Raw genomic sequence first — 144179 nt, forward strand, 5'->3', positions numbered from 1 at the left:
AGCCCGGTCTTGGCCTCACATGTCCTGAATGTGGCAGGATTTGTGGCTCCAGAATCGGGCTTCATAGTCACCTACAGTGGCATCGACGCCAGCGCCGATAACCACTGTCCAATACCCCACAAAGCGACGTCATCTTCGACTTCGATGGACTGCCAAGAGATGTATGTATGTATGTATGTATGTATGTATGTATGTATGTATGTATGTATGTATGTCAGTGACGAGTCCTCACGTCACGTCACTGAAGGAACGCCCCTGACCGAGAAATGACACACTGTAGCAGTCCTTTGATCACGCAATGTATTTTGCGGTACTTTATTTGGTCTGAAAACTTCGTGTTGATCCGTGTTGATGGCGAAATTAGAAGGAAAACACATAAATAAGAATGTGAAAATGTTGAGCCATTTCCACATGGAAGATTGTCGCCATCTTCTGCCTTTTTTGGGTGCGACATCGCCCCCCCCCCCCCCCCCCCCGGATGCCTCAAAATGACACAGAATAAATTCTTTAATCGATTGCAAACATGTATGCTTTCCTCTTCAGAACTATTTCAATCATATTCATAACTGGATGCGTAACAAGAAAGCATCTTCTCAGAATCTGAAGCCACTGTTTTGATTCTCAAGCAAGGCAAGACGTCTTGGCGTGACACTACGAACAAGGGGGCGGGACCTTCTGAAACTGGCCACATCCGGTTTCGATTTTTTAAGTCATTTTTATTTTTTTCATTTGACTAAAAATATCATACTGCATGTTTTGGGTATTTTAGATGCTATAAAACATTTTTCTGATGTCAGTTAGGAAAAAAAAGTGATGTCGGTTGTCCTTTAAATCTAGTGTGTGCAAACCTCATAGCACAGTAAGAACACTACAACCCAATTTGGATTGGATTGGATTTGCCTTTATTAGTCTCGCAGTGGAGAAAGGGAAGTTTTTTGATTGATTTATTAGCAGTCTTTCAAATGTGAAAAAAGCCCTTATCAGTTCATAAATTTGTCTCAAGGAATATGCAAGATATGGCATTTACATACTAATTTGCAGATACTGGGAGGAGGAAATGTAAATAGATTAAAATAACATACACACTGTGATTTATCAAGATTACGTCTGTTTTTAATAAGTTTCAATCGAATGTGGAAAGTTAAAGAAATCAACATTTATTGAAAAAAGGAATCACATTCAACATTCAATACATAATGTTACACAACGAAATACTCAAGCTCAATAATATCTACTTATGTTAAACTCCGCAAAATCATGGATGGATTGTCCTGACTGCGCACTCGACAAACTCGCCACGGACGCCCTCGCTCGCCTTCATGCGCAAACAGTACACGTGTATCGTTGCCAAGCACACAAACATAGGCTACTTACAGCAGCCAATCAGAAGCTTGCTTCCTGCTTCGGACATTCCCAAGAACTAACACTCTGACGAAGGCGGAAGTAGTCGCCGAAACATGTCAGGTATTTATTTGAACACCTACACTGTCCGTAAGTAAAGAATCTGCTCAACATTAGATATCAAGTAGACAGGATGAACTTAGTACAACGGTTTCCCAAGAACGCTTGGGAAAGTCCGAAGCAAAGTCGTGCGTTTGCATATCATTTTCCAAAGTTGATGCACATAACCTTAGCCCCAGAAGAAAGATTCAAAATAAGATAACAAAATTTGTGTTGCTATAAAAAGTAAATTTACATTAAACCGTGACTGTAAAGTGCACTTGACAGTTATGAAAGGCGCTCAGTGGCTCGTAGGAGACAACGCAACAAAAACAACGCATTGTGCACAAAGACGGCAAAAGACAACTGCAATACAACCTTCGGCCACCGATATTTTCCGTACATTAAGGTAGGTAAAAACCTATATACTTTGCGATAATGTTTTTTTTTTTTGCGATTTCTCGTCTTTCTTTATGGCCAGGCAGGCAACTTTTCAGAGTTGTCTGACTTGTCCTCTAACATTTTTAGACTATTAGACACTGTTTTTACTATAATTTGGACAAGTTCGGCGGGCTGGATTAAAAAGCCGAACGGGCCGTATGTGGCCCGCGGGCCGTAGTTTGCCCATGTCTGCACTAGACTAACTTTACCCAGGCCGTGCTAGTTGAAGATGATGACATGAAATACTGTAGTTCCAACCTCACTTACAAGCCCACTTACCAGACATGTATGAATTGAAAGTTCCGAAAATACTGTCCATGGAAATTCCATTTCCGCTAATTCTCACAAGATTCCCAAGGGGTGCTGGTGCCGATCGCAGCTGTCTTCGGGTACCCTGAAATGGTTGCCGGCCAATCGTTGGTTACATATTGACCAGGGGTGTCCAAAGTCGGTCCTTGAGGGCCGCTGTCCTGCCTGTTTTCCAGCTCTCCCAGGACCAACACACCTGATTCAAATGATCAGCTCATCAGCCAGCTCTGAAGCAGCATCAAAATGGTCCTGATGATTTGAATCAGGTGCGTTGCTACTGGGAGAGTTGGAAAATAGGCAGGACGGCGGCCCTCGAGGACCGACTTTGGACACCCCTGATATAGATGAACAACCATTAACTCTCACACTCACACCAAGGGCCAGTAATTTAGAGTGATCAATTAGACGACCATACATGTTTTTGGAATGTAGGAGGAAACCAGAGTTCCTATAGTTTATTAATTCCCAAGTTGGATATGGTACAACATTAAATTGTGAAAGATCAAACAGTCTTGATAAAGTTTGGAGGCGGGTCCCCATCTGATATGTTGTATAAATACATGTTGCAAAGACTGGCAGCGCAACATATTCTCATTCTTGGCAAGGTACTGTAACTCTTCCATTTCTTCTTACTTTTTCAACTTGTGTTGCGTTTTTGTTTGATAAGGTTAAGATGTACTAAAAGTGTAATACTCACATTTATTATCAGAAATATGAAGCCTTTATTGTTGTAAATATGAAGCATTTTACTTTTGTTTCACAGATGGCATTTGCTCTTCGCTTGCTGTACCTCGCGTGTGGGATCAGTGGACTGCTTACTGGAGTTGTAAGTCAAAACCTCACCCACGGACTTAAACTAACATTACATTAATTACAAGGGTGTTTGATGTTTTGTAGGATTGCAACAAACTATTTAAATAGGGAAAATTTGTGAGTGTTCAATTACCAAAGCATGGAAGAAATGTTGAGCATAAATTTCCATAATATAAACAGATTGACACATTTTGTATTTTGGAAAACAACAAAGTAATCAGTGTCTTTGAGGAAGAAATCTGAGCAAATGTAGAGACCTCTGAGGATTTGGACAATTTTAAAACAAATGAAATATTGAAATTGTGAATTGATTATCAACATTCTTGTCCGCTTTATCCTAAGAGACAGACATGCTGGAGTTTGTCCCAGCGGTCTTCGGGTATTTGGCGGGGGACACCCTGAACTGATTGCAGCACGGCGCACATACAAACAACCATCGGGTCTCACACTTTGAGAAACTTTAAAGATTTCCATAAACCAAAACTTGATAAATCGATTAGATTAGATTGGAATACCTTTATTCGTCCCACTGTGGAGAAATGCACAACTGACAGCATCAAAGTTATGAAAGGAAGATGTCAGGAAAAGGAGTAAAAGAACAAAATGTGTGTGCTGTAAAGGCAGCCACTTTCGCGGCGCCATCTTGAATGTACCACTGATAGTAGTGTCTTCATGTACATAACTGTTCCACAAATTTGTTTTGTTTTGTGTGCATTTTTTTCTTCACAGTGGTCTCTTAAAAAGATTCAAACCAAAGGTTGGTAGGCCTCACTCATATTTTTTTCCAAATTAATAACTGGTTTTGATTGATGGATCCTGTTTTCTTCTTCAAACAATTGTGTGCAGATAATAACTGTCCTAAAGGTTGGACCCGTTTAGACTGTAACTGCTATATCTACCAAGATGATCCGAGGAGCTTTGCAGATGCTGAGGTATGGATAGTAATCATTGTGATGACGTCCCCAACATGTACTATAGTGCTATTCTATTGAATGATGCCTCTGGGTGTCGATTTAATTAGTCCTACCTCAATTTATTTGGCCAAACATTTGGCAAACTTTAATAAGTGAAATTAACATACCACTCTTTCCATCAGAGCATCTGCAATATTCTCGGCGCAAATCTTGTTTCCATCCACAACGCCCTGGAAAACGCGTTTGTCCTTGAACTGATTCGAGCCGCTGATACTGCCGACCTAGTCTGGATTGGATTGACTGATGCAATTGAGGTGAAACATTGACCCGATACAAATGTTCACTTGAGTTCAGTCGGAGAGGTTTTTTTTTTTGGAACAAATGTCTCATGACAAGCAAACAATTGCAAATCTATCATGGTCTTTAACAGTGACTTTGCTTTCCAGGATGATGATTTCATCTGGATTGATGGCACCGAACAAGATTTCCTTAACTTTGATACCAATGCAACTCCGCCGGAGCCTTCTAACACCGGGGACTGTGTTGCCATTGACGAGACTGGTACGTAAAATTTGATTCATCTTTGCTAACAATCTCATGTGATAAAACATCAACCTTTAATTCTTTCAGATGGCCTTTGGCAGGATGAACAATGCACAGATCTGGAACCATATGTTTGCATCAAAGACATACTCCATGGTGACAACTAAGCATTTTTATTACTGTATCTTCCTGATTTCTGTCACAGTAGAATTTACCTGTCATGATGAAATCATGTAAATTGGTGACTTATTCGCTGGGTTTACTGTCATTTCTGCTCATTTTTCAAGAATGCTCAATTACTATTGACAGCAAATTTTCAATGTCAAAAGAGCGTTTCTTCGATAAATTAAGGTATCTGTCAGCATAAAAAAAAAGTTTGTGTCTTTTTTTTCTCCACCCTTTCACAAACTCCACTCTATTGCCGGAAACTGAAATATTAAATTATAATCAGACACAGGGAAATCATTTTTTCCCCAAACCTGGATTACACACCTATGATAAAAATGGTGACTATATAACATGAATGCATGGTAACCCAATACCACACATCCAAGCACAACTAAATGCTAGTCAACAGTTGATATTAATTGTCAATTCACAATTAGAATTACAATCATCTTCATTGTCCAAGGATTATAAGGAGAACACAGAAGGATACAGGTATATCTCTGTTTGGAAAGGCTCCATTAGTACAGTGGTACCCTATTTCTCGACCAAAATTCATTCCAGGACCCTGTTCGAAAAGCGTTTTTTTTCGAACACCGAAACCACGTCTTTGCTTCTGTCACTTGCGAGTTGACAGCGGGGCAGGGGGGGGGGGGCTGCCTCTCCCGGCCATTCTCCACCTGCTGTCAATTCTCTAATCACGGACACGGGGCATTTATATGGTTCGCGATCACCTCGCCAATGCCGGATGATTGACTCAACTCGCCACAGATTATTGACTCAATTTGGACTCTTCCTTCGATGCGTATTTTCCCTGCGTCCCGTAAATTGATGTCATCTTCCGGGATTGCGTCATTTTGCACCCTCGTGTGCCATTTGCTTTTTTGCGTAGAAAGCGGGTAACAAATCGCTACAAGCCACGTTGACTCCACTTTCTCAGCAGGTTTCAAAACTCTGAAGGACACTTTTGAGTCAGGGTGTAGTCCGAAGCATGCTTCTGATTGGCTGCCGGTGCAGAGTATCCAAATTGCCAAACGAACGTTCGTTTGGCAATTTGCGAGAGGATTTAACAAACTTTATGTGTCATAATTTTTCGCGTCTTCGAACGTTCGTTTGCGAATTGGCTGGCAACCAATTCAGGGTGTCCCCCGCCTCGTGCCCGAAGACAGCTGAGATAGGCTCCAGCAACCCCCGCAACCCTAATGAGGAATAAGCGGTACGGAAAATGAGACGAGAACGTTCGTTTGGCAATTTGCATACTCGGCACCGGCGGCCAATCAGAAGCCTGCTTCGGATTACACCCTGACTCAAAAGTGTATTTAAGAGTTTTGAAAGCCGCCGAGAAAGTGGAGTCCTCTTACTGTTAAGCAGGCAACACAATGCAAACGTTGCACGCCCGCATGCGACAACAGTTGGTCACGGAGAGAGCGATATACCCCTGCGCCGCTCAGCAACCCAGCTCTTCACCCTCGATTGATGTTCGAACACCGAAGCAAGAATATCTAGAATGTTTTGTCATCACAAGAGGACTCGACCGGGTGCCATGGAGTGGGCTGTCCTGTCTCATCGGGAGACCTGTTCAACCATGCAGCGAGGAGACTTTCGTCTCTGCTCGACGTCCTCATGAATGACATAACACTGTTTCTTTTTCCATAGCTTATTGATGAATGCCGTCTACTTGAAACAAAAAACTGAATTAAATAATTAATTAGACTGAGTGAGCAAATAAATGAAGACAGCGGACAAATGAATAGACATAAGCCGAACTACAGTGAATTTCTAAAATTATCAGCGTTGAAATTGTGCCACATTGTTCTCAAGAGCGATTTGAACATTGGCCATTTGCGTTTCGGAGTTATTTATGACTGCTGGGATCTGGCCTGCTGTGTCTCAAAAACTGGGGGATGGTGTTTAAGCAGTGAGACCATTGCATTCCTTAGGATAACAATCATGTATGTTTTTGCTCAAGTTTTTCCTCTATCACGGTTCAATTGAGGAAATAAGGATGTTTATCTCAAATTGAACTGAAATCAGCAAGATAGATGGTGCTAGATTCAATGATAAATGATTATGATTAATTCACTCTTTTGAAGCTACATGCCCTTTTCCATGTAAGACAAATCATTTTGAAATCCTGATTTGGGCAAATGCGAAATGAAATGGAAATTGTATAAAATGACAGAATCAAAGAGTGACTTTATAAAATTATGAGTTTAGTTTGTCAAACAGAGCTGAACCATGTTCTGTACACAGCTTGTTCAAGCCATTTGAAACAAGCCAGAGTTATTTACGATGCCTCTTATCAAGGGTTTTTGTCAGCACAGAGCTTCAAAGAGGGGTTTAAAAGACCCAGAGAAAATTCTGAGGCCCCACTGTGCTGGCTCGTAAACGACGGTTCAATTGGAAAAAGTAAATAAAATGGTCAGTAAATTGGGCTGAATAACAGGAACATTTATCTTGAATTGGATGGAATTGGCAAGGTAAATGTAACTAAATTTGCTGGTGATTAAGTCCTTACAGAGATTCACCAGTTGAGATTATTGGACATTTCATAGAAGGAAAGTTATAGATTTATTAAGATAATGATTGTGACGTGATCATTACACTGGTTTTGACCTGACAATTGTCATCCCCTGAAATCACAGAGCAGATGATTTGATTCATAAAAACGATGAATTGAATTTGATCGGATGCACCTTTATTAGTTTCTGAGCAGAGAAATTAATTTCAAAAGGAAAAGATGGAGTTGCAAAATTTGATGACTGAACTTTTTTCATTATGCTTTTTGTGCAGATGATGTGTAAAGCAACAATTCGCAAACAGAGCTGGTATGATGGTTGAGAAATTGTTCCATTTGCAGGATGAATTGATGAACTGTGGGGTGCACAAGCCATTTGCATCCACCCATCCTGTGATTTTCATCCGGAGTATCATCCGAACCGAATTTGCATTCTTGGTGTTTTTGGAAACAAAGTTTAATCTCTGCTCCAATTGTCATAGGAGACCCAACAAAGGAGAGGCCGCAATGGCTGGTGGGATGCACCTGCAGAACTAGAGTTGGCACACCCACCTGATGATTTGGGATCAATGACAAAGTCCATATTGAGAATAGTTTGTTTTCCAAAAGCGTAATGTGTGGCATTTATTGTAATGCATGACAGTTTTTATTGCACATATTTCTCATCCAACCATCTAGCGAGCAACGAATTGTTACAATTAGGCTTGATTGCATTGAAAGTATTCAATGTTGGAGATGCAATGGAGGAAATCCAACGTTTATTAAGACAGCATGCAGATGCTAATTTATCTTCTGGCTGCCTTTGCGTACAGTGATGACATTTGTCAGTTCAAAAGTAGTTTATAGTTACGACTAAAAGTGCAGGATAATCTGTCAAGATTGATTTGATTGTGAATTATTATCATTATTATTATTATGAATTGGATGCAGTGCACATTGGAGTAATTGACTGCAGTGCACATTAAAGGAATTTCTCGCCGGTAAGAATGAAATTGGCAAATGAGTTGAGTGGGCACCGATGTCAGCCAGAGATTCAGGCGAAATCAGATATATTGTGTAGGGCTTCCACGCTAACCAGCTTCTTTCAGAATTGAGAGAAAGAGATCCTTCAGCAGGGGAGGACTCCTGCGGAATCCGTGCCAGGGTGGCCGCAGATGAAGCTGGGTTGCACGAATGGATGTCCTACGCAGAAGCGAAACTGACTGTCAACTGGTGCCCTCCAACTGAATGACAAAAGGCGAGTACGAGATGACCATTTACACAGATCGCCGTAATGTTGACGACCATGTCAACTTGTGCAAATTGTAGAAGGCTGTCCTCCACCCATACAATTTGGTGACATGCAAATGTCCACCAAAAACACATTTTTTGCAGAGATGATTTGCTTGGGTGCCAGAAAAGGAGTAACAGCAGAAGAAGCTGTGCTCAATGTACAAAAATTCCGTGGTACACGCTACATGAATTAGTTCTCATGCAGGTGTTGAGAGACATGCCAAAATTTGGACTCCAAATTTTTTACCAATGATTGACAAGCAGTTTTATGCAAATTGATGTCTGTGTAAGCTCTCAGTCGTACAGGAGTGGTCCATCGATGAGAAAGTTTCTTCAGCCGTCATCTGTACAAATTTGAAGGTTTCGGACGTTTCGCCTCCTATCCAAGAGGCTTCGTCAGCGAACTAGGGTCTGACTGATCGTATTGATGATCTGTGCAATGTCCAAGAGGGATCGTGTTCCGCGCAAACACGTTCCCAATTGGCAAATTGAGACTTTTCATGTCTCAACAGGGGGGAATGGCAATAGCCTAGATCATCATTGCCAAAATTTTCACTTTTGGTGTTGAGTGATGTTAGCTGCGATATCATTCCCACAAGAAAGTGGTGCCCTCCAGAAATGCAGACTCACTAACAACTAACATACACTAACCAACTAAAATCTAACAATAACAATGTCTGCCATTTCTGTGAGAGAATGCATTATAGAGCCTAAACGATGAGACAAATTTTGATAGGGAAAGAAACACCAAGAAAGGGTGCTGTGCAGAATGAAACCATCCCTTTGACATGTGACCTGGCACAAGTCTTCTTTTAGTCTCCACAGGACAGAGATGCGGTATGAAGAAGATGACGTGGGCCACGCCAAAGTGGGATGGACCGGTTGCGGAGCTGCTAGCCGTTCGTCAAGAAGATTCCCGATGCACAACTGGAGCCGAAGATCACACACCTTTTCCCATTCACCAGCTCGTCGTCTGTACCACACCCTTGGGCCTGCTTGCGACAAATGCTACAAACGATTTTGTTCCTACTCGTCATCCTGGTGATCACCATCCAGGACCCCATGAAGATTTGACTATTGTAGCTAGAGAATGACATGACTTTGATTTGAGAATGTTTCCATTATGATTTTCTTTTCTGTTCACCTCGACCGATGTTAAAAATGTTCGTCAGGGGGTAGATGTTAGGGTAATTCGCCATACAAACATCTCTAAACATCGCTCTGTAATCTTTGTTTACATTTTGAACTTCCTCGTATGCCATATCCTGCCTTCCTTTACACGATGTCGCATTTTTATTACGTCACATCCTGTCGCGTCATTACTATGTGCCGCATAAATACTCCTGCAGCCCGTTCATCTCTCTCTCTCGCCATGCGCTCCCTCCTCCGCGACACTACAATGCCCGTGCTCTCCAAATTAAATCAACTTTCTGTTCAAGTCCTGGCTCCCTGATGATTTAACCATCGATCTCCATCAACACCCGTCGAAGCAATGAACCAAGGGCGAACGATAAAAAATAACCCAACAGTATCAAACATAGGGCCCGCGGGCCGGAACCAGCCCCCAAGGAGGTTCGATCAGGCCCGCAGGATAATTTGAAAGTGGAAAAATGCATAAAAGACATGGAATTAATATCAGAATCAGAATCATCTTCATTGCCAAGTATGTAGAACACACAAGGAATTTGTTTCCAGTCGAACACGCTGCACTAGTATCATCATCAAAAAATTGCAAAGAGGCACTATACAGTTCCAACATATTTTGAATTCGCTGCAATTCATGGATTATCCGCTAAGGGGCGCACTCTTTCGATCAGAGTAGAAGACACGCCGCATCACTGAGACAGACTGAAAACAGCAGACGGTGTCAATGCGCCATCTGCTGCTTGTTAGGATGACGTTAATACCTCTACCTCTCTGCTAAACCCTCATTAGCCAAAATGTCGTTATCCAAACGGAGAAAAGTAGATAAGGAGTGTAGAATTTTCAAAGAAAAATGGACCACGTCCTATTTATGTACAGAGATGCACGGAAAACCTTTGTGCTTGGTGTGTTTGCAAAAAGTTTCAGTATTGAAGGAATATAATATTCGACGCCACTACGAGACTCATCACAGCGAAAAATGTGACGGGTTGCAAGGACAACTGAGAAGAGAAAAGGTTAATGAATTGCTGGCGGGTCTGAGGAAACAGCAGTCAACTTTCATCCGGAACCGAGAAGTCAGTGAAGCAGCGGTAAAAGCCAGCTACCTAATTGCTAGCGAAATAGCATTAGCATCGAAGCCGTATTTCGACGGTGACTTTGTTAAATGATGCATGATGAAGGTGGCTGAACTTGTATGTTCCGAGAAGCGACAAGCTTTTGCCAATATTAGCCTGACGAGGAATACTATAGCAGAGAGGATTTATTGCATTTTCCGTGGCAATTGACGAGAGCACTGACATCACAGACGTGGCCCAACTAGCCATACTTATTCGAGGAGTTGATGAGACATTGACTGTTACTGAAGAGTTTCTTGAGTTGGTGCCAATGATGGACACCACAACAGCCGAGGACATTTTCGGCTCTGACGTTGCTGCATTGGACAGAGTTGGAGTGGACTGGTCCCGCGCTGTCAGCCTGGCTACAGACGGCGCGTCATCCACGGTCGGAAAGAAAGCAGGTGTCGCGACAAAGTTCAAAGACAAAGTACAAGCCCTTAATGGAGGAGGTCGTTTCTGGACATTTCACTGTATTTTGCACCAGGAGGCATTGTGTTGCAAGTCACTGAAAATGGACCACGTCATGGAGGTGGTTTTCGCACTGTAAATTTCATCCGGTCCAGAGGTCTGAACCATCGTCAGTTTGACAAACTTCTCAGCGACAGCAACATTACCCACAGCCTGCCATACCACACTTTAATGTTAGTCAGCAGCTTCAAAACAAAAGTTATGTGATGGAATTCTACTGTTCATACAACCCCATAAATTTTCAGTATGTATTTTATGTGTATGTATGTTTCATGTATGAAGTTTACAGATTTACAGGACAGGTGAACACTTTCTTCATTAAACATTTAAAATCACTCTCCTTAGTTTGTAAGGTGTACGCAGGGATTACACTTAGATTTTATATGCGCATGTGTAAGTGGTTTAAACATTCCCTTTCTTTAAAAGTCTCATTTAATCTTAAAGTGCATTACTATATTTTTCAGTGCCAATCAAAGTTTTGTGCCTTTGTACAATCAGTGGGATCAGTTGCAATGCATATTTGTGAATGATAAATGTAAATTGCACATTTGTCTAAGGAAATATGAGGTGTTTCATGAAATGTTTTGTAAAAGCATAGTTCATTAAATGTCAATATTTTCCTAATGTTCTTGTGCTTCTTTACACCAAAACAAAGGAAATACATGATATTTTTGCTATTTTTAGCAGAGTATGGTATAATTTTAATGGTCCGGCCCACTTGACATATCCCTAGGCCGTATGTGGCCCGCGATGCGAAATGAGTTTTACACCCCTGGCCTCAAGTTAAGGTTTGCCAGGTATTCCTTCCTCCACCTGTGCCAGAATTATTCGGCGAGATATTGGATCCTTCTCCACCGTACAGATCCTCCCGGATAAACTTGCCAGGTGGAGGAAGGGGTACAGAAGACTTCATAGTCACCAAAGGATTTGGCGTGAGAGGTTCCAAACGCATGGGATCACTGATGTTGTCAACAGTTAAGGGGCGGTTGTTTACAATGGACATAGCTTCATAAAGGAAAGTCCTCAGGGAAGAGCCGTCTAACCTTATGGCGCTTTGAGTTAAGAAAGTGTTTAGTATGTTTCTCAATGTCCTCATTTGATGTTCTCATACTCCGCCAGTGTGACTTGAGTTTGGGGTGTTCATCTGAAAGTTGCAGTGTTTTTCTGAAAGGTAGGAAGCTAATCTTTCTTGATTTAATTCTTTTAGAACCCTTGCAATCTCATTTCTTGCTCCGATAAAGTTTGTGCCCTGATCAGATCTCATATGTCTGACACCTCCACGGATAGCTACAAAGGATCTTAGGGCATTGATGAAGGCATCAGTTGTCAAATCTTCAAGCATTTCGATGTGCACTGCCCTGGAGCACAAACACGTGAAGAGAAGGTCATACCTTTTTTATTCCTTCCTGCCCTAATGGTGGTGTTGCATCAATGCGATCCTGGGGCAAGTCTGCCATCTGCTATTCCTTATACTTATATTTACCTTTCAGTGTTGTTTTTATCATTTTATATTTCATCTTATCGATTTGCATTTTATATTTACATTTTATATAGTTTATAGGTTAATGAAAACACTGATACGTAAAGAATACAGCTGTTGAAAAATCGCTCTATACGCTAACGGCCAGAAGAGGTCACCCGACACACACACTCGGACTACAGGAGATGTTTGCCAGACTGTATCTGCACTGTATTACTACTGTATTGAGTGTCATAATGCAGTAGATTGCTGTGCGAGTGTGTTACATGCTGGCTGGCAAATATTGTAGTACGCGTTGCCAGCTGCTTGCACATTTCGGCGCCAGGCGTAGAATTAAAAAAAAAAAAAGGGGCCTGGCGGTCGTAGTCGTAACTACAGGTGGTCGTAAATCGTGCCGGTCGTAACTCAAGATGTTACCTGTACTTGTATTTAAAACACCCATCCATCCAGCCAGCCTCTCATTCTCTGCTGCTTATCAGGGGTTGGGTCGCGAGGGCAGCAGCTTTTTTGCCAGCTGGGTGACATCGTCTGTTTAGCGTGTCCTTGATTGTCCCCATGGTCTTTGGCCAGTGGGACTTGCCCGGAACAACTCATGAAGGAGGTGTCCAGGCGACATCCTAATCAGATGCCCAAGGCACCTCATGTGGAGGAGAAACGTCTTGACTCTGAGCCGCTCACCTTCTCTCAAAGGGAGAGTCGAACCACACTACAGAAAAAACTAATTTCGGTCGCTATTTAAAACACTGTGATATCATGAGAGGCTAGCTCGGGACAAGAAGTGCAATGGACGACAGGTTTGGATACAAACAAAAGGTTTTAATCAAGGGTTCCAGGGGGAATTCACAAGCAACAAAGGTTTGAATGGTGTCTATTCCAATACTTATCAAAATAAAGTCTCTTCTGATACTTAAATCCAAATAAAGTCTCTTCTGATACTTAAATCCAAATAAAGTCTCTTCTGAGGTAAAACTGAAGACGGAGTTCTTTACAAGAGTCTCTAGGCCTCACCCCTCTTGACGTCCTCATCATGTAGCCTAGCCACCTTAGCTAGGTTCAAATCCAGTGTCCAGTCGTGTGGTCCCAACTGGCAATGAGTTCCACGCAGCAATCAACTTCTCCACAGAGCACAGCAATCGAGCTTGTCTTTCCCCAAGCTCCACACTCAGAGGCTTAAGAGCCCTGCTTTCCAATCAAGCCCTGATCAGCTGCAGGTGTGTGGGTTTAATTGCTACCTTCCACCAGGTGGGGCCAAGACTCTCTCTGGGTGGAGCCATCTTAGGGGGATGTATTTGCCCTCTAGGACACAGCCTCTCGTGACATCACACACAGGTAGATCAAAAAGGTTTAGATATGTGGACGATACTTTTGTCATAATTAAAAAACTAGAAATTCAATCCTTCACAGATCACCTCAACTCTGTAGACATCAACATTAAATTTACTCGTGAGGACATTAAAGAGAACCAACTAGCCTTCTTAGATTGAAAAGTAATTATAAAAGAGGACAGAGCGCTAAAAAGAGAAGTCTTTAGGAAGGCTACGCACACTGACCAATACTTACTTTTTGACTCTAACCACCCTTTACAACACAAATTATGAGTTATCAGAACCCTCCAGCATAGGGCTAAACTAATACCAACTAGCATTGAAGGTAGAGAAAAGGAGTCAAAACATATCAGGCGAGCACTCACTAACTGTGGGTACCCTCAGTGGTCATTCAACAAATGTCAGAAAGAAAGAATAGGGAATGAAACCAATAATTCTCAAAATACAAAAAGGAGAGGAGTAGCAGTACCTTACATTGCAGGAGTTTCTGAAAAATTACAAAGAGTCCTTTGGCAACACAAAATTCCTACTTATTTCAAACCGATAAACACGTTAAGGCAAAAATGAGTGCATCAAAAAAGATAGGCTACCAAATGAAAAATAAAGTAATGTAGTTTATTCCATACATTGTAAGAATGACAATTGTAAAGAGCAGTACATTGGGGAGACTCAACAAATTCTCAAAAAAAGACTTTATCAACATCGCAGGGATAATACAAGTGGGCCTCAATCGGCAGTACATTTGCACCTAAAAGCTAGCAACTGTAACCGGCCTCAGGCCTAGGGGATACCTGGGTCGGTCCAAAGCGCTTCACAGGCAGGTTGCACTGTGAACGACGAGGAAAGACAACACGAGACAACCGTGTTAATCAGCTTCACACAACGGCATTTATGACAACTAATCAAAACATCAATTCAGCAATTTCAATATCAGAATACATTCATGTGTAGATCTATACATTCAACATCTATACATTGTATATATCCTCCACATTCGCACATGCTTATGCACGTCTGCCCGCTTGTGTGTGTTGTACTGGGAACTACAATTGACATCCAAAAATCCAAATTCATCAAAGCCACAAAATATTCATCAAAGCCACAAACAAGGTTTCATATCTAGCATCGCCCAATAAGTCCCCAATTACTTTAACATCTTGAGAATGTCTAACACTTATTATTTTGAATACCTGTGAACGACGAGGAAAGACAACACGAGACAACCGTGTTAATCAGCTTCACGCAACGGCATTTATGACAACTGCGCATGCGTGAGCTGAGCCTACATCGCCTTCCTCTGTTCCATTCACAGGCGCGTAGCGCCCTCTCCTGACTTGGTAGTCTAATCGACTAACATACAATAACAGAGGTCGTTTCTAACCCCCTACACTCTTTAAAATCTTAGCGAAAGAACATAGATGGTTTGAAAGGGGGGTAAAAGAAGCGATTCTTATAAAACAACAAAATCCTTCATTAAACCGGTCTGGTGGGGTGAGGTTCAATTTGGATCGTTCATACAATAGCCTGCTTAGGCAAAACAGGTTAGGCAACATTCGTAATGATAATGAGGTGATACCGGTGGGAGTGGGGGAAATGGGCCAGTCGTTAGTCAGGAATGTAGGTACAATCAGTGGAGCCACAGGGAGTGGTCCTCTGCTCCCCCCAACCTGAGAGTAGGGACCTATCATAGCTGTGTCCGGCGCCGCCATGTCTGGACATTAGGGATATATAAATAGGGCCGATATGACCAGTCAGACTGTAGTTCGCTGACGAAGCCTCTTGGATAGGAGGCGAAACGTCAGAAACCTTCAAATTTGTACATATGACGGCTGAAGAAACCTTCTCATCGACATATTCTTGGTGGACTTAATAAAACTTTGTGGACAAATGATTTTAAATTTCCTTTTATTTTTAAGTGTTTGCAGTATCACGTATAGTGACAAGTTCTAATTGCTGATGCAGATTTATTGATGTGTAATTGCTCCGGAAAATAGCCTGTGTTGTAGACGACTAAGGTGATGCCACGCCCAGTACTGCGTGCGTGTGCTTTTGTAAATGATATCTCCAGCCGTTATGTCATAAATTATGGTATTACGAGGCATATTTGTTCAAGTCGGACTAAGCAGGACTTCACTGAAGGCCTAGGTGTGAAATGCACGGACCGCCACTGATATATACATATATATATATATATATATATATATATATATATATATATATATATATATATATATATATAGACCGATGACCATGGTGTCGTCTGCGAACTTTATGATTTTGACAGCTGGGTGCGTTGAGGTGCAGTCGTTCGTGTAGAGAGAGAAGAGCAATGGAGAGAGGACGCATCCCTGCGGGGCTCCAGTGCTCGTGGTTCGTGTTATGGATGATATATTTCCCAGTCTGACCTGCATCCTGTCAGGAAGCTGAGGGTCCACTGGCAGATCGTAGGGGACACACCAAGCTGGAGAAGTTTGGGGATGAAGAGTTCTGGGATGATGGTATTGAACACAGAGCTCTAGTCCAAAAACAATATCCTTGCGTAGGTTCCTGTGTCGTCAAGGTGGTCGAGGATGTGGTGCAGTCCGATGTTGACTGCATCCTCCACAGACCTGTTTGGCCGATAGGCAAACTGAAGAGGATCCAGCAGAGGTCCGGTGATGTTCTTCAGGTGGTTCAGCACGAGGCGTTCAAAGGACTTCATAACCACAGACGTCAGAGCAACAGGTCTATAGTCGTTCAATCCCGAGGGTGCTGGTTTCTTTGGAACTGGGACGATAGTAGACTGTTTGAAGCAGGATGGAACTTCACACTGCTTCAGGGATTTGTTGAAGATTTGTGTGAAGACCGGAGCCAGCTGGTCAGCGCAGACTTTCAGGCAGGAGGGGGACACTCTGTCAGGTCCCGCAGCTTTCTTGATCTGCTTGAAGAGCCGTCTAACGTCCAGTTCGTGGATCTGTAGGGCAGAGGGCGGAGATACGGTAGTTTCTGGTAATGGTGGGCAGACCAGGGAAATGGGGGTGTCCTTTTCAAATCGGCAAAAGTAGGTATTTAACTCATCAGCCATACCATTGTTGTACACTGCTTGGGGGGATGGTAAACGATAATTTGTTATTGCTTTCAGGCCATTCCACACCGATAATTTGTTATTGCTTTGAGGCCATTCCACACCGATGCAGAGTCGTTAGCGGAGAACTGTTTGTTAAGCCTCTCCGCATAACTTTTCTTTGCGATGTTAATTTCCTTCGTCAGCCTGTTTCGGGTGAGTTTGTAAACTGCTCGATCGCCGCTTTTAAATGCGGACTCTTTCTCTTTCCTAAGCTGCCTGAGTTTGGGAGTGAACCATGGCTTGTTGTTGTTGAATGAGCGGAAGGACTTTGTTGGTACACACATGTCCTCACAGAAACTGATGTATGATGTCACAGTGTCTGTGTATTCATCCAATGTGCCCGTTGAAGTTTCAAAGACGCTCCAATTAGTGAGTGCCGTCTAAGCATTCTTGTAGCGCTAACTTTGCTTCATCTGTCCATTTTTTAACTGTCTTGACTACCGGTTTTACACATGTAAACTGCATGTAAACCTTGCTAATGGAATGAAATGTATGCATTTTAAATAATACATTCAGAAGCAAAACAAAGTTGAAGTTTGACCAATTGCATCATTGCAGTTCCTGTGTGTTTAGTTGTTTAAAAGTCCATGGATAAAGATCTCTGTTGGGCCATCTCGTAAAGACCTCTCCTATTGGCAGCCCTGTGTGGGTACACGTCACACCCAGCACCGTCCATCCCTCCAAGGTCGTCTACGTGGTCCTTCAAGACTCGATGGTGTTGTTCTGCCAGGCTGTACTGCGTGTGGAAACCGGTGGTGGCTTTGACGCTCGGCCAGCTTTTCTTGCGCAGGCTGCTGACAGAGTCGCATAAAAGAGGATGTGCTCTCTGGACGTTGCCTCGAATCGAGCTGATCTCCAAAGAGCTGCGGGCCGCCCGGTGACAGCCTTTGATGGAGTTGTGCGAGGCCTGTGAGCCACAGTGGTGCTCATGAACGCAGTGTGAGCCTGAAGAAGATGACCTTCTCAGGGCTTGTAAGGCCTGTAGCTCATCTGGAAGATCTCCCTGGTCCCCTGACAGCTTCTGTTAAAAAACACCACTCAGAAGTTAACATTGTCTGAATAGAACTTATATATATATATATATATATATACAACCAGGATCTACAGCAGTGATATCGGGATGTTATTCGGGCATTTCCCGTGCACATGTCTTTTTATGTATAATTAGTTCCGTTTAGTACGATTCGTGGTTTTTACGATAATCCGGTTACTACGGTGCTCTTTTTCATCTCCCGCCGGCCATTTTGCTATGTTTATATCTATACACGCCATTGGTCACGCCATTGCTCGACTTGGTCACGTGAGTTTGTTACGTGACCAGCTCCCGTGTAGCAGAGCCATTTTCATTTTCAGACGCTAGTTCGTGTGTAGCAGACGGGATTGAAGTGTTTGTGTTAAAAGGTAAAAATGGGAAGCAGAAGAAGATTGATGACTTTTTTTAAATTGCATACATAATACAGTAAGAAGGGCGGCCCGGTAGTCGAGTGGTTAGCACACCGGCTTCACAGTGCAGAGGTCGCTGGTTCGCGTCCCGGTCCGGCCTCCCTGTGTGGAGTTTGCATGTTCTCCCCGGACCCGCGTGGGTTTTCTCCGGGTCCTCCGGTGTCCTCCCACACTCCAAAAACATGCATGGCAGGCAGATTGACCACTCCAAATTGTCCCTAGGTGTGAGTGTGAGAGTGACTGTTGTATGTCTTTGTGTGCCCTGCGATTGGCTGGCAACCAATTCGGGGTGTCCCCCGCCTCATGCCCGAAGATAGCTGAGATAGGCTCTAGCAACCCACGCGACCCTAATGAGGAATAAGCGGTACGGGAGATGAGATGAGAATACAGTAAGATGTAAGCGTTGCAGTTTCCCTGTTGTGTTATGTACATGCCCACTGTACTGCATGTATATGAATGCAATCGTTTTTTTGCAACAATGTTTCTTTTTTTGTCTGCTGAAGCGTGATGATTTTGAAAATTACCGTACATTCCATACTGTGTAGTAAAGGACAACCTATGTCACTTTTTATTCAAATGCAAAACACCAATAAAAATGACTTCACGCCAAGACGTCTTGCATTGCTTGTGAATCCAAACAATGGCTTCAGATTCGCATAATATGCTTTCTTGTTACACATCCAGTTATGAATATGATTCAAATAGTTCTGTAGAGGAAAGCATACATGTTTGCAATCGATTAAAGAATTATATGTGCCATTTTGAGGCAACATTGGGGGAACATCTCTCACCCAAAAAAAAGGCACAAAATGGCGAGCTCATGGCCAGCTCCGTTTCTTATATGGCACTTGAATGCCCTCTTTTGGCGGCTTTTGTTAATGCAGTTCGGCGCAGGACGGATATATCGACAGTACGGTTATATCGAAATTTTTTCTAACTCCCGAGAATATCGATATAACGAGACTTTACTGTATATATATATAGTGGGACCTTGGCTTATGAACTTAATTGGTTCCCAGACAGACTGTGTATGGCGAAAAGTGTGTATCCTAAAAATTAATTTCCCATAGGAAACCATTAAAATGAGAATAATCTGTTCCCACGTCCCCATAAAACATAATTTTCTACTTTGTAATTTTCTAAGCCTTAAAACTAAACAAAATATACCTTATTTTATGTATACGTCTGTGTAAGCTCTCAGTCGTACAGGAGTGGTCCATCGATGAGAAGGTTTCTTCAGCCGTCATCTGTACAAATTTGAAGGTTTCGGACGTTTCGCCTCCTATCCAAGAGGCTTCATCATCGAACTAAAATCTGACTCGTCGTATAGGCCCTATTTATATATCCCTAATGTCCAGACATGGCGGCGCCGGACACAGCTATGATAGGTCCCTACTCTCAGGTTGGGGGAGCAGAGGACCACTCCCTGTGGCCCCACTGATTGTTCCTACATTCCTGACTAACGACTGGCCTATTTGCCCCACTCCCACCGGTATCACCTCATCAGCATTACGAATGTTGACTAACCTGTTTTGCCTAAGCAGGCTATTGTACGAACAATCCAAATTGAACCTCACCCCACCAGACCGGTTTAATGAAGGATATTGTTGTTTTATAAGAATCGCTTCTTTTACCCCCCTTTCAAACCATCTATGTTCTTTCGCTAAGATTTTAACCTCATTGTCCTCAAATGAGTGGTTGCTAGATTTTAGGTGCAAATGTACTGCCGATTGAGGCCCACTTGTATTATCCCTATCCCTATTTTATGTATAATAAATGTGATATAGTATTATGATTAAAGAAATAAACTGTACTGTACAATAAGTCATTTTATTTACCTTTGTGATTGTCGTTAATGGCTTGATGGAATGGAGTGTCCGGTATCCTCAGCATTAAACACTTGATGAGGAACATAGGCTTCTTTCACCATCTTGAGGAATGATGCCTTGTACGTGCTTTCTCTGTGATAATTGTATCTAGTTCTTCATCAATTCTGATCTGTTTAGATGGGTTGATTGCTTTTTGCATCAATGTACAGATGACTTGTGCAGGTTATTTGTGGAGCCTGATTGATGGGATATTTTAACTGTCTTCTATCCATGTTCTCATTATTCTCACACTCTCACACTTTTGTTTTTTGTTTAAAGCTCTGTCATCTCCCTTTCGTGTGTGTTTTCTCACTCTCTCTCTGTCTGCCTGTCTCTTTAATGTTTACCCCCGCCCCCCACAGCTGGGTTCTTGACCAATCACGTGGCTTTAACCGAAGACGCCATTTTGTTTTTTGGAGAACAGCCTCACTCTCTCTCTGTCTGTAACCCCATCCCCCACTGCTGCGTTCTTGACCAATCACATGGCTTTCACCGAAGACTCGGGGCGGGGAATAGAGGACAAAAACAGTGACCACCAACTCCGTGTGTATCCCGAAAAATAGTTCGTATGCCAAGGTAAAATTTTTCTAAATGTAACATTTGTATACCGAAAAGTTCGTAAGACAAGGGGATCGTAAACCAAGGTTTCACTGTGTGTGTGTGTGTGTGTGTGTATATATATATATATATATATATATATATATATATATATATATATATATATATATATATATATATATATATATATATATATATATATATATATATATATATATAAAATTGCTATTTTTTTATCTAAACTTCATGACAGCCAATCAAAAACTCAAAAAAGTCAGTTACCTTTTCTCTGAGAGTCAAGAGTTCATAGTGAGGAGGCTCAAACGACGAGTCGTAGTCCCCTCGCTGGAACAAGTTATTCTTGCGTATAAACACCTAAAATGTGAACCATATATATTTGAACATGAGGAGAACTTTTGGAAAGATAAGACAGTCTATATTTGAAGATCAGAATCAGAAAGCCTTTAATTTCTGATTCTGATTGATTTGAAGATTAGCTCATGTGATCACCTTCTTTCGAGGCTGCTTGATCTGCACTAAGATGGAGATTACAAGGAGTAGCATGACCATGCCCGTGGACACACAGATCACTGTGCTATGAGTTCTTGTCATATGCTGGAAGATGCCTTTCTGTTTCTTCTCTGTGAGACAAAAAAAATAAAATAAAAATAAAAAAAAAACTAAACATTGGAAGGTCCTTTGTGATCAACACACCCTTCATTAAGTATATCAGCACAATGACGTGACATACACTGGATCGAAAGTACAATCGTGGGGAAAAAAATCTAAAGTTATATTTAATGGCTATTATCCTGGCCCATAAAAATGATCCTATAAGCATAGTGATGGCTCTTCAAGAAGGTCACAAAGGAATCCAGATGAACATGTTACTTACTGGACTTAGTGAAGGTGAGTGTTCATAACTCAGCGATAAGTAAGAGACTCGGTGATGGAAAAAAAAACACAAACGAGGGGGCTGGGGGCATCACTGCTCCAAAAGAACATAATACAAATTTCACGTGTGCTTTGCTAATTGTTGGCGACCAGGTCATGGTGTCCCTGGCATAGTCTGTCGTACGCCAACGACCCTCATGACGTTAAGCGGATTAGAACATAGATGGAAGGATGGATGATTACTTGAATTAAAATCCAAAATATAACCTTTGCAGTTGCTTTCGTCCCAGGGGAAGACACAGTTTTGTATTCCATTGCACACTAGAGAAGTGTTGATGCACATGTTACTGTGACAGAAGAAGGTGCTGCCTGTACACGGAGCTGCCAACACAGAGAGCGCATTTTTAAAGGAGAGCTAACGAAAGGAAAAGCTCTCAACTTACTGATCAAACTACATTCCACCCTCACTAATGGTCACGAGGGACGGGTTGTAACCGATAGAACAAGATCTGGGATACAAACGACTGAAATGACTTTTCTCCGCAGAGAGTTAATGTTCGAAGCTGTGAGAGGCTCAGAGTCAAGTTGCTTTTCTACGTCATAACGAGTCAGATGAGGTGTCTCGGGCATCTGAATAGGATGCCTCCTGGTGAGAAGATCTGGCCATGTCTCACCGAAAGGAAGACCCGGGGACGACACAAGACACGCTGGAGAGACTGCATGTCTCCCAGCTGGCCTGGGAATGTCCCTGTATCCCATGGGAAGAGCTGGAAGAAGTGACTTGGGAGAGGGAAGTTTGGGTTTCTATGCCAACCGTCACCCGACCACTAGTAATTGGTAGAAAACGGATTTCTGTTAGATGTGCTAGATCAAGTCAAACACTGTATTGTGCTAAAAGTTTGGAATTAGAATTAACAGAACAAGTCAACGTTCTTTATCGATTTCAGAAGGACATTATGTTGGCAAATATCAACTTCCTGCTGCTTGTATTGCGAACATTATTTGACTCAACCCAGATTAGCGGAGGGTATGCTCTGAAAACTGACATAACGATATGTTGAGGACATGATGAGTTGAACCCGGACCTTTTAACATTTTTTTCAAAACATCATGTCGTGAAGTTGCATGAGTGAAAGTTGGCAGCTCACGATCAGCAAAAGAGGTGAACAACATCCGAAAGCGACTGAGTCGGCTGCTCTCGTCCGCCCACATCCTCACCACGCCGACGCTAGTGTCCAGCATGATGTCATTGGCCACGGTGCTGCAAAATTTTGCCTGCAAACACATTGCGACATAATTTTTCTCTCCAAAGAGAGAAACCTTTTCAGAATGTGTGCCAGATTTGTTTTTTTGTGGCAAAATACAAATCGGTACTTTTAGGTGTAAAGAATGGCGGGGAAAATTCCTGCCAATTATAGCCAAAAGTTTATTTTGTCCAGTGGGTCCTATGCATAAAATGAGTGAATGTTTATAATTGTTTATCAGAGTGTTTGTGGAAAATACTTTCTCACAGGTATGCATAAAAGGTTTGCTTGCTTTACCTGTTGGGTTGTCAGTTGAGCAAAACATAATTACTAATTAAATAATAATACATAATTAAATAATTAAACCTAATGACCTGTTGAAATGTCAATGATGACAAACATTATTTCACACATTGCGAGAAATGTATCTTCCTCGTGTTTTGGTTCACTGCACACGGAACATTTGTGGAAAAAGAATAATCTCAGAAACTTTCATTATAAACCCTCGAGCACATGCACAAGATGACTGCAACAGAAAAGCTTTGACACCTGTTTATGGATCTCTTTGGAAAGAACTAGATTCAGAAACCCATACTCTCCACAGGAGTCCATTCGGGTTCTGCTTGATGAACGACAGGTACTCAATCTTCTTTTTGAGCCACACTGAGTACCTTCAAGCGAAAGGCTAAAAAACATCTTTCAGGCCATTTCAATTTTTTTTCAAACAATCTGCCTTAGTCGCATAACGTGTCCGGTTTTGTTTAGCAGTGGTGAAATCTTAATATTTTCCAGATTTGTCCGAATGCTAGTTCTGTGGATAACCTTGAGGTCTTCGATTGCATTGCTTCCATCATAAACAGCCACAAAGTTCTTCTTGCACTCATTGGAGTTCTCCATCTGGTATTCCAAGAATCTCAAGTAAATCTACAAAACGTAACAACAAAAAAAGAGGAATTCAGGTTTTCAATTCATCATTGTCCACTTTTACAATCAGAAAAAATAGATCCATATAAAAGTGTGTCCACGAATGCAAAATACATGACTCAAGCATGCCTTCCTTTCTCTGGATGGATTTGCTTGTGCACAAATTGAAATTGAAATTGAAATTATGGGCACAAGATGTGGCCAGAGAGTTTTTTTTCCCCATAGCACATGTATGACAGTGAAACCATGTTGCCATTTTTTGCATCTGTCATACATAATAATAATAATAATAATAATAATAATAATAATAATAATAATACATTTTAAGCGCATTTCAAAGCTCTAAAGTAGACTTCACAGTCACAGACAAGCATAGGTACTATAATAAATAAAATACAATCACAAATAGAATGCAATAAATAAAATACAATTCTAAATATCAACAAGACAGAGAGCTACACAGAAAATGCAATTTTAAATAGGTGGGTTTTGAGATGGGTCTTGAAGGTGGGAAAAGAATCGATATTACGAATGTTGAGAGGAAGTGAGCTCCAAAGATTGCGGGCAGAGCAGCTGAAGGCTCTGTCACCCATCGTGCTGAGATGGGCAGGGGGGGCGTCACACAGAGCGGAGGGAGGGAAGGGTCTGATGGAACAAGAGGGAATAGAAATTTGAAGAAGGTCAGGTAGGTATGGGGGGGCAAGGTTATGGATAGCTTTAAATGTATAAAGAAGAATTTTAAAGTTGATTCTATATTTCACCGGGAGCCAGTGGGGCTCTTGGAGGACGGGGTGATGTGGTAAAAGGATGAGGTTCTGGTGATGATCGGGCTGAAGAATTCTGGACGAGTTGAAGTTTGTGGAGAAGTTTCTGAGGGACACCAAAGAAAAGTGAATTGCAATAGTCAATCCGGGAAGTGACAAGACTATGAACGAGGATAGCAGTGGTGTGAGTAGTTAGAGACGGGCGAAAACGATTGATATTGCGTAGGTGGAAGTACGCAGACCGGGTTAAGTTATTTATATGGGAGTGGAAAGATAGTGTGCTGTCAAGAATGACACCGAGACTTTTCACCTGATGGTAGGGAGAAACGGTCGAATTGTCAAACGTGAGAGAGAAACTGTTAGCATAGCTCAAGGTGGATTTGGTACCAACGAGGAGAATTTCAGTGTTTTTCGCTGTTAAGTTTGAAAAAGTTATGGGTAAACCAGGATTTAATTTCAGAGAGGTAGAGTGAAAAGGAAGAAGGTGGAAGAGAGGTGTCGGGTTTGCTGGAGAGGTAGAGCTGGATGTCATCCGCAAAGCAATGAAATTGTATAAAATTTGGGGAGAATATTGCCAAGGGGAAGAAGGGAGGGGATAAAGAGGAGCAGTCCCAGGACAGAGCCTTGGGGCACACCAGAAGATACAGGAGAGGACTGTGAAGTGAAGGAGTTAATTTGGATGAACTGAGAGCGGCCAGAGATATAAGGAACCAGCGTAGGGGCGTGTTGGTGATCCCTATGGAGGAAAGTCTGTCAAGGAGGATGGGATGAGAAATGGTGTCAAAAGCTGCAGTGAGGTCAAGAAGGACGAGGATGGAGAGTAAACCGGCGTCAGCTGCCAAAAGAAGATCATTTGTGACTTTTAAGAGAGATGATTCTGTCCTGTGTAGCCAAAATGGAACTGTATAGTGCCACTTAGCAGTTTTTTTTTTTTTTTGACAACGATACTAGTGCAGCGTGTTCTACCGGAAACAAATTCCTTGTGTGTTCTACATACTTGGCAATAAAGATGATTCTGATTCTGATTCTGTGCAGGGGGCGGAAACCACATTGGAATGGTTCGTGGAGATCATTCTGGGAGAGGTGAGAGTGTAGCTCAGAGTAAACAACTTTTTCTAGGATTTTGGAAATAAAAGGAAGGCGACAAATGGGGTGAAGGTTCTTGAAGTTATTGGGATTAGATGCAGGCTTATTAAGAATTGGTGTGACAGCCGCCGTTTTGAGGGGGACAGGGACAATTCCAGGGGACAGCAAGGAGTGAATAATGGCTGAAATGAATGGAAGGAGAGATGGCAAGCAGGATTTGACCAGAACTGTTGGGAGGGGATCTAATTGACAGGAAGAATTCTTGGATTTAGTTATGAGCTTCGAGATTGTAGAGGGATGAGGGTGATCAAAAGAATATAAGAGATGAGAGGGGGTAGGAAGGTTAGGGGAGGGGTACAGAGGAGCCAAGATGCTGGTAGATCTTGTTGACTTTTTCAAAAAAGAATAGAGGGAGAGAATTGCAGGTGTCAGAGGAATAAAAGTGAGGGGGAGGAAAAACAGTCTGTTGAATGATTCTGTTATAAAGAGAAAAGCCCGAGTATTTCCAGTATTTGAGTCAATGAGTTTAGAGTAATATTGTGACTTAGCTTGAGAGATACTGTTCTTGTAGAGAGAAAGTTGAGTGGTGTACGTATCTTTGCGAACAGTGAGTCTGGTTTTCCGATAAAGTCTTTAAAACTGGCGTGTTTTCAATTTCATGGAGCGGAGATGAGCGTTGAACCAGGGTGCAGAACGAGTGAATAAAACAGAGCAGGATTTGACAGGAGCAAGCGAGTTAAGAATGTCGTTGAGGTCCGAGTTGTAGCGTTAAACCAGATCATCAGGAGAGGAGCTAGGGTCCAGACATAATGAGGCGAACATTAAAGCAAGAGAGTCAGGGTTAATGCCCTTGATGTTGCGAAAGTTAATAGAATGGGGTGTTTTGGAGGTGGAGAGTGAGATGGAAACGTTACAAGGTAATGGTCTGTTATTGGGAGTTCCACAGCTGTGCAGTTGGAAGGAGACAAACCACAGTAGCAAATGAGGTCAAGTGAGTCCAAAAGTTGGCTGAAGCCAAGGCTATCAAGAGAAGAAGTGAAGTCAATTGTGAGCATGTTACATTCTGAACTGTAAACAACCCTTTAAATCTGCGAGTTGTGACTCATAGCCAGAGATGGGTTGCACCTTGTTGTGAGTCGGGGCACGGATGGTCCAAATGCAGTCCACTGCCTGGTCAGGTTGGACTTTATACTCCTCATCCACTTGGCTGGATCGGATCAGGCCGTCAGCCCCGGACAACTCAAATTGACAATCTTGAAGAAGAGACGGGAATGGGGTTGTGACCAGAGTCCCAGCATTGTTTTAATTCAAGGATTAGTATTTAGTCATTTATAAACTACCTGGAATGGGGTTGAGGAGCCCGCCCACATGTAGATAGAACTCGGGATCTTTGAAAGGTACAAAAGAGAGTACATTTGAGGTTCTCACAATCATTTCAGGGGTGGAATTATGCCTTGAAGAAGTGAGACAAAGTGTAATGGAGGCTCAGAATGGTCAGGTTACAGGAAGGAGGTTGAGGAAATGCAGTTGAACTATATGGGGTCAAGTTCTCAAAGCAACAGAGAGCTGAAGACAGTATAGCTATTGACTGAAAGGTACGAAGAAAGTGTCGAGAATTTTAGGGCACGGGAGGGAGACCAGATATGTTGTAAGCTTCAAAAGATGTTAACAATGATCAGAACGAAGGAGACGGTGAGGGAGGTGGCAGAGTTGAAGATGCTGATTGTAACTCAATCAAACATCTTAAAATTCCTGATGTTAGTTTCCATCTAAAAGCGTGCTATTAACTCTTTCACTGCCAGACAAGCAAAAATGTGTCCACTCCAGTGCCAGAGTTTTTGTCATTTTCAACTCAAATTGTAGGATTCACAGAATATTGAGTTTTAGGCCTACATAAAATGTCAATGCAGCGTAAGAAACCTTCGACTCCCTTTTTTGATCAGACAAAAAAAAGTTAATTGCTAAATGATATGGGTCTAGAGCAGTCATAGGCAAACTACGGCCCGCGGGCCGCATACGGCCCATTAGGCTTTTTAATCCGGCCCGCCGAACTTGCCCAAATTATAGTAAAAACAGTGTCTGAAACTCATGACAAAAAGTTAGCGGACAACAGGGCAGTTAACTGAACAGTTGCCTGCCCGATTTTTCACAACTTGAAACACAATGAGACAACTTATCACATTAAAAAACATTATCACGAAGTATAAAGTTTTTTTTAAATCAAGAAGGTACCTACTAGTAATGGTACCTTGCTTATTTTACGGTAAATGTGCATGGCTGTAGATTTTGCTGCAGTAGTCGATTCTCATTGTGGTGCACAATGCAACGTTTGCATTGCTTCCTATGAGCCACGAAGCCCCTTTCATAAGTCTCACGTACACTTTACAGTCACGGTTTAATGTAAATTTACTTTTGTAGCGTCACATATGTTGTTAGCTTCTTTTGAATCTTTCTTCTGGGCTGAGGTTCTGTGCATCTATTTTGGAAAATGACATGCAAATGCATGACTTTATAACGCTTGCGAAAGTCCGGAAGAAAGAAGCAGGCTTCTGATTGGCTGCCGTGCCGAGTATGCAAATTTCAACTGCAAGCAGCCTATGTTTGTGTGCTCGGCGACCGTACACGTGTACTGTTTGCGCATGACGGCGAGGGCGTCCGTGGAGAGTTTGTAGAGCGCGCGGTCAGGACAATCCATCCGAGATTTGGCGGAATTTAACACAAGTAGGTATTATTGAGCTTGAATATTTCGTTGTGTAATAATATGTTTTGAATGTTGAAAGTGATTCCATTTTTCAATAAATGTTGATTTCTTTAACTTTGCCCCTTCAATGAAAACTTATTAAAAACAGGCGCAATCTTGATAAATCACAGTGCATGTTATTTTAATCTATTTCCATTTCCTCCTCCAAGTATCTGCAAAGTAGTATATAAGCCATATTCCTTGAGACAAATTTATTAACTGATCAGGGATATTTTTCACATTTGAAATACAGTTAATAAATTGGGTTGTAGTGTTCTTACTGTGCTATGAGGTTTGTACACACTGCATTTAAAGGACAACCGGCACCATTTTTTTTGTTTCCCACTGACATCAGAAAAACGTTTTATAGGATCTAAAATACCCAAATCAGGCAGGCTGATATTTTTAGTTAAATGAAAAACACCAATAAAAATGACTTCAAAATGAATCCGGAAATGGCCAGTTTCAGAAGGTCCCACCCCCTTGTTCGTGATGTCACGCCAATACGTCTTGCCTTGCTCGAGAATCAAAACAATGGCTTCAGATGCGGAGAAGATGCTTTCTTGTTACTCATCCAGTTATGAATATGATTCAAATAGTTCTGAAGAGGAAAGCATCAATGTTTGCAATTGATTAAAGGTGTCCTCCAATATCAATTCGAGCCGTCAATGACAGCAATGTAGCACCCAGATAGATTGCGCCCAAGCTCCGTTGGAAACGGGCTGATTTGTCAGCTGGGAATTTTTGTCAGCGAATATCAAATAGTTGTCTTGGTGCAACACACAACGATTCACCATGGCGTTATTTATGTGTTTTCCTTCTAATTTCGCCATCAACATGGATCAACACGACGTTTTCAGACTAAACAAAGTACCGCAAAATGCATTGTGTGTCGCTTTCTCGGTCAGGGCCGGTCCAAACGTGACGTCACATGAGGATCGTCATCAACTCGAAAACAAGACTTCATGAATATTCAGTGCAAGTCTTAAAACATAAACTATAGCTATATGCTGTGGAATCTTTGTAAAATATGCTCAGTCGAAGTAATTTGAAGTGATTTTATAAATTATGGACATAACTTGTCCGGAGGCGTTGGTTGTCCTTTAATGCTTTAGGTTTAGTATTTCCGGCCCAAACACCAAATGCTCCTGGCCCGGCCCGTCTGTCAAATTTTAGAACCCAATGCGGCCCGCGAGTCAAAAAGTTTGCCCACCCCTGGTCTAGAGTAATATGAAGGGGTGACTGTACAAAAGGCAAACGCTCCCACCTTGTGAAAAGGAAAAAAACATTGCCAGAGGTCTAACCAGAGCTTTATCGGCACATGCAAGAAAAAACAAAACTCGAACAAATTCGGGAATGGCGTTCCACATCATATTTTCAATTCCCGAATACATTCGGGAATGGCAGTAAATTACTTAATCCAAACAGAACCAGTTGTGACTGTCTAAAAATGTGTGAGAAAAGTTCTCAAGTTGGTGATTAGAACCGGTGCGAAGCTGTAGTAGAAGCCCTCCATTGCCACCTGTTGGTCACAAACAGAACAATCAGAACAGTTTTGAAGCAAGATTTAATTGTCAAACAAGAAAGACGTCAAATACATTTTTTACAACAGATCGACAGTCTAAACTCAAAGACACATTGTCCCGTTTGGAATTAAGCATTTTTCATATGCGCCATTCTTGAACACTCTCAGAGTGACATGAATCTTCCATCCTGACTTCTGACACATCCACCACATGTAACCTGGGAAAATGAGTGTGCATACAGGAAAGAAGCATAGTTCAGTGAAGTGTATTCCTAATTTTAAGAGTTTTAACAAGACGTGACTTCCATAGTGATCCAATGTTGATAACAGACTCGTCAGTGGCTATGAAGTATGATAAAATGTATAAAATGTAAAATGTGATACTTTGGTCCAGCCCAGTTCGAGTCTAGCACAAAACACACGTTTAACTGGGTTGTGTGATTAGTTTTTTTGTGTTTTGCATTATGGATGTTGGTAGAATGAAATGTTTTACACGTTTGTGGATGAGAACGTAGCCAAATTGTTTACCAGTCCATCCAACAAAAGTGCTCTCCAGATTCCCTTTTAATTAAGCGCATATCAAGGAACTGTGGTCAACATGGCATGTAAATGCAGGAGTTGAGTACAAAGTATATTTAAAATTAACTGCAATAACAAGAATGAAAACACTCAGGAATGAGCCCATCGGTGGGACAGCATGAACATGGAAGTCGTGACCAATAATTGGATTCATAGAAGTGATGTGGGACCACTTGCACATACATGATTGGGGTCAAGATGATGAAGAAAAGTCAAGGAAACAAACTCGATGATCCAGTTTATGTCAAAATTGCATGTGAATTAATGCTGAAATGAAATGCTGTTGAATCAATTGAATTGTTGAAATCTAGAAAAGCGGAGCAGATTTTAAAACAATATGAATATAAGAATGTGACTTAGTGGAAATTCAGAATGAGAAAAATCGAAGAGAAAACTTTTTTAAAACATAAGACTAATTATATCAAGTGCCAAAGTGATGAAATCAAGCAATCACCTGCCGTAAAGCTGTAGCGGATGTGGAAACCAATCCCCTCCAGTTCTTCATCACTATAAAAGCGAATCCACATGAAACGTCCACTAGAAAGGACCAGCCCAGGGCAGGTGGCGCCGCAGAAGCGGTCAATGAGCGGTGAGAAACTGAAGGGGCCATCGCGCACCTCGATGTGGTCAAAGCGACATTCGAAGGAAGCCTCAATGTAGAAGGCCTTGTTAAACTGCAGCTGGATCCTCTGTCGAGGGAACGCTGGGGAGGAGAGTGACTTACATGGGTCATTATGGCACTTCAAACCAGGTATGCTCATCAGCAAGCGATAAAGAAGCCTGATATTGATCATTAGAATGAGGTCGGTTGGAGTGACATATAAAACAAGCAGGACAGAAGCCCACAAGGACTGGGTTTGCTTAAAAACACCTTCACTGGCACAGCAGAAGATATCAAAACTTAAGAGAAAGAAAATAAACAATTAAGTCAATGTAGTTGCACAAATGTACATTCCCTGTTTAAACTCGGCGCATGTTCAGGATGAATCAATCTTGTTCAAAATTATGGAAAACGTATCAGCACTGCCACCGTTGTTTCTGATAAACAGTACAGAAAATTCAGTGTGCTCGTTGACCATTCCTGACATTAGTGTCATCTTATTTTATGGCCCAAAGTGTCATAGCAGGCCATACAGTGATGGACTCAGTACAACTGCCTCACTGAGCATAAGTGCAAAGTTTGAGTTGGACTCTAGACTTCCTGTTTGTAATTTACATGTTCTCCCCATGTTCTTTACGGGCCCTCCCACATTCCAAAACCATGCTTGGCAGGTTGATGGAACACTCTAAATTGTAGGTGTGAGTAGAAGCACAAATGACTTTTTGTGTATGTATGCCCTGTGATTGGTTGGAAACTAGTACTGGGCGTCCCCCGTCTACTACGCAAAGACAGCTGGGATAGGCTCCAGCACCTTCATGATGATAATCTGATTTGAAAAGAGACAGATGTTTCAATTCAACTAATTGCATTTTTATTTCTTTTATGGGTCCAGTTAATATGTTATTTAAAAAAAACAATTTGTGTTTCATGTGCTCCTTCACAACCACAAAATGACGCCAAAACCCAATCTAAATTGTGAAACTTAAATTTCTCCACTGCGAGGCTAATAAAGGCTAATCTAATCTTTCTAAAATAAAACATATCCTTTTTCAGTAGCACCTTGAAGCAATAATTCATGCCTTTGTCACATATGGCTTGATTACTGGAATGCACTTGACTTTGGAGTCAGCCAATCCTCCATGAAGCGTCTCCAGCTCGTCCAGAAAGCTGTTGCTCACCTCTTGACTGGTACTCATCGGAGGGAGCACATAACTCATACTCTGGCATCCCTTCACTGGCTCCCGATACATTTAAGAGTTCTTTTCAAGATCTTATTTGTCTTCAAATCTTTCAATGGCCTTACTCCTCCTTACCTCTCCGAGTTGATCCATCCCTACACACCTTGCCGACGCCTCAGGTGTGTTGACTAGACATTATTAGATGTGCCAAAAACTAAACGGAGGCTCAGAGGGGATCGAGCCTTTTCCGTTGTTGGTCCCAGTCTCTGGAATGACCTGCCACTGAACATTTTGCAAGCCCCCTCGCTGCCCATCTTTAAAACCCATCACTAAACTCGTTTGTACTTTTTGGCATTTTCAAGATTCCGACTTAATCTTGGTTTCGCTCCCTAGTGCTTTCTACTGTCTTTGTGACTGTTTAATTTCCTGTGTATGATAGCTGTCCATGTCAAGAACTTTGGTACACCTTCAGCTGCTGCTAAAGTGCTAAATAATTAAATATGTACGTATTGTGTTGAGTTGTATTGTATTGTATTGTATTGTATTGTATTGTATTGTATTGTATTGTAATATTTTGGGGTGGAGCTGCTGTCAGTTAAGCCTGAGTTGTTAGAGACTCTGAAATATGTTTATATACACATGCACATACACTGAATATGTAAGTACCTTCTAACACATACAAGCACTCCTTGTTGGGAGGGTAGGTGTTGGGGTAGTTTGGGGAGCTAAAACTGCCACCATCTGTGTGTCGTATCCAGTTCCCACAGTGGCGAAAACGTGGTGGCCTCTGAGATGGTTTGAGCCCTTTGGATGTGGCGCCATCATCTGCACAGTAACACAGAGCACAAGATGACACCAAAGTTTTAACGCAGGGACGGGCACCTTGTGGCTTGTCGGTGACATTTAAAAAAGGCGGGTGGAAAATAAAACATAAGAAAATGAAATATATCAATTCAAATATTATTGGTTGGATTTTGAATTAAATGCAAGACAATTATAACCCCCGGGGTTTCCATACGGTGACAAGGATGGTCCGGAGCCCCAATGTCTTCAGCATCCAACATAAACAAAGGAATTCAACTTGCCTTTCCAATATGTTTGGATTAAACCATATACATCAATTGGTTTCAAACACTTTGTAGTTACTGTTTCCTCTTAGGTGTCGTTTTGAATTTGAAGTCATTAGAATGTTTAATCCCCTCCACGTTGTACATATAGGGCACACAACAAATTAATAAATAACTAATTTTCAAATTTGAAGTCAGAAATAATGACTTTTATTGTGGTTTCCATGGGACAATTTGAAATTTTGGTTCGGACCTTATCAAGCATCATGGAATTGCACACGTTGGATTGGCTTTCACGAGTGGGAATAAAATGATGTGGCGGACCAGATCTTGCCCTCGGGCCTTGACTTTGACACCTTTGATGTAAATAAATATAAAAGTCCAAAGTAAAAATAAATTGCATTGTCAATTATATAGAAAACACACAATTATAACTTAATACTGTACAATGAAAAATCTTTTATCTCAACAAATATACAGTATTTTGGTAAGACTTTGTTTAAATCGTTATCCAAGTTAATATAAGTAAATGACTCATCAGCATTATTATTCACAATGATATTTTACAAATTTGGAGTCTTTTGGGAAAACCTGGATCCAAAGGCAATTCTTTATAAGCCATGAGCGCCGCTTTGCTGACATTTGCATCATTTTGCATGTTATCAAGGGGTCTACAACATTTGACTGGAAGTGATGATACATAATAAAAAGATAAATGATGCGATGTGAATGATATTGTGTATCTCTTTGCAACAATCTAAGAAGATTGAGCTCTTACCTGCAGTCTTCTGACCCCGAGCAAATCCCTCCTCAATGAAAAGGAGAAGCATCCAGACTGTAAAAGAAAGCCACAGAGAGCGCGTGAGGACAAGCTGGGAATGAAGGAAAGCCAGACAGCACTTAGCTGGATTTGTGTGTCTCCTTGTTTTGGCTCTAGAATCAGAAGGGAAGAATAAACACACAACACTTGTGCCATCTGCTTGGTGAAGTCTCACTCGGTTTTCTTTTTTTCCTTCTTATTATCCAGCCATTCATTTCCTAGAACTCTTGTCCTCCCTCCCCCCGCCGCTAACCTTGGCCAGCCGTAAGGCCCCGGCGCCACGGTATCGGCGCATCTAGGCGGGATTCTGACTTAGAAGAGTTCAGAAGTTTGGATCGAGGGATGACTTTCAATAGATCGCAGCGATCGAGCTGCTCTGCTACTTACGACACCCTGACCCAGAATCAGGTCGTTTACAGGTCATTTACAGGTCATTTAGCACCGAGTCTTTGATACGACCTGATTCTGGGTCAGGGTGTCGTAAGTAGCAGCAGTTCGATCGCTGCGATCTATTGAAAGTCATCCCTCGATCCAAACTTATTCGGTCTCATTGGATAACTGAGATTGATCCCAGCTGCTCATGCGCCTGAACTGCTTACCAGTCAAACTTTTTTTCCACAGTTGTTTACTCATTGTACGGAGAGTTGTGAAACTGGCAGTTTTTGTCATTGTATTGCACTTGTTTTACAGCAAGTCATTCACTGAAAACTCAGTCGTGGGAATATCTCCCCATTTGCAATGTTGCATGCCTTCTTAGATGAGTCTCATGTGCAAAGACAGCATAGATATGAAAAGAACCCAATAATCACACGTTTTCCACACTAGCCACCATGTCATTGATGCAAATAGAAAGAAAAAAATGACGTGTTGATTTTACTTAAAGGACAACCGACATCACTTTTTTGTTTCCTAACTGACATCAGAAAAACGTTTTATGGCATCTAAAATACCCAAAACACGCAGTATGATATTTTTAGTCAAATGCAAAACACCAATAAAAATGACTTAAAGTGTCCAAAAACTACCTCAAATTGAACCCGGAAGTGGCCAGTTTCAGAAGGTCCCGCCCCCTTGTTTGTGGTGTCACTCCAAGACGTCTTACCTTGCTCGAGAATCAAAACAATGGCTTCAGATTCAGAAAAGATGCTTTCTTGTTACTCATACAGTTATGAATATGATTCAAATAGTTCTGTAGAGAAAAGCATACATGTTTCCAATCGATTAAAGGATTTATTCCGGTCATTTTGATGCATCTGGAGAGAAATGTAGTGACAAACTCTAGTACTCACAGTACCCAAAAAAAGGCAGAAGATGGCAACAAAGCTCCGTGGAAATTGTCTCCTGGGAAGTTTTGTCAAATACACTGTAGAAGTCTTGGCGCAACACACAACGATTCACCATCGCGTTATTTATGTGTTTTCCTTCTAATTTCGCCATCAACACGGATCAACACGAAGTTTTCAGACCAAACAAAGTACCGCAAAATGCATTGAGGTGATGCAAGGGATGTCCTTTCTCGATTAGGGGCGTTCCTTCTGTGACGTAGGGTGAGGACTCGTCACCAACTCAAAAACAAGACTTCCGGAATATTCATGCAGTGGAATCTTTGTAAAATACGCTCAGTAGAAGTCATTTGAAGTGATTTTAAAAATTATGGACACAACTTGTCCGGAGACGTCGGTTGTCCTTTAATTTAACTTAGTCGAATACTTGCACATAATAGAATCATCTCACTTTAGATGTTTTTTTACTTTGAATATACTTTCCTTTTGATTTATTTAATCTTGCTGTAGTGTCATAATTATATTCACAGTTTTATATTGCACAGTTGTATATTGCACGCCATGATATTTCATGAAATCCTTTACTTTTTTAACATGTCAAAAAAGGCATCCAAATGTTGTTCATTCAATCGTGTATTTGTTCATTCAATGTTCATTCAATCATGTATTTTTTTTGGTCTGCCAATAAAAAAAATGTAAATCAAATAAAGTAAAAAATAAGCCCAACATCACATTTATGCAAATTAATGAATGATTTATGCAAATGATCAAAGGTGCTACTCACTTAACTGGCAACTGCTTAATTTTAATTGAACCAAAAAAGAAAATAAAAAAGTAATGAATATCTTACTCACCTACATTCATCTTCTCACCGTATAGATGCTTTTTAAATAAAAACTCAAGCGACAATCAACATCTCTACGCCAATGTCATTAGTAAATGAGCGATGAAGATCTTCATCTTCATTCACTCGTTTTCCTCCTAATATTCCAAGACGCAAACAGATGTGCGCGAGATGGGGCTGATGCTTGCACATCATAGGAGGCAAGATATAGAATCTGTACACAAGTGATGTGATGAAGAGCGAGAGGATGGCAAGGAGGAGGAGAGAAGGAGGAGGAGGAGGAGGAGAAGGAGGAGGATGCGACAAGAAGGGTTTAAACCAAATTAGATCTTGGGGTAGAGAGACAGAATCATGCAAGTACAAGACAGACACTGTATTTATGCATGACACTGCATGGTAGTCCCCAATTTATGAAACCTTTTGATCATGTTCGTAAACAAGACGGACCAGGGTAACTTCTGGTGGCAGAGAGTGAGGCTCAATATGAGCTGGATAACATTTGAAACACGACAAGAAAGTGTGTGGCACTCGTAAAGGGTTTTTATGAACACCAGCTGTGACACTGCAGCCGCCACGAGAGTGAAAGGCACATAAAGTTCAAAACCAGAGTAAGCCAAGAGGTATTAAGAACAAGGACAATCACCGTGGCTACCGCTGTTTGGTGTCTTGCCTGCTCGGTGTGATGCAATCAGGTGCCTCGAAAGCAGATGTTGATGAACTAAAGGAAGGATGCCACTGGATCTCTTCCTGTGTGGCTGCCGGAAATGTAGTAGGCTGTTTGAGGTCCCCTGTGTGAGCCAACACAACATCAGGGAAGTGTGAGGAATTCTAATGTGGTACTATAGTCACAAAGAAAAAAAACCTCAGAAAACTCTTTTCTTCATTCATTATTTATATTGGTGTTTACTTTTGGATGCAATCACACTGGTACTTGGCTATCAAATGCTCTTCCACTGGATGTTTACTTTTGTTTTTATTTCTGAATAAAACCCATCAGTGTTCACACAAGAGTCCTGGAAATCTCCAATGGGAAACACAAACAATCTTGGGTAGATTTCGACATAAAATGCTGCCAAACTTCATTCCTAATCTCTCTGACCCCAATAACCACTGTTCACATGCAAATCATTTCATCTTTGGAGGGTGTTTTTAGGGGGTGGGGGCAGAGATTGAATCCAACAGAAATCATCTACTTTGCAATCGCTTGTGTTTCTTGTGGACAAGACAAAGTCACTCCCAGTTGTGTGTACATAAATATTTCAAAGCCAAATGGATCACTACCTTTCTTTCATCAGATGCTCTTCACTGTTGTATTTCACAAATCATCAAATCTCTTGCCCCTTAAGAATGTCAATCACCAACAGAGACACCCTGTTTAATTTAAAGTACGCCAAACATCCTAAATCTGTGAGCCGGGCACCATATGGCCAATCACCAGCGTTTGTGGACCAGATGGCCAATGGCGGAGACCCATAATCAAAACTGCAGTTAAGCCCAAGAAGACGAGCGGAAAGATTAGTGTGCCTGCCACCAGTTAGGAGGAAACTGCTGTAAACTGACTCTTGTTCAACATTTTCACCTGCAGTTTATCCAGTTGAAGTCAGGTCAGTCAACAATGGCTCTGAAATGGACAGCTCTATGACCAACTTAATAATAATAATAATAATAATAATAATAATAATAATAATAATAATAATAATAATAATAATAAGTGGTGTTATTATTATATAAATAACATAATAATAACACCACACGCAAACTACACACAGACAGACCAGAGCTGGAATTGAACCTGGTACCTCTGCACCGTGAAGTCAAGTCAATGTGCTCACCACTCCACTACTGGGTCGATTGGAATTTATTCCCAGTTTTAAACAAAGGCGTTCCTTCTGTGACGTAGGGTGAGGACTCGTCACCAACTCAAAAACAAGACTTCCGGAATATTCATGCAGTGGAATCTTTGTAAAATACGCTCAGTAGAAGTCATTTGAAGTGATTTTAAAAATTATGGACACAACTTGTCCGGAGACGTCGGTTGTCCTTTAATTTAACTTAGTCGAGTACTTGCACATAATAGAATCATCTCACTTTAGATGTTTTTTTACTTTGAATATACTTTCCTTTTGATTTATTTAATCTTGCTGTAGTGTCATAATTATATTCACAGTTTTATATTGCACAGTTGTATATTGCACGCCATGATATTTCATGAAATCCTTTACTTTTTTAACATGTCAAAAAAGGCATCCAAATGTTGTTCATTCAATCGTGTATTTGTTCATTCAATCATGTATTTTTTTTGGTCTGCCAATAAAAAAAATGTAAATCAAATAAAGTAAAAAATAAGCCCAACATCACATTTATGCAAATTAATGAATGATTTATGCAAATGATCAAAGGTGCTACTCACTTAACTGGCAACTGCTTAATTTTAATTGAACCAAAAAAGAAAATAAAAAAGTAATGAATATCTTACTCACCTACATTCATCTTCTCACCGTATAGATGCTTTTTAAATAAAAACTCAAGCGACAATCAACATCTCTACGCCAATGTCATTAGTAAATGAGCGATGAAGATCTTCATCTTCATTCACTCGTTTTCCTCCTAATATTCCAAGACGCAAACAGATGTGCGCGAGATGGGGCTGATGCTTGCACATCATAGGAGGCAAGATATAGAATCTGTACACAAGTGATGTGATGAAGAGCGAGAGGATGGCAAGGAGGAGGAGAGAAGGAGGAGGAGGAGGAGGAGAAGGAGGAGGATGCGACAAGAAGGGTTTAAACCAAATTAGATCTTGGGGTAGAGAGACAGAATCATGCAAGTACAAGACAGACACTGTATTTATGCATGACACTGCATGGTAGTCCCCAATTTATGAAACCTTTTGATCATGTTCGTAAACAAGACGGACCAGGGTAACTTCTGGTGGCAGAGAGTGAGGCTCAATATGAGCTGGATAACATTTGAAACACGACAAGAAAGTGTGTGGCACTCGTAAAGGGTTTTTATGAACACCAGCTGTGACACTGCAGCCGCCACGAGAGTGAAAGGCACATAAAGTTCAAAACCAGAGTAAGCCAAGAGGTATTAAGAACAAGGACAATCACCGTGGCTACCGCTGTTTGGTGTCTTGCCTGCTCGGTGTGATGCAATCAGGTGCCTCGAAAGCAGATGTTGATGAACTAAAGGAAGGATGCCACTGGATCTCTTCCTGTGTGGCTGCCGGAAATGTAGTAGGCTGTTTGAGGTCCCCTGTGTGAGCCAACACAACATCAGGGAAGTGTGAGGAATTCTAATGTGGTACTATAGTCACAAAGAAAAAAAACCTCAGAAAACTCTTTTCTTCATTCATTATTTATATTGGTGTTTACTTTTGGATGCAATCACACTGGTACTTGGCTATCAAATGCTCTTCCACTGGATGTTTACTTTTGTTTTTATTTCTAAATAAAACCCATCAGTGTTCACACAAGAGTCCTGGAAATCTCCAATGGGAAACACAAACAATCTTGGGTAGATTTCGACATAAAATGCTGCCAAACTTCATTCCTAATCTCTCTGACCCCAATAACCACTGTTCACATGCAAATCATTTCATCTTTGGAGGGTGTTTTTAGGGGGTGGGGGCAGAGATTGAATCCAACAGAAATCATCTACTTTGCAATCGCTTGTGTTTCTTGTGGACAAGACAAAGTCACTCCCAGTTGTGTGTACATAAATATTTCAAAGCCAAATGGATCACTACCTTTCTTTCATCAGATGCTCTTCACTGTTGTATTTCACAAATCATCAAATCTCTTGCCCCTTAAGAATGTCAATCACCAACAGAGACACCCTGTTTAATTTAAAGTACGCCAAACATCCTAAATCTGTGAGCCGGGCACCATATGGCCAATCACCAGCGTTTGTGGACCAGATGGCCAATGGCGGAGACCCATAATCAAAACTGCAGTTAAGCCCAAGAAGACGAGCGGAAAGATTAGTGTGCCTGCCACCAGTTAGGAGGAAACTGCTGTAAACTGACTCTTGTTCAACATTTTCACCTGCAGTTTATCCAGTTGAAGTCAGGTCAGTCAACAATGGCTCTGAAATGGACAGCTCTATGACCAACTTAATAATAATAATAATAATAATAATAATAATAATAATAATAATAATAATAATAATAATAATAATAAGTGGTGTTATTATTATATAAACAACATAATAATAACACCACACGCAAACTACACACAGACAGACCAGAGCTGGAATTGAACCTGGTACCTCTGCACCGTGAAGTCAAGTCAATGTGCTCACCACTCCACTACTGGGTCGATTGGAATTTATTCCCAAAGTTTTAAAAAAATAAAATAAAATCTTGACATCTCTAATTAAGAAAAATAGCACTGTTTTATTTGAAACCATGAAAAAAAAGAATGTGATGTGATTAAAAAAATATTTTGTAAAGAAATTACTGCACACTGTTTTTCTTTGCTCAATATAATATCTTTTTTCTCCCATCTTGCCCTGCTATTTCAAAATAACAGATTTTATCACAACCTTGCTGCCAAATCATCTATGTACCTGTGTGGATTTATGATAATTAGCCCCACTTTTACATCACAATTAATGAAATTCATAACAACTTGTTTAAAGACAGATTTGGAGAAATGGGGAGTTCAGAAAAGTTTTACTTGGTTGTGTAATCAGTGGTGGGCCGTCAAAGCCAGCAAGGCCTTCTCTGCTGGCCTAACATAATCAGACATCATTATCATAATTACCGTATTTTCACGACCATACGGCGCATATAAACGTCTCAGATTTTTTTCAAAATGTGCGGCGCGCCCTATAGTGCGGACGTATTAGAGACCACCATGAGGAGGACGCGGTAAAGAAAACGAGGGTGTGTGTGGGCATGGTTTGTGTATAAACGAACAGGTATGTGCTTTATGTAGAACATTGCTGTTTTAACAACCCTGAAAATGGCAAAGAGACATGGTTATGAAGCTCAGTTTAAACTGAAGCCTATCAGCTACGCCGAGGAACATGGGAATCGAGCCGCCGTGACATAATACGCGGACATAAGGCAAGTTCCGGAGTTGGAGGAACGGCGGGCAAATTATTCTGAAAAGCTAGCGAAAAGCCTTCGTTTCTTGTTGTGCTTACCTGCCATGCTAACGGAGAGAAACTCCTGCCGATTGTGATTTTTTAAAAGAAAGACTTTGCCTCAAGAGACATTTCCAGCAGGCGTCATTATTAAGGGAAACGAAAACGTGTCTGCTGGCACGGTGGTTCGAGCTTTCGGAAAAGTCGGTACCGGTAATGTGCTCTTTTTTACCATGCCGACGCCTATTGAGTGATTATTACAAAATGTAATTACTTTGTAATTAATAAATAAAGCACTACCAAACTCAGTTTTGCTCCCGATCTGTTTTTTTAAATACGCACACTTGTATGCCTGTGTGTTGTTGTGGGGCGGACGTATGTATGGCAGGAGAGGATATGTACCGCTACATAAAACTTGCGCCCGATTAGCCGGTGCGCTCAATGTGTAAATTAAATACAGAAATGGCACACCAGTGACGTGCGGTGAGGTTCATGGCTGGTGAGGCACTGACGTCATCATAGTCAGATTTACAAACATATGAACTCTACAGAGTAGTTTATTCACCATTTGATTGGCAACAGTTAACGTATTTTATTTAAAATTTCATGTCAGCATTCTTGATATATACAAACTGTAGCATAGAAAAAAATAATTTAAAAAATGTTTTTATCGTGTTACCTTTACTTGTAAATGAAGTCCATGCGCCGCTCCTTCTGAAGAAAGGCATGGATAACTTCTTTGTAGAAGCCTTCCTTATCTTTCTTCAGTTTTAAAAGTCTCTCTGTCTCAACGGAGATCACTGCCAGTGAAGAAAGTCGTCCTTGATCAGTCCTGTTCCGACTGTATGTTTTCAGTGCTGAGAATGACAATCTCGTCTACTTCTACAGCAAAAAATGGGGCTGCACCGATCTCCTTTTTAATGTCATTTCTAATGACATCACCAACTGCTTCAATTAAATCGTTCTGTATTCTGTTTCACAGGCTAGAAAATATAGTGTATGTCCCAAAATGACTGGCTAGCCTCTATTTCCATTTCCTCCTCCAAGTATCTGCGAAATAGTATGTAAACGCCATATTCCTTGAGACAAATTTATTAACTGATCAGGGATATTTTTCACATTTCAAAGACAGTTAATAAATTGGGTTGTAGTGTTCTTACTGTGCTATGAGGTTTGTACATACTACATTTAAAGGCACCGGCACCATTTTTTGTTTTTGTTTCCCACTGACATCAGAAAAACGTTTTATAGCATCTAAAATACCCAAATCAGGCAGGCTGATATTTTTAGTTAAATGAAAAACACAAATAAAAATGACTTCAAATGAATCCGGAAATGGTCAGTTTCAGAAGGTCCCACCCCCCTGTTCGTGACGTCACGCCAAGACGTCTTGCCTTAGATCGAGAATCAAAACAATGGCTTCAGATTCGGAGAAGATGTTTTCTTGTTACTCATCCAGTTATGAATATGATTCAAATAGTTCTAAAGAGGAAAGCATAAATGTTTGCAATTGATTCAAGGAGTGTCATCTTTCTGAGCGAAAGCATGTAATAGTTCAACATAGTTGCCACGATGAGCAGAGACCTTACTTTCATCATTTCCACGAAATGCCAGCTGTTGTTTGGCAAGGAAGCAGGTGACATTGATGAGATCTTTTAAAATCTCCCGCTTCTCCTTTACCTTAGCATTGTGGATGCTGATGTTGAGTCTTCGCTCATTTTTGATGAGGCTCCGTTGTAAAATTTTCAGGTCGCAATATCCCATTTGAGTCCAGACATTGTCACAAGTTGAGAACAGAAGGCAGGAAAAGCAGAAAAGGCGCTTTCTTGCTGGACATCCACACAGCCAGCCTTTTCGTGTGTACCAATCCGTCTGAAAAGAGCGAGTATTCTGTCCCGTTGTCTGAAGCAAACCTTTTAGCTCCGGTGTTGGTCTTCCTTTAATTATTACCTCCTGTTTCGATTGAAAGTCCAGTTTAGAAAATTCTTTCAATTTAGATATGTAATCCTCCATTCTGAAAGTGAGGCCAAGCAACACGAAAAAATGACTGCAGGGTTGCACTTTACTTGCTAACTGTTTACTGTAGCTTTCTGTCTCTAATTCTATTATTCTGCAGACGTGGAGTAAGAAGTATCTCTGGAATCACAAGCGCCCCCTGCCTGTCATGAGGCGGGAGAACTGTGTGCCTCACCTACGCACAGCGTTTTGATTAAAAAATAAAACAAAATAAACACTGTAGTACAGTGTTTATAATGTACAATGACTCTACATTATATACACCAGCTAAACTGTAGAAATTTAGTTCATACACTAAACGTGTTTGAACGCTTTAATAGCGATATGCAGAAGGACAGCAATGCGGTCTCACTGCAGAGCAAGCCAGCACAGTAAGCATAGTGATTGCGCAATCCATGGTGAGGCTCAGCTGGCTGCTGCCTCACCGCTCGTCTCTACTTAGTATTTGAACGGTAAATGTGAAAATTCAGCGATTTTTAAAAAAATCCTAAAACGGTGAAGTTAAATGGACAAGAACTTTAAAGTACAAATCACTAAATACATATAACTGTTTAATTTATTTTTTCATTTGATATTTCCATGACAGCTTTCCATGATGACAGGTGAGGCACTGCCTCCCCTGCCTCTACTGACTGCACGTCACTGTGGCACACATAAATGAGACTGCGCCTTTTCACGCGGTGCGCCCTTTGGTCGTGAAAATACGGTATAATAAAAGTCAATTTCATTAAAAAAGTATTTTTTCTAAATATATATATATATATATATATATATATATATATATATATATATATATATATATATATATAATTATTCTACATACTGTTTTCTTGATGTTATGTTATATCCATTTGGTTATGCTCCTTTCAGTGTTGTAGTTTTAGGTCAGAGTTTTTAATCCAATCAGAATTCAGCTAGCTTGTGTCGCCAGGCTGTATGAAATCTGACCGACGCCTTCAGAATCAACAGGGTGAGGGTGTCTGTGCGCTGTACATGAACGGGCACATGTAGTTGATATATAGTTGCGATAGCCAATCAGATCACGAGTTGGCACAGTAAGGCCAGCTAGAGGGCCTCGCGTTGAACATGACATGTACGCGTCCTGTGATTGGATACTCACTTTACCTCAGCCCTCTGCGGAGGCAGCGCTATGCAAATCAACCAAGCTACAACAGATCAGACTCGGAAACTTTATCAGCTAATTCAAGTATATCTACTCGCTTTTTTAACCCACAATGGCTGAAGGAGAGGACAACTCGCTGTCACATGTAGGCCTATTCTCAAGAACAAATGAAAAAGATTTGTTACACCCGCGCTGCAAGAAGGAGAGGTATCGCCGCTCGTTCCTACCGACTGCTGTCAAGCTTCACAATTCTCAATGATCACATGTGGAAAAAAAAAGAAAAAAAATACTGGACACTTGTAAATATGGGTTGTTGCAATATATCAAAATGCATTTCTTTATTCTGCATTATGTACAGTTTTTTTCTTATGGAACGGTTTTGCACATTTACATTTGCACAGTATACAGTTGACATTTTTATTTTGTTATGCTTAGAATATCTTGTTTCTATCCTTTCACCCCCACCCCAACCCCATCCCTTTTCAATTGCTGCTGTGGACTGCAAATTTCCCCATTGTGGGACGAATAAAGGTATTCTGATACTGATCACCCCCGTCGTCTGAAAGCTCCACTTTCCCCCGGCCAAATATAGTCTCGATTTTAAAATTCTTCTTTATACATTTAAAGCTATCCATAACCTTGCCCCCCCCCCCCCCCCATACCTATCTGACCTTCTTCAAATTTCTATTCCCTATCGTTCCCTCAGATCCTCTTCCTCGCTCCACCTTTGCATGTTCCCCGCCCCTGCCCGTGTCAGCACGATGGGGGACAGAGCTTTCAGCTGCTCTGCCCCCAAACTCTGGAACTCACTTCCTCCCAACATTCGTAACATCGATTCTCTTCCCACCTTCAAATCCCATCTCAAAACCCACCTATTTAAAACTGGATTTTCTGTATAGCTCTATCTCTTGTTTCTATTTATAATTATATTTTATTTATTTTGTTCTATTGATAATTTTTATTTAATTTATAATTATATTTTATTTATTATTGTATCTATGGTTGTCTGCGACTGTAGTGTCCTTGAGAGCCTTGAATTGCGTTTGAAATAAAATTTATTATTATTATTATTATTATTATTTTGTCCTGTTTACAAAAAGTCACATCACCAGGCTGCAAGTGCCTCACCAGCGCTTTAGACCTCCACACTGAGCAATTATAATCAGAAAGCCTTTAATTGTCCCATAATGGGGAAATTTGCAGCCGATCATGGACTAAAGTGGACCGTTTTGAAAACATTTAACAAATCTTTCTCACATATCATGTCATTCAGGATCAATCTCCATGCTGCAAATGGAAAAAAAATCAACCTGGAATCATGTTTGAGTATCCACAAACAATGAACTGTAATGGATAACTTTAATGAAGCCACAAAATATGGTGCAAATGTCATGGAAGAATCCGTTTTCTAATCTGAATAGAGCAATAATAAATAAGAAAGTGTAGATATTTTGAAAATGTTGACAATGATTGACTGCCCTGTTCACCGGCTGCTCCTGGAATTCCCAAATCCACAGTTTGCCCCGCTTTACTTTTACAAAACAGGTACAATTACTGGAGAAAAAAATATTTCCAATAAACACTCTTTTTCTGAACATGTCCCCTATTCTGTTTAACAGCGAGCAGTCATGCTGTCATGTCACTAGATATGGATGACCTTTTCCCCCCATCATGTTTGAACAACAAATTTGGGGCTAGGAGTACAAACAAGCTTTTTCCTTGTGGGGGAAAAAAAAGAAATCTTCTTAGTACAGCCTGATCTGTGCATTTGGCAGCAAGCCTGGAGAAGGATGAAAATACTTACAGCACTTTGCTTTGCCCTTCTTCCAAATTTTCATATTTGCATTTCATTTAAACTAATTGTTTGGATGAGGCAGTGTGCTGTTGTTTATTCCAAGTAGAGATGTGTAAAATATGTCATTCACTTTCTACTGTATGGTGCCAGAAAAATCAGTGGTGGAAATATGTAGGTCCGTGGTGGGGTACTTTGGCAGATGTCCAGTTACAAAACAAATACAGTGGTACCTCGGTTCTCGACCATAATTCGTTCCAGGACCCTGTTCGAAAAGCGATTTTTTCGAACACCGAAACCACCTCTTTGCTCCTGTGACTTGCGAGTTGACAGCGGGGGGAGGGGGGCTGGCTCTCCCGACCGTTCTCCATCCGCTGTCATTCTCTAATCACGGACACGGGGCATTTATACGGTTCGCGATCACCTCACCAATGCCGGATGATTGACTCAACTCGCCACCGTGCCTGGACTCTTCCTTCGATGCGCGAGTGTATCCGGTCCGAGGTATTTTCCCCGCGTCCCGTAAATTTACGTCATCTTCCGGGATTGCGTAATTTTGCACCGTCGTGTGCCATTTGCTTTTTTGGCGTAGTAAGCGGGTCGGATCACCCCCTGCCTTCTTACTCGCTGTGTTTTCTTTGATTTGTGAATAAACATCCTGCTTGGGTCTGTGTAAGCTCTCAGTCGTACAGGAGTGGTCCATCGATGAGAAGGTTTCTTCAGCCGTCATCTGTACAAATGTGAAGGTTTCGGACGTTTCGCCTCCTATCCACGAGGCTTCGTCAGCGAACTAAAGTCTGACTGGTCGTATCGGCCCTATTTATATATCCCTAATGTCCAGACATGGTGGCGCCGGACACAGCTATGATAGGTCCCTACTCTCAGGTTGGGGGGCAGAGGACCCCTCCCTGTGGCCCCACTGATTGTTCCTACATTCCTGACTAACGACTGGCCTATTACCCCCACTCCCACCGGTATCACCTCATCAGCATTACGAAAGTTGCCTAACCTGTTTTGCCTAAGCAGGCTATTGTATGAACGATCCAAATTGAACCTCACCCCACCAGACCGGTTTAATGAAGGATTTTGTTGTTTTATAAGAATCGCTTATTTTACCCCCCTTTCAAACCATCTATGTTCTTTCGCTAAGATTTTAACCTCATTGTCGTCAAATGAGTGGTTGCTAGCTTTTAGGTGCAAATGTACTGCCGATTGAGGTCCACTTATATTATCCCTGCAATGTTGATAAAGTCTTTTTTTGAGAATTTGTTGAGTCTCCCCAATGTACTGCTCTTTACAATTTTCATTCTTACAATGTATGGAATAAACTACATTACTTTGTTTTTCATTTGGTAGCCTATCTTTGGGATGCACTAATTTTTGCCTTAACGTGTTTATCGGTTTGAAATAAGTAGGAATTTTATGTTGCCAAAGGACTCTTTGTAATTTTTCAGAAACTCCTGCAATGTACGGTACTGCTACTCCTCTCCTTTTTGTATCTTGAGAATTATTGGTTTCATTCCCTATTCTTTCTTTCTGACATTTGTTGAATGACCACTGAGGGTACCCAGTTAGTGAGTGCTCTCCTGATATGTTTTGACTCCTTTTCTCTACCTTCAGTGCTAGTTTGGTATTAGTTTAGCCCTATGCTGGAGGGTTCTGATAACTCCTAGTTTGTGTTGTAAAGGGTGGTTAGAGTCAAAAAGTAAGTATTGGTCAGTGTGCGTAGCCTTCCTAAAGACTTCTGTTTTTAGCGCTCTGTCCTCTTTTATAATTACTTTACAATCCAAAAAGGCTAGTTGGTTCTCTTGAATGTCCTCACGAGTAAATTTAATGTTGAAGTCTACAGAGTTGAGGTGATCTGTGAAGGATTGAATTTCTTGTTTCTTAATTATGACAAAAGTATCGTCCACATATCTAAACCAGTGTCTAGGTTTTGTCCCTGGGAAGGATGTGAGGGCCTGTTTCTCCATCTCTTCCATGTAAAGATTAGCCACTATGGGTGAAACTGGTGAGCCCATAGCACAACCATGAATTTGTTTATAAAATTTTTCCCGAAATTGAAAATACGTAGTATTAAGGCAGATTTCTAATAATTGGCAGATGTGATCCGGTTTAAGTTTTGGTTCTTTCATTCAGAGAAAAACGCAGCACGTTGGCTAGCGACAACAGTTGGTCACGGAGAGAGCGATACACCCGTACGCCGCTCAGCATCCCACCCTCGCGTACGCACTCACGTGTCGTATTTGCGTTCGAACACCGATTGATGTTCGAATGCAGAAGCAAGAATATCTCGAATATTTTGTTCGAAAACAGATTTGTTCGAACAGTGAGGCGTTCGAGAACCGAGGTACCATTGTACTTCAATATTTCAGCTTTGGCAGGAAGTGTTTTAAAGGACAACCGACGTCCCCGGACAAGTTGTGTCCATAATTTGTAAAATCACTTCAAATGACTTCTACTGAGCGTATTTTAATAAGATTCCACCGCATATAGCTATATTTTACGTTTTAAGGCTCGCGCTGAACATTCAGGAAGTCTTGTTTTTGAGTTGGTGACGAGTCACATGACGTAAGAAAAGGACCGCCTGCTGACCGTGAAAAGGACGCATTGTCGCATTGTCCTTCCATCACGTCAATGTATTTTGCTGTAGTTGTTTGGTCTGGGGACCTCGTGTTGCACCCAAAAGCCGCCAGAGGGCGTCCAAGCGCCATTTAAGAAGTTATCAGCCTGTGGAAACGGAGGTGGCCACAGGATGTCGCCATTTTGTGCCTCTTTTTTTTGTGAGAGATTTTCCCCCATTGTTGCCTCAAAATGGCCCAAATACATTCTTTAATCGATTGCAAACATGTATGTTTTGCTCTTCAGAGCTATTTGAATCATATTCATAACTGGATGTGTAACAAGAAAGCATATTCTCCGAATCTGAAGCCATTGTTTTGATTCACAAGCAATGCAAGACGTCTTGGCGTGACGTCTAAAAATGGGGGCGGGACTTTCTGAAAGTGCCCAATTCGCAGCTCATTTTTTTGCAGATTTTGGACACTTTAAGTCATTTTTATTGGTGTTTTGCCTTTGACTAAAAATATCATACTGCGTGTTTTGGGTATTTTAGATGTTATAAAACATTTTTCTGGTGTCAGTTAAAAAACAAAAAAGTTATGTTGGTTGTCCTTTAAATGAAAAGGACCAAGTGTGTCGCTCCTTTTTATCCTTCTTCACTCTTTAATTTAGTCCAATATGCAAAGCTGCTCTTTGCAATCAAGGCCTAAGCACTTGCCGCTCGAGGCTTTAGCGGCGTAATTAAAAGGCACGACTGACTGATTGGGAGCTTTGGATCAAAAAGTACAGTTGCATACATATTTTTGTCATGAAGGGAGAGAAACATTTTCATATGCCGTATATGAGTTAATATCACCAGAAAGGTACTTTGAAAATGTCCAATTTTTGCACAGTGTCTTGGCTGTTCCCAGCACTGCATACAGTACATCTATATCTATAAAAAAAATCCTCGTCTCACCCCTCATGGGTGGTGTCTGTCCCCCATTTAAGCTCGGGTCCTCTACCAAAGGCCAGGAAGATTGAGGGTTCTGCGCAGTATCCGTGCTTTTCCCAGCACTACGCTTTTCTGGACCAAGATATCCGATGTTGTTCCCGGGATCTGTTGCAACCACTCGTCGAGTTTGGGGGTCACTGCCCCGAGTGCTCCGACCACCACAGGCACGACTGTCACCTTTACCTTCCAGGCTCTCTCCAGCTCCTCTCTGAGCCCTTGGTATTTCTTGAGTTTCTCATGTTCCTTTTTTCTGATGTTACCATCACTCGGGACCGCTACATCCACGACAACGGCTTTCCTTTGCCCTTTATCTATGACCACGATATCTGGTTGGTTGGCCATTACCATCTTGTCAGTCTGTATCTGGAAGTCCCACAGGATCTTTGCTCAATCATTCTCTAATGCCTTGGGAGGTGTTACCCATTTTGACCTTGGGGTTTCCAGTCCATACTCCGCACAGATGTTTCGGTAAGACTATGCCAGCCACCTGGTTATGGCGCTCCATGTAGGCTTTCCCTGCCAGCATCTTACACCCTGCAGTTATGTGTTGGATTGTCTCAGGTGCCTCTTTGCACAACCTACACCTTGGGGCTTGCCTGGTGTGGTATATCCCTGCCTCTATGGCTCTGGTGTTCAGGGCCTGCTCTAGAGCAGCCAGGATGAGTGCCTCTGTGCTGTCCTTTAGGCCAGCCCTCTCTAGCCACTGATAGGACTTCTTGTTATGGGTCGGTGGTACATCCCATGTAGGGGCTTTTCCTCCCATGATTATCCCTCTTCCAGCACCTCATCCTCTGTTCCCCATTGTCTGAGACATTCTACACATAGACATAGACTCCCTGATCCACACAACCAGGATCTACAGCAGTGATATCGGGATGTCATTCGGGCTGGAAAACGTAGTCGGATGGTGACTAAGAGGGGCAAGGTAGTCCACACTGAAGGGGTCTCACTCCCTGAAGGAACAATAGCAGACATTGAAAACAGCTACAAGTACCTTGGTATACCACAGGCCAATGGCAACCTCGAACTAGCAACAAGGAAAGCGGCTATGATATATATATATACAGTAAAGTCTCGTTATATCGATATCGGATATATCGATAGTCCCGGTTATATCGATACTATTTCTATGCACGCACGGAGAAAATTACATGCAAACAGGGTCGGATATATCGATAGTCCCGGTTATATCGATATTTTTTATATAACGAGAATTTACTGTATATATATATATATATACACACTAATAAAGGATGACTAAAAGTCAAATCAAATCCAATCCAATATTTATATATCTATATATCTATGTATCTATGTATCTATCAGTGACGTGCAGGCAGTGCCTCACCTGTCATCATGGAAACCTGTCGTGGAAACATCAAATGAAAAAATAAATTAAACTTATATGTATTTAGTGATTTATAATTTAAAGTTCTTGTCCATTTAACTTCACCGTTTTTGGATTTTTTTCAAAATCGCTGAATTTTCACATTTACCGTTCAAATACTAAGTAGAGACGAGCGGTGAGGCAGCAGCCGGCTGAGCCTCACCATGGATTGCGCAATCACTATGCTAACTGCTGGCTTGCTCTGCAGTGAGACCACATTGCTGTCCCTCGGCATATCGCTATTAAAGCGTTCAAACACGTTTAGTATATATATGAACTAAATTTCTACAGTTTAGCTGGTGTATATAATGTACAGTCACTGTACATTATAAACACTGTACTACAGTGTTTATTTTATTTTTGTCAAAACTGTGCGTAGGTGAGGCACACAGTTCTCCCGCCTCATGACAGGGGGCGCTTGTGATTCCAGAGATACTTGCGACTCCATGGCTGCAGAATAATAGAATTAGAGACAGAAAGCTACAGTAAACAGTTAGCAAGTAAAGTACAACCCTGCAGTCATTTTTTCGTGTTGCTTGGCCTCATTTTCAGAATGGAGGATTACATATATAAAGTGAAAGAATTTTCTAAACTGGACTTTCAATCTAAGCAGGAGATAATAATTAAAGGAAGACCAACACCGGAGCTAAAAGGTTTGCTTCAGACAACGGGACAGAATACTCGCTCTTTTCAGACGGATTGGTACACACGAAAAGGCTGGCTGTGTGGATGTCCAGCAAGAAACCGCCTTTTCTGCTTCTCCTGCCTTCTGTTCTCAACTTATAACAATGTCTGGACTCAAATGGGATATTGCGACCTAAAAAATTTACAACGGAGCCTCATCAAACATGAGCGGTCGACCGCGCACATTCAAAGTCAAATCGCGCTAAAAACATTCGGGATGTCCAGGTTGGCTTTGGATGAACAGCGAAGACTCAACATCAGCATCCACAATGCTAAGGTAAAGGAGAACCGGGACATTTTAAAAGATCTCATCAATGCCACCTGCTCCCTTGCCAAACAACAGCTGGCATTTCGTGGAAAAGATGAAAGTAAAGGCTCTGCTAATCGTGGCAACTATGTTGAACTATTACATGCTTTCGCTGAGAAAGATGACAGGCTAGCGAGACATTTGGAGACATCCACTGTATTTTCTGGCCTGCCAAACAGAATACAGAACGATTTAATTGAAGCAGTTGGTGATGTCATTAGAATTGACATTAAAAAGGAGATCGGTGCAGCCCCATTTATTGCTGTAGAAGTCGATGAGATTGTCATTCTCAGCACTGAAAAGACTGAAACTTACAGTCGCAACAGGACTGGTCAAGGACGACTTTCTTCACTGGCAGTGATCTACATTTAGACAGAGAGACTTTTAAAACTGAAGAAAGATAAGGAAGGCTTCTACAAAGATGTTATTGATGCCTTTCTTCAGAAGGAGCGGCGCATGGACTTCATTTACAAGTAAAGCTAACACAATAACGTTTTTTTCAAATTATCTTTTTCGATGCTACAGTTTGTATATATAAAGAAATCTGACATGACATTTTAAACAGAACACGTTAACTGTTGCCAATCAAATAGTGAATACGCTACTCTGTAGAGTTCATATGTTTGTAAATCTGACTATGATGACGTCAGTGCCTCACCAGCCATGAACCTCACCGCACGTCACTGGTATCTATATATCTATATAACTATATATTTCTATATATCTATATACAGTGGGGCCTCGGTTTACGAACACCTTGCCTTACGAACTTTTCGGTTTACGAACGTTACATTTATGAAAATTCAGTTCTGTAAGATCTAACAAGACAGAAAGCAACATGTGTCAATTGAGAGCCATCAACGACCATCACAAATGTAAATACATTGAGACCTCAACTTACGAATTTAATTGGTTCCCAGACAGAGTGTGGAAGGTGAAAAGTGTGTATCTCGAAAAAAATAATCCCATAGGAAACCATTAAAATGGGAATAATCCGTTCCCGGGTTTCCATAAAATATACTTTTCAACTAAATAAGCCTTAAATCTACACACAACCTACCTTATCCTATGCATAATAAATGTGCTATGGTATTGTAATTAAAGAAATACACTGCATTGTATCATAAAGTCACTTTATTTCCATTTGTGATGGTCATTGATGACTTGATGGAATGGCGTTGGAGGTCGAAGGTCAAAGGGACTTGCTGTTTGGAAAGAGAGGCACATTACATGAGGACTGTAATTAAAGAAATAAACTGTGCTGTAAAATAAAGCTGTATTTACCTTTTTGATGGTCATTGATGGCTTATGGAAGGAGAGTCACTTTCCATAAGGACTGTTGGTAACTTAACCTCTGGTGTGGCTTCTCTTTGCTTCTTTGGAGACTCCTCATCCTTTTTGCTGATTTAAAAACCTCTTAATTGACACCTGTTGCTTTCTGACTTGTAAGGTGTTACGAGGCTGAGGCATCACATTATCGTTCATCATGTTGATGATTGTCATAGCCAATCTTTTCTGGATGGAACTGTTCGGTAAAAGCCTGCACATCATTCCACTTTGCCAACATTGCCTTCTCCTCCTCGCCCTCAGATGTTCTCGAACCATCCGTTACGGGCTTTAAAATCCTGAATAAGCGCCGAACCTCCAGGTTGGCGCATGGCGATATCGGCGTGAATTAGCCGTGCTTTCTCGCATAAAATAGCTTTACTCACGCTGTCGCCGGATAGCTGCTTTTCGTGAATCCAAATTAACAGAAGTTTTTCAACTTCTTCGATTGCCGAGACCGTCGCTTTAAGAGCATGGAAACACCTTTTGCAACAGACGCACCTTTGATAGCTTCTTTGTTGCGAAGGATGGTAGCGATGGTGGACTTAGCATAGCCGCGCTCTGTCGCTAAATCACACAAACGCACACGTCGTTCGTGTTTTTCAATTATCTCCTTCTTTTCAGCGACGGTGATTTTATTGTGTTTCTTTTTGGGCTGAACACGGGCCTGTGGTGGGTTTTTTTCTGTGCCATAATCGTAAAAGTATAAGCAAAAAGCTGCAAGGAGGCGATGGAAGTGTGCATTCAATGAGAGGGGGTGTGCAAAGTAGCGTCGGATGGAGCGCTGTTCAGTTGCCGAAGATCACTCCGCCAGAGCCGAAGGTCGTGTGCTTTCGTGTTCTTCCGCAGAAGATTATGCATTTATGTATACACACTTCCACCAAAGTGCGTAAGATGAAAATAGTTCTTATTATGAGGCTTAATATTCATAAATTTGACGTTCGTATGATGAAAAGTTCGTATTATAAGGCGTTCGTAAGTTGAGGTCTCACTGTAACGTGACTTTATTATACAGTGCAGTGCATTTCTTTTATTACAATACAATAGCACATTTATCATACATAGAATAAGGTTGTTGTAGTTTTAAGGCTTATTTAGTTGAAAATTATATTTTATGGAGACCTGGGAACGGATTATTATCATTTTATTGGTTTCCTATGGGAAATGTTTTTGGGGGATACACACTTTTCGCCTTACACGCTCTGTCTGGGAACCAATTAAGTTCGTAAGCCAAGGTCTCACTGTATATAATAATAATAATCATACATTTCATTTATAAGCGCCTTTCAAAACTCTCAAGGACACTTTACAGTCACAGGATATGTTTTCTGCGGGTGAGCAGCGACAGCCACACACACACAGAGAAATTAAATGTATTATTATTATTATTATTTAATTCTATATGCTGAAACAAATACTCTTGCACAGCCTAAGTGAAATGTTGTTTTATCAACTGATTATTTTATAATTTTACATTTTAATTTATAAGCATCGATAAAAATTGTTAATTTCAGAATACTTTTATTCTTGTGAATAATTTGACTTTACATTATATTTCAAAGCGGCAAAACATATACGTACTATATATATATATATATATATATATATCACTATCCTAATTTTTATTTTTTTTTCAAATGGCATGCAAACATACAAAGTAATAGAAACAAACAAACAACACTGCAAACAAAACACACCAAAAGTAAACAAAATGGTTTTGTTTAGCTCGTGGAGCTTCTAGAAGTAAATCAGAGGTGTCTCAGCAAATCTTTCTGCGTACTTAATATTTTGTAAATAGTTGGCAACATACATTAGGTGACATAATCACATAATCGCGTGAGAGACAGTAACATACATTAGGTGACATAATCGCGTAAGAGACAGTACCTGATCGCACAGGAAATAAGAGTTCCTGACAGATAATCATTATACAAACAGAAAGAGAAGAAAAGAAATAATAGAAGAAAAAATAGAAGACAGAGAGAGAGATAGCGGGGGGGGGGGGGGGGCCCGGGGTTTTAACATTTCATTGAGTCTGCACAGCATAGTGAAATTGACCATTGAACACCAGATGAATCGGCAAGCACATCATCCTATGCCATATTTCATCAACAAATCATGTGTTTTGATAGCGTTTGGGTCGGCAGATGGTTGAATTGTTTTCTGATATAGTTTCATTTCATTTTGAAATATTACAAATAGGGGTTTCCTCCCACAAAATTTAAATTTATGAATATGATGTTTGGCAAGAAAAACTAATAAATTAATAATAATATAATATTTATCGTTGGTCTTGTTGTAATATCCAAACAGCATGTCTTTGTAATGAAATATGAACGGAGAAGGGATTTTACATTACAACATATTTGACAAAGTGTTTCCAGAAGCGAGTAGTTTCGGGACAAGCTCAGAAGAGGTGAGTTGCAGTTTCAGGCTCAGCTTCACAAAATGTACAAGATATATATCCTGTAAGGACCGTATCTTATGTTTAACAGGTTAGCAACGGTACAAAAGTTTGTAGGTTATTTCTCTTTGTTTGTTTGTGATGAAAAATTTATATGGGAGGGTCCAAACCTTTTCCCATGGGATATTTGGGACATACGTTCTCCAGTGATGAACAATGTAGGGAACCGTCACAAAAGATTTTTAAACCAAATGTCGAATTGCACGGTTCCGATTTCGAGCAATTGATGAGAAACAGAGTTTCCCCAGGGCAGTTTCTGTCACTGGAATTGGCGGTGGTCTGTCAGGAGTAGCGGAGTGACACTAGAACAGGCTTATGATACCACTTGGGATGGCATCCATAATGATGGCAAAGTCCTAAGGGGTCACAGGGATTTGATGCGTATTGAGAAACTCAGCATAGTTCATTAAATCATTGTTTGTGTTAAAAAGTTGCTTTACATAAATGATACCTAAGTCAATCCATCTCAACAAAAACAGTGATTTGTTTTTGTACAAAATATGACAGTTATTCCAGATCATACATGAATGTGGAGAGAAAGAATGGTTATACATTAGGCACCAGGCTAATAAAACTTGTTTATGGAATTTTGATAGGTTAACAGGCAATTTTTCAACCTTATAATTACATTTCAGTAACAAAGACAGACCACCAAGTCAGGAAAACATGGATTTTGGAATGAAATTCCAGATTGCATCAGGGCTTCACATATAATTACGCAGTCAGTTAATCTTAAACGTATAGTTTAGAGAAGTAAAGTCCAAAAAATTTAGGCCTCCCTCCTTTAATATCCTGGATATGACAGTTTCTTATATAATGAGTTTTATTTTTCCATACAAAGTTATACATTATTTTGTCCATTGTCTTACATGTACTTGGATCCACATTGAAAGCCATTGTAGGATATACAAACCGAGTAATTCCCTCACTTTTTGCTAGCAGTATTCTTCCGTTTAGTGATAGAGCCCTTTGTAACCAGTGATTAAAGCGCTTCTTGGTGTTATCAATTATTGGATCGAGGTTCAGATGACAACGCTCTTCGTCTTCTTTGGCTATGACAACACCTAGGTACGTCACTTGATTTTTTTTACAGGTGTGTTGTATAGCATAGACTCATTACATGATTTCACAGCTAACAACTCACATTTATTTATATTAAGCGAGAGACCTGACACTTTGGAAAACTCTTTAACCAGAGCTATGGCCTTTGGAATTTGGTCAGAATTTTTCAGGAAGAGTGTGGTGTCATCTGCCACCTGTCTAATCACAACCTGCCTGCCCGCTACTTCAATACCTTGGACCTCGCTTTCAGTGACCAACAGTGATAAGATTTGTGCTGAAAGTAAGAATAAATAGGGAGAAATATGACGGATGACACGGGAGACGTTGAAGCGAGGGGACGTACCGTATTTAAGCAGTATTGAGGAGTTGCAGTTGGTGTACAGTGTCTTAACAGCCTGAGTAAAGTAGTTCCCAAAACCAAACTTATTAAGTGATTGAAAAATAAAATGGTGTTCCAAAGTGTCAAAAGCTTTGTAAAAATGGAGAAATAAAATAAAACTATTGTGGCGTGATCATCCTCAGATAGGGTTGCTGATTCACTATCCTAATATGGTTGCATCGTACGATGGAAATGACGTTATCCACATTTCCACATAATGCGTCATTTCCTTTCTCCTGGTGTGTTTTTTTTCTTTCCTTGATCGCCCTAACTGTCGGCCATGGTCATGTAAACATAAGAAGACGAAGCCCTAAAAGAGAAAATGTTGCTGCAAAAATAACAAAACGGAACGGCGACAACAACATGTGGGAGTGAAGTCGCACTTTGCCGTTGTGGATGTCCAAAAAGGAGGGTAGGAAACAGATGACACTTAAGACCATAAGGAACAAGAAATCTGCGCGGTAGGTCACGTCAGAGAGACAAAATTTACTATGTATCAAATTCCTGTCATTTTTTTGTTTAATTGTTTCTGTTTGTGATTTTCTAGGGCTGTTTTTTACTGCATGAACGAGAAAGAGTTCCTGGAAGTGGCAGAGTCGTGTCTTGGCAACAAGCATCTAACTGCCTTTTCCGACCACCAGGTGACGCCGTTTCTCCTTTTTTTCAATCTAGGTATCTATATGGATCTATCAATCCATCCCCCCACGCACACACCCATCCATACATCCATGATGGATTCTTTTGTTCAGACGTACGTCAACACGTGAGCAGCATTTTTTATATCAAAGGGCCCACATAGGAGTTTAAAATGTTGATTCGAAAAGAAGGTTTCTTCAGCCGTCATCTGTACAAAAGTGAAGGTTTCGGACGTTTCGCCTCCTATCCAAGAGGCTTCGTCAGCGAACTAAAGTCTGACTGGTCGTATCGGCCCCATTTATATATCCCTACTGTTTGACTCTAACCACCCTTTACAACATAAACTAGGAGTTATCAGAACCCTCCAGCATAGGGCTAAACTAATACCAACTAGCACTGAAGGTAGAGAAAAGGAGTCAAAACATATCAGGAGAGCACTCACTAACTGTGGGTACCCTCAGTGGTCATTCAACAAATGTCAGAAAGAAAGAATAGCGAACGAAACCAATAATTCTCAAGATTCTAAAAGGAGAGGAGTAGCAGTACCGTACATTGCAGGAGTTTCTGAAAAATTACAAAGAGTCCTTTGGCAACATAAAATTCCTACTTATTTCAAACCGATAAACACGTTACGGCAAAAATTAGTGCATCCAAAAGATAGGCTACCAAATGAAAAACAAAGTAATGTAGTTTATTCCATACATTGTAAGAATGAAAATTGTAAAGAGCAGTACATTGGGGAGACTCAACAAATTCTCAAAAAAAGACTTTATCAACATCGCAGGGATAATACTAGTGGGCCTCAATCGGCAGTACATTTGCACCTAAAAGCTAGCAACCACTCATTTGACGACAATGAGGTTAAAATCTTAGCGAAAGAACATAGATGGTTTGAAAGGGGGGTGAAAGAGGCGATTCTTATAAAACAACAAAATCCTTCATTAAACCGGTCTGGTGGTGTGAGGTTCAATTTGGATCGTTCATACAATAGCCTGCTCAGGCAAAACAGGTTAGGCAACTTTCGCAATGCTGATGAGGGTCGTTATGCTGATGAGGTGATACCGGGGGGAGTGGGTGTAATAGGCCAATCGTTAGTCAGGAATGTAGGAACAATCAGTGGGGCCACAGGGGGGGGGTCCCGCGCCCCCCCCCAACCTGAGAGTAGGGACCTATCATAGCTGTGTCCGGCGCCACCAGCGCTGGACATTAGGGATATATAAATGGGGCCGATACGACCAGTCAGACTTTAGTTCGCTGACGAAGCCTCTTGGATAGGAGGCGAAACGTCCGAAACCTTCACTTTTGTACAGATGACGGCTGAAGAAACCTTCTCATCGATGGACCACTCCTGTACGACTGAGAGCTTACACAGACGTGTTGATTCGAAAAAAATATTTTAAAAAATATGTCATTTAAAAACAAATCCTGCCTCGTTTTAATTCTGTTTTTAAAGATAATGTATTTTTAAATGATTAAACAAATAGGTAACTCCATAAACGACAAAGGGGCGTTTGATCAACAGATTATTTCATAACTTTACAGTGCACTTAATCAGATTAACAAATTAAAAACAAATAAAAATCTATATGTTGTAATTTTATTTTTTAAATTGTAATCATTTCATTCATAAATGTGATCGTTGAATAAACTAAGCTGTGAGTGAAAAAACGATTTTGCTAATTTCTAATGACTTGCTATAAATTACTCATTGTTTTATAAAATGAAATAATAAATACATTTTGAAGACACAGGAAATCAAAGGAATGCACTAAATTGGTTCCAAAACAGTGTGAGCTTCTTCATGTGGTTAGCAGCCCAATAGGTTTGACATTTGAGCATCATTGACTCTGCAAAATCACGATAATTTGCAAAAGGACACCTTCCATTCCACGACAGGTTGATTCTCAGTTGGAGTATGCAGCTGGAAAAAAGGCCTCCACAATAAAAAAGGCAGATAATCTGGACACTTTCGAGGAGGGGAAGACGGCATGTCTACAGACCTACATGTCAGAAACAGAGTTAGATGTGACAGACATGGAGACTGTGCCTTCTGATGGAATCATCCATAAGGAGAAAGAGGTCATGAGATTGCAGACGGAGAAGACAGAAGCAGGCTTTGACTGAAAACCAAGGTGGTGATGATGCCATGCGCCTTGTACGAGAAATATTTTTCATCTGACAGGACACACACACGCACACACCTGAGTTTACACCCATCCCATGAGCATGATCAGATCAACATAGGTATCATAGGGAGTGAGATAATAGCTCCAGTTTCTTCAAACAGGTGAGAAAACACTCCATTTGCCATATTCGCCAAAAGCTTTTTTTCTGAACTCAGCAGATTTGGATTTTTTTTTTTACTTTGGGTGTTTAATTAATGTACATGTTCAGTTATTGAATTTTTGTGAGTTAATAGTTTTTTCATGAAGACATAAAAGTGCATTCAGAGAAAACAATTTTATTTTTGTGTTGTATTCCCTCAACACACATTACATTTGATAAACAATTGTTTTTTAATTATTTTATATTTGTTGTGGTGTACTCGTGAAAAAAAAACACTAAATCAGTATTGAATGCATTTTTATGAATGTAACTTTTATTGTAATTTGTGAACAGTCCTTGGAAAGATAAAAATGAATGAATAAAAGAAAAAAAACATGTCGTGATCACTTATTGCACTTTATATAAAAAACATGAACTCTACATGATGATAGAACTGAGGGTGAATACTGTTTTCTTTGCCATTAAATTTTGCCATTTGTCCTTGTGTTATAGCAAACACAGGAACCATTATAACATTTTTGAAGATGCATTTAATTGAATGATACAAAACTATGTATCATATTATGTATCATATATGTTTTAGTCGAGTAAAACTTGTACTGTTCTTCGCAAATCTTCGTTTTTAATTATTTTCTGTCATTCAGTGAGGTCTCCGCAGTAAATTAGCCAATCAGCAGCCGGCTGTTTACTTCTTTCAAACTGTACTTCAATGACAGCTGCGTAACGACTTTTATCAAATTTCAAACAAATATGTTCAAGAGAGCTTTGAAATTTGTGTAAATATAACCTTTCGATTGGACTTCAACGGGACCGTGAGAGTGCGCGCGTTAACCTGAAAAGGGGCCAGGCACACTCCCGTGATTAGATTTTGAAGACATGTTGGGCGCGTACTCGCGACCAGAAACAACCCAAATTGCTTGCATTCATCGGTCGTCAGCCAGCCAGCTTCTATCGAAGTGGGTTACACGAATGGTTTAGATGTCTCAAAACTCTTAATGTCATCACAACTCGGAGTGGATTAGTATGAGTTTTTAATTTGCGGAGTACTGTATCGGTGAAAAGTTTTCTTCAGCCGTCATCTGTACTTCTTTGAAGATGTCGGACATTTCGCCTCTTATCCAAGAAACTTCGTCAGCAAACTAAAGTCTTACTGGTAGTTTAGGCCCTATGTATACAGTAAAGTCTCGTTATATCGATATTCAAGGGAGTCCGAAAAAATATCGATATAACCGGGACTATCGATATATCCGACCCTGTTTGCATGTAATTTTCTCCGTGCGTGCATAGAAATAGTATCAATATAACCGGGACTATCGATATATCCGATATCGATATAACGAGACTTTACTGTATATATATCCCTACTGTCCAGACATGGCGGTGCCGGACTCTGCTATGATTGGTGGGGTGAGGTTCAATTTGGATCGTTCATACAATAGCCTGCTTGGGCAACATAGGGTTAGTAATACTGATGAGGTGATACCGTTCGAAGTGGGGCAATCAGGCCAATCGTTAGTCAGTACGATAGGAACTATCAGTGGAGCAGCTGCAGGGAGTAGTCCTCTGCTCCCCCCAACCTGAGAGCAGGGACCTATCATAGCAGAGTCCGGCACGACATGTCTGCACAGTTGGGCCTAAACTACCAGTAAGACTTTAGTTTGCTGACAAAGTTTCTTGGATAAGAAGCGAAACATCAGACACCTTCAAACAAGTACAGATGACGGCTGAAGAAACTTTTTCACCGATGGACCACTCCTGTACGACTGAGAGGTTACACAGACGGAGTACTGTATCTTTTTTTGTAAAGTTTTAAGAAGGGGGCGGGGCAGGGAGCAGGACTGATCGTGTCCGAGAACGAATGACTTTCTTAAAATAGTTTTCATTTATAGTTTTGACGGAAATGTATTATTTTAAGATTTATTTCACTGACATTTATGAATTTTGTGGAATCAGAAAGCCTCTAATAGTGCCACAGTGGGGGAAATTTGCAATCTACACCAGCAAAAAAATTGAAATGGGTGTGTGGGCAGGTTTTGCATGTACAAAAAAAAAGACCTGAAAAAAAATCCTGAAATGTACAACTTCACAAAAATGTTTCATAAAAAGAACTGTACATAGTGCAGAGTATAAAAATAGAGTCTAAAGCATATTTGATATTTAACTTTATTTAATCTACATAAAGTGGCTGCCCTATTTACGATGTTCAGGGTGACCCAAAATGATGCGTACCTATGAAAATTTCAATTGTGGCTTTAATTAAAAAGCTATTTATTTCAAATTAAAACCACATATTATTCAGTTTAGAGTTTTAGCTATTTCTGTCATTTTTAGTCAATTTATAACTTTCCCAAGATGTGTTTCAAATGTCCACCATTTCGTTGCAAGCAAACCTGTACTCGTCTGACAGAGTTGTCAATCACTTCCAAACACTCCTCTTTCGGGAGAAAAAAATTGCTGCAGTGAGGGACTCAGTAGGACACATCTTTTTGGGTCACCCTCCGAAAGATAAAAATCACCACATTCCGAACATAAATTCAATAACTGTTCATTTTTGGACCAAAGACAGCATTTCCATTCAACTACCAGATGTTCATCAGCAAAGAAGGAAGCTGGCACATTGTCATGGGGCTTCTTGATCATTCAGGGCCGTGCCTATTTCTGTTTGTTCATGTTTTTGCAACTAGCTTATTTGCTTTGGCTCAAATTTTATGCTATGAAAATGTGTTTCCTGATATGATGTTGGCTTCCTTCTTCCCACAACTACAGTAATTTCCGGTATATAAGGTCCATTGGAGTATCAGGTACACCCCCAATCTTCTTTTTTTCCTTTCGTCTTTTCCCCTTCAAGGAGTCGCCACAGCAAATCAGTGTCCTCCGTCTTCAGAGGTTTGATTGGCATATTTGTTTTGGCCAAGCTTTTACGTCGGATGCCATTCCTGACACAACCCTCTGTATTTATCCGGGCTTCGGACCAGCACAATAAGACACTGGCTTGTGTCCCCTTGTGGCTACAGAACAAGCAACCACACCCCCAACGAATGGTGTATTTTCACACTTTTTCCATATCTAAGGCGCACCAGACTATAAAGCGAACATTCAATGAATGAAAAAAAAAAAATCCTAATATAATATAAAAATATAGAAACGTTTTCCGAATATAAGTTGCACCATATTGTAAGGCACTACATTGGAGGCTGTGGTTAGGCACAACTTCTTCTACAGGGGGAAAGTGAGTCGGTGACAGTAGTTGCGAGACCTGTTGTGGCTCAATATTACTTCGCATATGAGGCGTATATAAGTCGTAGGACAGGGGTCACCAACCTTTTTGAAACCAAGAGCTACTTCTTGGGAATTATTAATGCGAAGGGCTACCAGTTTGATACATACTTAAATAAATTGCCAGAAATAAAGCCAAATAGAGCCAATTTGCTCAATTTACCTTCAAATCTATGTTATTATTAATAATTAGTGATATTTCTCTATGTGAAGAAACTGATCATGTTAAATGATTTCTCACAATAAATATATAAAGAGATTAAAATCAATATGCAACACTTTATTTTATATTTTCTTTAAGCGAAAATTTTTCAAATGATCACTTTTGTAGGAAAAGAAAAAGTCTCATTTTAACTAACCACTTACATTTTTTGACAAATCATGCACTACATTGGGAAGGACGCCCCTGGCATGCAAAGTCCATAGCACTTTGTATGAAAACATCATATCCAGTGTTTCTATGAATCAATTAAATACAAAAATACAAGAAGTAAATAATTAACAGTCAGATTTTTAAATAATTTATATCACACTTTGAACTGGACACCAAATCTGTTATCTGTTTCTTTGTCAGTTAGTGGGAAGCCTGGCATTGCATGCTTTTCACCAGTGTGTTGTACTCTGGTGTGTAACTTGACACTGCAACTCTGAGTGAGTCTTGTAGATGTGCATCAGTGAGCCGTGTTCTGTGTTTGTTCTTGATGAAATTCATGTCAGAAAAGGCTGATTCACAAAGATAAGTTGAACCAAACAGGCTTGCAACCTTCATAGCTGCTGTGCATACACCACTGTACTTTTCTGTGTCAATAAAGCACCAAAAAGTTGGTGCAGTCTGATGGGCTTTGAGGGGGAGGTCATTTTGCAGTGTTACAATTTCCATCTCTAGCTGTTCGGCATCCAGGCTGAACATTGCACTTAACTGTTCAGCAACACATGATATGTCCACGTTCATGAAAGGATTAGAAATGAACGACACACATGGCTCAAGCTGATTGAGGTCACAAAACCTGTTCTCAAACTCTTGCCCAACTCTGTTTATGACCTGAGAGTACTTTTCTGCAACTTTGTCAAAGACCTCAGATGCATAAGCATTTTGCTCTAGCGTTTAATATACGTGTACGAAGAGTTTTAGCCCCTAATCATGCCTCCAAAGAAAGTAAGTGCTGCTTAAAGTGACAAAAGAAAAGTAGTGCGTACAACTATTGCATTTAAGAAAGAAATAATCGCAAAATATGAAGGAGGTGTGCGAGTGATCTGACGAGGGAATACAGCATGGCGAAATCTACGATCAGTAGGATATTAAAGAATAAGGAGGCTGTGAAATCTAGTGATGTGACTGTGGGCGTGAGAGCAAGTGTCATTGGATAGATATTTGAAGAGAAAAGAACATCCTGTAGCCGCGTCATCCGTAGCTGTCACGTTCCGAGCGAGAGTGACGGCAGCTGACTCGTCGGAACGTAGTGGAAGTTTAGGATCCCAAAGCAGACACGTACTACCCAAGCAGGATGTTTATTCACAAATAAAAGAAAACACAGCGAGTAAGAAGGCAGGGGGTGATCCGACCCGCTTACTACGCCAAAAAGCAAATGGCACACGACGGTGCAAAATTACGCAATCCCGGAAGATGACGTAAATTTACGGGACGCGGGGAAAATACCTCGGACCGGATACACTTGTTGCGTCACACGAGTGTATGATTTTGAAGTGCGCCTTTCAACACTTTCATGTCTTTCAATTCCTTGATCTCCTTGATGTGCGTATCACCCTGACGCATAGCAAACGCTTGCAAATTGTATAAAAGAAGCTGTCGCGGGACAGAGAGATTGGGCGAACCACGGGGCAGAATCATCTCGGACTCACAGACCCAAAGAGACTTGCACGGACCCGCTCAGGCGCCCGGCTCGCGCCGGGCGTCGGACGGACATCACGGCTCGACTTGCTCGACTCCACGCCACGATCAAGCTCTGCGCGTCACCTGCCTGGGTGATCTGACAACGAACCTACTTACAAATAAAGAGAACCATCAAACTCTTTATTGGCGAGCTAGCCAGGAGCATTTTTTCCCTCCTCCTCAGCCCAATCAACTCTCCAAATGGAAACACCCAGATTTCCCAGCCGCCCGTGAATCCGGCATCTTCACAGCAAGACCCCTCAAGCCGAGCTCCCGATGGACCGCCACCACCCGTGGGCGCCCCGACCCCACCGTGAAACCTGCCGCACCCTGATGGCCGACATCGTCCAATTCGCCTGGCGAGCTCCCGATGGGCCGCCACCACCCGTGGGCGCCCCGACCCCACCGTGAAACCTGCCGCACCCTGATGGCCGACATCGTCCAATTCGCCTGCCGACTCTGCAACTAGCTGCATCGTATATGTCCACGATCGCACATCGTCGGACATCGCTTATGTTCACGATCGGACATCATATATGTCCACGATCGGACATCGTCGGACATCGCTTATGTCCACGATCGGACTTCGGGAAGACGCTTCATGGCCGACACGGCCGCCGACGTCAGCGTTCTTCCTCAGCGTCCTGCAGAGCGCCATGGCAGCGCGATCAACGCCACCGTCGGCGATGACCCGGCCTGTCCGAGCCCGGCAGCATGGCCAACCCCACGCACCTTCGTCCTCACAATCCCTCATCGATTCTCCGATTTGACCGATCCCAGCCGAACAACTCACGGTGAGAAGACCTTCCGGCATCGACTCGACGGCCGCGAGGAAAGTTTCCATCGATCGACTCAAACTGGCAATCGTAGGGCACTCTTTGCCGTGCTCCCGTACAACGACTTCAGGCACCACGAAACCTCCTCGGAAACCACCCCACCGACGCCTGCCATGCCCGGTGACCGTCATCTTGCCTGGCCTCACCATGTCGCAGAATTACTTTTGTTTGTATTTCTTTTTCCTTCATCGTTTTCACCGACTTCGGATCCAGGAGGGGAGCCCTGTTGCGTCACACGAGTGTATGATTTTGAAGTGCGCCTTTCAACACTTTCATGTCTTTCAATTCCTTGATCTCCTTGATGTGCGTATCACCCTGACGCATAGCACACGCTTGCAAATTGTATAAAAGAAGCTGTCGCGGGACAGAGAGATTGGGCTAACCACGGGGCAGAATCATCTCGGACTCACAGACCCAAAGAGACTTGCACGGACCCACTCAGGCGCCCGGCTCGCGCCGGGCGTCAGACGGACATCACGGCTCGACTTGCTCGACTCCACGCCACGATCAAGCTCTGCGCGTCACCTGCCTGGGAGATCTGACAACGAACCTACTTACAAATAAAGAGAACCATCAAACTCTTTACACTCGCGCATCGAAGGAAGAGTCCAGGCACGGTGGCCAGTTGAGTCAATCATCCGGCATTGGCGAGGTGATCGCGAACCTTATAAATGCCGCGTGTCCGCGATTAGTGAATGACAGCAGGTGGAGAACGGCCGGGAGAGGCAGCCCCCCCCACCCCCCGCCCCCGCTGTCAACTCGCAAGTGACAGGAGCAAAGAGGTGGTTTCGGTGTTCGACAAAATCGCTTTTCGAACAGGGTCCTGTAACGAATTATGGTCGAGAACCGAGGTACCACAGTAGTTTTATCGGCGAGCCATATGCAATCATCAAAAGAGCCATATATGGCTCGTGAGCCATAGGTTCCCGACCCCTGGGATATTGAATGCCTTCTTTTGCACGCTGATTAACGCTTTCATGCACCAGATTACCTGCAAACTGATAATTGGATCATCTGTCATCTGAGTGTAATTTGGCACGAAAGTATTTAAAAAGATGGCATGATGTTTGAAATTTTTTTTCCCCCAAGATGGCGTCGCGAATGGCAGCCTCGGTCACACGCTCCCTCGTCCAAACAAGGGTGCGCAAAATCCTACTGGACCCTCCGCACCTTGCCCACCACCTTTTCCAGCTACTCCCATCAGGCAGGCGCTACCGATCCATGCGCATCAAATCCAGCAGACGTTTAAACAGCTTCTTCCCCCAAGCCATTAACTCTCTAAATAATAACCCAAATAAAACTGTAGAGTGCCTCCATTTTTCTTATGATGATACGAGTGCAGCATGTTCTACCGGAGACACATTCTTTGTGTGTTCTACATACTTGGCAAGAAAGATGATTGTGATTTTATGTCATCAATTAAAAATACAGTAAAGTCTTGTTATATCGATATCAGTTATATCGATAGTACCGCTTATTACGATGCCATTTTCATTTCCCTTGCACATTTCTAGTCTTTTTATGTATAATTAGTACCGTTTAGTACGCTACTCGGTTATTACGATAATCCGGTTTTACGGTGCTCCTTTTCATCCCCCGCCGGCCATTTTTGTTGTTTATATCGATATATCCGTCGCGCCATTGGTCAACTTGGTCACGTGTCTTGTTACGTGAGCCGCCATCGGTCGCGCCATTGGTCGACTTGGTCACATGAGCCGCCATCGGTCGCGCTATTGGTCGACTTGGCCGTGTGACTTTGTCACGTGACACGCCATCGGTCGCGCCGTTGGTCAACTTGGTCACGTGTCTTGGTTACGTGTCACGCCATCAGTCGCGCCATTGCTCGACTTGGTCAGGTGACTTGGTTACGTGCCCAGCACCCGTGAAGCAGAGCCATTTTCATTTTCAGACGCTAGCTCGTGTGTAGCAGACGAGATTGAAGTGTTTGTGTTAAAAGGTAAAAATGGGAAGCAGAAGAAGATTGATGACTTTTTTAAATTGTATACATAATACAGTAAGATGTAAGCGTTGCAGTTTCCCTGTTGTGTTATGTACATGCCCACTGTACTGTATATGAATGCAATCGTTTTTTGCAACAATGTTTCTTGTTTTGTCTGCTGAAGCACGATGATTTTGAAAATTATTAACATTCCATACTGTGTATTAAAGGACAGCCGATGTCACTTTTTATTCAAATGCAAATAAAAATGACTTCACGCCAAGACGTCTTGCATTGCTTGTGAATCCAAACAATGGCTTCAGATTCGGATAATATGCTTTCTTGTTACACATCCAGTTATGAATATGTTTCAAATACACTGTAGTTCTGAAGATTAAAGCATACATGTTTACAATCATTAAAGAATTATATGTGCCATTTTGAGGCAACATTGGGGGAACACCTCTCACCCCAAAAAAAAGGGAGCTAATGGCCAGCTCCGTTTCTTATATGGCGCTTGGCTGCCCTCTTTTGGCGGCTTTTGTTTAATGCAGTTCGGCGCAGGATCGGATATATCGATAGTCCCGGTTATATCGATATTTTTCGGGCTCCCTTGAATATCGATATAACGAGACTTTACTGTATAAATTAAAAGTATTGGTTTTACATGTGCTCTAGAGGGAAATCTTTAACGATCTGCTTCAAGGTACGGTGTGAAGAATATTATTGCCACCGAGTGGCACAAAATGGTGTCGTGTGTTTGTAACTGTTCGTTGACATTTTGAGTTAGTGTTAGGGTCAAATCCAAAACATTTTCACCAATTGTGAAAGAAAAACATAAAGACGTGAGATGGACTTGCAAGGAGAGTGTTCAGAGACTGTTCCGTAACATTCATCCGACCCACTCCGAAAACAATCTCTGGTCCCTTTGCTTTTATTGAAAGTTTGGGAGTGCCTGGTTACAAGGTCTCAACCGTCTAAAGGGAGGGGGAACACACCGGTTGAGACTGGCGCAAAACACAAGCATATTTTGAGATAAGCAGGAGACTGTTCAAGGAGACATTCTGTTATTGAGAGTCAGCATGGCTAGAGATAAAAATAAAAAGATATGTGCGTGTGCAAGTAACTTGGATAATACTAAGCAAACTAATTTACGAATATAATGTGACGACATGATATACAATTTTACTCCAACATTCCCCCCTGTTTATCCAATTTACTTATTATAGATCATCATTTATTGATCACTTCACAAGGATTTTTGATCATAAAATCATAAACACATAAGAAAAGTTACACCTAGAGGAAAAGTTGTCACTCATAATTGCCTGGATCTGGGAAAAGATCAGAAATGTTCAAAGATATTTCGTTGTCATAGTCAACATCATCTTTATTAACATTGACACTGTTTTCGTTGTCATCATGTTGTGGGATCGCTGACCCCAAGGCAGATATGTGTTGAATCAAATTGTCCGTCACATACATTTTTCCTGTTGAATCTTACTCAGAGGAGTTATGTTGTATTTGCAAACGTAGTTACACTCAGGGTGTTGAACGAAGGATGTTATCACCAAATTAAAATTAAAATCAGGAGAACATTGTTCAAAATTATCAGCGACATTTTGGTATTGAAGTGAAACCATGTGTCAGTGAGCTGAGCTGTTTCCTAAATCTGAATCACGCTTCCTTCGTAACAGCAGGGGGTACACCCCATTCACTTTAAACATCGTGGGCACAACAGTAGTAATAAATTGGACAAGCAGAACTTGGATACAGGGAATGCAGCAACCCCCACACAATGTCCAGAGAGCTGAAAAATAAAATGTAAGCGAAATTAAGACAGACACTAAATTTGTACGTGACAAAGGTCTTCCTCCACAATTCTGACGACAAGGGCGGGTTCACGCTGGAATGATCCATCCAGTTCAGTGAGCGGAGCCCTCCGGGCGAGGTTGAACGTCACTGTTCACCAAACATCGCACACGCTCCATTGGCCTCAACCAAGAGCACATCGACCGCCAAGCAGTCCCAGAACGCCATCAGAGATGTGACTGTCACTCGTTTTGCTTCCAATTGCCCAATAGGCTCCTTCAGTATAATTTGCATGCTCCTGGACAGTGCAGCAATCTGGTTAAGCAATTCATACTCATCTGGTACGCCACGAGGAACTCCAAATGCACCAATGTTGGTGGAACCTCAAACTCACAGGGAAGTGCCATGTCGGTAAAGGAGAAGCCCTTTCTCTACCATCGACGATAGCGCATGTGTATCCTCTGCTGTGAATGGAAGCATAGTCATCAGAAAGCTCTCAATTATTTTCTATATCATTCTAACTCTTATTACATGATAACTCCCCCTTTAATAATTAAAATAATACCAAAATAAAATCCTTATCTGCCAATAAAATTGTCAAAAATAAACTTTCACATGACACATCACATCTAAACTTGATTAACACTAAAAAATAAAATAAAAATAAACAGCCTAACTTATGGTGACTGAAACACAAATAACCTGTGGTATTGAATGGTAACTTATCATAGATGGCGTTTTCACCACACCACCACCATCTGTCACTTCGTGATAAGGGTGTAAAATGTTCATCAACAATTTCAATTTCAAAACACTGAGAAGCATTCAATGAACCCAATATTGTACCAGTTCCAATCCTGTTGATACACGTGAAATTTCCCATTGCAACTTTGTTAGAAAACAGTGGTTTCTTCTTCTCTGGACCTGTAAGGGGGAATGCTTTATCAAATATGGCACAACTTTCCGTGGGGTTGGCCTTGGTCATAACCTGTAAAAGACAACTTTTATTCAACACAGAGGGAACTATTTGCAGTAGTGGTCTTGATCCCATGCAAACCACACAGTCTCGGTCAGTAGTGTTTGCAGCCTGTTCCGCCATGAGTAGCCAGTTGTTGTTTTGGCCAGAAACGCCAGTAAAAACATGGAACCAATCATCAGTAGTTTGAAGCACTGTTACTTTAACTCCTGCTGTAATTGTTGCCTTAGTTAATTCTGGTTTCTTTAATTGTACTGAGTAAGTCTGGCACAACTGGATTGGGTAACATGTATCATACCCTGTTCTCCATTGGCACAACAGAAATTCCCAACAGGTGCATCCTAGCCACACACACGAAGTAGTTTGGGGCGGATCTGGGTTTAAGAGCTGTCCTGACTTCAGATCTACGGTTAAAATTAAGGTTCTGCCATTGTTTTTCTCTATTAGTGATATGAGTGGCCTTTGATGTTTAGCATATTTGGTTGTAGTATATGATGACCAATCATAACCCTGAGGATCTGCCACTAGTGTTTCCCAACCCCCTTTTCTATCGTTAATCATGTACCAAAAACTCCTATCTGGTGTGGCGTATACTCCCTTGTTGTCATGAGCCAGTTGACAGCGGGGCGGGGCCTCCGTTCCCGCCGCTCGCCAGCTGCTGTCAATTCCCTCCTCATTAACTGTGGACATTTAAACCCGACGCTGGCATCCACCCAGCGTCGGAAGATACTTCGCCTTATGCCAAGCTAGTACGTGGAACTTGTTACCAGTACATTATTTGCTTCGCCCGAGGAATGATTTTAGCCACGAACGCGTTTGTTGTTTGCACCGCGTCGTAGGTTGTTTTGCACCCCCGTGTGCCACTTTATTTTCTTGGTTAGTGTGGTTGGGTGGATTGCCGCCACTCACCCACTAACATTGTCAGTTGTCATTTTGAGTTTGTTTCACGAGTTTTTACCGGGTCCGCGTATTTTCGGACCCGCGCTTTATGTTAATAAATCCTTTGCCGGTACCCACGCCTCTGTCCTGCTCTACGATCCACCGCCTATACCACACGTTCCTGCTCGCCAGCTGCCACTGTCGCCGCCGGAACGTGACAGAATCTTCCGACCAACATGGATCCTGCGGACAGTAACCGAATCTTCTCCGTCCTCGCTCAGCAGGCGGAGCAGCTCGGCCAAGTGGTGCCCGCCATCGCGGAGATCCGCCGCGACATCACCCGGTTAGCCCAACGGGTAGATAGACTTGAGGCCAGCGGCGCCTTCGTCGCGGGGGCCGTTCCTCCCCAAACTTTGAGCCGCGAACCCAACATCCCACATCCCGCCCGTTACGGAGGGGAGCCCGGGCGCTGCGCGCAATTCCTGCTGCAGTGCTCCATAGTTTTCGACCAGCAACCCTCCGTATACACCACGGACGCGGCCAAAGTGGCTTACGTCACCAGCCTGCTTGCCGGACCCGCAGCCGCTTGGGCGTTGGCCGTCTGGGAATCTCGGCCGGAGCTCCGAGCCTCCTTCCCGGACTTCGTCGCCGAGTTACGGCAGGTTTTCCATCTCCCGGTGAGTGGGCAGGCAGCGGAGTCCCAGCTGTGGATCTGCCAGCAGGGTAGCCGATCGGCGGCGGAGTATTCCGTCGCCTTCCGCGTCCTGGCTGCCGCCAGCGGGTACGGCGACCGTGCGCTGCGAGGGATGTTTCGGCGCGGGCTCAGCGCGGCGTTGAAAGACGAGCTGGCTACCCGCGACGAGTGCTCCAGCCTTCGCGAGCTGATCTCCCTCACGCTGCAGCTGGACAACCGGATGCGAGACAGGGCCCGGGAGCGGGCTGCCCAGGCTAATCTCGAGCCGCCAGCAGGGACCCGAGGGGGTGCCCGGACCTTTCCGCGTGGGGGGCACGCGGCCGTGGAGCCGATGGAGATGGGGGTCGAAAGGGCCGTTGAGCGGGCGCCGGAGCGACGCAACACCGGCCCGGCATGCCAGCTCTGCGGCAAGTTGGGTCATCGAGCCCCGGACTGTCCCAGTTGGGGGCTTCCCGGAAAGACCCCCAGTGACTGTAAGTTACCCCGTCCACACAAGCAACGGGTTCCCTTAAGGTCCGCGGGGGGGTTCACGTCGCGGAGACTGGAGCTGGATGCCGTTATACACGGTCCCACCAGGACAATGTCCGTTCGGGCCTTAGTGGACTCGGGGGCCGACGGCTGTTTTATAGACCCGCGCGTCGTGTCGGCGTTGGGGTGTCGGGTTGCTCAGCTGGGGGCGAGTCGGAGCATACTCGATCTCGACGGTCGGTTACTCGCCGAGGTTACGCAAGAAACCGTGCCGCTTCGACTCGTACTCTCGGGCAATCACGTGGAAAACCGGCGGTTTTTCGTGATGCGTTCACGCTCGGTTCCCATCGTGCTCGGGTTACCTTGGCTGGGGACCCACAATCCGGCCATTTCGTGGGACGGACCTACCATTCAGGGGTGGAGCCCCCTCTGCTACGCTCACTGCCTCCGGTCGGCCGCGGGTGGGCCGGCACCATCTCACAGCTACCCTAGGGAGGAGATTAGCCTAGAGGGGGTGCCGCCCTGTTACCACGACTTACGACAGGCGTTCAGCAAGGACCGCGCCCTGTCGTTACCACCGCACCGTCCCTATGATTGCGCCATTGACATTCAGCCCAACGCTCCGTTTCCCAGTTCTCGTCTGTACAACGTTTCCCAACCCGAACAACAGGCTCTCCGGGACTACATTGACTCTTCGCTCGCGGCCGGGCTCATTCGGCCATCAAGGTCACCTCTGGGAGCGGGGTTCTTTTTTATCACTAAAAAGGATAAATCGTTGCGTCCGTGCGTGGACTATCGGGGACTCAACGAAATAACTATAAAGAACAAATACCCGCTCCCACTGATTGACTCCGCCTTCGCGTCCCTCCAGGCCGCGACCATCTTCACTAGACTGGACCTCCGGAGCGCTTATCATCTTGTTCGGGTCAAAGAGGGGGATGAATGGAAGACCGCATTTAAGACACCTCTGGGACACTTCGAGTACTTGGTGATGCCGTTTGGTCTCACCAATGCACCCGCTGTGTTCCAGAACCTTATTAATGATGTCTTGAGGGATTTTCTGAATATTTTCTGTTTTGTGTATTTGGACGACATTTTAATTTTTTCTGAGTCCCTTGAGGCACATCGCCAGCACGTCCGGCTAGTTCTGCAGCGGCTGCTGCAGAATCGACTATACGTCAAAGCCGAGAAGTGTGAATTCCACACCTCCTCCTTATCCTTCCTGGGCTTCATCGTGGAGCGGGGGCAGATCCGGGCTGACCCAGCCAAGACCGAAGCGGTAGTAGAATGGCCCACACCCACCTCTCGCAAGCAGTTACAACGCTTCCTGGGGTTCGCCAACTTCTACCGCCGCTTCATCCGGGACTACAGCCGGAAAGCCCTCCCTCTCACCCAACTCACCTCCACTAAGACCCCGTTCAGGTGGACGAGAGAAGCGGACGCCGCGTTCCGGCTGCTGAGAGAGGCTTTCTCTCACCCCCCAGTTCTCCGCCATCCAGACCCCAACGGCGCGTTCATTGTGGAGGTAGACGCCTCGGACTCAGGCGTTGGGGCAGTACTCTCCCAACGCTCCTCAGTCGACCAGCAGCTCCACCCCTGCGCCTTCTTCTCCCGCCGCCTCAGCTCCGCCGAAGCCAACTACGACGTGGGCAACAGGGAGCTGCTCGCCGTCGTATTGGCTCTTCAGGAGTGGAGGCACTGGCTCGAAGGGGCGAAGGAGCCGTTCACCGTGCTTACGGACCATAAGAACTTGGCGGTCATCCGGGCCGCCAAGAGGCTGAACGCACGCCAGGCACGGTGGGCGCTCTTCTTAACACGCTTCTCCTTCACCCTAACCTACTGTCCAGGAACAAAGAACACCAAGCCCGACGCCCTCTCGCGGATCCACGAGCCAGCAGACAAGGAAGACCTTGCGGAACCCATCCTGCCCGGCCGCCAGATCATGGGGGCGCTCCAGTGGGAGGTCGAACGGAGGGTCATGGAATCATTAAAAGGTACCCCGACTCCCGATAAGTGTCCCACAGGCAGACTGTTCGTTCCCCAGTCGCTGCGCTCGGAGGTGCTCCAGTGGGGGCACGCATCCAAGGTGGCGTGTCACCCAGGGGTGAGCCGCACCGAGCACCTCGTCTCCCAGCGATTCTGGTGGCCGCGGCTCCGCGACGACGTGGCGGACTTTGTTAAGGCCTGCCCGGAGTGCGCCTGTGGCAAGGTCTCCCATCAGCCTCCGGCAGGACTGCTCCGCCCCCTACCTGTTCCCCCGCGCCCTTGGTCCCACATATCAGTGGATTTTATCACCGGCCTCCCCCCATCCCGTGGTAAGACGGTCATTCTCACAATAGTGGACCGGTTTTCTAAGTCGGCACACTTCGTGCCGTTGACCAAGTTACCGTCCGCCATTGAGACGGCGACACTATTGGTCAAACACGTCGTCCGTCTCCACGGGATCCCCACTGACATCGTGTCGGACCGAGGGCCCCAGTTCGTATCCCGGGTCTGGAAGCGTTTCTGCAGGTCCATGGGGGCGTCGGCCAGCCTGTCCTCCGGTTACCATCCACAGTCCAACGGCCAGACCGAGCGGAAGAACCAGGACCTGGAGGCGGCCCTGCGCTGCGTATGCCTTCATCGTCCCTCTGCCTGGTCCATCCATCTCCCGTGGGTGGAATATGCCCACAACACCCTGGTCTCCTCAGCCACAGGTCGGTCACCGTTTATGTCGGCTTATGGCTACCAGCCGCCGCTCTTTCCCACACAGGAAGGGGAGGTGGAGGTCCCGTCGATACAACACCATCTTCGGCGGGCCCATCGGGTATGGAGGGAGACCAGGGCAGCCCTATCACGTACGGCAGTCCGGAACCAAAGGGTCGCGGATCGCCGTCGCCGTTCCGCGCCAGCCTACCAGGTGGGCCAGAAGGTCTGGTTGTCCACAAGGGACCTACGGCTGGCCGGGACAACCCCCAAATTGGGTCCGCGTTTCGCGGGCCCCTTCACTGTGGAGGCCATCATTAACCCGGTCGCGGTCCGACTTCGGCTGCCCGCCTCCATGAAGATCCACCCGGTTTTCCATGTATCTCTCATCAAACCGGTGGAGTCCAGCCCCTTGGCCCCCCCTCTTGCCCAACCCCCCCCCCCGCGGATGGTGGATGGAGGACCGGCATACGCAGTGCGGGAGATCCTGGATTCACGCCGCAGGGGAAAGGGCATCCAGTACCTGGTCGACTGGGAGGGTTACGGACCGGAGGACCGTCAATGGGTTCCGCGAACCTGGATTCTGGACCCGTCGCTCCTGAGAGACTTCCACGAGGCTCACCCGTCGAAACCAGGTGGGCCGCCAGGAGGCGTCCGTTGAGGGGGGGGTACTGTCATGAGCCAGTTGACAGCGGGGCGGGGCCTCCGTTCCCGCCGCTCGCCAGCTGCTGTCAATTCCCTCCTCATTAACTGTGGACATTTAAACCCGACGCTGGCATCCACCCAGCGTCGGAAGATACTTCGCCTTATGCCAAGCTAGTACGTGGAACTTGTTACCAGTACATTATTTGCTTCGCCCGAGGAATGATTTTAGCCACGAACGCGTTTGTTGTTTGCACCGCGTCGTAGGTTGTTTTGCACCCCCGTGTGCCACTTTATTTTCTTGGTTAGTGTGGTTGGGTGGATTGCCGCCACTCACCCACTAACATTGTCAGTTGTCATTTTGAGTTTGTTTCACGAGTTTTTACCGGGTCCGCGTATTTTCGGACCCGCGCTTTATGTTAATAAATCCTTTGCCGGTACCCACGCCTCTGTCCTGCTCTACGATCCACCGCCTATACCACACGTTCCTGCTCGCCAGCTGCCACTGTCGCCGCCGGAACGTGACACTTGTGTCGTAACTGAGTAACTGTTAGGGTGATTACTGTGGTTTTATTTTGTGGAATGCATACTCTGAGTAGACTAAAATGTTGGTGTTAGATTGAAGGAATTACAATTTATCGGCATCAACTAAACCGGTCCTAACAACCAAAAATGTCCTTGAGAGTTTTTAAAGGCGCTTATAAATCAAATGTATTATTATTATTGTTATTATTATTACTATTATTATGTTTAATTTAATTAGTGACATTCAGTGAATGAGCTAACTAGCTATCTACCTAGCTATCTTTTAGTTTTATAGCTATCTAAGTGGCTAGCTATCTAGCTAGGTATCTGTTGGCTATCTATTAGTTATCTACTAGCTGGCTAGCTAGCTTTCTATCTGTGTATTTAATAGTGACAATCAGTGTATTAGCTCACTATCTAGCCCGCTAGCTATTAGCTATATAACTATCTAGGTGGCTAGCTATCTAGCAAGCTATCTGTTGGCTATCGATTAGCGATCTACTAGCTGGCTAGCTAGGTTTCTATCGACGGGTATTTATTTCCGGGTTGAGTGAACGCTGGCGCGTGGGGCTGCCGCTGCTCACCCACAGAAAACTTATCCTGTGACTGTAAAATGTCCTTGAGAGTTTCGAAAGGCGCGTATGAATGAAATGTATTATTATTATTATTATTATTATTATTATTATTATTATTATTATTATGAAAATGACAGATGTGACTGCTCGATTCAGATTAAAGGTTGACCATGTTTTGAAATGATTTATCTCTGACGATTTTATGGATTTATGTTTTTTTAAACGAGAACCTGGCATTGAACAAGTGTGTCACCGTTTTATCCACTATTGGCGCAGGGAATAGTGAATAGGTAGGTGCATGTTCACAGCATTTATATATTTTGCGGGTCAAAAGACTCAACGTTGATTGTACTGTATTCGCTCATCCGGATGCATTTAAAATGACACTATCATTTCCTAATGACAGGTTCACCATGGGAAACAAGATCATCCGGAAACATGAGTCACCATTCAGCACAGCAGGCCCATGTCAAGAACCCGTTGAGGATCAAAAGACGACAGAGTTGGGAGCTTCTGATGTGATGCCGGTTCAGCAAACTGTGCCGGCAGAGGAGGGAGACATGGTGTTGGGACAAGAAGCCACTAAGACCCCATGCCTGCCCAATGAAGAGTGTGTATGCGCTCCTACACCAATATCAGTGGCACGCGGGGAGGTGGATTTCGAGGCAGCCCCGGTTCAAGAGACATTCTTATCTCCTTCCGTTGACCTCAACACAGATTTCTCCTCCACACAATCCACTGTCTCCCTTCAAACACCCATCATGGGAGACAAGGGTGCATATGCAGCGGCAGCTGTAGGATCTCCAGATGACACAGAGGCGGCCGTGAGCGCCGCTTTAGATTCAGTTGAAGACAGAAGATGCTGGCAATTTGGAGGCAGAGACTGATGGGCATTTCGAGTAGGAGGAAAACCTCAGTGAAGGTCTGAAGGAGTTGTCGCTGACGGGAAATGATCAGGACCTCATTGACGATACTCTCCTAGACGTGAGTGTGTCTGTCGAGCCGGTCCGTGTATCAGAAGATCCGTAGTCACTTGATGCGAATTCACAAGGAAATACAGGTATTGATGTCCTTGGGTTGTTTCACAATGAAAGCTGAACAACTTTTTTTTCTTGATTTTCTTCTTTTTCAACATTTATGTAAGAAGGAAGTGTGGGAATGGACGTGACTGGCAGAGGTTTTCTGTGAACTGCATACCGTACTTCCACAAACAGTGGCCGGATACTTTTATTCATGCAATCGGAGTCTTAATTGGAGTCATGACAACGTATAAACCCATATTTGGAATTACCAGTATACCAATGATATGACCATGATAGTTAACCGAGTGTGCAGGCTTATTTAAGTAGTTAACCATTATGTATTTATAATTTTGATGTGATGAAATGATTCATTTTCAGCCAGGCCATCAGTCTTTTTTTTTCCTCTTTTGTTTTTACAATATCTGTGCTTAGGAACGGCCTGTGGTTTATTTTATTTGATTCGTATATATATATATATATATATATATATATATATATATATATATATATATATATATATATATATATATATATATATATATATTATATATATATATATAAATAATTTGAATTCTCCCACCTAATCACAGAGTTTTGGTGGGATAGGGGTGTGGTGGTGAGATTGGGACCTATTGGCAGTTGTGAACTGACAATTTCCTTCATTACTGATATGAATGGTAGCACCTATGAACTGAGCCGACTGAGACGACTGCTCATTTTCCTTTCTCAATGCAAGACATGAGACATATATTTTCAGTCAATTGTTTATTATCCGGGAGGTGTCTTAAAAGATTGCCCACTATTTGCGGAAATAGAATACTGGGACAAAGTTGTCTTGTCATTTCAGCAAAATAAAAAGAAAGAACAATGCCTTTTTGAGTGCTGTGTGTTGATTACAAGTGTATTTTCCATGCATCGTGACAAGCTGATATTTTTTCTGTATTTCCCATTTCAATAAACAAGTAATGGGAAAGTGGACGGTTGGGCAAGGAAGAAGGGAGGTTTTAGTTCAGTTTTGTTTTTTCTTGCTTGAATGACGATTAAGCACGACCTCTGGCAGACCTCTGACAATGTTTTGTTTCCCTTCCACAAGGGGGCACCATTTCCCTTTTTTCCAATTTCGCGCTTTGGTCGAGCTTCAGCTGTTATTAAATCGCTATATCAACCAACATGTATGTATTGCATTGTATTTTGGAACAGCCGCCTTTATTTGAAGTTCATATAAGAGGGAACTCTGGGCTTTCCTATTAACACATTCACTGCCATTCACAAATTTATTCGGGAATTGAAAATATGATGTCGAGCATCATTCCCGAATTTGTTCAGGTTTACTTTTTTTCCTGTTCGAATGCCGATAAAGCGCTGGCCGCGGCCTCTGGAAATGTTTTCCTTTCCACAAGGGGACAGCATTTTCCTTTTTTCCATGTTAGCACTTTGTTCCAGCTTTAGCTATTGTTAAAACCCGATATAAACCAATACGTATGTATTGCATTGTATATTGGACAGCCACCCTCATTGCAAGCTCATATAACTCCAGACCCATATAATTTAGGAATGTACTTTTTTGTCTGATGAAAGAAGATAGTGTAATGTTTCTTACGCTGTGTTGAATGTTTATGTAGTCCTAAAACTCAATATTCTATGGATCTTGGAATTCGAGTGACAATGACAATAACCCTGGCACTAGAGTGGACACATTTTTTCACGTCTGGCAGTGAATGAGTTAAACCGACTTTGGCAGAGCACATCCAGGACTGGTCCTTCAAGTCAATCTCCAAGTACAAATTTACAAATAAACATTCACCCCGTTTGCCACTTAGAGTCTTCAATTAGCCTAACATTTTTTCCTCCAGAATGCAGGAAGAACCGCAGCACCAATAGATAGACCCAAATGCAATAATTAACTTAAATGAATGCTGTACCTCACTGATAGTGATGGAAACAGATAATTTGTTACGCATATGACATGGGGCATATCCATATATTTTAATTCATGAATGACAACTAATTCATTATAATATTAACAACGACTTGTACCCATAATGGTGCAGCAGAAATACTTTGGATGTGCTGTAGAACAACTCATGACTTAGCAGTCCTGAACAAATTTGAAGAGAAACTACATTTGTTGAACTGAAGGCTCTGGAGCCAAAACAGTTTCTGTTGAGTCTGATGAAGGGGTAGAGTTTTAGTGAAGAGTCTCTCAGTCACATGGTCAGCATCCGGAAGCTTTACTTGTCTAAGGACAGAAATAATAAGATTTAGTTTTAATTGACACTTAAAGGACAACCGACACCACTTCTACTAAGCGCATTTTACAAAGATTCCACCGCATATACAGTAGCTATATTTATGTTTTAAGACTCGCGCTGAATCTTCATGAAGTCTTGTTTTCGAGTTGATGACGATGCCCGAAGTGACGTCACATTCGGAACACCCTCGACCAAGAAAGCGACAGACAATGCATTTTGGGTAATTTTTGTCATCTGAAAACACCATGTTGATCGCGAAATTAGAAGGAAAACTACATAAATAACGCGATAGTGAATCGTTGTATGTCGCAGCCAATTGCGGTAACACGCATAAAGAAGGTGTAAGTTTACACAAATTCACAGCGGACAAATCAGCCCATTTCCAACGGAGCTTGTGCGCCGTCTTGTGCATTTTCTGGGCGCGACAACGGAGTCCAGATCTTCACCGGTTTCATCGCTTGCAGGTGGCTCGAACTGATTCGGAAGGACTTCTTTAATCGATTGCAACCATTTATGCTTTACTCTTCAGAACGATTTGAATCATATTCATAACTGGATGAGTAACAAGAAAGCATCTTCTCTGAATCTGAACTCTCTGAGGCCATTGTTTTGATTCTGGAGCAAGGCAATGTGTGACCCATAGTGACGTCACGAACAAGGGTGCGGGACTTTCTGAATCTCCCCAGTTTCAAGGACACTAAGTCATTTTTATCGGTGTTTTGCATTTGACTAAAAAACAGCCTGCGTGTTTTGGGTATTTTTGAAAAAAATTTGTGCACGCGCGCACAATTTTTTTGTTTCCTAACTGACATCAAAAAAACGTTTTATACCATCTAAAATACCCAAAACACACTGATTTTTCACACACACGCACGCACGCACACACACATGCACGCACACACACACGCACACACACACACACACACACGCACACACACACACACACACACACACACACACACACACACACACACACACACACACACACACACACACACACACACACACACACACACACACACACACACACACACACACACACACACACACACTGGACACCCTGCCGCCATAATAAATAATATATTGTACTATGTACGTACCGGACATGTGACAAGGGAACTTCAGTGTTTGAGCTCTTCTTTTCATCGGGACCAAGTTAATATCTGTCAGTGGAGTTTGAAGACCTACAATTCCATATTTGCAAACTGTCACCAATGATTACTGATGATCAAATACACACAATGAAATGTTCAATTTCAAGCGGTGTCTTACCATTCTGCCAGTTCCAAATCCTTTCAGGCATCCTTTGCTTTGATCCATGGGAGGTCGGAATCAAGACGACATCTGGATGGAGGAAGAAGTTAGATTTCGCTAGCAGGGATGTTGATATTTGACAAAGGAAAAAAATGCACGGCAAGAGTGAAACATTTGCAGCACGGCATTTAGCACGTCTGTCTGACAGTTTAGGGGTTCTGTATTTCAACTCTGTGGAGTTTGCATGGTCTGTGGTGGTGCTTTTCAAGATAGGCAAAGACAGAAAGGAACTCTCCATTGACTAAAACAGTCACCTTTCTTTTCCAAATGGTGCATAAAGATGATTCTGTTTCAGTTGCAAAAATGGTTAATGCTCTATGCCAAAGTTAGATTCTTTTAGCATATCACATTAGCCATTCTCACTGCTTTGAAAATGGTCTGTTGACTATTGATTGATCGTGTTTTGGTTCTGAATGAGGTGATCTGTTCAGGTGAAAGACGGATCTATCCTTGTGGAGCCACTTCAAAATTATGAAAAAAGAAATCGATGTGTCTTACTACCTTAAATAGAAAGATGAGATGGAGCAGCATTACAGCATGTTGATAATGTAAAGCAGGGGTGTCCAAAGTCGGTCCTGGAAGGCCGCCGTCCTGCCTGTTTTCCAGCTCTCCCAGGAGCAACGCACCTGATTCAAATCATCAGGACCATTTTGATGCTGCTTCAGAGCTGGCTGATGAGCTGATCATTGGAATCAGGTGTGTTGCTCCTGGGAGAGCTGGAAAACAGGCAGGACAGCGGCCCTCGAGGACCGACTTTGGACACCCCTGATGTAAAGTGTATGTCAAAAGCTACTGTTCACATTCTACTCTTTTGGACAGATGTAAGGCCATCGACATTTGAAATCTTAGTCAGTGCAGTTTTTGTCAGAACATCCTTCCCCTTGTCTGTGGTTGTTCTTGTTTTCCTGACTGCAGTCCATAGGGTGTGTTTTGGAGTTTTGATTGGCGGCACAATTTGCCCGAACAAATTATAAAATTCCTTCATGGATTGTATTCAGCAAAAGAAGCACTAGCAACCTTCCATTTTTCAGTTTTCAATCCGCAGAGCAAAACGTTTGAACACACAAGTATTAGAGGATGGATTACTTTTTAAATTTAGACACGGAAGCTTCCAGCTTGTGAGCATTCTCCGTGGCGCCCCCACTGACTCCTCTGTTTTCAGATGGGTGGTTTCAAGCATTTCCAGCTCTCTCTCCACCAGAGAGCTACGGTGGGAGGCGTTGAAGTGCACTGTCGCCTCCCGGAGGACCTTGTGCATTTCACACTTCTGACGGCAGAAGTCCAGGACAGAGGCAAAAGTACGACTGGTCACTCTCTCAAAAGGCATCGTGCAACCTGAGGGAGTGAAAAGAGAAAGAGCATGAGAAGACAATTGATTTCAACTCGTACGACGATGCAATGCACAATGTTTTTGTGCCGCACACTGTTGTTTTACCCGTGCATCTTTCATTGTTGTGGGATTCCTCCTCTTCCCTTTTCTCCGCAAATATGTCACTGTCCTGCAACTCTGAATATCACGACAGGGTATTTAAAACAGGAAAACCATCTCATCTACAGTACTTGAAGAGCATATGCATTTCCATTTTTCACAGCTTACTTTCTCCATCACTGCATTTAATCGCCCGTGGTACTTGGTGCTGTTGCTCTGGAGAGTTCTTCGGGGGACTTTAAACAAAAATTATTACTCATGATTAAGTGTCTGAGATGATCCCCTTTCGGGGAAAGCGGTTACAAAAGTGGACAGCCTATCATGTTATTGGGTCACAGTGTGGATTAAGAGGACACACCAGGATAAAATGTAGCATTATTGGTTTTGTTTTGAATATACTTGGATTGTACAAGTACCGGCATGTACTTTTTTACTTTTATTTGCTTATTCTGTGCAGTAATGGCTAGAGCAAAACTGCCACTTTAAGAGTTGAAGTCCAGACCCTGGCCTTGCTGGAGAGTTTGCTATCCACTGTGGGTTTTCTCCGGTTCCAAGCCATGCATAGTTGTTTATAATATAAATTATAAATAAAAAAATGTTGTTGCATTAGGTCACAGCAGTGTTGGCATAAACCCATAACCCCTGTAAAATATTAAAAAGGACATACTCCAACCTGTCTACTGTTGATGCATATTGGCCCCCCTGTTGTTGCTGTACTTGGGACTGTATCAGCGATCCAGTACCATGACAGACTGAACATGACACAGTCCTGTTGGTTTCACACGCCTCTTTGTCAGCACATGACTTTGTATTCTTGTCATGTCTTCCACCCGCTCCTTTGTCATTTTCCTCCTTTGAGTTGAACATGTTGAAGGAATTGTGTTTTTTCAGGACACAAAGAGCCTTGAGGTTGAGCGGTGAGGTTATTGAAAAATCAACTGGGCCAAATTCTTCAGTGGCTGCTGTGGCAAGCTTCTCATCTTTTTGCCTTGCACCAAGGATGCCCAAAGATGTAACTTTGGTGACAGAAAAATAGATTCCAGTCATCAACACCGAATTTCATTCAATTATACATTGACCAGCAGGATCTCATTTGATGAATGCCTCAGACTTACTAGCTTGTTTGCAGGTCTGCAGTATAAATGTAGCAAACTTTCTGATCTTCTCATTTGCATCTTCAGCGACCAGCGTGATGATAAGTGGCAGGCCACCACACTGCAACAGTTGGCACTGGTGTTCCTCTGTAGATAGTATTAGAAAAGGGCTCTTGATGTTACACAATAACAATCTATTAAACAAAGGTACATTGTATTTTTTATTATTGGCTGACAGTTAGGGCTGTGGGGAAAAAAAATGGCACCACCCTACCCACTTTTGAGAACTTGCAACCCGCAAGACACAAGACAAGGGCACAGAAAATCCCACTGGACCCCTCGCATCCTGCCCATAACCTTGTCCACCTACTGCCGGTAAACACTACCGATCCATACGCACCAGATCTAGCAGACATTAAAACTGCTTCTTCCCTACAACCATTAACTCCCTAAACATAACCCAAATCTACTTGTATAGTGGCTCATATAATTATGCATAACCCCGTGGAACAGCATTACCACTCTAATTATTGTAGGTCCAGCTGTATTAACTTGAACCATTGTAACTAATCTCTGTTCCACATCACCAGACACTTTAAAGGGCTCAAAGACTTCTTCCCAATTGCACACTTCAACTTGCTCAACAAATAACTGCTATTGGTCACTTTAAAATGGTGCAATGATTATTTACACCAACTTCACAACTGCTATAGTATTGTATTGTACCACTGATCACTTTTGCTTTGCTTGATACATTCTACATTGTCTCACAGCTGTTATTGGGTGACACAACCGCATAATGGTACCTTTACATGATGGAATGTCTTTGCATATTTACTTGTCATGTCCTTGATTATAGTTGCTTGTTATTTATGATATATGATAGTCTGTAGGAGCGGAGACAAATTTCTTGAGTAATGTTAAGCAGATTCCTTACTTACAGACAGTGTATTGTAGATGTTCAAATACCTGACATGTTTCGGCGACTACTTCCGCCTACGTCAGAGTGTCACGGATGTTGCTGTGACGCGCCATTTTCAGCTGGTGTTGCTATGAGGGCGTGACCTACCTGTCAGAACTGACAGGCAAGCCACGCCCCCCGCTGTCCGCTCGTCCCTCCAGGATGCTGCTCCAGGTAGTAGAGAGCATGTAAGCTCCCTCATCCCTGTTGATGGTCCTTGGTCCTCACTTTCGGATTTCAATGGCCTCCCTGATCCAGCGCTGATGTTTGTTGTCTTCGGTGCGGATGACTCTGGCCTTCTCCCAGTCCATGATGTGGTTCTCTCTTTTGCAGTGGTCCGTGATGGCTGATTTATGGTGCTCCTGTTGTGCTTGTTCTTTTATTGCTCTTGTTTGGATTGTTGCCGTCTCCTTCTCGCACTCGTTCTTGTGCTCTTTTTTTCTTGTATTGAAACTCCTTCCTGTCTCCCCGATGTATGATTTATTGCATGACTTGCATGGGATTTCATATATTGAACACAGGAGGAAAAACATATACAACACGCACTGAAAAAATGCCAATATCCCCAGTGGGCAATAACTAAAGGGGCAGAGCAGGTCAAAAACAAAAACAACACAAGACAGGGAAGAAAGAAAAAGCAAACAAACAAACAAGAACACAGAGCAATGGTAACACTACCGTACATAAGAGGAATCACAGAACGCATACAAAGGGCACTGAGGAAACACAACATAAACACACCGGTCAAACCACACACAACTCTCCGTCAAATCTTGGTACACCCAAAGGACAAAATACTCCCGGAAAACAAATGTAACGCAATATATGAAATCCCATGCAAGTCATGCAATAAATCATACATCGGGGAGACAGGAAGGAGTTTCAATACAAGAAAAAAAGAGCACAAGAACGAGTGCGAGAAGGAGACGGCAACAATCCAAACAAGAGCAATAAAAGAACAAGCACAACAGGAGCACCATAAATCAGCCATCACGGACCACTGCAAAAGAGAGAACCACATCATGGACTGGGAGAAGGCCAGAGTCATCCGCACCGAAGACAACAAACATCAGCGCTGGATCAGGGAGGCCATTGAAATCCGAAAGCGAGGACCAAGGACCATCAACAGGGATGAGGGAGCTTACATGCTCTCTACTACCTGGAGCAGCATCCTGGAGGGACGAGCGGACAGCGGGGGGCGTGGCTTGCCTGTCAGTTCTGACAGGTAGGTCACGCCCTCATAGCAACACCAGCTGAAAATGGCGCGTCACAGCAACATCCGTGACACTCTGACGAAGGCGGAAGTAGTCGCCGAAACATGTCAGGTATTTGAACACCTACAATACACTGTCTGTAAGTAAGGAATCTGCTTAACATTAGTTATCAAGTAGACAGGATGAATTTAGTACAAAAATTTCTTGAGTGTTCCACAAACATGGCAAAAGATAACTCTAATTCTGAAAGCTGTGGCGGATAGCAGCTTCAGATGCAATGTGCATTGTTTTTGACTTTTCTACAACAAATAAAAACAAACAGCTGAGAGGAGCAACCTGTGGCTCTTTCTCATATGCAAGACCACAGTAATGATACTACAGTGAAGCTTGAATAGCAGGGAAAGACTGAACGTTTCAACAGTTATTTGTCAGTATGTATGAATTAACTAGCATACAAACAAGGGTATCCCTCCCCTCTATAATAAAATAACAACTGGCCAAAACAAACATGCGAATCAAACCCCTGAAGATGGATGACACCGATTCGCTGTGGCGACCCCTTGAAGGGAAAAGCCGAAAGGAAAAAAACAACTCTTCCAAATGATGTTTTTTGAAGCTTTGAAAATATTAACTGCAAGTGCATTTAACTTGAAAGTGCAATACAACTGAACTGTACTGATGCTGTTAATTATTTTGTTTTATTTGTTTGTTTATTTTTTGTTTCCATATAACTTAGAGGTACAGTGCATTCCATGCACAACAAATAGTGATACCTCGGCTTACAAACGCTTTAGCTCACGAACTTTTCACGTTATGAACATTAGATTTGTGAGAATACATAGGAATACATAGTTTTCAGAGGTTTGATTCGCATCTTTGTTTTGGCAAAAAAAATTACGTCGGATGCCCTTCCTGACACAAACCTCTGTATTTATCCGGGCTTGGGACCGGCACAACAAGACACTGGCTTGTGCCCCCTTGTGGCTACAGGGAAAAGAGATAAAGAAGGTGGAGGATTTTAAGTATTTGGGGTGAACTGGAGCGGCTGGAGAAAAATGTCAGGTGTGATGTATGATAGAAGGGTTTCAGTTAGGATGAAAGGAAAAGCCATGATGTTTGGACTGGAGACAGTGCCACTGAAGAAAAGACAGGAAGCAGAGCTGGATGTAGCAGAGCTGAAGATGTTGAGGTTTTCTTTGGGAGTGACCAGGTTGGATAGGATCAGGAATGAGTACATTAGTGGGACAACTCATTAGAGGCTTTGGAGAGAAAGTCAGAGAGGCCAGACTGAGATGGTTTGGACATGTCCAGAGGAGAGTGACTATATCGGAAGAAGGATGCTGAGCCTTGAACTGCCAGGCAGGAGACCGAGAGGAAGACCGAAGAGGAGGTTTATGGATGTGGTCAAAGACATGAAGGTAGCTGGTGTGAGAGAAGAGGATGCACAAAAACGGGATAGATGGAGGACATTGATTCGCTGTGGCGACCATTGAGGGGAAAAGCCGAAAGGAAAGGAAGGAAAAGAAGGAGAAGACATACGAACTAGTTTTCGTTGGACGAACCAAACCACACAGCTCCACGGTGGACGGCGGACTACTTTCATGCGGATGAACACCAAACCACACGATCGAACATCGCTATGGTGGCTGGCGGACTAGTTTTCCACACCCCCCTTTGAGTGCAGATGTGGTTTGTTATCGAATGTAGTATTTTTGCTATTATGGAACTGAAAAAGACCCCACCACAGGCTCGTGTTAAGCCGAAGAAGACACAAAAGAAAATTATGGTCGAGCAAAAGAAGGAGATCATCAAAAAACACAGGTGTGCGTTTGTGTAACTTAGCGTTCCAGTACCAGTATGCTAAGTCGACCATTGCTACGTGTGGCTAGGTGTGTATCCATAAAATAAGGTATATTTTGTGTAGTTTTAAGGCTTATTTAGTAGAAAATTATGTTTTATGGGGACCAGGGAACAGATTATTATCATTTCAAATGGTTTCTGATGGGAAATAAATGTTTGGCAGACGAACTTTTCACCTTACACACACTTTCTTGGAACCAATTAAGTTCATAAACCGAGGTATCACTGTAGTTAAAAACTCAGTTGTTTCCGCAGCCGCTGACTTTCTTACCAGAAGCTTCAGTGAAATGGCCCAGTAAGATTAGCACTGCCAGTCTATCCTCACAGTTGAGTTGCGGGCTTGCCAGCAGGGAAACAAGATGATCGACGACAGTGTAGCAGGCCAAAACTGAAGCCAGATTTGCTGAATGGAAATAAGAGGCAAATGATGTAGTTTACAGTGACATTTCATGAGATGAACCCTCACCGTTGTTCTCGATACATGCTGACACCGTCTTGATTAATATTATTAAAAGCTGGCAAGACAACGGGCTTGTGTCAGATTCAGATGCCAGACGAATCAGCATGAGAACAAGGGTATCCAACACCCCGGTGGCGGCAAAGTTCCTTTGAACACGTCCTGGAAACACAAAGTATCTGTTGGGTAACACACAGGGCTTTTTACATTTGACAGTATGGAATTTTGCCTCTACATACCGTTGTTGGCAACAGTCATCGCTATGAAGGAGCAAAGATATCGAAACACCTCAAAGCAAGGCAAAGAAATCTGCTGAAGCCACATTTTTATTTTGGGAAAGGATGACACACAGACGCACTGAGCGTCTTCTGGAGTATGAGGGGAACACAAAGATTAGCAGAGTGCTTCAGGCAAGTATCATGATTATGAATGAATATTTATTGCAATACCATTCTGAGGGTTGTTGACACACCCACATAGCGCATTGGACACAGATACCCAAAGGCAGATATGAGAAGATTCTGCAGTAGCTTCAGGAAACATGTTCCTGTAATGGTGTCAACACAAAAAAATACAAAATGAGTTCCTTGACTTGTGTGTGAATACAGATTATTTTTCACCTACTTAAAGAGGTTCAGCAGAAATTCTACGCAGCCAGTGGTTTGGGCAAAAGTTTGCCCTGCCTCTAGAAAAGAACCACTATTGATGAAGTTTTTGCTCTTGAATAAAAATTCTTGTTTCCATGTTGAAGATAAGCTTGGGTCTTACTGTTGTTGGATACCAACACGGAGAGGAAATAGACAGAGACACTTTTCTGTCTAAGCGAGGCATCTTCTTCTTTCATATAGGCACAAATGTCCAGAAATATCTTCCTTTGACATAGACTATTCTTGCAATACACTTCAAGAGGAAAAAAACATGGTTGAAACTTGTACTTTATGGATTGAAGGCCGCAAAAAACTTTCTGTTGTGACACAGTGAGTATCCTAACATAACACTGGTCCAATCTTATCACAAATATGCCACTGTGAGTTGTTTGGCATTGAGAATGCCGTACATACCATTGGCCTCCGCTAAAGTGCCAAGTGTGAAGAGCGCAGTATGCCTTACACTTGGATGAACAACATCGGATTTGAAGAGACTGTACACAAACATCACACCTCCCATTTCTCTTAGCAGGTCCACATTGTGTTCTGAAATTATACATGGTGAATGTGAAATGCACGAAATAAGAATGAAAATGGGCTACTGACTGGGCCATGCATTTGTCATATGAATTAGGTGAAGGGAAGTCAGTGTCGAAATCAATAATTTAGAAAATTCAATGGTGGGTTTGGGATATACCTTTTTGTAATAATAATAATAATAATACATTTAATTTACAAGCGCCTTTCTGAACACTCAAGGACACTTTACAACAAAGACAACACACAAAACAGTAAAATCATGCATAAAGCAATAAATAATAAAACAGCACCTTTTTGTGTTGGGGTGGGACAAATATCCTTTGTGGAAATGTTTTTGTTATAACAATCGAAATAACAACAATGGTAGTTTCGAAAATGTCTTTAGATCAGAATAAAACATAGTATTGTACACAACGCCGTAGTATATGTTTTAAATAATAACGCTCCAGTTTGAGTTTTAAATTATACAAAAAAAAGTTTTAAATTATACAAAAGTCACGATTATTCAGAATAAAAACTTGAATACCGGTGTTTCTAATGTATATCATATCGCCTCAACCCTTACGTCTGATCTTACCTTTTTTCTCACATATGGAGTTGATGGTGACAAGGGCTTGTTTCTGTAAGTCCGGACAGTCCATCTGGAACTTCAGACATTCAAGCAGGAAAGAGAGATCTGTCTTGGTAGCTGACATCACAACATGAAACACAAGCCAGACGCACATTAGTACATATACGGCTACACGGAAATTAACATCGCCTCTGTTAATATACATATTTCAATGATTCCCAAAAACACAGCGTGGCCTGAGAGATCATCAGTGTGGCATGAAAAATTTGCTAATTTCACAGACAAAGTCAGAAAATTATTGCCAAACTTAATGTCTTTGACACTGTGCACTATCTCCTGATAGTTGCTGTGGTGAACACAGTGTACTTACTATATTTAATTCATCTGTTGCCCTTCATCAACAGAATAGTGTTGTTGTTTTCAACTGAACAGGCCCACATTTGAAATTAAAGTGAGATGAGATCAACATTATTTCAGCAAACTGTAAATGCATTTTGTGGCATTTTATTTTTCTTTTGTAGTGTGACCTGAGGTTTTCCTTATGAAATATTGTATACTGTATGTGCTCTGAATGTAAATTGAGAAACATTGATAATTGTTCAAACAATCAGAATACACTCACTGTTGCGGCTGCTGCTGTAAACCAATGCATCATCAGTGCTCTCTTGCACTGTTTCAGTAGTTTGAACTCCCAGGTGATGCATTACTGTAATTGGTGTCAAGAGTTTATTACAGTCAGGTAAACTTTGTTCTGCAGAAGGACAGCAGTTGTCAAAATCAAAATGATAACAGTATACAAAATAAATAGCTAATTCTATGAAAGACACGAGGCACATTAATATGCTTACTTGGATATCATCACATATGCTCACATTAACATATTCGGGTGAAAGTAGCGAAAGCTAAGCACGACTTGTGTGTCTTTGTGTGTAAGAAATAAACAGATCAAACTTGTCCAAATGTGGAATAATATGTACTATTATATGTATATAATTACCTTTACCGTGCACATGATTTGTTTGTCTTCACAAATTAATTAAGCTAACAATATTGGACTCCGGGTGCGTCAATGGTATACAAAAGGAAATATGGCGTCCAAGACGGCCAAGATATTTGACAGACTTCATTTTGAATCATTTGTTTTTATTTTAATTTTGTGTAATGATATCCAAGCATGCCGCTATCGGGCGTTTTGTTTAAATACTGTGACAGCAGATTATTTATTTGTATTTACAGTACGACAAAATTCATAAATTGCTCGAGGGTACGTAATCGGTTACGTTTTTTTTACGTCAGTCACATGCATATCTGTCCTCGGTGCTGTTCTGTTCATTTACTACTTCACGAGGCCACTTTGTGTGTGTTTTGATACGTGATAACGACTATATTGACGCCGTAATATATGTTTTAAATAATAACGCTCCAGTTTGAGTTATAAATTATACAAAAGTCACGATTACTCAGAAGTAGCATAAACTAACGTTAGCTTCTTGCAACATTTACAGATTACAGAATAAACATGATTTCACCTTTCTTCTAATTTCGTAATGCCCGGCAAGTTGTTGCGCGTAACGAACTTTACGCTGTTGTCCTTCCACACAGCGAAATTACTTGGAAAGTTGACTGTAGCATAACGGTTATCAAATATGTTGAGGCGTTCGTACGCCAGCATCATTGAACGAGCGTCAAGAGCCAGCAACATCCCAAATGCACTGCAGGTTTTAATTTCTTCTTTTTGAATCATCTATACCCATTCATTCACAGTGCCCTTGAAAGTTTTGAAATGCGCTTATAAATGAAATATTATTATTATGATATTCAATAATTCAGTCATTTTAACAAGTGCTGTTTTTTGTCGCCCCCACGCAAATTTTCCCAAGCAAGCATATCATCATCATCATCATCATCATCCTTCTTCCTCCTGTGATCTATTTTCCACAAGATACGAGCAAAAGTTGAAAAAAGATCTCACCTTGGCAACTCGAAGTGGGCGTAAACTCTCAACACATCAGGATTTTGACTTTCAGCTCAGCCAAGTGCAGATCGACAGCATTCTGCGAGCAAATGAGCAGGTAATAACACTGGCTTGCTGAGAATGACCTCTGTTGGCACAGACCTCTGTTGGCACAGTGCTTCGAAGCCACAGATATTTTACAAAGGCTGCTGTGAACTCTCATCGCTTGGCAGAAAACATGTGGTGGAAAAATACATTACAGTAAAGTCTCGTTATATCGATATCGGATATATCGATAGTCCCGGTTATATTGATACTATTTCTATGCACGCACGGAGAAAATTACATGCAAACAGGGTCGGATATATCGATAGTCCCGGTTATATCAATATTTTTTCGGACTCCCTTGAATATCGATATAACGAGACTTTACTGTATTTCAAATTTTGGTATCAGGAGATTTAAAGTAAATGCCAGAAAAAAATACACAAAAGGAAAGATTGGAGTGAAGGAGCGACAATAAAACAAACTTGCTCATCATTTTGCTGAACAAAAATCACACACTCCATTTTAAGAACCTATAATACTGTGTGATCCTTTGTCATCCGCAGGCTTTCATGCCCTCACGAGCATTTGGTGACGTGAGGTTCAAGTAGAGCCTCGAGTTGCAGCGCAGCATCCTCGCTAGCCTCGAGTCCAACGTGGTACCTGACTCCCTCAGTCTGTACCACTACACCTTACCCAATTACCTGACACCACCCTACCTGGATGCGGTTCCAGAAGTGACCTACCTTGGCACCAATGGCTTGTGGGACGAGCTGAGTAATCAAGAGGCGGTGCAACTCGTTGGCGAGCGTCTGAGTGGTGTTCACCGTCAGGTATGCACAAGATGAATGCTGTACGGCAAGGTAAAACTTTTACAAAGAAACAATAGCCTTTTCAATACGAATATTATAGGGGTGGATTGAAAATGTTGTGATCTTCATCTTTGTTTTCTAATATGTATTATAACATTACATAATATTGTAACTTTTTTGTTGGTGGTCACGCGAGTGTGCGAAACCCTATCCCAGCTATCTTCGGGTAATCGGCTTGCTACACCTTTAATTGGTTGCCAATTGCAGGGCACATACAGGATAGACGAGCAACCAGCCACTCCCACACTCACACCTCGGGACAATTTAGAGTGTTCCATTAACCTGCCATGTATGTTTTTGGAATGTGGGAAAAGACCAGAGTACCTGGAGAAAACCCACAAAGGCACAGGGAGAACATGCAAATTCCAAATCCTGAATGGAACCCTGCACCTGTGCCTTGTGAGGTGGAGGTTCTAACCATTCGCCCACCATGCCGAATTTCTGTCAGATGCCGGTTTGGTCAGAAAAGTAGTCTAGTCTTAAATCATTTCTACGTGTCTAGAATTTTCCAACAACTGAACACAAAACTCCCTTTCCCATGATTTCACCCGCCAGGGTCCAGTCTCTCAGTCGGAGCGTCAGCTAAATCTGGGCCATCTGCACCAGCTCCTGCTCAAGCGTCAGGCGCGCCTCTTGCCCGCCTTGGACACCAACGCCGCCACGCACCTCATCCGGCACGCCCTGGGTAACGGGGAGTACGGCGAACTCTGCCACGAACGGCTGGCGTACATGCTGGCTCTTCCCCAAGACCTGGCTCACATGGACCGCAACGACATCACGGCCATCGTGGTTTATTTAAACACACAGGCGAATGACTGACCGATTGGCTTTATGTTTTCGACAGAATTTTGTTTTCCATGAAGTAGTATTAATATACAGTGTTTTCAACAGTGTAATCTCTGTTGTCATTTTCTCATGAAAATTCATCAAATACACTTATCAGTTCACGTTTTGTCAGAAGTAATTTTTCTTTGACATTTTAATGTGTTTGACGCAGCCCTATTTCATATACTCATGCACCTGAAGAACATTTAAGAAGAGAAAAACTTTTTTTTGGTCAATTACATCTAATGATGACAATTTATGTAGTCCTAAAACTCAATATTCTGTGGGTCCTGGAATTTAAGTGACAATGACAAAAATCCTGGCACTAGAGTGGACACGTATATGTATATGTGTATATATGTATATTTGTATATATGTATATATGTGTATATATGTATATATGTGTATATTTGTATATGTGTATATATGTATATTTGTATCACTGACGTGCAGGTGATGATGACATGGATGTCATCATGGAAAGCTGTCATGGAAATATCAAATGAAAAAATAAATTACACAGTTATATGTATTTAGTGATTTGTACTTTAAAGTTCTTGTCCATTTAACTTCACCGTTTAGAATTTTTTTTCAAAATCGCTGAATTTTCACATTTACCGTTCAAATACTAAGTAGAGACGAGCAGAGAGGCACCAGCCGGCTGATCCTCACTATGGATTGCGCAATCACTATGCTTACTGTGCTGGCTTGCTCTGCAGTGAGACCGCATTGCTGTCCTTCTGCATATCGCTATTAAAGCGTTCAAACACGTTTAGTATATGAACTAAATTTCTACAGTTTAGCTGGTGTATATAATGTACAGTCACTGTACATTATAAACACTGTACTACAGTGTTTATTTTATTTTTGTCAAAACTGTGCGTAGGTGAGGCAAACACTTCTCCCGCCTCATGACAGGCAGGGGGCGCTTGTGATTCCAGAGATACTTCTTGCTCCACGTCTGCAGAATAATAGAATTAGAGACAGAAAGCTACAGTAAACAGTTAGCAAGTAAAGTGCAACCATGCAGTCATTTTTTCGTGTTGCTTGGCCTCACTTTCAGAATGGAGGATTACATATCTAAATTGAAAGAATTTTCTAAACTGGACTTTCAATCGAAGCAGGAGGTAATAATTAAAGGAAGACCAACACCGGAGCTAAAAGGTTTGCTTCAGACAACGGGACACAATACTCGCTCTTTTCAGGCGGACTGGTACACACGAAAAGGCTGGCTGTGTGGATGTCCAGCAAGAAACCGCCTTTTCTGCTTTTCCTGCCTTCTGTTCTCAACTTGTGACAATGTCTGGACTCAAATGGGATATTGCGACCTGAAAATTTTACAATGGAGCCTCATAAAAAATGAGCGAAGACTCAACATCAGCATCCACAATGCTAAGGTAAAGGAGAACCGGGAGATTTTAAAAGATCTCATCAATGCCACCTGCTTCCTTGCCAAACAACAGCTGGCATTTCGTGGAAATGATGAAAGTAAGGGCTCTGCTCATCGTGGCAACTATGTTGAACTATTACATGCTTTCGCTCAGAAAGATGACAGGCTAGCGAGTCATTTTGGGACATCCACTATATTTTCTAGCCTGTGAAACAAAATACAGAACGATTTAATTGAAGCAGTTGGTGATGTCACTAGAAATGACATTAAAAAGGAGATTGGTGCAGCCCCATTTGTTGCTGTAGAAATAGACGAGATTGTCATTCTCAGCACTGAAAACATACAGTCGGAACAGGACTGATCAAGGATGACTTTCTTCACTGGCGGTGATCTCCGTTGAGACAGAGAGACTTTTAAAACTGAAGAAAGATAAGGAAGGCTTCTACAAAGAAGTTATCGATGCCTTTCTTCAGAAGGAGCGGCGCATGGACTAAAGGTAACACTGTAGCCGTTGAGGAATGAGCACACACGACTAAATGTGGAGACGTGTTTATTCCAACGGCTAACAAGTGGATCTAACTCTAAACAGCAAATGCAGTGTAATATATGTAACATGAACCGCCCCCTCCTCTGCACCTGCTGGGTGAGATGCCTGGTCCTAGTGCCCGCCACACAGCCCCCCCCCCCCAGAACACCCAGAAGGAAGGTCAAGGGGAAAATTTTGCAGGGGGCTTAACCAGCCTGCCCCAACGACTACGCAGTCCGTCATTCGATGGTGAAGGTGAAACCATTCGGGCAGGTGATTCGTGCGAGACCTCAGTGGGGGAACGACACTCAACCCTGGCATGCCGCGGTGAGGCTGGAGGTTTCGGAGGGCGTCCGCAATGTGGGGCCTGGGCCGGCGAAACGTCCTCGCCTGCAACTAAATGAGCCGGTTTGAGCCTGTCTATTGAAATGCCCTCCCTCCGCCCACCCATATCGAGCACAAAACTCTTTCCCCGTGTTCGAGCACTCTAAACGGGCCGTCGTACGGCGGTGGGAGTGGAGAGCGGTGGGCATCGTGACGCACAAAGACGAAACGGGCTGACCGAAGAGCAGACGGAACAAATATTTTGGGGACGCAGTGGTGAATTGGTGCTGGAGTCAGGGGCTCTGCTAGCAAAAGGGGGAATGAAGGTGCACCCGAAGCTTCAGGCAGAAATTCACCAGGAACGCGGAGTGGTTGACCGAGCACTAACTCTGCGGGGGCGGCGTTAAGGTCTTCTTTAGGGGCCGAACGTAACCCGAGCAGGACCCCCGGAAGCTGGTCGACCCAGTTACCGTCCGACAGCGCGGCCCGTAGCGCGGCTTTCAGTGACCGGTGGAAGCGTTCGCACATCCCGTCAGCCTGCGGGTGGTAGGCCATAGTGCGGTGTACCTGCACACCCAAGGACTGCGCCATGGCCGACCAGAGCTCAGACACAAACTGGGGGCCTCTGTCCGAAGTGATATCGGATGGCGTGCCGAAACGTGCGACCCAGGACGACAGAAATGCGCGGGCAATATCTGCCGAGGTTGTGGAGGACAGGGGGACTGCTTCCGGCCACCTAGTGGTTCGATCGACCATGGTGAGGAGATGTGTGCAACCCTGCGAAGGAGGGAGGGGCCCGACCAGATCCACATGGACGTGGTCAAATCTCCTGTCCGGAATTGGAAAAGTTTCCAGGTTTGCTCGGATGTGCCTGTGGACTTTGGCGCACTGACATGCCACGCATGCAGCTGCCCACTTCCTGACGTCCTTTCGTAACCCAGGCCAGACAAACTTGGCCCCAAGTAGTTTGACTGACGCCCGGACGCCAGGGTGTGAGAGGGAATGAATAGAATAAAAAATTCGCCGACGCCACTCCTGCGGAACCACAGGACGAGTGCGACCCGTAGACACATCGCAAAGGAGAGCGGGACCCCCTTCACACAGTGCCACCTTCTCAAGTTTCAGGGCTGTGCCTGCTGCCTTGAGTTCGTGGATGTCCGGATCCTCAGATTGGGCGGTGGCCATCTCTGAAAAATCCACCCCGAGCTGGACTGGACACACAATCGCGCGTGACAAGCAATCGGCCACAGGGTTACATTTGCCGGCCACGTGCTGAATGTCTGTTGTGAATTCAGAAATGGCCGCCAAATGCCGTTGCTGTCGGGCCGACCACGGTTCAGTCACCTTTGACATGGCGAATGTGAGTGGTTTGTGATCCACATATGCGGTAAACCGGCGCCCCTCGAGGAGGAAACGAAAATGGCGCGTTGCAAGATAGAGTGCTAACAACTCTCTGTCGAAAACACTGTACTTGCGTTCGTTATCTTGCAGCTTCCGACTGAAAAATGCAAGGGGCTGCCATTCGTTCTCCACAAGCTGCTCAACCACCGCCCCTACGGCAACATCAGACGCGTCGGTAGTCAAAGCCACCTGTGTGGTTGAGATTGGGTGGACCAGAAGAGTTGCACCCGCAAGAGCTTCCTTGGCCCGTTGGAAGGATTGTGCTCATTGCGGTGCCCACTCGACGAGGTCGTTAGCCTTCTTTTTTCTCAAGGCGCCGTAGAGGGGTTGTAGGAGGTCGGCTGCGTGAGGAAGAAACCGGTTGTAAAAATAGATCATGCCCAAAAACTCCTGCAGAGCCTTAACTGTGGCCGGGCGGGGGAAATCCACCACTGCTTGCACTTTGGCGGGTAAGGGGATGGCGCCCTGTGGAGAAATGCGATGCCCCAAGAAATCGATCTTGGACAGACCAAATTCGCACTTAACAGGGTTAACTATAAGGCCGTGCGAATCAAGGCGCTTGAAAACTTCGGTTAAGTCAGAATCAGAATCAGAATCAGAATCATCTTTATTGCCAAGTATGTAGAACACACAAGGAATTTGTTTCCGGTAGAACACGCTGCACTAGTATCGTTGTCAAAAAAACTGCTAAGTGGCACTATACAGTTCCATTTTGGCTACTGTTGAAAGAGTTCAAAGAGTTAATGGCTTGGGGGAAGAAGCTGTTTAAGACCTCGCAAGACTGAGTCCATCAGTCTTTGGAAGGTCTGTGCCGCCCCCTTCAGGCCAAAAGGCATGCGGAGAAATTAAAAGAGGTCAAAGGGGGTAATCACCGCTGTTTTGGGCACATCCTCCGCCCGTACCGGCACCTGATAACCGCGAACTAGATCTACTTTTGAAAAGATCACGGCGCCGGCCAAACGTGCGGAAAAATCTTGAATGTGCGGGATGGGGTAACGGTCATGTGTGGTTATGTTATTCAGCCGACGAAAATCACCGCACGGCCGCCAAGAACCATCACTTTTGGGCACCATGTGTAATGATGAGGCCCACGGGCTGTTGGAACGCCTCACGATGCCCAAGCGCTCCATCGTCGCGAACTCCCCTTTCGCCATTGCCAATTTTGCCGCGTCTAGGCGACGAGCGCGGGCAAAAACTGGCGGGCCAACCGTGGGAATGAAATGCTCTACCCCGTGTTTAGTATCGGCATTGGAAAAGGCGGGTGTGGTTAACGACGGATAATCGGTCAGCAGGCATTCATAAACGTTACCCGATGTTAAATAATTTGCATGCGTTAACGCCCCGAGCCCTCCGGCCTCACACGGAAAAGTGCCGAAAGAGATGGCGTCAATCAAATGACGGTTGGCAATGTCCACAAGAAGTCCGTTAGCACATAAAAAATTGGCGCCAATTATGGGAACTGTGGTCGCGGCAACAATAAAGTTCCACTTGAATTCCCGTCCGTGGAAACGCACAGTCACCGACCTGGAACCGAAGTTAGCGATGGGCGAGCCGTTAGCTGCGCACAAGGCAGGCCCGCATCCACCTGCCATCTTGTCCGCAGCGGTGGCATCAGCAGGCTTACTTGTGCCCCGCTGTCCACAAGGAAACGTCTTCCTGACGAGGAGTCCGTGACAAAAAGCAGCTCGCTTTCGTTGCTGGCGCCCACGGCTGCTACTGGGTGTCGGGCGTTGAAGATTCCCGTCGCCTCGTAGGAGCAGGGAGGTGCGCAGCGTCGAGCCTTGGCGCCAAACCGCTGATGGAAATAGCAGGTGGCCTTCCCGCGCCGCTTCTGCGATCCCACTGCGGCCACGACGGTCGGATCGATTTGCACGGCTAACCGCCGTATCGCCAGAAGCGCTCGATCTGCTTCTTCCTCCAAGCCACGATAGTCGCCGGTGGCTAGGCACGTCGAGTTAGCGAGCACGGCGCGCACTTCGGGTGGTAGCTGGCGAAGGAAAATGTGGGGGAGAAGGAATCCGCCATCATCCGGATTTAACAGCGACAGCATTTTGTCCATTAGATCCACTGCTGTTCCGTCGCTGAGTCCGGGAAGCGAAAGAAGTCTGTCTGCTCTCTCGGAGGCCGATAGCGTGAACCGCCGGAGCAGCAGTGTTTTGAGCGCGTCGTACTTCCCGCATCGTGGAGGCGCGCGCAGAAGTTGCATCATGCGATGCGTTGTCGGTTGGTCGAGGGACGCCACGACCATGTAATATTTTGGGTCATCTGTCGTGACGCCTCGTATGTGGAAAAGTACTTCCACATGCTGGAACCACGAAGCCGGGTCGCTGTGCCAGAACTCGGGCAACTTCGCGGCGTAGGCGGCAGCTGCGAGTTTGGACGCCGGTCGTGGCGACCTGGCCGTAGAAGATACATCTTCGTCCGTTGCCATGAACATTTCCATCACGTCGGGGTCACCAGTGTAGCCGTTGAGGAATGAGCACACACGACTAAATGTGGAGACGTGTTTATTCCAACGGCTAACAAGTGGATCTAACTCTAAACAGCAAATGCAGTGTAATATATGTAACATGAACCGCCCCCTCCTCTGCACCTGCTGGGTGAGATGCCTGGTCCTAGTGCCCGCCACAACACGATAAAAACGTTTTTTTTTTAATTATTTTTTTCTATGCTACAGTTTGTATATATAAAGAATGCTGACATGACATTTTAAACAAAATACGTTAACTGTTGCCAATCAAATGGTGAATAAACTCCTCTGTAGAGTTCATATGTTTGTAAATCTGACTATGATTGTGAGGGTAATTCGCCATACAAACATCTCTAAACATCGCTCTGTAGTCTTTGTTTACATTTTGAACTTCCTCATACGTCATATCTTGCCTACACGATGTCGCATTTTCATTGCGTCACATCCTGTCGCGTCATTACTACGCGCCACATAAATACTCCTGCAGCCTGTTCGTCTCTCTCTCTCCTGCTCCCTCCGCGGCCGATACCACGATATCCCGTGCTCTCCCAATTAAATCAACTTTCTGTTCAAGACCTGGCTCCCTGATGATTTAACCATCGATCTCCATCTACACCCGTCGAAGCCATGAACCAAGGGCGAACGATAAAAAATAACCCAACATTCTGTTGCCAAAACCCGCGCCGGTGGGTCCGAAGCGGTTGAGGGGTGCGTGGTGGAAGCGCCTCTTCATTCTGACCTGACCACACGGTTGAGTTTTCACGGGTGAGTGCCGCTAGCATGCTGCTATGTTGGGTGAATGACTGTGGAATCCTTTGTGGCCAGAAGGATTTCTTTGCGCGTAATCCATGTATCGAGGCTAGTAACGCGACTTTATTGGAAGATATCGTCTGATTATAGCCCATGTTCAAACTATGGGTTCTATTTCTGATGATCGGGCCAAGGCGGGTCCCCATTAAGTCGGGCCTAAGGTGTATTAACGGGAAAAATACACGCGACTGATCGATCCTAATGTTTATCGAGAGATGTCTGGTTTGCCGCGCCCTGGTTATCATACTGTAAGACCAGAATAATTCTAATTATAATATTCACAAGGGGTGGATTTTTGGAATTCACTGTGCGCGAGGGCCGGAAGTGAAATTGGGAAATTGAGAGATATTTTAATTTCACTCCGGAGGTTTATTGTTTTAAATAGCTGCAGCTATAATGGTTGTCGACAAGAGACAAGAAGCTCCTAGCTTTTGGTGGTCGTCTGCTTGTATCCACAAGAGCGACGGGGGATCGTTCCCTCGGCGAGGCCTGCTTGTTGACGGGATATTGTGGATTACCGTAATTTCAATTCATTCAATTCATTCACCAACACTAGCACGTGGTCAACAATGCTAGCCATTGCTACGGGGTTTCCCAGGGAGTTTCATTGTCCAGGGGGCAGAGGGTGGTCGGCTGGAGGAGGGGGGTGTTAGGGGGAGCAGTCCTTGTGTGTGTGTTCTTGTCTTCCCTTTTCGTGTTTTGTCTTTCGTCCTTTTGTGCATGCATTGTGTGTTTTTATGTATTGTTGTGTATGTACGCGCGTTGTGTACACTTCGCTGAGAAAAAAAAGAGGGAATGGGTGGTTTGCCAGCAAAGAATGCAGACAGACCCCCCATCCTTCTTTCTCTACCCGTAGGAGGGGGATGGGTGGTTTGCCAGCAAGGAATGCAGACAGACCCCCCATCCTTCTTTCTCTACCTGTAGGAGGGGGATGGGTGGTTTGCCAGCAAAGAATGAAGACAGACCCCCCCCACATCCTTCTTTCTCTACCCGTAAGAGAGGGGTAGGGGGTGAATTCACAACCACATTCTGAGATCGGCAAATTGATTCATTCGCGAATAAGTTAATAAAGGAAAATAAAATTAATAAAGGGCTGCGTTAACATTCACAAACATGTGTATAAAAGACATTCTTCCTGCCGAATTTGATTCTGCCGCGAGGCCTCTCTTCTCCACAGAACCGAGGCGGCCTTGTCATCACAAGAGAACTCGACCGGGTGCCATGGAGTGGGCTGTCCTGTCTCATTGGGAGACCTGTCCAACCATGCAGCGAGGAGACTTTCGTGTCCGCTCGACGTCCTCATGAATGACATAACACTGTTTCTTTTTCCATAGCTTATTGACGAATGCCGTCTACTTGAAACAAAAAACTGAATTAAATAATTAATTAGACTGAGTGAGCAAATAAATGAAGACAGCGGACAAATGAATAGACATAAGCCGAACTACAGTGAATTTCTAAAATTATCAGCGTTGAAATTGTGCCACATTGTTCTCAAGAGCGATTTGAACATTGGCCATTTGCGTTTCGGAGTTATTTATGACTGCTGGGATCTGGCCTGCTGTGTCTCAAAAACTGGGGGATGGTGTTTAAGCAGTGAGACCATTGCATTCCTTAGGATAACAATCATGTATGTTTTTGCTCAAGTTTTTCCTCTATCACGGTTCAATTGAGGAAATAAGGATGTTTATCTCAAATTGAACTGAAAACAGCAAGATAGATGTTGCTAGATTCAATGATAAATGATTATGATTAATTCACTCTTTTGAAGCTACATGCCCTTTTCCATGAAAGACAAATCATTTTGAAATCCTGATTTGAGCAAATGCGAAATGAAATGGAAATTGTATAAAATGACAGAATCAAAGAGTGACTTTATAAAATTATAGGTTTATTTTTGTCAAACAGTGCTGAACTATGTTCTGTCCACAGCTTGTTCAAGCCATTTGCAACAAGCCAGAGTTATTTACGATGCCTCTTATCAAGGGTGTTTGTCAGCACAGAGCTTCAAAGTTTAAAACACCCAGAGACAATTCTGAGGCCCCACTGTGCTGGCTCGTAAATGACAGTTCAATTGGAAAAAGTAAATAAAATGGTCAGTAAATTGGGCTGAATAACAGGAACATTTATCTTGAATTGGATGGAATTGGCAAGGTAAATGTAACTAAATTTGCTGGTGATTAAGTCCTTACAGAGATTCACCAGTTGATATTGTTGGACATTTCATAGAAGGAAAGTTTATAGATTTATTAAGATAATGATTGTGACTTGATCATTACACTGGTTTTGACCTGACAATTGTCATCCCCTGAAATCAAAGAGCAGATGATTTGATTCATAAAAACAATAAATTGAATTTGATCGGATGCGCCTTTATTAGTTTCTGAGCAGAGAAATTAATTTCAAAAGGAAAAGATGGAGTTGCAAAATTGGATGACTGAACTTTTTCAATGTGCTTTTTGTGCAGATGATGTGTAAAGCAACAATTCGCAAACAGAGCTGGGATGATGGTTGAGAAATTGTTCCATTTGCAGGATGAATTGATGAACTGTGGGGTGCACAAGCCATTTGCATCCACCCATCCTGTGATTTTCATCCGGAGTATCATCCGAACCGAATTTGCATTCTTGGTGTTTTTGGAAACAAAGTTTAATAAAGGAGAGGCCGCAATGGCTAGTGGGATGCACCTGCAGAACTAGAGTTGGCACACCCACCTGATGATTTGGGATCGATGACAAAGCCCATATTGAGAATAGTTTTGTTTTCCAAAAGCATAATGTGTGGCATTTATCGTAATGCATGACAATTTTTATTGCACATATTTCTCATCCAACCATCTAGCGAGCAACGAATTGTTACAATTAGGCTTGATTGAATTGAAAGTATTCAATGTTGGAGATGCAATGGAGGAAATCCAACGTTTATTAAGACAGCATGCGGATGCTAAATTATCTTCTGGCTGCCTTTGCGTACAGCGATGACATTTGTCAGTTCAAAAGTAGTTTATAGTTACGACAAAAAGTGCAGGATAACCTGTCAAGATTGCGAATTATTATCATTATTATTATGAATTGTGCGAATTATTATCATTATTATTATGAATTGGTTGCAGTGCACATTGAAGTAATTGACTGCAGTGCACATGAAAGGAATTTCTCGCCGGTAGAATGAAATTGGCAAATGAGTTGAGTGGGCACCGATGTCAGCCAGAGATTCAGGCGAAATCAGATATATTGTGTAGGGCTTCCACGCTAACCAGCTTCTTTCCGAATTGAGAGAAAGAGAGCCTTCAGAAAGGGAGGACTCCTGCGGAATCCGTGCCAGGGTGGCCGCAGATGAAGCTGGGTTGCGCGAATGGATGTCCTACGCAGAAGCGAAACTGACTGTAAACTGGTGCCCTCCAACTGAATGACAAAAGGCGAGTACAAGATGACTTACACAGATCGCCATAATGTTGACGACCATGTCAACTTGTGCAAATTGTAGAAGGCTGTCCTCCACCCATACAATTTGGCGACATGCAAATGTCCACCAAAAACACATTTTTGCAGAGATGATTTGCTTGGGTGCCAGAAAAGGAGTAACAGCAGGAGAAGCTGTGCTCAATGTACAAAATTTTCGTGATACATGCTACATGAATTGGTTCTCATGCAGGTGTTGAGAGACATTTTTGACCAATGATTGACAGTTTTATGCAAATTGATGATCCGTGCAATGTCAAAGAAGGATCGTGTTCTGCCAAAACACGTTCCCAATTGGCAAATTGAGACTTTTCATGTCTCAACAGGGGGGAGTGGCAATAGCCTAGATCATCATTGCCAAAGTTTTCACCTTTGCGGTGAGTGATAGCTGCAACATCATTACCACAAGAAAGTGGTGCCCTCCAGAAATGCAGACTCACTAACAACTAACATACACTAACCAACTAAAATCTAACAATAACAATGTCTGCCATTTCTGTGAGAGAATACATTGCAGAGCCTAAACGATGAGACAGATTTTGATAGGGAAAGAAACACCAAGAAAGGGTGCTGTGCAGAATGAAACCATCCCTTCGACATGTGACCTGGCACAAGTCTTCTTTTAGTCTCCACAGGACGGAGCTGCGGTCTGAAGAAGATGACGTGGGCCACGCCAAAGTGGGATGGACCGGTTGCAGAGCTGCTAGCCGTCTTAGCAGCGACAAGCTTCGTCTGGACTCGCGAGGAGACCACACCGTTCGTCAAGTGACTTTGATTTGAGAATGTTTCCATTGTGATTTTCTTTTTTCTTCTTTCTGTTAACCTCAACCGATGTTAAAAATGTTCGTCAGGGGGGAGATGTTAGGGTAATTCGCCATACAAACATCTCTAAACATCGCTCTGTAGTCTTTGTTTACATTTTGAACTTCCTCATACGTCATATCTTGCCTACACGATGTCGCATTTTCATTACGTCACATCCTGTCGCGTCATTACTATACGCCGCATAAATACTCCTGCAGCCCGTTCGTCTCTCTCTCTCCTGCTCCCTCCGCGGCCGATACCACGATGTCCCGTGCTCTCCCAATTAAATCAACTTTCTGTTCAAGACCTGGCTCCCTGATGATTTAACCATCGATCTCCATCTACACCCGTCGAAGCCATGAACCAAGGGCGAACGATAAAAAATAACCCAACAATGATGACGTCAGTGCCTCACCAGCCATGAACCTCACCGCACGTCACTGATTTGTATATATGTATATACAGTAAAGTCTCGTTATATCGATATCGGATATATCGATAGTCCCGGTTATATTGATACTATTTCTATGCACGCACGGAGAAAATTACATGCAAACAGGGTCGGATATATCGATAGTCCCGGTTATATCGATATTTTTTCAGACTCCCTTGAATATCGATATAACGAGACTTTACTGTATGTGTATACGTGTATATATGTATATATGTGTATATTTGTATATATATATATATATATATATATATATATATATATATATCCATCTTCTGCCGCTTATCCGGGGTCGGGTCGCGGGGGCAGCAGCTTCAGTAGGGAAGCCCAGACTTCCCTCTCCCCAGCCACTTCTTCTAGCTCGTCCTGGCGGATCCCGAGGCGTTCCCATGCCACCTGGGAGACATAGTCTCTCCAGCGTGTTCTGGGTCGTCCCCGGGGTCTCCTGCCAGTGGGGCATGCCCGGAACACCTCACGAGGGCGGCGTCCCGGGGGCATCCTAATCAGATGCCCGAGCCACCTTATCTGGCTCCTCTCGATGTGGAGGAGAAGCGGCTCGACTTTGAGCCCCTCCCGGATGACCGAGCTTCTCACCTTATCTCTAAGGACACCCGACGGAGAAAGCTCATTTCGGCCGCTTGCATCCGGGATCTCGTTCTTTCGGACACAACCCATAGCTCGTGACCATAGATGAGGGTTGGGACGTAGATCGACCAGTAGATTGAGAGCTTTGCTTTTTGGCTCAGCTCCTTCTTCACCACGACAGATCGGTACAAAGTCCGCATCACGGCAGACGCCGCACCGATCCGCCTGTCGACCTCTCGATCCCTTTCACCCTCACTCGTGAACAAGACACCCAGATACTTAAACTCCTCCACCTGAGGCAAAATCTCCTCCCCGACCCGGAGAGGGCACTCCACCCTTTTCCGACTTAGAACCATTGTCTCAGATTTGGAGGTGCTGATTCTCATGCCAGCCGCTTCACATTTGGCTGCGAAACGCTCAAGCGAGAGTTGGAGAGCTCCACTTGAAGGCCCCAACAGTACAACATCATCTGCAAAAAGCAGAGATGCTATACTGAGGCCACCGAAACGGAAACCTTCAACGCTTCGGCTGCGCCTAGAAATTCTGTCCATAAAGGTTATGAACAGAATCGGTGACAAAGGGCAGCCTTGGCGGAGCCCAACCCTCACTGGAAACGATTCGGACTTACTGCCGGCAATGCGAACCAGACTCTGACATCGATCATATAGGGACCGAACGGCCCGTATCAGCCGCTCCTGTACGCCATACTCCCGAAGTACCCTCCACAGAACTCCACGAGGGACACGGTCAAACGTTTTCTCCAAGTCCACAAAACACATGTAGAGTGGTTGGGCGAATTCCCATGCGCCCTCGAGGACCCTGCTAAGGGTGTAGAGCTGGTCCACTGTTCCGCGGCCGGGACGAAAACCACACTGTTCCTCCTCAATCTGAGGCTCGACTTTCCGACGGACCCACCCCTCGAGGACCCCTGAATAGACCTTTCCAGGGAGGCTGAGGAGTGTGATCCCTCTGTAGTTGGAACACACCCTCCGGTCCCCCTTTTTAAAAAGGGGGACCACCACCCCGGTCTGCCAATCCAGAGGCACTCTCCCCGATGACCACGCAATGTTGCAGAGGCGTGTCAGCCAGGACAGCCCCACAACATCCAGAGCCTTTAGGAACTCCGGCCGGATCTCATCCACCCCCGGGGCCTTGCCACCGAGGAGCTTTTTAACCACCTCGGTGACTTCAGTCACAAGGCTCGGAGGGCCCACTTCGGAGTCCCCAGACACTGCTTCCTCCAAGGAAGGCGTGTTGGTGGAGTTGAGAAGGTCTTCGAAGTACTCTGCCCACCGGTTCATGACGTCTCGAGTCGAAGTCAGCAGTGCCCCACTCTCACTGTACACAGTGTTAGTGGTGCACTGCTTTCCCCTCCCGAGACGCCGGATGGTGGACCAGAATTTCCTCGAAGCGGTCCGGAAGTCGGCTTCCATGGCCTCACCGAACTCTTCCCATGCCCGTGTTTTTGCCTCGGCGACCACCGAGGCTGCATTCCGCTTGGCTAGTCGATACGTGTCAGCTGTCTCAGGAGTCCCACAGGCTATATAAGCCCGGTAGGACTCCTTCTTCAGCTTTACGGCATCCCTTACTACTGGTGTCCACCAGCGAGTACGGGGATTGCCGCCACGACAGGCACCAACCACCTTACGGCCGCAACTCTGATTTGCCGCCTCAGCAAGGGAGGTACGGAACATGGTCCATTCGGACTCAATGTCCCCCACCTCCCCCGGGACATGTGTATAGTTCTGCCGGAGGTGGGAGTTGAAACTCCTTCTGACAGGGGATTCTGCCAGACGTTCCCAACAAACCCTCACAACACGTTTGGGTCTTCCAGGTCGGACTGGCATCTTCCCCCACCAACGGAGCCTACTCACCACCAGGTGGTGATCAGTTGACAGCTCCGCCCCTCTCTTCACTCGAGTGTCCAAAACATGAGGCCGCAAATCAGATGATACAACTATAAAGTCAATCATCGAACTGCGACCAAGGGTGTCCTGGTGCCACGTGCACATATGGATACCCTTATGTTTGAATAAAGTGTTTGTTATAGACAATCCGTGTTGAGCACAGAAGTCTAATAACAAGACACCACTCCTGTTCTGATTGGGGGGGCCTTTCCTCCCAATCACGCCCTTCCAGGTCCCACTGTCATTACCCACATGAGCATTGAAATCGCCCAGCAGAACAAGGGAGTCCCCAGGGGGAGCGCTCTCCAGCACACCCCCTAAGGTCTCCAAAAAGGATGGGTACACTGAACTGCTGTTTAGTGCATATGCACAGACAACAGTCAGAACCCATCCCCCCACCTGAAGGCGGAGGGAAGCAACCATTTCGTCTACTGGGGTGAATCCCAATGTACAGGCGGCGAGTCGGGGGGCAATAAGTATGCCGACACCTGCTCTACGCCTCTCACCGTGGGCAACTCCAGAGTGGAAGAGAGTCCAACCCCTCTCGAGAGGGCTGGTACCGGAACCCAGGCTGTGTGTGGAGGCAAGCCCAACTATGTCTAGTCGGAACTTTTCAACCTGGTGCACCAGCTCAGGCTCCTTCCCTGTAAGAGAGGTGACATTCCACGTCCCCAGAGCTAGCTTCTGCAGTCGAGGGTCGGACCGCCAGGGTCCCCGCCTTTGGCTGCTGCCCAGCTCACATTGCACCCGACCCCTCTGGCCCCTCCCATGGGTGGTGAGCCCTTGAGAAGGGGGACCCACGTTTCCTCTTCGGGCTGAGCCCGACCGGGCCCCATGGGTGTAGGCCCGGCCACCAGGCGCTCGCCAACGAGCCCCATCTCCAGGCCTGGCTCCAGAGAGAGGCCCCGGTGACCCGCGTCCGGGCAAGGGAAAACCAAATCCATTTGTCTTTTTCATCATATGGGGTCTTCTGAGTCGTACTTTGTCTGGTCCCTCACCCAGGACCTGTTTGCCATGGGTGACCCTACCAGGGGCATGAAGCCCCAGACAACCTAGCTATATATATATATATATATATATATATATATATATATATATATATATATATATATATATATATATATATATATATATATATATAAAATAGTGATAATAAGAATAAATGTTGAATAAAAGTCAGAAAGAATTCAACACCAGTATTCCACAACATTACAGATGTGAGTAAATATAAGAATGATTACGTAATTTTTAGAAATCCTATCTATCCTATCTATTGGCAGAGATAAACAACACAGGCAGCCTTCTGAACCAGATGGAAAGTGCTCTTACTATGCACTATGTAGCAGTATTGTATCTGACACAGCATCTCAGTCAAATTAGTAACACCCACAACCACAGACATGCTCAACTTGATTACACTATCTTTCAAATGGAAGAACTGGATCCAAAATGTGTCTTGCTGCCTTATGTTGCTGGTGGCGTGTTTTAGTAATCACTAGACAAGGTTTTCACTCCAACATGGTCTCCCGAGCCTGCATATGTCCACACACCTCTTTCTCCCAGGCAGAGGCTTTAATGTAACTGAACACAGGTCTATGCAATACAATACGACACATATTGATTTATATAGTGATTTAACAACAGCTGAAGCTGTAACAAAGTGCTTAACATGGACAGCTATCATATATGGGAAAATAAGGCAGTCACAAAGATAGTAGAAAGCACCAGGGAGTGCAACCAAGATCAAGTTGGAATAATGCTGAGTCGAATGCCCAAGAGTACACATGAGTAGGTCTGATGCATATACATTATTGTCTTAGAGTGTCTTCGGTTTTTTCCCATACAACTGTCTGAGACGATGCTCAGAAAACCAAATGTCTAATTTCATTTATGATCATTCTCACTAACCAGTCTGAATACATAGTTGCAGTATCTGTAATGACTGAACCATGGGAAACGTGTTATTACGATTACTGGTAAGCACATAGAGTTCTCAAAAGGACCATTATTTAGGGGTGTAGTGATGACAGCTCCTCATGGGCATGATGCCAAATCACATTCAAAAAACATGCATGGCAGGCTTATTGAACATTCCAAATTGTTCATATGTGTGAGGGTCAGCACAGGTGGTTGTTCGTTTCTGTGTGCCGTGCGATTGGCTGGCAATCGGTTCAGGGTGTCACTGCTCGAAGCCACCTGGGATAGGCTCCAGCAACCCCCGTGACCCTAATGAGGGTCAAGTGGTTCAGAAGATGAATGAATACAAGTGTTTTGGGTTAAGATATTTATTGCATGACCTCTGAAGCATAACAAAGACAAATGTCAAAAATCAAATATTTCTCAGGTAGCACGCAAGCTTAGGTTGAAAGTGACTCCCTGTTCTCTGAACCGTTCATTGCAAAAACAGAGCAGTACTGAAGCAGTGTTTTGTTGAATAATTAGGTTACATAGCATACTTGTCTCGCTTCATTTCTTTCTCTTTTCAAGCCCACGACTGATGTGTCAGTTGACATTGACAGCCTATACATTCAACATTCCAAGACTGTCACCCGAGCGGCTATAAAGTTGATTGTGTACTTTCTCAGCCTCAAACATCTTGACTGCAAAGGTAACTTCACACAATTGTTGTCCCTGATTTTGAATCTTGATTCGATCTAACTTTGTCAACCTTAACTCGCGGGGTTTTTTTTCCGCCTAAAGTGGTGAGATGTGAACATAGCCCTGATATTTATTGTGCCGATTATGGAATATTTTTGCTTTCATTGCACAGATGACGATCGCTCCTCGCTCGTTGGTTCTTCTTTGCGTGATCGCTGCACTGCTGACTGAAGTTGTGAGTTGTAATCCCACACTCAATGATGTTAAATATCATGTCTTGCTGTTGCTATTTTGTTCCAGGGCCTGCTTTTTAACAGTGTGCTCCTCTCTTTTACAGTGGCCTTTAGTTGTGACTCATAAACCAGGTCGGTAGCTCCAGTGTAACTCAATGATAGTTTTTCAAATGAACAAATTTGGAGATTTGTCTTCGCGGACTTCAGATTTGATTGACATGTCATCATTTTCTTCTTCCCTTCCGATCACCCCCCATCAAAAAAAAAAAAAAAAAAAAACGAATTGTGTTGTAGTCAACAACTGTCCTCCAAAATGGACTCAGTTGAACTGTAACTGTTATATCTACCAGGATGATGGGAGGAGCTTTGCAGATGCTGAGGTAAGGAAGAAAATTGTTGTGATGCAAACACATCAACTGGCCAAATCAACTTTTTCCTCTTCTTTTCCATCAGAGCGTCTGCAACATCCTCGGCGGGAATTTGGTCTCCATCCACAGTGCCTTGGAAAATGCGTTTATCCTCGAACTGATTCGAGCCGGTGGTAATGATGATGAAGCCTGGATCGGATTAAGTGATTCCATTCAGGTGAAACATTGACCAGAACAAATGTTTTGATTAAATCCTGCCACTTGTGGTACTTTTGTTTGGTCACCATCTTAAAGTAAGCAGGTGTAGAGTCAAAGCATTGAGAATAATAAAAAAATAATAAAATACAATTCCAATCACCTCACCTTGCACTTCTGCCTGGTGCTAATCAGCAGGATTGTTGTGACCACCAAACAGCAGATCCAAATCGAGGCTCTCATTGTCTTTACTTTTGATTCATTCCAACGTGATGTATCTTCCAGGATAATAATTTCATATGGACTGATGGTACGCCGAATGATTTCGAAAGATTTAATTCAACAGCCGGGCAGCCTGACAACACGATGGGTGAATGCATCGTGATCAATGAAGATGGTAAATCCAATCGCCAATGAATTCTCTCGGAACATCATGCTCTCATACTTACACGTAGATTTCTTTTAGATGGATTTTGGATCACAGAAGATTGCCCAGAATATGAACCGTACATTTGCATCAGAGAAGTGTACCAACACAAATATTAATCTTTTCTCCTCTTCCCATTTTCACTTGGGTCACAATGTGAGTTTACGGATCATGATGAACCAATGAGAAAAAAAAAAAAAAATCAACATTTGGTGGCATTTTGGGATTTTCGTCCTCCACAACGCCCCGGTATGATTGACAACCCTTCTGTAATTTTAGTGGAAGTCTGAAATAAATGAAGGAATCTATCAGCATGCTTCAATACATATCTTTTTTGTGTTCCATGGTGGCTTTAGACCAAACAATGAAACATCAACGTCCTGAAGATGGTACGACAATGAATGGTCATTAAGAACCACAATAGAAAGCAATGACCTTTGCATTTTTTATGAAGAGTGATTGTCAAGAATGTGTCACGATCAAGGAGTCAACAGAAAAACTGACGCCACGAGTGAATCTTAGCTTGTCAAGTCAATGATGAAGGTGAATCGGACAAGTTCAGGCACCTTATATTTAAACAGGGTATCCATATGCTCAAGATGACCAGAGAATGTGGTACAGTCGATATTAGAAAGTACAGTGCATGTGACCGTTGCAAGAAAATGGGACTGAGTTCATGGAGTGAAAGGCAAAGTAACACTTGAGCCATGCAGTGATTCAGTATTTCTAACAGCAATGTTGAGTTGTATATCTTCAAATAAATAATTTTAGCTTCTAAAGCCATTTTTTTAATTTTGGTTTTGGATCTTAAGACGAGACTAAGTGACTGTCCTTTTGCATCCAAAATGAAGAATACTGTTCGCCGCATGGTACGGTATTTTCCTCAAACTCCGAGATAGATTGGGTTTCATATCAAAATCCAGCCTCGTTCAGGTCCTAAATTGCCTTGGGTATGACCAAACATCCTCTTAGACAACAGTCTTTACAGTCCAGTTGCGATTGATTCAATACTCTGAGAATTAAACAACCTGGACGAACTAGTGTATTTGCTGGGCATAATTGTGTATTTGTCACCTGGAGACCTAAGAAAATAACCTTCAGTTCCAAAAATGAGAACTTTACTTCCAGAGGAAGACCAAAAAAATATATTTGACGGCTCAAAAACTGTCTCACGAATGCAAACAAGCACCCATAAAAGCAGAGCGCACTTGAGGCAGAGGAGGTCTGAATGACAACATGGAAGTCAGCCTGAGTGCCACACTTATTGGCCAAACAGGTGACATCACTTCAATTCCTAAATGAAAAGAGACATTATAGTTTGTCCTGCCTAAACCTATACATTGCTGCAGAGGAAATGTTTTGTGGTGCAACAAGTACATATTTTAAATATGTACATGACATTTAAAACATACGCTACCCATTCGGGCTAGGAGTGGAATGTGCTAGTGCATTGCTGAGGAGTGACAGATATCCATTCCATTCATCCACGAACCCCAACCCCTCAGGCCTCAACCAATTATGTATGTGGCAATATAACTGGTTGAACTTGACAATTGGATTAAGTGCTTTGTTTTGGAATACAAAACAATGAACTACCCTCAGACCTCCCAGGCTTCTTCAATTTTCTCTTTGTACTTAATTATCAACCTCTGAAAATGACAAATGACAATTTTAAACACCGTATATATAAGGCACATAAAACCGAAGCTACAATAAGGTCTGCAATTGATTTATGCATGCAATATATGGAGCTACATTAAAAGGAATATTATACAATACAGTGTTGTTTATATGGAGCCTTCACAACCCCAGCTGCTGTAACAAAGCGCTTTACAGAACGTTTAAAATGACATCCAAGAAATCAGAATATTGATCCTCATATAAAGTGCATTGTCATCAAATGGTGAGTATAGTTTTTGTTTTTTGAATGTTGCTGTGCCGATGACCATTTTGTGTTTGGGAGCCTTTTAACAGAGCAAGTTGTTTGTTCTGTATCCACAAAAGGACATAAGTCTTCTTGTGCCGGTCCCAAGACCAGATAAATACAAAGGGTTGTGTCAGGAAGGGCATCCGACGTAAAAGCTTGGCCAAAACAAACATGCGTATCAAACCTCTAAAGATGGAGGACACTGATTTGCTGTGGCGACCCCTTGAAGGGAAAAGCCGAAAGGAAAAGAAGTTCTTATACTTCTAATTCACCTGATCCGTTTTTCCAAATCAATTCATCCATCCATCCGCATATCCGGGGTCAGGTCGCAGGGGCAGCAGCTTTAACTCATTCAGTGCCAGACATGCAAAAATGTGTCCACTCCAGTGCCAGGGTTTTTGTCATTGTCACTTGAATTCTAGGACCCACAGATTATTGAGTTTTAGGACTACAATGTAGTCACTACACAAACATTCAATGCAGTGTAAGAAACCTTAGAGTCTCTTCTTTCATCAGAAAAAAAGAGTTAATTCCTAAATTATATGAGTCTGGAGTTATATGAGTTTACAACGAGGGTGGCTGTCCAATATACAATGCAATACATATGCATTGGTTTATATCTGGTTTTAACAACAGCTAAAGTTAGGAGAAAGCGCTAACACAGAAAAAAGGAAAATGCAGTCCCCTTGTGGAAAGGAAAACATTTCCAGAGGTCATGGCCTTTATCGGCACCCAAACAAGAAAAAAATTAAACCTGAAAACATACGGGAATGGTGCTCCACATCATATTTTCAATTCCCGAATAAATTTGTGAATGGCAGTGAATGGGTTAATAGGAAAGCCCAGATTTCCCTCACCCCAGCCACTTCTTCCAGCTCTTCCTGCCGTTTCCAGGTTAGCTGGGTGACATCGACTCTCCAGTGAGTCCTGGGTCGCCCCCGGGGTCTTCTAAATAAATGTTCACCATAAACTTTGCCTCTCATGATACTTAAAATTGTGTGCAAAATGACTACATTAACATGTCAAACCATATAAAACAAAATGAAACATGAATTAGAAAAAACTAAGCGGAGCCTTGCAAACATTCAGCAATAATTTATTTGTGTTCATCTCCTGAACCAACGACAGCGTCTGAAAAAATTCCTCACCACCATTTCCGATGACACACTTTTTGAAAAAAGTTACTATACAAATTTTTATTACAAAATAATAAATTAACTGTGGAATTCAGTTATCGTCATTATTTTTGTCCGCCCCCATCAACCCCACCCCGCCTCCAGTACAGTAAATTCCACATGTGTTTTCCTACAGTACATTAAATGTAATAACATTACATTTAACAGTTAACAGTTACATGCTCTATTTGTCTGCTGTGTGTTAAAATCAACTTCGATTGGATGGACTGACTGGTAATGGACTGGGGTAATGGTATCATGTTAACTCGTGTAGCACCTGGATGGACAAGGAAAAACAAAAAAAAACAAGGCTGAGAAGAACTATGTTGAAAAGAGTCGGTGTTCAAAATCTGAAGAAACCAATGTCAAGCCTCTTTAAAAGCATTAAAAACGAGGAGTTGTAATTCTCTTGGCCTAGACTAACACAAGGTTACAGGGGGGAGGAAGAGGAAGCTGCACTGAACCACACCGGGCTTTTGACATTTGCACAAAAGGTCATTACCACTATATTTGGGGTGGATGTGGGTTGCTTCTTGGGTGGGAGTGGGGGTTGTTTTGTTTTCAGTGCTATGAATAGCATAACTTTCACATATTTGAAATTTGGGAACCTATTGGTCGGATGTGGATGTTTGCTGTGGGTCTGAAAGTGAGGAAAATGAGCACCAACTGAAATTTGACTACAAAAGTGGAAATGGTAAGTCTGCTGTTGTGCAAAAATGTAACACGACGCTGGTGGTCATGCAAGGTGTGCTTTTCTAACCCGATCATTTTGCATGATTCCACGTATGGGATACATCCTTCAATTACACATGGCAATCTGACCAAATTTGAGCATTTTGAGCAGCTCACTCAAAGCCAAGTTATCAGATGTCTCAGAGCAATTTTCCTGTGGTGTCAGATGTGTTGAAACAGGTGATAGATACCAACAATGAGACCATATGTGTGTATTTTTCCTCCTTTCTGATCAAAGTCAATCAACGGCTGACTTTGATCAGATGTCTCTAAATGATTTTACTGAGCGATAATCTTGTGGTACAGGCTGTATAAAGAAAAGAGGGAGATCATACCCACAATTGGGCTAAATTGAATATTTTTCTTTCTTCTCATGAAAGTCAGTCAAGGTTCAATGATTAGTTGTCTCATCACAATTATTATATCTGATTTTCCCACGGTATGAGGTGTTTTGAGCAGGGTACACACATTCCTCACCATATCACCAGATTTATTTGTGTATTTAGTTATTTATTTCAGCCAAGGTTAGCCCCAAAACGGCATGACTATCTTATTGTGTGCATGTGGTTGGTAGTATTTTTCCTCACGCAGTCAACTCATAAAATCTGAAATGTTAAAACTGTGTGCGCTCGTTCTTTTACACATTAAAAATGGGCTAAGATCTTGGAAATAAATGTGCAAATGTGTATGGCCTGCTTATTGACTTTTGTCCAGTTGACATGTCTATGAGTCGATGTGACATTGTGCTTTCTGAAGTTTAGCGAGCCTCACTGGCTGTCATTTTTTTCAGGACTCCAGCGTCCACTTTGAGGGGAAAAAATATATTAAAAAAGTGCACCCATAAATACAAGTGCTCTGACCTTCACTATGTGTGTAAAGGCCCTAGATGGACACAAGTGCTGGGAAACACCTCTGATAGGTTTCAGGGCATTCTTAGTGTCAGAAGAAGTAGTAAGTCAGTTAGCTCTAGTTAACGTTGACAAACTTGCTGTCGTTTACCTCTGGCTTGCCGCAAAATGTAATCAATTTGTGACGGATATGTGACTATTCCAACAGGATAAAAATTGTCATTTTGAATCTTTGTGAGAATTGTTGTGTCAGGAAAGAGAAACGAATTCTGTGATGTGAATAAAATTGGAAATTAAAGTTTTTTTTTTTCAGAAAGGGTAAAATATTACATTTTTGTTTAACCACTTCAACTAAAAAATAAATGTTTATTTAATTTAAGAAACTTATTCTCTGGTCATCTAAAATACATTCTTACTGTGATTTTGTAAGGAATTTTTCAATAAAAATGTCTGCAGACTTTTTTTTAACTTGATGAAAATCAAATGGCATGTTTTTCATAACATTGAGACTGGATGTCCATTTGTGTACTAGAAATAAATATAGTTATATTAATTGTTTGTGCAATCATTTTTTTAGTCTCAATATTTCTACATTGAAGTGATGCACTGTATTTTTAAGAGAAAAAGGTGATGCCATTGCTTTTTTTCAGAAAATAACAATCTCATAAAGTTAAGTGTTCCTTTTTTAAGAAAAACAGCCTGATTTTGTATTTCAAAATGATGCACCAATACATTGAAGTCATTTTTACAGGTACCTCTTATTAGATGTGCTTTTGTTTTTTTTAAATATAAATATAGAGACAAAAAAACATTGTTAGTTATATTTAAAGAGATTGTTATAATCTCATGATAATGATACTGTATTCTACAAGAAATCAGCCTTAAAACTGGAGTAAAACTATTAATATTAATGAGTCAGGGAAAAAAGTCATCGTTCCAGATGAATCAAGCTATTGTCAGGAGCTCGTCTCGCAGCATCAATGACGAGTACAGCTACTCTACTACTTCCTCTCTTAATGACCGGGTGTCCCAATACTTTTATCATGTGAGAAACATCAAGCTCTCTCTTGCTCTACAAAGATCCCACACTGAAAAGTATGCATGCGGGATTGTGTGACAAAGCTCGAAAGGGGTGGAATGTTTGCCGTCAAATGTTTTTAGGGGAATTCACTTCCAATTGGCAACTTGAATGGACAGTAGCACACAACGCTTAATTCCAAACATTTTTGTTTTGCTGCAGGAGCACTGCCAAATTACTGTAGGTGACTCTCCGTGTCCATATGGCATCGCATTATCGCTTATCGTACTGTCTTGCACCATTTCTTTTTTTTTTTATATTTGGCTTGAGAGGCAAACATTTATTTATGACTCCAATTTTTCGGACTGTTGTACAATACAACAAAAAAGAAAAAAAATACCAAATTAAGTTCGGTTGTTTTGGTCATAATTATGCAAAATACAATTTATCTTCAATCTTGTAATTTTTAGGTCTGTTAATTCCCACGGGAAAATAGAATTATTCCCGCAATTTTGCAACACCATTTAGGAAGTGACGGACAGGAAATGATGAAAGTGAGGTCGCTTCAATGAGCCCCGAATGTACGTCAAAAGCCCCAAATTTGCAAATCCTCTGCAAACGACACAGTTGGCGGTCTCTCTTCCAAGAACAAATCCAACAATGTTTGTTATTGCTGTAGTCCACATCATGTTCCATGCACGGTGACCTGCGATCGTTCAGTCCATTGAGCCTGTCGGATAAAACCAGTATGAAGGAATTTTTGTCAGAAATCTTTGCAAGTTAATTATTTCTTCTTAAGAAAATTTGTCTTGACCATGTTTGATAATAAATATGAAAGGGAAAAATAAATGATGAACGGAAATCCTGAAACCCAACACACTTATATGGGTTTTTCGGACTGGTGGCTCAAAACCAGCAGGAATCCTCTTTGAGGGGACTTTGAAATACACAGGACTGTGCCCTCTCTCTCTCTCTCTCTCTCTCTCTCTCTCTCTCTCTCTCTCTCTCTCTCTCTCTCTCTCTCTCTCTCTCTCTCTCTTTGACTCCGCTGGGCCCTGTAGCTCACATCTCGAGTGGCGGGGTGGGGGGTTTTGCAGGGATTGCCATGTTCTAAGTGGAGATGCAGAGGAAGGGGGCTGGGGTAGGGGTCCAGGAGAGTCTCAGACCAGGGTTCCAGGTTTGGCCTTGTCGCGTCTGTACCACTGCACATCCGCCAGTTCAGAACAGGAGGGGCTGCCCAGGAAGCAGCTGTCGCTGAAAGACCTGCCAAAATGAGGGGACCGAGATCAAAAAAACGTGCAACCCCTCCATCCAAAGTCCAACCCTACTCTCGCTATGTGTACATCCCAAGTCTCCAGTTCGGCCAAGTCAGCGTGTATTTGCCATTTTCTTCGGTTGTTTTGTTGACACTTGCTGTGTGCAAATTCAAGACAAATGAAAAAGCAATGCATGTGACAGCAGGATGTGACGGGCAAACGTGACACGTTGACATTGTAGTGGGTGTTGGGTCCGATTTTTAACTTGCCACTAGAGCCACGGTGACAGGGATGAATATAATTTTAACCTTGTTGTGAATCTCCTCAATCTCAAAATTAAGTTACAAATTAATTAAAGTGAAGCAGTTCTGCTGTCATTGACACCTCGTAGCTCAGGTTTTGTCACATCGTGCACTTAGTGTGCGTTTTGTTCCTCTGTCACACCTCTCATGACAAACTTGTGTGGAATGTGTATAGGACCCATTTCTTGCGTTCCAGCCCTTTGCGTTACAGCTTGTAAAAAAGGCTCAGCGCCATGCATTCTGCAAGGGACGGATATGGGAGGCACTCCTGCGTGGTGTTACATATATTCAATGGGCACAGTAGCCCCATTTGCCCAACAGAACCTTAATCAATAATATCCAAAAGTAGTGTGTCAGGAGACTTCTGGCAAATGGGGCTGGTATGGCTACAAGGCACAAAACCTCAAATAAAACTTTTAAAGGCTATTTCGAACAAATATACACTGGTCCCCTTTACAGCAAAAGCCTCTTTGTTAGTGAGCCACAATAAAGCGTCAAGATTTGCGAGCAGACATTAGTGTACGCTGAAGCCAGAAAGAGAGCAGTGCGACCATCACCACTACCACAAAGAATGCAAAGCTCATGGTGGAGATCTCTCCTGGACTAAGGACAGTACCTCTAGACACCAGAGCCGGGCCGAAGAGGAGACTGACAGATGTCGTCAGTGGGAGAGCAATCTGCTGTGTCTCTAAAGCAGGAGACAACGCACGCACACACACACACACACACACACACACACACACACACACACACACACACACACACACACACACACACACACACACACACACACACACACACACACACACACACACACACACACACACACACACACACACACACACACACATAAACACACACGCACACACACACACACACATGCACAGACGAAAGGGAAGGTGTGTTAGTAAAGAATAGAGAGAGATTCTCGTTGAGGAGGAAAGTTAGGCTGCAAGATGGACAAACGGTGAAGCTAAATAGGAGAGAGGCAAGGTAAAAGAGGGGTTGCATGAAACCGGCCAAGGGTGCGCCGGGTGTCTTACCCGCTTTGCCAGTTGAGGATGTGCTGTGGACTGCATGGGGGTGTGGGCGTGGCCGCCTGCTCGCTGGAAGGCGTCATACTCCTTTGGCTGTTTGGGGACGCCACTAAGGTGGTGTAGGTGATGGTCTTTGGTTAGGAATGCTGATCATATTGGCACACATTCAACACACTCAGCTGTTCTTAGTCGATAGTCTGTCGTCTGTGTAGGCTCTCAATCTTACAGGAGTGGTCCGTCAATGAAAAGGTTTCTTCAGCGGTCATCTGTACTTCTTTAAATGTGTCGTACATTTCGCTCCTCATCCAAAGAGCTTCGTCAGAAAACGAAAGTTGTGCTGGTAACTCTGGCCTGATATATATCCCTAATGGACAGTTGGCGGTGCCAGACCTCTGCTCTGATATCAGAGCAGAGTTACCAGCCCAAGTTTAGTTTGCTGACTAAGTTCTTCGGATGATGAGCGAAACGTCCGACACCTTCGAAGAAGTACAGATGACGGCTGAAGAAACCTTTTCATCCGTAGTCTGTTTTATGTCCATCTGAATTTGGGCGAGGCGGGGTAAGAGCTAATTGTGCGTCATGGACAGAAAACCGTTTATCCACATTCACAACAAAGAACCATGAATTAACCTAAGAATGTGGGATGAAGTCAGACTACTCAAAGAAAACACATACAACCGGCATTCTATTATTATTTCTGTCGTTATTAAATGACCATCTGATGATTGTAAGCATGATGAGTACCTGGTGAACACTTAACGAGCGTTCCCACCCGGGTGCCCCTTCCATGTCCCAGCATGCCTGTTTCAAATGAGGCAGATACTGAGTGGGAGTGACTCCTCTCCTTCAGACTGCCGGATGACCTCTGGTACCAGCAGCGCAGCTCTTCCGACACGGCTGCTCTCCCCGCTCCTCCTCCGCTCCCCTCCCGCCCCAACGACGGAGTCCGTACAATCTGCGAGCGGGACGGTGTTAGTCGGCCGCCGCACTCGCTGCCCTCCTCTCCTCCCCAGGCCTCCTTGTACAATCCCCCGGCCGTGTAGGAGCTGGAGGTCTTGAATTGGGCCTTCACACTGTAGTGGCCCTCCTGGTCACTCTCGAGGCTGCGCACCACCACCGGGTTGGGGCTACCCTCCACGTACAGTGGGTACTCTTTGATGCGGTACTGCGAAGACGGCTGGCTCTGGCTGTGGAGGTAGACACCTTGTTGTCCGCCGCCGATGCCGCCTGAACCCCCAACTGAGCCATTCTTAGCTGCCAGGTTTGGCATGGAGCCCGAGTTGGATGAGCCTAGGTGACCGGCGGACCTTGAAAGGAACAAAGGAACAAGATCAGAGATGGCTACTTCTTCAGTCATGGGTTTGAAATCAAACAACTGAGACATATTAAAAGGAAGACCCATCTCTCTGAAAGCTATTGAGGGCAAGCCAGATCAGCTTTTATTTGATATTCGATTTCTCCACTGAATTGTCGTACTTGCGAGACCAAAGAATGTACCTGAACATGCACCTGAAAACTGAAAATCAAGATACAAAATAAATGTAACGCCTCATACTCCCGCCTACCTGTGCCTCTGTCGCTGCCTAGCTTTGGACGGCGAGTCTTCCCCGAGGGTTGAGTAGTTAGGGTTCCCACCGGACGTCAAGGACCCGCCGGCTGGGTAGAAGTGCTCAGAGCTGCTCTGGCTGGTACAGGACGAGCAGTCATCCAGTGGATCGGAGCCGTTGGTCCGCGTGGGGCCCAGGAAAAAGTCTGGGCTTCCCAGCGTGCCCAAAGCGTGGGAGTGCGAGTGTGGGTCTGGTTCTGATGTCAGGAGCTTGCCTTGGGACTCCAAGCTGGAGCTGCGGTTCCTAAAGTGCTGAGCGAGACTGTGCAGACGTGTGGGACTGATGTCCACTGACCTGTGGGACACGCAAACAACACTTGGGAGTTAACATTTGGGTCACACACATTCACACATGCCAATGGCAATTTAACACAACCACCATGTGAACCCCTAAATGCCGCAGGAATCAAAACGGTGCAGATTTATGTGATGTCACAATCATACGAGAGCTTTTACTCGGCCCGTAGCTTTACAGCATTTGCATAAACGGAAAGAATGAAATTGAGATTAGGTTGTGAAGAATGGACCTGGTGGAATGTAAGTAGTGTGGCATCCGTGTCCTCAGGTCCGGTGTGGACGGCATGCTGGACTGAGAGTTCCATTGAGGGAGACTCCTGATGGGGCTGCTTTGCACAGAGTTGTTATCAGCTGCTTCTGTGCTGCCAGAGCTTGGGAATCTTCTGTGACTGAAGAGAAAAAGAATGCTTGGGATCAGCGATGTCAAACACATTTTTTTTTCCCGGGCCACATTGTAGTTATGGTTTCCTCTCGAGGGCCATTATGCATTTGGGGAAGCCATCAGAAGTTTTCATATCCTCCACATATTACATACAGAAGGCACAATAAATTCATGAATAACTAGTTTTCCAATCTGAAGTAAAAAATAATTATGGTGATTGTGGTTTACATACGACAATTTGAGATTTTGTTTCAGACTTGAGCAAGCATCATGGCACTTAACATGCTTGATTTGCTTTTGCGGGCCCAAAAAATTGATGTGGCGGGCCAGATTTGGCCCCCCGGCCCTTGACACCCGTACTTTATATGAATTGGATTGGAAATTATTATTGGAAACTATGAGTCCTCAGGTGTCCTTTGCCGTGACATTTTTCTCCCGTGGCTTTGAAGACCTCTGGAAATGTTTTTCCCTCCCATGAGGGGGCAGAATTTTCCTTTTGTACAGCTTTTCAATGCAGGTTCGGAGTGTGGCTGCCGCTCACCCGCAGAAAAAATATCCTGTGACTGTAAAGTGTCCTTGAGTGTTTTGAAAGGCGCTTATAAATGAATTGTATTATTATTATTTTTATCATTATTATTATCATTAATAATAATAATAATAATCTTGTTGTAGGCACTGAACCCCACCAGTTTCATGTGCTCATTCACCAAACCATTCTTTCAATGACTGTGCCCACTAACTACAGACTAGACCAGACATGGGCAAACTACGGCCTGCGGGCCACATACGGCCCGTCAGGCTTTTTAATCCGGCCCGCCGAACTTGTCCAAATTATAGTAAAAACTGACTCATGACAAAAAGCTAGCGGACACCAGGGCAGACAACTCTGAAAAGTTGCTGGCCCTATATTCCAGGTATTCGCGAAATAGTATGTAAATGCCATATCTTGCATATTCCTTGAGGCAAATGTATGAACTGCTAAGGGCTATTTTCCACGTTTGAAATACATTTAATAAATTGGGTTGTAGTGTGCTTACTGTGCTGAGTTTCGCACACACTACATTTAATGCTTTAGTATATCCGGCCCAAACACTGCCTCCAAATGCTCCTGGCCTGGCCGGCCCCTCTGTCAAATTTCAGAACCCATTATGGCCGGCCAGTCAAAAAGAAAACACAACCCCTGGACTACACTGAAGGCGGAGGATCCACCGAATCCCTGAGACTGACTCACCCAACCCCTAGGGTTCGATCGAACCCAGTTTAAGAACCACTGCCCAACAGTCAAGTAAGCTCCAAAGAAACATTTTTTTCTGATAAAAACAGAGAGTTAAAGGTTTCTTATGCTGCATTGAAAGTCTATGTAGTCCTAAAACTCAATATTCCACACCCCGGCAATGGAGCGGACACATATTTGCACATCGTCTGGCACTCCTACCTTGAGTGAGAGGAGCGCTTCTTGACTTTTTCGTACGGCTCGTCAAGCGACGACTCGCTCCACATTTTAGGCTTGATGGGCGATTTGTCGTAGTCGGCGTGACCGAAGTGCAGGTGTCGCAGCCCGTCCAGGGACTGCGGCGGTGGGGGACGACTGTGTGACGGTGGACGTGGGGGGAGGCCCTTGTGGGGTGACGACATTGGTGAGAAGTTGGGGGTGCCAGTCACCTGGGGGTCGTCATCGTCCAGCACCAGAGCGTCAGACAGCGAACTATCTTCAGAGCCCATGTTGGCCTCTACAGGAATGAGAAACACCAGGAGGTGCTTGCTTAATGACCAGGTTTGTCCGTAAACACGAATGCAGTAAGGCTTTTGACAACTCTTATCATTGAATGACAAGGGGGATGGTGTCGTTTATAGAAGATACCCCTATGGAAGACAATATCGTCATAAGATGACAACTATAGACTGCTGGTACCTTCAATTATAAGCGAGGCCCTCTGCGTGGGCTTCTTTCCAGAGCGAATTCGATATTCATTGATGGAGTTCTCGATCTCCTGCAGTTTCTTGAGCGCGTTGAGATAAGACGTTTTCCTCTGCTTTTTCAACTTCTTACTGTTCACATGCGGGTCGCTGGCTAGGCGCCGGGCGGCCTCGGTAATCTGTGACTGAATGGCAAACTCCCGCTCCAACCTCTCCAGCTCCTCTTCCTGTGAGGAGCACAAGCAAGGATATAATGGCAACAATGCGGGACGAATAAAGGTATTCTGATTCTGATTCTGATTCTGAACGTGGGCAACATCAGCGAGCTATGTTAAATTACCTACTCATAATCCCAAAACAACAAGAGGCTGAGTTTACAGAGGCTGTAAAGTCTCTTTGAATACGAGGGTTGACAGAGAACGGTGTTGAAATAATTTATAATGGTCGCAGCGGATTTTCTCGCTGTTGAATACTCTTCTTAAGAAACGCTTGGCATTCCAATAATAACAACCTGGTGTCCATAACAAAGACTGTCTCCTTCTCCACATTTCTGATGGGATTTGTAAAGCAGGTATCACCAAGTCAAACAATTCAATTGAAGTTACATTTAGAATGCGGTAGAGGGCTAGGCAACAATATACTGTATAACATTATCGATGAGAAGGTTTCTTCAGCCGTCATCTGTTCAAATTTGTACAGATGACGGCTGAAGAAACCTTCTCATCGATGGACCACTCCTGTACAACTGAGAGCTTACACAGATGTATAACATTATATATGGGTGGTGTGGCTCAAAACTTGAGTGGTCTTCTCCACACTGAGTTGTGGGTTCGATCCTAAAAGTATCCTTGAGCCTTAGTCCACATCCTTATCAACCATTTTCTAATCCGCATATAGTCAACAAGGGTTGTGAGGGTGCTGGTGCGTATTCCAGACATTTTTGGGCAGTTATCCCTGAACCAGCGAATTGCAGGGGACACCTAGACAAACAACCATTGTGCTGACAACCACACTTAGGCACAATCTGGAGTGCCCAACGAGACCAAAGTACCTGGAGAAAACCCATGCAGACATGGGAAGAACATACAAACTCCCCACAGGAAGGTCAAAATTGAATCCTACACCTCTTCACCATAAAGCCGACATGCTAACGAGTAGATCATTATGTTGCCTACCATTTCCATATTGGACTGTAAATATGGTGATGATTTTGTAAAAAAATATTTTTTTTCCAGTTCTATTTTACATTGACCGTGTTTTTTTAAATCAGACAATTGGTTGATTAAATTTTGGTTGAATTTTTGGAACCAGACTTCTGGATTTTATATTCTACCGGTAATTTGAGAATGACCTGTGCATATTCTGTATCGTATATATCGATAGCGATTGCCTGTATGTTGCTGTCATTGGAATATATTCACTGGAGTCGACATGGTCGCGCTTTCAGTCAGTCTTGAGTGATCTCTGACACACTGCTTGAGTCTGTCTGTGTGATTGAAATAATGGCCAATGTTGAACAGGAACCTTTGTGACTTAAAAAAAGTGTCTGAAAACTTTTCAAAGCCAACAAATTGCGGAATTCAAAAAAAATACAAGAACCCACACATATTCTGTATACTGGTAGGCATGTAACCACAAGCTCTTCCCGTGATGGGATCTATTTTTAGAAGTACTGTAGTAAAGTTCTGGAGTATTTTTTTGTCAACCAAGGAACATTCAGACAGATGCATTGCAGATGACAGGTCCATCGTGTTTTATATCTATAATCCTTTTTCTGAGCTGCTGCAAATCACAAAGGTGATCCAATCTCATCTCATCTTATTTTCCGTACCGCTTATTCCTCATTAGGGTCGCGGGGGTTGCTGGAGCCTATCTCAGCTGTCTTCTGGCACGAGGCGGGGGACACCCTGAATTGGTTGCCAGCCAATCGCAGGGCACACAAAGACATACAACAGTCACTCTCACACTCACACCTAGGGACAATTTGGAGTGGTCAATCTTCCTGCCATGCATGTTTTTTTTTTTAGAGTGTGGGAGGAAACCGGAGGACCCGGAGAAAACCCACGCGGGTCCGGGGAGAACATGCAAACTCCACACAGGGAGGGCGGACCGGGATGCGAACCGGCGACCTCTGCACTGTGAAGCCGGTGTGCTAACCACTCGAGCCGCCCAGGTGATCCAGTGTTCCCTCTAATTTTTCATGTGTCTGAGCACACACAAGCTCCCTGAGCACACTGAGGACCACTATGAGCAACATCAGGTGTGTATGCTGTGGCCACACACCAGTATCATCACATATATATATATATATATATATATATATATATATATATATATATATATATATATATATATATATATATATATATATATATATATATCAGAATCAGAATCAGAATCAGAATCAGAATCATCTTTATTGCCAAGTATGTAGGACACACAAGGAATTTGTTTCCGGTAGAACACGCTGCACGAGTATCGTTGTCAAAAAAACTGCTAAGTGGCACTATACAGTTCCATTTTGGCTACTGTTGAAAGAGTTCAAAGAGTTAATGGCTTGGGGGAAGAAGCTGTTTAAATCTCTGCTGGATTTGGTGCGCATGGATCGGTAGCGCCTGCCTGAGGGGAGTAGCTGGAAAAGGTGGTGGGCAGGGTGCGGAGGGTCCAGTAGGATTTTCCGCGCCCTAGTTTGGATTCTTGCAGTGTGCAAGTCCTCGAGAGTGGGTAGGGTGGTGCCAATGATTTTTTCCGCCGTCCTAACTGTCCGTTGAAGTCGGATTTTGTCCATTTTTGTGGCGGCCCCGAACCAAACGGTGATGGAAGAACACAGGATGGATTCGATGACAGCCGTGTAGAAATGTTGCAGCACCTCCTGTGGCAGGCCATGCTTCTTTAGCAGCCTCAGGAAGTACATTCTCTGTTGGGCCTTTTTCAGGATAGAGTTGGTGTTGACCTCCCACTTCATGTCCTGGGAGACTGTGATTCCCAGGAACTTGAAGGTCTCAACGGTTGACACCAGGCAGTTGGATAGTGTGAGGGGTAGCTGTGGTGATGGATGTTTCCTGAAGTCCACCATCATCTCAACTGTCTTGAGCGTGTTCAGCTCCAGGTTGTGACGGCTGCACCAGAGCTCCAGCTGCTCCACTTGTTGTCGGTACGCAGACTCGTCGCCGTCTTTGATGAGACCGATGACTGTGGTGTCGTCTGCGAACTTTATGAATTTGACAGCTGGGTGCGTTGAGGTGCAGTCGTTCGTGTAGAGAGAGAAGAGCAATGGAGAGAGGACGCATCCCTGCGGGGCTCCAGTGCTCGTGGTTCGTGTTGTGGATGATATATTTCCCAGTCTGACCTGTTGTGTCCGTCCTGTCAAGAAGCTGAGGGTCCACTGGCAGATCGTGGGGGACACACCAAGCTGGAGAAGTTTGGGGATGAGGAGTTCTGGGATGATGGCATTGAACGCAGAGCTGTAGTCCACAAACAGGATCATATATATATATATATATATATATATATATATATATATATATATATATATATATATATATATATATATATATATATATATATATATATATATGATGATGATACTGGTGTGTGGCCACAGCATACACTCGGCGGTTAGAGGGAAAATTGGTCATGGGGTTACTATGGTTGCAGGTACGTAAAAGATTTGTTGGTTAAAATAAGTTATAAAATGAGACGATGAACCTCAAGGCACATTTAGAAAATAAAGCAGTGTCATACTTGAATTGAAAGACAATTTTCAATTTCCAGCAATTTTTCAAAAGGGGCACTGCTTATGAGCACACCTGGCTGTCATTCTGAAACTATTTTAACAAAAGGATGTCACAGACTGTGTTAAAAAACAGACATTAAATTAAAATCATTTACCTCCCCCTTTGGAAGAATTTTCTGCTCATCCAATTTGAAGGCAGTACCGATCTTTCGCCTCACTGTGGGAGCTTCTTCATCTGGATCGAGAGGGTATTCCTTGGGAAGTCTCCCTGTCAGCTCCTGCAAATTAAACATAAAATGAGGGACACTATTTAAGATTGAGAAGAGTGGCGATTTGATTTTTTTCCTGCCGTACACCCTCTCTGATGCAGATGTTCTTGAGCTCCACGAGCCTCTGCTTCAGCGTTTCCTCCAGTGCTTCCTGGCGGGCCCTAAGCGCAGCCAGCATGTCTTTCTTGGCTGTTTGGGAGCTGTCGGATTCCTGAGAGCCTGCAAAACAATCCGAGCGGGTAAGTGTCAGGAGAGTACTGTTATGCTGCTCTTTGCTGTTGTGGAGGTCTTGGCTGTCCGGGAAAAAGAAGGAGAGATTGTCCATGCAGCTGCACAAGTCTGCCAGGATGTTTACAGGGAAGTGAGTGCAACATTTCGATAAGGCAACTGTTTGTTTCAAGGAAAGATGGGGGTGGGGGCAGTGCAGAGGACAAAAGTCAATGACGCACAATCTCTGGGGAGCCAGAGATGGTGCCAGTCTTGTTTGTAACACGCCTTAGATTTCAGACAAATTGCTTGCACACAAGCACACCGTCGTCCTCATCTTGGGAAAAGACAGAAACAACGCAAGACTCACCCGCTGAGAAAGCTGTGGCAGATAAAAACAAATAAACAAAAAAAAACAGATGACTTTAATTCACTCATAGATCGGATTGTTGACTATTTAAACATGGGCTTTAAAACACACAACAATCCTCAGGATGCTGGACTGGCCTTTTGTAAAGAAAACAAAATATGTTGTTTCTATGGCGACCATGGTTCACCTACTTTGGTGTGTAAGATTCTTAAAACAACCCTGCCCACAGCGTTGAGGCTCACGTTCAACCTTATGCTTCAATGCAGAGATTGTATTTACTTGAGTGACTTCTACAGCTTCTGATCATGTCATTTTAAACTGAGAATATTGGATAGCTAAAACATATGAACTTGTGATAACACACAATGTTGCACATGATGACGCAAAGTATGTTTTTCCTCTCATTTTTACAGCATATACAAGTGGTACTCAGCATAATTTAGAGAATAAATTGAATGCTTGCAATAAAAGCAATTTTGGATACAATGCACTGTTCCAAATGGTCATACATAGCAATGGGTCAGGACAATTTGGAGGGATCAAAGAACTGCAAATGAGTTTTTGGACACTTCTTCAATTTCCTTCCAAGATGTCAGAATAACCTCCCAGACCTGCTGTTTGGATTACAACATATTATTTGCATTATAATTTGGACACCAGATTATTACATATCTAAATAATAAAGTACAAAATAAAATTGAGAATGCCAGAGATCATTGCCATGATCTAAAAAACATATTTACAAACGTATCCATCCATCCATTTTGTAATCCGCTTCTCTACATGAGAACATACTGTCTTTGGACAGGAGGTGCAGGACATCCTGACCATGTTGCCAGCCAATCACAGGACACAAATAGACGAGCAACCATTTGTGCTCATAATCACACCGCAGGACAATTTTGAGTGTTTCATTAACCTGCCACGCAAGTGTGGGCAAAGTATCGGTCGCATCCTAAATTTTGACTGGTCTTAAATCCTGTAATTTGATCGGTGTCAACCTTGTTTTTATCAAGGGCTACAATGTAGTTTGTTCCCACAAGAGAGACACAATGATTCTGAATGCATTTATATATCTAATATATATTCGTATATGCAGTGCAAGTCGACATGCAGCCTCTATGTGTGGCTTGGTACCAAATAGTAGTCGTCATGGATGGGAACCAGTGTTTCACAGCCTGTGGAGAAAAATAACACACACACACGAACTGTCCACCTGTCCAATTTAAACACCAAATGCAGCCCCTTGAGAACACACATTTCTGTGCATGTGAACATAACTTGCACAATCGATGGCATCCCTATGGAGGCAGTTGTTTCTGTCCATCCAGCTTTCAACCAACGCCCTGCTCGAATGCCACCACCGAAGAATGCACTCGCCTATTAATCTTACACATTCACACCCCCTGCCTGGGTGCAAACCCCCCCAGTCTCTCTCTCTCTCTCTCTCTCTCCCACACACACACACACACACACACACGCACGCACGCACGCACACACACACACACACACACACACACACACACACACACACACACACACACACACACACACACACACACACACACAAAATCGATATGTATGAACTAACCTGAAGAGAGTAGACTGCCACTGCTCCCACTGATAATCTTGCCTTTGCTGCCCATGTTGGCCAGTTTGGACGTTTTCAACGTTCCTGTTTCAGTGAGGTCGATAGCAATCTCGCTCAGACTCCGTGCTGCGTGGATTTTAGACTGGACACACACATGTGCCAGAAGCAAGAAGATGTTAAAATGAAGACCTTGCAGAAATTCAACCAACATATACAGTATTATTGTATCTGTGTTAAAATGGATAGGATTTGTTTAAAGGACAACCGACGTCACTTTTTTTTTAACTGACACCAGAAAAACGTTTTATAGCATCTAAAATACCGAAAACATGCAGTATGATATTTTTAGTCAAATGCAAAACACCAATAAAAATGACTTGAAGTGTTCAAAATCTGCAAAAAATTGAGCTGCGAATTGGGCATTTTCAGAAAGTCCCGCCCCCCTTTCGTGACATCACGCCAAGACGTCTTGCATTTCTGGTGAATCAAAACAATGGCTTCAGATTCGGAGAATATGCTTTCTTGTTACACATCCAGTTATGAATATGATTCAAATAGTCCTGATGAGCAAAGCATACATGTTTGCAATCTCATCTCATCTCATTTTTCGTACCGCTTATTCCTCATTAGGGTCGCGGGGGTTGCTGGAGCCTATCTCAGCTGTCTTCGGGCACGAGGCGGGGGACACCCTGAATTGGTTGCCAGCCAATCGCAGGGCACACAGACGTACAACAGTACTCTCACACTCACACCTAGGGACAATTTGGAGTGGTGAATCTGCCTGCCATGCATGTTTTTGGAGTGTGGGAGGAAACCGGAGGACCCGGAGAAAACCCACGCGGGTCCGGGGAGAACATGCAAACTCCACACAGGGAGGCCGGACCGGGACGCGAAACGGCGACCTCTGCGCTCTGAAGCCGGTGTGCTAACCACTCGACTACCGGGCCGCCCCATGTTTGCAATCGATTAACGAATTTATTTGGACATACGGGGGCGGGGGGGGTCCTCAAAAAGAGGCAGAAAAATGGCGACCAGCTCCGGTGAGGAATGAATCAGCTCGTTTCCACAGCTCTGATACATTCTTTCCATGGAGTTTGCCTCCCTCTGCTGGCGGCTTTTGGATGTAAAACATGGTTTAAAAATAAACAGTACAGCAAAATACTGTAATGCCCCTCGGCATGATAAGGGATGCGCACAGGCGTTGGCACAGCTGGTCAGGCTTTTATTAAGCAAACGTTGCAGTTAGCACAATCATACCGGAGTTGTTGTTCCGCCACAACTCACGCGCAGTCCACTCTCTCACTTTCTCGCGGACTTCTCCTTCAGGTCCTCCCTTCTGTCCGTGACGTAATCTCTCCCGACTAGCCCAGCCCCCAAACATGCAACTCACAAGCCCCGGACGTTACACTACCCTCCCCTTTATGAAACCCTCGCCCCGAGGGGTCAACAAAAAAATCCTCCAGCCGTAGCTGTTGTGGCCCTTGTGTCCGTCTCTGCGGTCGACCTGGCTCTGAGTCAATTCTGCCTCCCGCTGGCTGACCCGGGACACGACTGGTGGAAGGCGGATCCCCCGCCTGGAAGTTCCGCCCCTCGCGCCACACGTCACAATCTCGCTTTCGACACGCACCGGCTTTCTGCAGCCGACCCCGCCGTCTGTGTGAAAACTCCAGCCCCAGCTGGTCCCCTGAGCAGCCCGCAGGTCTCCTGAACGCCTCAAGTGGTGCGTGCGACTGGGTTTGAAGTCTCTTGCCGGCCACACACTCCTCACAGCGCCGGCAGAAGTCATCCACGTCGTGTCGATGGTGTCCCCAGTAGAACACTTGGCGGAGCCGTCGGAGGGTCTTTGCGCGGCCAAGGTGTCCTGAGCCAGTGCCCTTATGACAAGCTCTCAGCACAGTCTCTCGAAGAGCTTTCGGCACGACCACCTGCCATCTCTCTTCCCCGGCAGCAGGTTCTCTCCAAGCATGCTGCAGCACAGCATCCTTTATGCGTAGCACAGCAAACTTGCTCCAAAGGCCTTTGGAAGCAGCAGAGAGTCCCATCACGTCTTTCCAGGGTGGCCTCCTGCCACTCTGGACCCACTGCCGCACTGGGTTGAGGTCGTGGTCCTCTTCTTGCTTTGCAGCCCACTCTGCAGTGTCCACAGCCTCTAAGGTGCAGCATGTTGGCCCGGCAGCAGCCGCTTCTCCATGGATTTCCATCTCTTTTGATTTTATTGCCCCCTCTGGTGGGCATTCTATCACAGGGCGAGTAACCTCTACCCGATCGCCTGTCGAGGGCAGAGTGGACAGCACTGCTGAAGGGTCGACTGTGTTGATGGCCACCCCTGGGGAATCCTGTTGAGATGCCGTGATCAGCTCGACACGCTGGCCACCTGGCAGGGTGAGCACCCTAGCCCCCAAGTCCACCACACAATTTGTGGCTTTTAAAAAGTCCCGTCCTAGAATACAGGGGTCACTCACGTCAGCTACCAAAGCTGAGTGGGTTGTTGAGGAACCCCCCAGGCCAAAAACAAATGTCCCTTTGCCCTTCATCTTGGCCGTTTCACCGGTCACTGTCCTCAGTTTTGTGTGTGTCGACTTTAAGACGGTTCCTGCTGGAAAAACGTCAGGCCTCACAATTGTGGCTGACGACCCAGTGTCCACCAAGGCTGTCCAGGACACGTCTCCAATCTGCATGCGGACTTGACTGGGGTCCCCCATGTCTGTCCAACCCACTGTCACCGCTCCGCATGTGGACTGCAGTTCCCGGTTGACCACTGGAGGGGTCTGCGCTGCCCGGCCTTCAGGGACCCTTTGCCGTTTCATCTTTGAGCAGCGCCGCAGCAGATGACCTGGCTTTCCACACCCCCAGCAGACAGCAGGGCGTGCACGTCGACCACTCCCTTCCTCCTGTTGTGCTGGCCGGATATTCAACGCACACACCAGCTCTTCCACCCACGCCGGCCGGCACGCCTCACCTTTCGACGACGATGTCACCGAATCGGGGCAAGCTGCTGTCTGCAGTAATCCCTTGACTGCGATCTCCCTCTCTGTCGCAAGGGCAAGTGCTTCTCCAAGCGCTGCTGGGTGGGCAAGCTGGACGTGCAGCCGCAGTTCATCCGGTCTGAGAGCTTGGATGAACTGGTCACGAATCAGTTCATCTCGGACTTCCTCTGGCATCCCAGCATATGCGCGTCGACCCAGGCTCTCGGTCGCATGGGCTAGACAACGTAGCGGCTCACCGGGATGTCGATCACGCTGCTTGAACTCGCAGCGCAAAGAGTCTTTCAAATTGAACTCCCCAAAGCGCCGCTGCAGAGCGCCCACCAGCGCGCTGTAATCAAGTCTCTGTCCAGGGCTCAGTAGCAGCAGACAGGACGTAGCCTCCTCAGTCAGTGAAAGTGCTAACTGCACCGCCTTCACCTTGTCCGGCCAGTTCGATGCGTGGGCCACCAATTCGAACTGTGCCAAATACGCCTCCCAACTTCCCTTCCCGGAGAATTTCAGCGCCTTCATGGAGGGCCACGCGAGACCAAGGGCGCCGCCATTAATGCTCTCATCACTCCTCGTGGCGACGGCTGCACTTGTCGTAATGGCGGGTTCATGCCCATTCTGGTGCGGATTGTCACCGTAAAGACGACCGCGCTCCATGCCACTTGACTCCGACACGTCAATTCCACCTGGCAAGGCCTTCCCCTTTACCTTCTGCCGAGTAGCGTCGTCGCGGAACATCTTCCCTCAAAAGTTCGAAGTGCGACGGGTGAATCCGGAGCTTCTGACACCAATGTAATGCCCCTCGGCGTGATAAAGGATGCGCACAGGCGTTGGCACAGCTGGTCAGGCTTTTATTAAGCAAACGTTGCAGTTAGCACAATCATACCGGAGTTGTTGTTACACCACAACTCACGCGCAGTCCACTCTCTCGCTCTCTCGCGGACTTCTCCTTCAGGTCCTCCCTTCTGTCCGTGACGTAATCTCTCCCGACTAGCCCAGCCCCCAAACATGCAACTCACAAGCCCCGGACGTTACAATACATTGACGTGATGGAAAGACGCTACAATGAGTCTTTTTTACGGTGAGGAGGCGGACCTTTAATGACGTCACGTACGGACTCGTCACCAACTCAAAAACAAGACTTCCTGAATGTTCAGCGCAAGTCTTAAAACGTAAAATATAGCTATAGGCGGTGGAATCTTTAAAATACGCCCAGTAGAAGTCATGTGGAGCCATTTTACAAATTATGGACACAACTTGTCCGGAGACGTCGGTTGTCCTTTAAGTCACGTGTTCCTGTGCCCAAAAGTAAAGTCAATGGATGATACAGCTTCCTGTTTGCTTTCAACATTTAGCAGATCGTATACGTGTACATTCCACCATGACATCCGTGATCCACTGGTGAAAAGGACACTTTGATCCTCTCCTCTTTCATGTAGAACTGCTTCATGCAAGAATGAGGGTGCAGAAAGTGCTTAAGATTGAATGACTGTCTGTGTCTTTGTGTTGTCATATTATGTTATTTTTTTTGTTCGTTTGACTTAAGATGGTGCCGCAAAAGTGGCTGCCTTTCCAGCAGCTACTGTATTTTGTTTTTTCATTAATTTCTTTCCTTGTTTTCACCAGTGTGAAACTAATAAAGTCTAATCCAATCCAATCCAATGCAATCCAAAATCAGTCAATCATTCCTCTTTTGGCGTAACAGACACCAGGGTTTTTTAATTTCATTCCTCAAGGGCACATGGCGATCAGATTAACAAGTACAAGTGTAGAATAAACAAAGTAGTTCCAAAATGAAATAACAGAGAAGTGGGGTGGAAAACGTCTAAAATAAAGTAATCGAGAAATGGGGGGAGGATGGGGACAAAGAAATGTACACCTGGCTAATGTGTATTGCCAATTCAAACGTTTAGATTGGCATGCTAGAATTAACAAGAGCAGGATGACTAAAATAGCAAAGTCGGATGAAATAAGATTGTGTCTAGCAAAGAATAATGCCTTGTTCACAGTGCACCAACTAGTGTATTACTATTTGATGAAATGAGTCGAATGGATTTTATTTAATTATCTGATACAAATTAGTTAATTTTTGCTGAGGCCAGATGAGTATATTTTTCCAGCCAAATGAGTATTTTGTTGCTCTTGTTTCTTTTTTTTCCCTTTTTGCTATTCTTTTTTTTTACTTTATCCTCCAAGAATCCATGTGTTTATAAAAGTGTACAAAAAAGCACACTTTTATTCCAATTATAACAGTAAAATAGATACATAAATTAATAAAATGCTTCCTGGATCATATAAAATTGCATTTTCTGTGTAGCTATATCTCTTGTTTCTATTTCTAATTGTATTTCGTTTATTATTGTATCTATGCTTGTATGTGACTGTAAAGTGTCCTTGAGAGTTTTGAAAGGCGCTTGAAATAAAAAAATATTATTATTAATTATTATTATTATTATTATTATTATTATTATTATTATTATTATTATTATTATTATTACTGCACAAAATGACTTCTCAGCCTGTCACGACTCTACCAAATGATGTCTGGGCAAGAAGTTCATTTAAAATATTACACACGCAATTAAGGCGGGTGGAAAAACACAGATCATATTGTTAAAAGGAATGAATGAGTCCAATACCAGGCTGCGCTTCGCAGACTGCAGCTCAGGCCTTGGGTGTTAAGCCACCATTTTCCAGAACGCATAAATGGGTGTGATGGTGGAATTAGCTGTGGAGGTTTTTATTTTTGCTCCACAGTATAGATGCCATGGTGATTGCCGTTGTTCTGTGACATCATCAATGTACACTGGTGAAAAGGTGATAAGAATATTGCTGACCTTGCTTTGCTTGCGGTCCAGATAGAACTGGTGTTGGCTTATGGCCATGGCCCAAATGGACTTGATGAGGGCTGGACAGGCATACCAGGTGTGCACTGCGATGCCACTGTGGCCAAATGTCCTGCGTGTCACCGATGCCCTACAGTAGAAGCGGACACAAAGCCTCTTTATACGCACTGACTGCAAACAAATAACGCTGAATCCCCCTTAATCACGATGAGAATGTGCACACAACAACAAGAAAACCCAACTTCCATACCTTGTACACACTAAATGCTTTGAAAATAATTAAAACAGGTTCTAGAACACTGTAAATATTTTCGAACACACATAGATAATTAATCAAAAAAGTATATACAATACTGTATACATACAATACAATTCAAACAATACATATTGATTTATATAGCACTTAATGTATGTTGTGTACATCTGTTAGTTACATGCCTTTAGTAGGCAAGGCCCGTTGACTTGGCATGTGATGCTGGCAATTGCATGTGTGTGTGGGCCGGGGTGGGGTGGGGGCACAGCTGTGGCTTAGAGCTGCACCTTCGCAAGTGTGCTCATTGTGTTTTTGTGTGATTATTTTCCCAGGGTTCAATAAATGGCGAGTATGGCTCACTGTTAAATTTCAATAGAAACATTTAAATATAATCATTAATTGGATTCATATTTGTTCCTATCTTTTATGAATATATATTATAAAAATATTTTGGGGTCGAATACATATTATTTTGCCTGCACATTTATTAGGCCTCTGTCGTGTTTAAGGTATATATTTTTCATGATAGTGATATTTGGTCTAAAAAGTAGAAGAACCCAGTTCCATAAAACAATCTGCGATGTCAATGAACTAAAGTAAGCGGGCAAAGACAATTATAATACCACTTTACTGGCAATAAAAGGCTTCTTTGGTGCTTGTGAGAAGACGACGCACGTATAAGCCACACACGAGGCTGGCGTGTTTGCTCATCCTTATTTAAACACACACTCATGGCCAGCTCACCGTAATGACAGCTCATCTCAAAGAAAACACCGCTGCTCGTTGTTTCACCCTGTCCCTGACTGTTTCCAGCTCAACCCCCCTCCCCTCGGCACTGCACATATGGAGCCATGTTAAATAAATATAGGCTGGACCATTTGGGCAACAAAGCGGCCCACTCACACAGATGTCAAGATCTTCGTGGGGTTCCTTTGTCAAGACTTTTATACATATATGTGTTTGTGTGCTGTAAGATATTATCATTTTTTTCAGGGACCTTCGGGACATTATTATAGAAAAAAGAATATGAGACAACACAGTCAGCTCATCCGACGCCCGTTTTTGTGTTGAGCTTTAGAAAGTCAGTCAGAACATCACATCAAACATTAATTCTATGTTCTGCACTGCTTACTAAAGGTAACATTAAAGTTATTGACTGGCATTACAGATTATATTTTTCAACTGGGAATCCAATATTTCACGGGCATCGCTCAGTGAATAAAATGTTTTTAAGCTGCTATAATGACGAACAGATCCATCGAGGTAGTGGTGTGTCATCATTTTGCAGATGAAGATTACAAGGGGAAAAGTTCCCGTGTCCGTACTATTGCTCTGGAGGGAAATGCCTCTATGCAAACAGGGTAAGTATGTGTATTGTTTAAACGGAGAGTGTGTGTTGCTCAGTCAGAGCAAACGTGTGTAGCGATTGGGGAAACAAATGACTCAGTTACATAGCTGTGTCTGTCAAAAATTGTTTATCAGACTGTTTTTTGTTATTATTTTTAGTTTTAGGTATTACAAATGTAGAAAGCTTGAGCACCAAAATCACTGTTTTGTTTTGTGTCTGATTTTGGTCTGGTTTTTGAAGCCAAGGCTGAAATCTGTGTTTGTACTTGGGAACAATAAAGGTTGTGAAATCTGAGTAGTAAAATTCAACAACAGTGGCATTGAATGAATTTGTACATATTAAATAGCGGTCAAATATCTTCTTTGGGAGTACATCAAATCAAATCAAATTGCCTTGATGATTGAACTGTTATAGAGATTTACCTCCTGGGGTCATGAACTTCCACGGAGAACTTCTTCTCTCGAAAATAGAGGTTCTCCAGCTGACGCCATTGGAACACCTGAAGTTTGAGGAGAAAAAACACAGTCCGACAATAAGTCCACGCAACTTTGAAAGAAATCCTCTCCTCTGCAAGCACCCAAAAATGTGGAAAGAAAGACAGACAGCGCTTGATTATCACATGCTATATAAGAAGCCGAAACACATATTCCCCATCATGTGTCCCGTTACATCCTCTGCAACTTGCCTCAACATTTGTAGGCGTGTTTTGTGTGAGTGAAAGTGTGTAAAGTTTCTCCTGTAACTTGACTTGGAGGGAGAGAGGGGGAAGGAAAGATGGAGGGAGGGAAGTAACAGGGAGGGGGGGGGGGGCTGACCCCTCCTCCCCCCACAGGAATTTTGCTTCCTGCTCTGCGGTAGGGGAGGAGTGTGTGTGTGTGTGTGTGTGTGTGTATGTGTGTGTTTGAGAGAGAGTAAAAAGGGTCCAAGGGAGGACTGATGAAGCGTTCTCTGAGCACCACCCCCCATGGTCCCCTTACCTCCTTCCTCTCTACAATTGAAGAGCCCTTGCTTTGTTTGATCAGAGCTCAGTGCACACACAAACACACACTGTCTAAGTCTGGTTCTCATTAGGGACAAAGGGTGAGACAGAAAGTGAGTCGAAAGGGCCGAGTTGCCCTGATGTGAGCAAATGCAAATTGAGAAGTGATGAAAAAAACAATAAAAAGAAAAATAACGTAAAGACGAGGCAGGAAAAGAAAAGAAACAAAGTTGGTCCAGGAATTTTAACAGCCTGGGAACAAAGTAAGAGTAACAAAGTAATGTAGTTTATTCCATACATTGTAAGAATGAAAATTGTAAAGAGCAGTACGTTGGGGAGACTCAACAAATTCTCAAAAAAATACTTTATCAACATCGCAGGGATAATACAAGTGGGCCTCAATCGGCAGTACATTTGCACCTAAAAGCTAGCAACCACTCATTTGACGACAATGAGGTTAAAACTTAGCGAAAGAACATAGATGGTTTGAAAGGGGGGTAAAAGAAGCGATTCTTATAAAACAACAAAATCCTTCATTAAACCGGTCTGATGGGGTGAGGTTCAATTTGGATCGTTCATACAATAGCCTGCTTAGGCAAAACAGGTTAGGCAACATTCGCAATGCTGATGAGGTGATACAGGTGGGAGTGGGGGAAATGGGCCAGTCGTTAGTCAGGAATGTAGGAACAATGAGTAGGGCCACAGGGAGTGGTCCTCTGCTCCCCCCAACCTGAGAGTAGGGACCTATCATAGCTGTGTCCGGCGCCGCCATGGCTGGACATTAGGGATATATAAATAGGGCCGATACGACCAGTCAGACTTTAGTTCGCTGACGAAGCCTCTTGGATAGGAGGCGAAACGTCCGAAACCTTCAAATTTGTACAGATGACGGCTGAAGAAACCTTCTCATCGATAAACCTATGTTGTCTAAGCAGGCTATTGTATGAACGATCCAAATTGAACCTCACCCCACAAAACCGGTTTAATGAAGGATTTAGTTGTTCTATGAAAATCGCTTCTTTTACTCCCCTTTCAAACCATCTATTTTCTTTCGCAAAGATTTTAACATCATTGTCGTCAAATGAGTGGTTGCTCGCTTTTCGGGCATATGTACTGCCGATTGAGGCCCACTAGTACAGTAAAGTCTCGTTATATCGATATCGGATATATCGATAGTCCCGGTTATATCGATACTATTTCTATGCACGCACGGAGAAAATTACATGCAAACAGGGTCGGATATATCGATAGTCCCGGTTATATCGATATTTTTTCGGACTCCCTTGAATATCGAAATAACGAGACTTTACTGTATTATCCCTGCGATGTTGATAAAGTCTTTTTTGAGAATTTGTTTAGTCTCCCCAATGTACTGCTCTTTAAGATTTTCATTCTTACAATGTATTGAATAAACTACATTACTTTGTTTTTCTTTGGGCAGCCTATCTTTTTGATGCACTAATTCTTGCCTTAAAGTGTTTATCGGTTTGAAATAAGTGGGAATTTTGTGTTGCCAAAGGACTGCAGTTTTTCAGAAACACCTGCAATGTAAGGTACTGTGACTCCTCTCCCTTTTCTATCTTCAGAATTTTTGGTTTCATTCCCTATTCTTTCTTTCTGACATTTGTTAAATGACCAGAGGGTATCCACAGTTTGTGAGTGCTCTCCTGATATGTTTTGAGTCCTTTTCTCTACCTTCAACGCTTGTTGGTATTAGTTTAGCCATATGCTGGAGGGTTCTGATAACTCCGAGTTTGTGTTGTAAAGGGTGGTTAGAATCGAAAAGTAAGTATTGGTCAGTGTGCGTAACCTTCCTAGAGACTTCTATTTTTAGCGCATGACTGAGACCGTACGACTGAGAGCTTACACAGACATAGCCTATATTATACACGTGGTATTTGTTAGTGGATGTCTACAATCAGAATTGAAAAAGTTAAAATGTTATGGTAAAATACAAAAGATGAGCTGGTATGATTACCTTTGTGGTCAATATGCTTGTTCTATATAAGTCTTACTCACAATTGATTTTTAATTAAACTGGGCTTTTCAAATAGGTATGAGTAACTTAACTACAGTAAAGTCTCGTTATATCGATATCGGATATATCGATAGTCCCGGTTATATCGATACTATTTCTATGCACGCACGGAGAAAATTACATGCAAACAGGGTCGGATATATCGATAGTCCCGGTTATATCGATATTTTTTCGGACTCCCTTGAATATCCATATAACGAGACTTTACTGTATTTACAATTTGTCTCATTTTTGTCTTAAAAATGTAAAACCTTCCACCAAAAACGTCTGTGTAAGCTCTCAGTCGTACAGGAGTGGTCCATCGATGAAAAGGTTTCTTCAGCCGTCATCTGTACTTCTTTGAAGAAGTACAGATGACCTTCCACCAAAAAGTTACACAGACATTGAAAAAAAAAACATTTTATCAAAATTTTCTCACAGCATCCACATTATACTTCAATTATCATTCGTACTGCAGAGTGTAGTTCTCAGTCTGTGGCTTCTTTTGGTATATAAAATCAGAAACAGAATCAGAAAGCCTTAAATAGTCCCACAATGGGCACATTTGCAATCCACAGAAGCAATTTGAAAGGGGGGTGGGCGGGAGAAAAGATAAAAACAAAGTATTCTATGCATAATAGAAGTGTCAGAGGACGGAAATGTATAACTGTGCAAAAATGTATTCTGTGATGCACTGCATGTCTTCAGTTAAGCAAATATGTATGTGTTTTTAATTCAAGAAGAATTAACATGTAAACTCTACACAAAAACAACACCTGTTATCATTTTGGTCATGTTAATGGTGACATTAGAAAATAGCGAAATGTTCTAACCGTTTCATGTCATGTCTTGGAGAAGGAAATAACTCCATTATCAAACTGCTTGCTGAATGGAGTGTGAAGCGCAAATGTAGCGTGGTGCTAAATATAGCAATTTGGGCCAGATAGTGAATGAAGGACTGTTTGTGTTGGCCAGAATAATGGCGATAAGAGACATTTATAATTTTGTTCAAACATGACATGTTTACACTTGCTGACGTATGCTTTCGTTTTTAGAAAAGAAAAAAAAGTATGTGATGCCAGAGAAGCACAGAGCCTGGGAGCCACGCACATGTATGCTATAAATCCTAAATTGAAACACGAAAATACTCACATCACCGCACAAACATTCACATGCAGATGCTGAGCTGGTAGATATTCTTTCACAATCAGGCGCTCATATCCTGACTATGTTAGATACCGAATGTCAGATCTGATAAAGGGTAAAGGCCTTTCTTCGCTATAGTGGAGAAGAATAGTTTTAAAAATAACCACGGCTGAGGTATTATTCTTTTGGACTGCTGTACTGCTACGTCCATGTGGGTGGGGTTCTGGTGTATCTAGCCGTCGTCATGGCAAAGTCTTTACACTCTTTCCTGTTGTTTGCATGGGACTGTGCCATTTTGGAAGGATGACATATCTGGAAAAACTAATGGGAACCGGCTGGATGTCTGGATATGTCTCTGCACTCCAGCAAATGGGTGGGTGGGTACGCTCCCAAATGAAATCATATGATATGCCCCAGGTCAGTCACTCATCAGACCTGTCCTTTGACTAATGTTGTGAGCTACACTTATGTGTGTGTATCTGTGTCTGCGCATGTGTGGTCTGTGGTAAACTGAGGTACTTTTACATCGTCAAACAACCTAGTCTTCTCCGGATGATCATTTAACAGAGTCATTATTTTAACTGTGGGGAACAAAGATAGTAAACACACTCCAAAATAGCTCACATTAAGTGTTGTGTGTTTGCCAAACTGAATCAGCTTTTCAGTGGCAAGCGATGACCGAGTGAGTCACTGATTACTGGAGCTGTTACGCTTGGCTGAGTGTTTCTTCTTCCACTCTTTGAAGGAGCTGTATATCTTCCTACTGTGGACTGCATGTCCTGTTTTCACCAACCAAAACTGTGTTCAATGGAATTAAGTCGGGTCTTAAGGTGTTCCATAGCTACAATCAGCACGTTGTATCATTGAACAAAAGCATGTAGCCACAGTTTTTTTGTTTGCGAGGAGAAATAAAAAAAAAACATATTGTCGATATGTTTTTGTCCTGCTTCCTTTTGAAATTTTACAAAGAAAATGCTACACTTTGTAACTATTCATTCAGTCCAGAAGTAATAAGTGATATATGTAAAGCCAAATGAGAATTAAATGATTTTTTTACTGAGTAAACTAAATTAAGTCATTCACTGCCAGACATGTGCAAAAATGTGTCCACTCCAGTGTCAGGGTTTTTGTCATTGTCACTTGAATTCCAAGACC

The 144179-nt window shown here is 43.2% G+C and overlaps 5 protein-coding genes and 3 pseudogenes across 19 annotated transcripts in view; 5 read left to right on the forward strand and 3 right to left on the reverse strand.

Moving 5' to 3' along the window:
- Nucleotides 1–2885: 2885 nt before the first annotated feature.
- LOC148898020 (snaclec purpureotin subunit beta-like) lies at nt 2886–4667 on the forward strand. The gene is made up of 6 exons (XM_088996787.1): nt 2886–3016; nt 3733–3760; nt 3850–3935; nt 4100–4231; nt 4364–4478; nt 4548–4667. Exons 1-6 carry the CDS (start codon nt 2927–2929, stop codon nt 4625–4627), a joined length of 531 nt encoding a protein of 176 aa, XP_088852913.1. The 5' UTR covers nt 2886–2926; the 3' UTR covers nt 4628–4667.
- An 11501-nt stretch (nt 4668–16168) lies between these two features.
- Nucleotides 16169–57838, reverse strand: LOC148898021 (neuropilin and tolloid-like protein 2). 5 transcript variants are annotated; one of them, XM_088996789.1, is made up of 13 exons: nt 42247–42549; nt 34305–34361; nt 33126–33284; nt 31135–31383; nt 27177–27224; nt 26962–27089; nt 23885–23986; nt 22967–23093; nt 22086–22199; nt 21435–21565; nt 21207–21299; nt 17680–18076; nt 16169–16902 (listed from the first exon to the last, which is right to left on the reverse strand). In XM_088996789.1, the coding sequence occupies exons 1-13, from the start codon at nt 42293–42295 to the stop codon at nt 16883–16885; spliced, it is 1674 nt and encodes a 557-aa protein (XP_088852915.1). In that variant the 5' UTR covers nt 42296–42549; the 3' UTR covers nt 16169–16882. The 5 variants fall into 5 exon arrangements, with proteins under 5 accessions (XP_088852915.1, XP_088852917.1, XP_088852914.1 ...); XM_088996791.1 differs by lacking the exon at nt 42247–42549 and adding an exon at nt 57628–57838 and having other exon boundaries at nt 16169–18076; XM_088996788.1 differs by having other exon boundaries at nt 16169–18076; nt 42247–42547.
- Nucleotides 57839–57910: 72 nt separating this feature from the next.
- LOC148898022 (uncharacterized) lies at nt 57911–60960 on the forward strand (annotated as a pseudogene). The gene is made up of 3 exons (XR_016115025.1): nt 57911–58124; nt 58211–58304; nt 60196–60960. The product of XR_016115025.1 is annotated as an uncharacterized LOC148898022 (transcript).
- A 17235-nt stretch (nt 60961–78195) lies between these two features.
- On the forward strand, nt 78196–79216 carry LOC148898023 (uncharacterized; annotated as a pseudogene).
- Nucleotides 79217–80772: 1556 nt separating this feature from the next.
- On the reverse strand, nt 80773–93231 carry terb1 (telomere repeat binding bouquet formation protein 1). Of its 2 annotated transcripts, none has more exons than XM_088997064.1 (18): nt 93117–93231; nt 91767–91850; nt 91151–91261; nt 90448–90579; nt 90155–90286; nt 90011–90071; nt 89836–89933; nt 89626–89754; nt 89396–89548; nt 89201–89332; nt 84916–85041; nt 84474–84816; nt 83969–84036; nt 83807–83878; nt 83458–83706; nt 82330–82401; nt 82158–82241; nt 80773–81044 (listed from the first exon to the last, which is right to left on the reverse strand). In XM_088997064.1, exons 2-18 carry the CDS (start codon nt 91846–91848, stop codon nt 81037–81039), a joined length of 2052 nt encoding a protein of 683 aa, XP_088853190.1. In that variant the 5' UTR covers nt 91849–91850; nt 93117–93231; the 3' UTR covers nt 80773–81036. The 2 variants fall into 2 exon arrangements, with proteins under 2 accessions (XP_088853190.1, XP_088853191.1); XM_088997065.1 differs by having other exon boundaries at nt 91767–91895; nt 93117–93205.
- On the forward strand, nt 92692–95321 carry LOC148898025 (pyruvate dehydrogenase [acetyl-transferring]-phosphatase 2, mitochondrial-like; annotated as a pseudogene). The gene is made up of 4 exons (XR_016114935.1): nt 92692–92712; nt 93172–93216; nt 93710–93976; nt 94571–95321. The product of XR_016114935.1 is annotated as a pyruvate dehydrogenase [acetyl-transferring]-phosphatase 2, mitochondrial-like (transcript).
- A 16188-nt stretch (nt 95322–111509) lies between these two features.
- LOC148898026 (snaclec alboaggregin-A subunit beta'-like) lies at nt 111510–113112 on the forward strand. Its single transcript, XM_088996239.1, has 7 exons — nt 111510–111577; nt 111740–111802; nt 111905–111932; nt 112095–112180; nt 112254–112385; nt 112649–112760; nt 112830–113112. The coding sequence occupies exons 2-7, from the start codon at nt 111740–111742 to the stop codon at nt 112907–112909; spliced, it is 501 nt and encodes a 166-aa protein (XP_088852365.1). The 5' UTR covers nt 111510–111577; the 3' UTR covers nt 112910–113112.
- A 5638-nt stretch (nt 113113–118750) lies between these two features.
- Nucleotides 118751–144179, reverse strand: part of frmd4a (FERM domain containing 4A) — a 196836-nt gene continuing 171407 nt past the window's right edge. For 4 of the 8 annotated variants that reach the window (XM_088996803.1, XM_088996804.1, XM_088996800.1 and 1 more), the window contains exons 12-23: nt 139305–139381; nt 137273–137414; nt 131461–131602; nt 129378–129511; nt 129179–129301; nt 125283–125514; nt 124806–125100; nt 123219–123377; nt 122651–122986; nt 121830–122392; nt 121092–121194; nt 118751–119753 (exon numbers count right to left, since the gene is read on the reverse strand). In XM_088996803.1, coding sequence (XP_088852929.1) covers nt 119651–119753; nt 121092–121194; nt 121830–122392; nt 122651–122986; nt 123219–123377; nt 124806–125100; nt 125283–125514; nt 129179–129301; nt 129378–129511; nt 131461–131602; nt 137273–137414; nt 139305–139381 — 2409 coding nt within the window. In that variant the 3' untranslated portion in view covers nt 118751–119650. Of the gene's footprint in view, nt 119754–120664; nt 120737–121091; nt 121195–121829; nt 122393–122650; nt 122987–123218; nt 123378–124805; nt 125101–125282; nt 125515–129178; nt 129302–129377; nt 129512–131460; nt 131603–137272; nt 137415–139304; nt 139382–144179 lie in introns of all 8 variants that reach the window. The other 4 variants (XM_088996801.1, XM_088996798.1, XM_088996805.1 and 1 more) reach the window with 3 other exon arrangements.

This window comes from Hippocampus bargibanti, linkage group LG05 (assembly GCF_051943395.1).
Source record: "Hippocampus bargibanti isolate YZ-2025 linkage group LG05, ASM5194339v1, whole genome shotgun sequence".
NCBI lineage: Eukaryota > Metazoa > Chordata > Actinopteri > Syngnathiformes > Syngnathidae > Hippocampus > Hippocampus bargibanti.

What these genes read in the sequence shown, in the direction of transcription:
- LOC148898021 (XM_088996788.1), bottom strand. Translation starts at nt 42,295, where the DNA reads ATGCCTTTCTTCAGAAGGAGCGGCGCATGGACTTCATTTACAAGTAAA. An exon ending in GTTCACCTCTTTTGCTGATC is followed by an intron (nt 22,200 to 22,966) that starts GTGAGCTGCCAA and finishes CTGTGTTGGCAG; the next exon opens with CTCCGTGTACAGGCAGCACC. An exon ending in TCTTGACTCTCAGAGAAAAG is followed by an intron (nt 18,077 to 21,206) that starts GTAACTGACTTT and finishes GTTTTTTAACAG; the next exon opens with AAGCTGTCAGGGGACCAGGG.
- terb1 (XM_088997064.1), bottom strand. Translation starts at nt 91,848, where the DNA reads ATGCATCACCTGGGAGTTCAAACTACTGAAACAGTGCAAGAGAGCACT. An exon ending in GATGACTGTTGCCAACAACG is followed by an intron (nt 89,549 to 89,625) that starts GTATGTAGAGGC and finishes TTGTGTTTCCAG; the next exon opens with GACGTGTTCAAAGGAACTTT. An exon ending in CAACAATGAAAGATGCACGG is followed by an intron (nt 83,707 to 83,806) that starts GTAAAACAACAG and finishes TCACTCCCTCAG; the next exon opens with GTTGCACGATGCCTTTTGAG.
- LOC148898020 (XM_088996787.1), top strand. Translation starts at nt 2,927, where the DNA reads ATGAAGCATTTTACTTTTGTTTCACAGATGGCATTTGCTCTTCGCTTG. An exon ending in TAAAAAGATTCAAACCAAAG is followed by an intron (nt 3,761 to 3,849) that starts GTTGGTAGGCCT and finishes AATTGTGTGCAG; the next exon opens with ATAATAACTGTCCTAAAGGT. An exon ending in TGTTGCCATTGACGAGACTG is followed by an intron (nt 4,479 to 4,547) that starts GTACGTAAAATT and finishes TAATTCTTTCAG; the next exon opens with ATGGCCTTTGGCAGGATGAA.
- LOC148898026 (XM_088996239.1), top strand. Translation starts at nt 111,740, where the DNA reads ATGACGATCGCTCCTCGCTCGTTGGTTCTTCTTTGCGTGATCGCTGCA. An exon ending in GGAGCTTTGCAGATGCTGAG is followed by an intron (nt 112,181 to 112,253) that starts GTAAGGAAGAAA and finishes CTTTTCCATCAG; the next exon opens with AGCGTCTGCAACATCCTCGG. An exon ending in CATCGTGATCAATGAAGATG is followed by an intron (nt 112,761 to 112,829) that starts GTAAATCCAATC and finishes GATTTCTTTTAG; the next exon opens with ATGGATTTTGGATCACAGAA.